Source organism: Plectropomus leopardus, chromosome 2, assembly GCF_026936395.1.
Source record: "Plectropomus leopardus strain MGB_pleo_1.0 chromosome 2, ASM2693639v1, whole genome shotgun sequence".
Taxonomy (NCBI): domain Eukaryota; kingdom Metazoa; phylum Chordata; class Actinopteri; order Perciformes; family Serranidae; genus Plectropomus; species Plectropomus leopardus.
In genome coordinates, this window is record NC_142177.1 from 18,443,705 (window position 1) to 18,561,229 (window position 117,525).

Consider the following 117,525-nt stretch of genomic DNA (forward strand, 5'->3'; position numbering starts at 1 on the left):
CATACACTCCTGCAAACAACTACAAATGTTTTTTTTTTTTTTTTTTACAGTTCTTAAAGGTAAACAAAAATCACGATAGTTAAGGCATTACTCATATGCAGTTGATCTTTTATTTTTACTCACTCTCCTTTTCATGTATCTAATCTGAAATTAAAAAATCTCCTGTACAACAATATCCTGGCTAAAACGGGCAGCAGCACATCTGAACACGACAAGCTATCGCTGCATATAAATGTAGAAATGTATGATTTCAGTGTGCCTCTCTGCCAGCAGATGCCGCTTAATTACCTCCAATAATTCATCAGCGCTTCCACTTCCTGCCCAACAGTTCAGTTCAGGAAGAAGAAATAATGGCGACGCTTCTGGGGTCCGAGTCCCCCTGTATTGGAGGAAAACGGAGACATTGCAGCAGCAATATCGTCACGAAGATCACAGCTAGTAAAATCACTGGTCAGAGTTTCAGCCGAGGGACGCAGGTAAGAGAAACAATGCATGTTTGGACAGTAAAGACACCCGAAAGTTGGTCGACTGAGACCAGGGACTTGCGCCTGGAATCCAGCCTGAAATGAAGACGTTGTCCTGGAGACTTGACTGGAGATGTGGTCGCCCTTGTGACAGCTTTGGCTTTACAGCTAGCTACACCATTACTGGGTGTTTTTTAAAAAGTAAACCTTAAACTTTGGTGGCATTAAGTTTAAGATGATAAAATCTGCCGACAAAGTAACATTAGCACTACAGCAAGTGTAAGAAGCAGCTCCGCTCCAAGTGGGTCTTTTGTTGTTAGCCTCACGTTAGCTTAGCATTGTATGTCAGACTAACTACTGTCTATAGATGCTTTAAATTGAAGCTTTGACTGGCTGTTGTTAATGTTATCGAGCATAAATGTGTCAGTGTTACTAAAAGCTCGTAGAACAACATCGGAAACGCTTAAATCACGTTATCAACGGCTGTAAGGTTTGCTAATGTTAGCAAACGGGGTAACGTCAGCTAGCTAGCTAAGCCAGCTGAACAGCTCAGGTGATTACGTAACGACACACAAACCACAATAACTATCGTTTCCATAAATGGCGAGGCCACAACAGCTGTTTGCACAAGTTAACGTTAGCGAGGTTTATTTTCATTCCCAAGCGAGCAAGCATTTATACGATATTTGTAACTTTGGAGCAGATACTGTTCGTTTAGTTTGACTAGTTTGACGGGTCTGTCTGCAGAGGAAAGTGTCTCCTGTTGTGACACTTTGTCGCATTCAGTCACTGTAACTTTATTTTCACTTTGTTCCTCACACATTCGTGACTTTAGCCATTTAAATTACATTGCTGATGAAACCATTGACCATTGTGCAGTCAGCGTCGTGCCTTTTACCTTGCTTGCTGACTTGCAGTTTTCAAGGTAGTGTGTCTCAGTGGTAAAGTGAAATGTTAGTATGATGCAGGGTCAGTATACTCTTTGGTATTTGAAGTTTACTTTCAGCAATAAAAAGAAATTTTAAAAAATAGTTATTTGAATTAATTTCAAATTTCAATACATAAAAACAACCAATTTTTAGTTTTTGGGTCAAAAATGGAATATAGATATATATATATATTATTCTCTAATCCATCTTTTGTGTACATACTATTCTATTACTTAATTATTATTATGTGTACATACCTTATTTCCTCTATGTACATACTTATTTTATTACTTATTTATTGTTATTTGTTATTGTTATTTTCTTTGTTACATTTCACTTTTCTTTTTTCATGCTGCTGTAACATTTGGAATTTCCCCCAATGGGGGATCAATAAAGGAATATTCTATTCTATTCTATTCTAGATGGAAATAGATTGCCACTTAATTTGGTTTTTCTCCCATAAAAAGGGTATGGTATGCACCTTTTTGGGAGGGCAATTTTTATTTTTCTCCTATCCAAAAAAATCAAATAAAAAGCGACTTTTGGTGCAGAATCCCCTGACACACTTTGCTGAGAAACCCCTGACTTCCCTATACTCCTGCAACATATGCACAGGTATTTCTGTAGATGATAGACTCTATTTTGATGAGTCTAAAATTAAGGTTTTTTTAATGTACAGTTATTTCATCAATCACTCTTTTATTTAACCTGTGATTATTGTATTGTTTGTAAAACCTGAAAAGTAAAAAAAAGAAAAGACAATGTTAAAAAAAGATTATGGTTCAGTCATTACAGTGGTAGTTAAGACAGTTAGTTAAGTCCTTACTCTTCATTTCTCTCGCTAACTATACAAATTTGATTTTGGCGCTCATGCATCGAAACCATGTTTTTTTTCCCAGAACAGCCTCTGGTTTCAGAGAACAAACATTGGATTTTGAAAGTCAAATAACTTATTAGTTTGATGTTTTTTCATTTCTGTTTCTGAAAGGAAAATTCAAACACCAAAAAGTACACTGGGCATGTAGACATACTAAATATCTGAAAAAAAACCCCCAAAAAACAAAACCCCAAATCAAATAAGTTAAGTCGGTGCTTTTTGTTGTATGATACAATTTTCCAGGGAGTTGGTCATCATTAGCATGACAGAAGCTGCTGTTAATAAGTCAAAAACATTCCCCAAGAAGGGAAATTATTTTGTCATTTTTGCAACACAGATTGTTGCATAAAAAGGGAACCATTTTTGACACAAAGTCTATCTGCATTATGCAATATGAATTACTTATGTGCGTAATGAAACTGATTAATGAACAGTTTAGCAGTTCATCAAGTGAAAGTTCTAAACCACTGATTCGCAAAATAGTGTGCACTGCGGTGCAGTGATTCACAGTATCCATTTTTCACTTTTAAAATGGACAGTTACTAGATCGATAATAAATTTTTGTTTGGTTTTGGGGCAGATCGCCTCTGATGCCTTAGCTTTATGGTGTCTGCATGTAATTAATAAATATCTTGAATGAGAACTTAAAAGATAGTTACATTGAGAAAGTTATTAGTTTCATGTTTTGGTCAAAATAATTTCCAGGGCTTTTAAAAGGCACTGAAGTTCCAGTTTGGTGGGAATGGCAAAATAATTATTCAGCTTGTTTGCTATTTTCACATGATGAGCTGCATAGAGAAACAGTCCCCATATTTCAGAAAGTAAGGAGTAAATGCACAGAGTCAACAGAACTCAGCTTTGTAATATTGTGTTTCTACGAAGAAGATGGGAATTATGTTTTTATGCATATCTCTACAGTCACACTGTTATCACAGCCTTTTGCTTTTAAAACTGTTTCAACAGAGAGGATTGCTGTCACAACCAGACAGAAAATGTGTGAATTCATTAAATACTTCAGAGTCAATAAGTCCACCAGGTAAAAATAGAAAATACCTGCTTCTGTGACCTTTTCAAAAACCGCAATTGAGAATTCCCCCACCAGTTCATTTTTGAATTAGAAAAACAAAACAAAAACTCAACACAGCACAGTAGGGGTGGGTGATATTTCACTAATATAATAATTAAATAAATATCTTCTGTGTATTTTTGCAGATATTGATATTATTGATGATATTACAAAATAATTTAAAACGCTTTTATTATTATTATTATTCTTATTCTTATTATTATTATTATTATTATTATTATTATTATTATTAATTTATCATTAATTTCAAGAACAAATAAATAAAAAAATCAACAGGCAATTTCTTTCTCTTTAAAAAAAAAATGATGAAATTGATGATGTGCTCTTATTTATTACTTATAAGTATGCTTTTATTTTGTTTTTTTCTGTTTTAATGCTAATCATTACATACATTGTAGCACTTTGAGATTTGTTTTGATTCTAAAGTGCTTTATAAATACAATCTTTTATTATTATGATTCAGTTGTTTTCATCCCGATGAGCCGATATCTGATTAACGAGCGATAAGTTGTCAAAATAGTGTTAGAAATCTGTAGGTGGTTATAAAAGATTCATGGCTGTAGTGGTGGACGCTAAAAATGCCACTGACTCCACACTACTGTCGTCGTTCCTGTTTTTGGAATAAATCCTCCACCGTGGAGAAATTTTACAAACAGCCATGCTTGCTGAGATGTGTAACTGTATGACGTCATTATGTCAACAAGTCAAAATTCTGCCATTATCACAATATAATTTTTTGTTATCATAATAAGTATGATACAGGTATTATTGTGAACTATATGATTTGGCACACCCCTGCAGCACACACATGCTCACTAGGCGTCGACAGATCATTCGCCTAGCCGATTGTTGGGGCCAATATTTGGCATTTTGCTGATTATCTGTGTCGGCATTTTATTTTAATGATCGCAGATTAAAATTAATTAAAAAGTGCAAACAAAGTGTCATCATGGGAGGAACTTTTACTTTGCTCTCTACCCACAGAGCTATTTTTATTTCTTTATTTTTTATTTAAATTTTCACTTGACTTTATTAAGAAAAGGTTGCTGGGAACTTGCTGTATATGATGTTGAATGTTTCAGTTTTGATTAAACATTTGCTAAATGCCATTTAAACAAAGTTTTGTGTCAGTATTTGTTATATTCCAAATTCTAAATATTTGAAAAATATCAAGATTTTCATTTTTATTCTAAATGCATATAATTTATCAGTCCCATCAACTACTAATAATCGGTATCGGTATTGGCCCTGAAAAAACAATATTGATTTACCCTTAATGCTTACGTCACTGTCCTGGCATTCAGTGTGCTGTAAAGTCAGCATTAAGATTCTGCTGCATTTTACAGCCTTTCTCCACAATACATTTGCATCCACTGACTGTGAGCCAGGACAGGGTTCTCTTGTCCTACAGTCTAAGTTATTACAGGAATAAAATCCAAATCTGCTGAAGTTGCTTTTAGTGTCTGCTTTGCTTGTTGCTGTAGTCTGCTATGTAAGATTTAGCTTAATCCTAATCTCATTTAAAAGAAGACTCACAACCTTCCTTTACTCTCGGACCTTTTGTTTGCGTTAAAAGTTTTACACTTGTTTTCCAGTAGGGACACTTACCTGAGACTGGTTTTACCACATATGCATACATTTTATTGACTGCATTACCTTTTAAGTCCCTCAATGCTTCCCTCCTCATGAAACATTTTATTAAGGCCAACATATTGTACATTTTTCTCAAGATTGCAGCTTAGCTTTCACTTGTACAAAAAAAAAAGACATCTTACAATCCCTCTGACCCCCAAGTAAGCATACTTTTTTCACTGTGTACTGTATATTACACCATTTAAGTTTACTTCTGTTCATGTGTCTTAGCTCCCAGGAGGCCTGCTCCAGGAGAGAGATAAACGGGCTAAGTGGCATGGCATCCCTACTCTGCTGCAGAGGCTCTATGAGAGCAGTCATCCCAACAGTGACCTCTCCCATGCCCACAGCTTTCTTAAGGTAGCCACACAGCACTAGTCCATCCAACAATGAGGCTGTGGTATTACTGGTTTCTGCTGCTTGTTGCTGAATGTTTTTAATTGAAGCCCGAGTGATGTTAATCACATGTGGACAATGGTTTTTGTCAGGTATTATCATCGCAGCTCTCCATGGAGGCCATGTCTTTTGTCACGGAGGACAGGAAGACCGCTCAGGAATCCACCTTCCCCAACACATACACCTTTGACCTCTTTGGTGGAGTCGATGTAAGTTTGACATTTCTGGTGCTTGATGCTATGTGATTATTAAACTCCGAGACACTGAAGCTTGTCACCTCTGGAGAATCAGTTGTCATGTGTAGCACAACTAATACGGAGATACAGAAGAAGTAAAAACTGAATTTTCTCACAGCACTGAATACTAGTTTTTCTTTTTCCATGAAGCTGCTTGTGGAGATCTTGATGAGACCCACATTAACTATGCAGAAGAAAAAACCCAATAGTAAGTAGTGACATTAGTTATGTGAATATGTCTGCTTTTATTGGGAAGTCAACACATTTTTACACAATAATTGATTTTAATTTCATGATTTTTTTCTGGTATTTAAACATCTGTGTTTCTGTTATGCAGTGAATGATGACCTGGTCAAGGACTGCCTTAGTGTTCTCTACAACTGTTGTATATGTGTAAGTATCATAATACATTTGGTACATCCCAGAGAAATGTCAGAGTTGCATCATACCATGCTCAAATTTAGCAAACGTGTATGACTTGAAGTGTTTTCCTTGAAGATGGTTTGTGCTATTATACTCTGTCAAAACAGGATCATTTTTACACAGACAGGAAGGGGCATGATTTAATTAAAGTGCAAATTTTCTTCTTCAATTTCTAGACGGAGGGCGTCACAAAAAGCCTGGCAGCAAGGGATGACTTTGTTCTGTTTCTCTTCACCCTGATGACAAACAAGAAGACCTTTCTACAGACTGCTACCCTAATTGAAGATATTCTTGGAGTGAAAAAGGTCAGAGTTTAACTCGTATTGACTCCACAGCATGTAGCCATTATTTATGGACACTCAGAGTAAATAAACAGACTTGTTCAGTCATTTTGTGATTTATGCAGTTACACATTTTTTCAAGCCAGCAAACTTCTCAAAAGTATAGTTTTATGCGTTCCTGTTTTTAAAACATGAGTCATATTTAATTAACGGTAATTTTTGGAGTGGGTGCCCTATGTGTGGAGGCTGCATCCTCACTTTAGTGGCTGTGGGTTCGATTCCAACCTCAGCCCTTTGCTGCATGTCCTTTCTCTGTCCCCCTTTCACAAATAAGCTGTCCTATCAAATAAAGGCAAAAAGCTGACAAAAGGTAATTTTTCTGTGAAAATAACATCCTAAGTAAGTCTTTTTGCTGTTAAAAAAAGTGTATTGTTATCTGCTGGCTCTGTTGTCCATGTACAGACACCTCTAAAGCCAGAACGATTGTGCCTGGCAGAGCTGCTAAAACCCAAATGTCGCAGCCATGCCTTTAGAGAAAATCAAGCAGAGCACAGCGTGATTCTAAAATTGATAGTCTTCAGTATTTCAAAACACATATCGTTATCTTGGCTGGACTCTGTATAGTGAATATTTTGTAATTTGGCAGATTAGAGTCAGAATTAGAAAGCCACAGTTTTCACCTGGGGATCAATGAAGTATTTCTGATTCGAATTCTGATTGTAGCCTGCGCATCTCCTCGGATATTACAATGACTCTATTATCTGTACATCAAAGCTTTGTGTAAACTGCATATATTGGGTTTCTGTTTTCTCCCTCATACTTCTGCTGAAAACAACGAGGAGCAGTTTTACAAAAGTGTATCCTCTTTTTTTCACTAAATATGACAGATGAATTAATATTTTTATTTGAGTGAAAGTATTTCTATTTCTAGTGCAAACAGCGCCCCAGCATTATATCAAAAGTAGGAGAATATCAGTAAAAATGTTTTGGGTGTGTAATGCACAACAAATCTGCATTGTTTGAGATGGATTTACAATTTTAAATATTTGAATTTATTTTAAATAGAGACGTGTGACATTGCTTCTGCATCATCACGGCAGAAGTCTTTATGGAATATGTTTTTTTGGTTATGGGTGGAACTAGCAAAGACATTTCTTTTTGTTGCAATGGAGAATTATGTGTATAAAAATGTGCAGGTCCTCCTCTGTTTTAAAGAACCCTGTTACAGCTTTGCAGTGTCTGTTCTGTCCCTGTGCGGACTACCAGTATGTGAAGGCATGAATTGTGTTACAGGCCAAAGGAAGACATGCTTTTTGCCTGTGGTAACCTGTATTGAGAATTTGTCATTATATTAGATCACATTTGGCCAAAACATCAAAAGGAATTTAGTCTGCCAAAGAATATTAACCACTACAATAAAGGACACAATTTCACCTTCATCTATTATGATGATTTTTGTTTGGTGCTAGTTTTTTTTAAATGAAAATTCAAAATTATATTACAGTATGTATTTTTTATGGTTATTTCTTTCTCAAATGAAATGTGGAATTACAGTTACAATTTTAGCAGGTCCTGTCTTGTCTGCTTTCAATTTTGGTAACAGTTCATATATTTCCTTTTTTCTAGGAGATGATCCAGTTAGAGGGCATCCCCAACCTATCGGGTCTGGTCCAAAGCTTTGACCAACAACAGCTAGCCAACTTCTGTCGCATCCTTTCCGTCACCATCTCAGAACCTGATGTAGGAAACGACGACAAGCACACCCTGCTGGCCAAAAACGCACAGCAGAAACGCAATGCTAGCCCCTCTCGTGCAGAGGTCAACCAGGGTAGGTTGTCTTCAGACTACAGAGTGCTGACACCACATTGTAATGTATTTTATGTCATTGCATAAGAATGCATCAGTAAATTGTGAACTATGAACTAATACTATTTCTCCAATAGTAACCCTGCTGAACATCCCTGGCTTCATTGAGCGACTGTGTAAGCTGGCCACCAGAAAGGTGTCAGAGGCCACAGGAGCTAACTTCCTGCAGGAGCTGGAGGACTGGTACACATGGCTGGACAATGCTCTGGTCCTGGACGCCCTCATGCAGATGGCTACTGAGGAGGCTGAACAAAGTACAGGTGAGACAACAGTCAGTTGAGCTGCTGATTCCTCACTCTGCTTAAACCCTATAAACGTTTATGTTGCTCAGTGCCTTTTTAATAACGCTTAGTCATACAAATACAGTTTATTACAAATATCATTGGAAAAGAAAATTACAATATGTGCCCCCCAACCACCCAATGTTCTGCTTCAAAAGAGCCCCATCCCCACTGTACCATAGAAAATTGCAAGTTCACATAAACAAATTCAATGTGACATGGAAAGAATAGCTAGATAGATGGATGTTTATTTAAAACAACAACAACAAAAACAAACAACAGGGATCAATATTACAAGGCTGCAGTGTCAGTATCAAGTCTGTTTTTCTCATGTCTGTTTCTCTCATTTTAAAAAAGATTGCCATACCGCATAAAATCTCTGGGCGCACCCTCTTGTAGAATAGCAAATTTTCTCCAAAGTCAGATGGTTTATAAGGTCTTTAATCCAAAGCTCAAAGGTAGGTGGAAATTCCTCCTTCCATCTAAGCAGTATAACTTTGATCAAGATATTTTTCACCCTTGTCTCCAGAGTCGTCGGATGAGAGTTCCCTCGCCACCAGTCCTCTGAGACATCGCCTGCCTCAGTCCATGAAGATTGTCCATGAGATCATGTATAAAGTGGAGGTGCTTTATGTGCTGTGTGTCCTTCTTATGGGCCGACAGAGGAACCAGGTACTTAACAGAAGCGATTGTTGGGGCTACACAGTTAAAGGAGCTGTTCACCCAAAGTAAAAAATACATATTTTTCCTCTCACCTGCAGTGCTATTCATCAGTCTTAGATTGTTTTGGTGTGAGTTGCCGAGTCTTGGGGGTAGCCTTCTCTCCACTATAATACAACTAGATGGCAGTTGGCTTGTTGTGCTTGAAGTGCCAAAAAAATAAATTTGAAAATGCAACAGCAATGTTTCTCTTCAGAAATCAAATCCAGTTATTTAAGATAATCCACATACCTTGCAGATAGCAGTTTTATGGAGGAACTTTTTTTCTTTTCTTTTTTACCAATCTACACCTGCAAATTGTATAACAGTACAGAAGGAAGTGAAGGAGTTTTTCTCTTGGTTGCTGCAAGTAGAAAAAACTCTCACCCTCCCAGGGTGAGTGCTATGTTCAGAATTCTTAAAAGCAACTCAATAAGCAGTAAATAACTGAATGTCCACACAAAATTTAGAATTTTGTATTCAAATCTTTTAGCGAATCTTTTCAAGCAAGCAATGAGCAGTTACAGAGCTCTGGATCAGAAATACCTTTCCCTAGCCGGTAACATCAGCGAGTCAGCCTGCATTCTGACAACCTGTCTTTCCCTGATCCAGTATTTTATACTATTTACAATGAGGAAATGTGAATGAAGGTAGAATCATCTTCTGGTTGGTTCCCCTCGTCATCTGGCTCCCCATTCAGCGTGGCATTTTCTCTGGATTGGTCAACTTCGAGGACAGTCCCTTTTTAGGAGTTGTTTTTTCCTTTTCTGCATGACCTGTTGAACTCAGTCACAGAGACCAGACACCCACACTCTTTTTTTTGTCTCATATACACATTAAATATTTCCTCATTTTTGTCTCTGTTTACAGGTGACCTTAACATGACCCTCCTAAATGACCTATACAGTAGCATTTCAATTCCTCTAACGGTAGTTTCAGCATTCTTACTTCAGCATTCTTGCAGTTGCATAACAATTTTAACCTTGCTTGGACAGAGCCTTAAGGGCTCATGTCACATGAAACTTGTTCCCTATCCTAGCATTATAATCACACTTTAGCTGGAATCATTGTTCAGTTACAGAGATTTAGGTTACATACTTACATACTCCAACAGAAGTGTGCATCTACTCATGGACGAGAGCTTTGTGACTGTGACAGTGTGAGATGTAAGCATCATTGGCGTTCTCCTCGATTGAGTTATAGTACTAGGTGAGGTAGCAGTAAATGCGGATCTCCTTCTGCACAACGATACGTAAAGCAGGTGTAGTTTAGTAGAAAGAAAATAGCTGCTGCATTAAGCATAAATGAAACTCAAATAAGGTCTGTGAATTATCTTGAGTAACTTGCTGTGACTTTTTCAAATGTATTTTTTTGGTGTTTGAGCAAAACAAGGGGTACCATCTAGTTCAATTATTTTAGAGAGAAGGCAGACGTCTCTACAGCCGTTATCTCCAAACCTCGGCAAATCGCACATAAACAATGTGAATTTGAAGATAGCGCTACAGGTGAGAGGAAGAGTATGTATTTTTATTTTCTGGGTACCTGTCCATTTAAACAGCACACATCTCTTCACTCCTTGAGATTGAGTTATTGTGTCTTTGTTCAGGTCCACAAGATGCTGGCTGAGTTCCGTCTCATCCCGGGGCTCAATAACCTGTTTGACAAGCTGATCTGGAGGAAATACACTGCCTCAAATCATGTGGTCCATGGACAGAATGAGAACTGCGACTGTAGTCCTGTATGAACGTTTAAAAGTCTCCTTGGGAAATGGCACTGGGTAAATAAAGGAAATGTTTCAAGTTTGCCTTTAACACTATTTATTCTCCTTGTGCAGGAAATATCCTTCAAAATCCAGTTTTTGCGGCTACTTCAGAGTTTCAGTGATCACCATGAGTAAGTGACCCTTAATTGAATTACCTCGGGGCTGAATTCTCCCTTTAAGGTATGTTTGTTGTTTTAAAATGTCTAACTTGTCTTTCAGGAACAAATACCTACTGCTGAACAGCCAGGAGCTGAATGAACTTAGTGCCATATCCATGAAGGCTAACATCCCTGAGGTAGAAGCACTGGTCAACACAGACAGAAGCTTAGTGTGCGATGGGAAGAAGGGCCTCCTCACACGCCTCCTCACGGTCATGAAGAGGGAACCTCCAGACTCGTCATTCAGGTCAGCATCACGTAGGCTAAAGATTAAGATGCAGGAGATAAAGATGATGATGGATTCGCAAGTGTCAGTCTTGTTGAGAGAGTCTCCACCAGGCAGCACCAGGCGCTCTGCTATTGATTAAAGGATTTTTCAAGATTTGTTCTGCTTTAGTTACTTTTGCTTTCTATAGCTTTGTTGAAGCTTTCTGTTGCGTTTGTAGATTCTGGCAAGCAAGAGCAGTGGAAAGTTTTCTCAGAGGAGCCACCTCTTATGCAGACCAAATGTTCCTCTTGAAGAGGGGACTACTAGAGGTAAAACTAAGACCACAGATGCTTTCATCATCCATTAAGGCGGTCAGTCAGCATTGCTCAGAGCTGTCACTGATGAATGGGTTCTCATTGTTGACGTATGTCCTCGACAGCACATCCTGTTTTGCATCATAGACAGTGGCTGCACATCTCGAGATGTCCTACAGAGCTACTTTGATCTGCTCGGAGAGCTCATGAAGTTCAACATTGATGCCTTCAAAAGATTCAACAAATATGTCAACACTCCAGAGAAGGTACAGTATATGCTGAGCTAACAAAATTTAAATTTGACATCCATTTCTTAGCTTGTGTGGTGGATTTAATTGTTTGAAATCTCTTGTAGTTTCAGACCTTCCTGACGCAGATCAACAGTTCCCTGGTGGACTCCAACATGCTGGTGCGCTGCATCGTCCTTTCATTGGACCGCTTTGAGAGCCAGACCGAAGATGTCAAAGGTAACATGGGATGGAAAGTTCTCACATGAAGATTAGTTTATCAGAGAACAGGTAAAAGAGAAGTTAAAGAAAGTATTTCTTTAATTTGGATTGATTGTTGGTTTTTGAAAAGTTAGATGTAGGCGTTGTGCATGCACTTGTTCCTGTTTTGAAAAATGTAAAATATGGGGAAGTAAAAATAAAAATCACGAAAAAAAGTCATCAAGGAGTGACAGGGTATATTATAAAACATTTCTCCATAAAAATCAGAAAACACTATTTAGATGTATAAAGACATGCAGTTTATAAAACGGACATACATCACACTACATACTTTTTTACTTTCTGCCAACTCTACAGGACATTACTTTCGCCTCTGACCTTAGTGATCACAGTGCTCTTTCTTCCTTAAAGATAGGATCAGGATTGTTTTTAAAACAATTCATAGACTCATTAAAGTTATCCATCTCAGTCATCACTTATGACTACTAGAAGTGTGTGTGGTGGTGTATTTTTCTACATTCTGCTGGTATTTTCCTATTTTCTGTGTTTTGGACATTTAGGGACAGGTGAGGTTTGGATTTTATATAAAGGTAACAAACGGTTGCCAGACTAAAAGCAGCTTGCATCAAAGATACACTGTACCGGGGCGCCCAGTAGCTCAGTTGGTAGAGCTGGCGTCACATGTACACAGGCTTAGTCCTCGCCACGGCCGTGGCTTTGATTCCGGCCTCGGCCCTTTGCTTCGTGTCATCCGCTCGCTCTTCCCCTTTTACACTTCTACTTTCCTGTCCATTAAAGGCTAAAAGTCCCAAAAAATAATCTTTGAAAAAGAAAAATATACACAATACCAAAACCTCCCACAAACATAGCGAGGCAAAATGCCAAACAAGATTGAATCTGGGGCTGGTTAATATTTTTACTTTTGCTGATGAACATCTTTAAAACTAGTAACAGACAATCCTGCATACTATACTGTTTAAAGGCACTGATGTGATCATCAGAATGTTTAAAACACAATATACAAAAAAGAACACTAAATACTATCAAAAACATGTACAAAACTAAAAGTGAAGTCACTGAAAAGTGAAGTAACAAACTTAGGATGAAAGAGCAGTGTGTCCACTGAGGTTGTTGACAGAAAGTAAACAGACGTTGAGCTCGTGAAACAGATTTATATGTCACTTCATTGTGTTTATAGAGAATAGTGTTTTCAGATCATTTTCTGTTCGATGGTCACGCTGAAAAACCAAAACAATAGAAAAATACTCACCTTTTTTGAAGATCACATATAGATGGAGGTGCTTTTGCTATAGTTTTTTTCTGTATTTCCCTCAGTGGTGGAGGTACTCTCTGAATGCTGTCTGCTGTCCTACATGGCCAGAGTTGAGAACAGGCTTTCCTTCCTCTTCAGACTGATCAACATCATCAACGTACAGACTCTCACACAGGTCTTGTTTCATTTTCACTTTCTTTTCAGATAAACTCTCTGTTCAAGAATAAGAAATTATTGGACAGATTTAACAAAATAAATTCCAGACTATGTTAGTGTAAACTTAAAGTAACGTCAACTATCTGCATCCATCCATCCTATTTCTCCTGCAGGAGAATGTGAGCTGTTTAAACACCAGTTTGGTGATCTTGATGCTGGCCAGAAGAAAGGCTAAACTGCCCTTCTACCTCAATGCCCTGCGAGAGAAGGAGTACGCTGAGAAGTACCCAGGCTGCCTGCTCAACAACTTCCACAACCTACTGCGCTTCTGGCAGCGCCACTACCTCAATAAGGACAAAGACAGCACCTGTCTGGAGAATGTGAGTAGCTCTCAGTATTTCCTCAACACAGCTGAAGCATCGCTAAATATCTTCATTTCAAGAAAGTCTACACAAGCAGCAAATCAGCAGCACGATGTGCGAGTCCTCTCAATGTCTACTGTTTGCAGTCAGTTACTTGTCTGTCAAACATACAAAACATTCTCACAGGGAAATCACATAAGCGAATGCTGGGAAAAACAATGGCCTTAAGTGTGCTGCGTCACAGTCATGTGCGTTATGGAAACACATCTGGTACTTCTTGCTTAGACCTTCAAGTTCATTTAAGTGAGGTGGAGAAATCCCAAGAAACAGGAGTTTTAAAAAGCAGCTGAGTTGTATTCTGTATAGACAAGACATGCATTTTAGGAAAGGTGTGGAGTGTTAGAAGTAGGACTACCTTCCCACAGCAGGAAATATTTCAAGAATCCAGGAAATGTCCTTATTTTCCATTATAGAAAAGTGGTTGATCCTTATGATTCCTGAAGACAAATTCAAATTCCCTTCTCACTATTAAACAGAAACTCACAAGTATCTTCGAAGAGGTCCATTCTTCAAAATGTAATGTGTGAAAGAGAGTAGAAATTTAAAAAAAACTCTCAATGACATTTTCCTTATCTACTGGGCATCCTCAGCTGAATACTCATGTGCATCTACAAAATGGCTGCACACAGAAAGCCTAAAAATAAGACATGAAAGACAAGAAGACTTATAAAATGTGATGAAAAAACATGTCATGTAAAGTCACTTGTTAGCTTTGCATTAAATCTGCATTAATCTGTTCATTTAGTGGGTCAACCAACTGTTTGTGATATGAAAGTGTTCGCTTATAGTCACATCACACCAAATCTGCTGTCCCCCTCAGCTGACTTTGTTCATTTTAACATTTTTCTCTTCATTTTTTTGGTTTTACTGCTCACAACTTTAGTTTTATTGCCCTCACTGCTCTCATCAGTTTTGTTTCCAGCTGCAGCAGCAGATGTTTTCAGTGTGAAAGCTCTGCTAGATCCCCTGTATGTTACTGGCCCTTCACCAAACCGCAGACACATCAAGTTAGTGAACATTGTGGAGCATTTAGCAGCTAAAGATCAAGATATTTTTCTCCAGAGCTGGGTAGGGCCAAAACATTCATTAGGGTGGACAGGAAACCAACTCCAAATTTATACTAATGTTGCTCTGCTGTCTGCTCTGGATGTGTAATAAGCCAACTGTTTGCAAATGAGTTAGCCATATCATCTTTGTAAGGTGATGTCATTTTTGTGTATTTGCTGGTTCTGCTGCCCCCAAGTGGATGAAAGATACAAGACAAGTCATGGCTGCTGCAACATGAACAATGTTTAATATTTTCACAATCCACAATCATGTGGGACATGTAAGCACAGTTTTTTTTAACACTTTATAGAGATTTCTCAAACGATTAGGTAGGACATCAACATAAGCTATAATTTGAAGGAGAGTTGGAGGGAAAAGAAAAAAAACAGGTCGCAAAACAAAATGGAGAACAAACAGACAGACAAACAAAAACACACATCTTTGTGTATTTAAGTACTCACAGGATAGACCATCTGTAGAGGTATGAGTTCATACTTTCAGGCAAGGCAGACTACTTGCACATAAGTATCACAAATCACAAATGGCCTCAAAGGGCTTTACGGCATTCACCATTTCTCTGTCCTTGGTCCCTCACAGCGCCTAAAGAAAAACTCCCAAACAAAACCATTAATAGTGAAAAAAACAGTAGAAACCTCAGGGAAATCTCATAGTAAAGCTAGAGACTGAGAAAGAGGAAGAGGGAGAGACTGTGAGAGAGGTACAGATGAAGAGCAACAATAAAAATAACAATAAAATAACATAATATATAACAATAGTAATAGATATGAATATTAATAAATGTAGTCTATGATAGTATGTATACAGCATGCATATATGATGTATATGGTAATAATATCCATATATGTGTCATACTAGTGGAGGTGTATGGAAAAAGTATACCGGTATATTTTTTAAACTCAGAGTATAGTATGTTGAAAAAATTAATAGTATGACATGGCAAAAAAAATAACAGCATAGTATGCTGGGAAAGCTGTTAAAGTCATAGTATGGCAAAAAAAAGTCAGTATAGTTTGCTGAAAAAATGGTTTAAAAAAAAGTCTTAGCATATTATGTCAGAACAAATGTAGTATGTAGTATGTCCAAAAAAAAAGTCTTAGCATAGAGTTTTGAAAATAAAGTCATATTATATTATATAAAAAAAAATCATACTGTAGTATGACCAAAAAAAATGCAAAAAAGTCAGTATAGAATGGTGAAAAATTGTAGTAAAGGTAACAGTATTGTATGATTAAAAAGTGGTAGTATAGTATGACGTAAAAAGTCACAGTATAATATGTCAAAAAACTGACCCTGATTAAAAAGTCAGAGTATAGAATGTCAAAAGAAATATAAACAAAGTAATAGTGTAGTCATAGTGTAGTATGTTAAAAAAATGCTAAAAAGTATGTTGAAAAAAAATGTTAAAAAAATTAACAGTGTAGTATATCGAAAAAACTGTCCAAAATGTCATATTATAGTCTGTTAAAAAAACTTCAAAAGTCATAGTATAATATATAGAAAAAAGCCAAAGTATAGTGCAACGAAACAAAAGTCATAGCATAGTGTGTCGGAAAACCTGTTTAAAAAGTCTCCGTATAGTATGTCCAAAAAATCTCATAGTATATTGAATAAACTGTTAAAGAAGTCATAGTATATGTCAAAAAAGTCATAGTATAGTATGTCGGAAAAACTGCTAAAAAGTAATGGTATAGTATGTCGAAACAAGTAATATCATAGTATGTAAAAAAAAAAAAAAAAAAAGTGCTAAAGAATTGACAGTGTAGTATATCAAAAAACTGTTGAAAGTCATTGTATAGTATGACAAAAACAGTCATAGTATGAGGTAGTATGACGAGTCATTGTATAGTGTGTTGAAAAAAAACTGTTAAAAATGTCATAGTGTAGTATGTTGAAGTACAGCATGAAGTAATAGTCACAATGTAAAATGTCAAAAAAACCCTTATAAGTCATAGTATGGTGTGTTGAAAACAGTTATACTATAGTATGTGGGAAAATGGTTTAAAAGTTATAGTATGTGATGTCAAAAAATACTGTGATGAAAAAAAGTCATAGTATAGAATGTCATCCAAAATAGCCCCAAAAAGTCATAGTACAGTGTGTCGTCGATTAATAGCCCAAAAAATGAATTTTATTTTTTGCTGAACAAAATGGCATAAAGTAGTCAGAATATAGTATGTTGTCCAAAATAGCGCAACAAATGTCATAGATTAGTGTCATCCAAACAAGGCCAAAGAAAGTCATAGTAAGGTATGGTGACCAAAACAGTATAAAAAAGTCATACTTTAGTATGTTGTCTGAAACAGCTTAAAAAAGTCATAGTTTATAATGTTTTCCAAAATGGCATAAAAGTCAAACTAAACTTTGTTGTCCAACACAGCATAGAAACATCATAGTATAGTGTGTCCATCAGAGTAGCACAAAAAATGTCATAGTATGGTATGTCTACCAAAATATTAAAAAAGTCATAGTAAACTTTATAATTGAAAATAGCCCAGAAAAGTCATAGATTAGCATGTTGTCCAAAATAGCCCAAAAAAGTCATTGTATGGTAAACTGACCAAAAAAACAGACATACGATTATATGTCATCCAAACTATCATAAAAAGTCATACTAGTATGTCATTCCAAAATATTATAAAAAAGTCATTCTTTGTCATCCACAAGAGCACAAAAAGTCATATTATTCTGTATAATCCAAAATAGCATAAAAAGGTCATAGTGTATCAAAATATCATAGTATAGTATGTTTGCAAAATTGCAGAAAAAAATCAAAATATAGTATTTCATCCTAGAATAGCATAAAATGTCATACTATAGTCTGTATGTATGTAGCCGATGTAGCATAAAAAAGTCATATTATAGCATGTCATTCAAAATAGCAACAGAAGTCATACTAAGTATGTCGTCCAAAATTGCATAAAAATGTCATGGTATAATGTGTTGTCCAAAAAAAGCCTTTCTTAGGTATGTTGTCCACAATAGTCAGAGACAAAGACAAAGACAGCCTCCTGTCAGTGAGCAGGGATATTAAAATGATCTGGAATTGAGTGTAAAAGCATTGGAAATTGTTTCCAACCAGAAAAGGGGAAACGCAAGGTTTTGATCACTTTGAGCCAATAAAAGCAGTAAAATTCACTTGACAGCTAAAAGCAGCTACTAACCATTACCTCATGCTGTTGTTAGCGAGGCTGCAAAACGATTGCTGCTGATCTAAGTTCTCTCTGGTTTGCGTCCTCTTAGAGCTCCTGTATCCCCTTCAGCTACTGGAAGGAGACGGTGTCGGTGCTGCTGGGCTCGGACAGGACTTCTCTGTGTGCCATAGCGAGCTACATTGACGAGCCCTTCATGGATCTGGACAGAGACCTGCTGGAAGATTGACCTCCAGTGTGTGCACTGGGTGTGCTGGGGGTGGGACAGGGCAAAGGATCACAGGGAGCATGGACACCTGAAGCTGGTGATGACTCTTTGGAGCTAAGCCGTCCAGGCGCTTTTGTGACTGCGTTCTGGATGTAAGACTCCTCCGTTTACTGTCTGTCACACTGAGGCCGTCGTCACAGATGTAATGGGATGTGAATTTGCCTGGCTGTCATCTTCTCTCTAAGTCCTCTTCTTCAAAGTAAGAGAGGGGCCGTGTTCGCCCACCCCGGTGCGCCCACATCGTTCAACAGACAATTTAAGGGACCTTGTGAAATGACACCTGCATTGGTTGTTTGCTTTAGGTGAAATTCAAATAGAGCCTTTTATATAACCTATACAAAATTCTATGAAAAAATATGTATGATTCAACAAAGTATATGTTAGAAAAAAAACGATTCTTTTCACGCGGACTTGGTTTGGGATATGGCCACATGGTAAATCATTGTGCAGGTCAGTGGTGCATCACAGGGCTGCCAGGAGTCAGCGGCCTCACTCTCCCACTACCTAAATACTCTCTGCTGACTCCGCTCCACTGCCTGACCTGTAGGGAATTTTTTGCAGGGGTCTTCTAAACGGACAGCATTTTGATTTAACCCGTCTGTGGGTCTACTTTATTAGGTGGCGATTGTTGATTGGTGCTTTCTGGCCCTACTCGACACATTTAGGTAGCTTGTGGGCTGGCTGTTTCAAAAATCACATGGGGCTCCTCTCACCGAAAACCATCTGCTCTCTTCGTGGCTTCAGAAGCTTCACCCAGGGACTTGTTTTCCTTATTTTTTTGTTGATTTACTTTTGACTTGTTGAAAAACAACAGCTTTTAGCTCTGGATAAGACTGTAGAATAAAACATTGCACAGATTAAATTGTTTTATTGTTTATTATATTTTAACACATTTGTTGATTAAAAGCATTTTTCATTTTGTAACAGAATTTGTATCCATGTCATGAGAGATGCTTTGGGAAGAGAAAATAAACTATGCAGGCGCTAGTGTTATTAAGATACCACTCTCATTGTTCCAGTAGAAGTTGAATTAGCCTTCTGCCAAACATCATCAGCATCAGATTGAAGGTTTTTGTCAAAATCCCAGACTCCATGCTGACACTGACAATCTCTCTGTGTGACAGCTCTTTTTGCAAGGCACCACTTGATCTTTACTCTGGAGAAAGATGATGCTGATGATGTGTCCACGGCCTGAGTGTGCAGCTGAAGGTGCGGAGCTAAACAGATATTCGTCTGATATTATTCAACCCCAAGATAAGTACAAAAAGATGAGCTACCTCATATTTTACCCTTACACAGATCAAACCACTCCCAATGACAAGTGTACAGTTTTACTCCCAGCATGTCATGGCTCATAATACATGTTCATGTGAATGTATAAGGGCATTTCTACAGTTGGCCCCTGATGCCATGAGTTATTAGTGCTATGCCGCCTTTTGGGATGCAAACACAGACGTCCTTTACACTTTAAAAGCCTTTTATTTGCTTTAAAGCTAATTAACCAGAAATGTGTTTTTGTTCTAGTTTTCATTCAGCATGTCTTAAATTTCTCAATGGGTGTTGCACATACTCTGAATTAGTTCATCTTGTGCTTTGCAGTGACGTTAACACACTTTACAAGTGCTTCTCGCTTAGAAATTCTCAGTTTCTTTGCCGGATGGATGCTCGAGATAATAGCTATGATAGTGTGATTTGACACAGGGTACTTCTGCAGTGGTGTCACATTCTTAGTACTAAGCGTGTGTTATCATTGACCCAAATCTCCTCTCATCACTCCAGTCATCCATCACGGAAGTCAATCAGGCTATCGGTTTAAAAACATGAATGTTGTGAGCGCTCTATACACAATCTGACTTCTGTAGCTTTGTGACTCTTTTTAGAGCGAGTGATCCCTCTGTATGATGCACAAGAGAACTGGTTCTCAACACTTAATGCTGTATGTGGTGTGATGCTCCTAGTAGGCCTTAGATTTCAGTCCTTAGTTTGTATAGAAAATGGTGAAATGTTATCCCATTGGCCAAGAACATGCTGCACAGTGTTAAACATAACACTATTTGGTTTTTATTTTAGATCCCTTTTGACTTTTATTAGCTGGAGATTTATGTGATGTTTGGCATGATGAGGATATTATTAGATATATTTTGCATCCACTCTTAAATTCACATTTAAGACTTAGACCATGTGGTGCTTTTTTTAATCAAATGATTGTCTCACTTCACCATGATAGACAGCAACTACACTTTGAACAGCCTTTAAGAGATGCTGACAGTGGATCATATTCATGGTGTAAAATTTAAATCCATTTAAGATAACAGCCCATGATTTTTTTCATTTGTTGGCATTAAATAATGCATACAATTTCACACGATTGTGTTTAAAAATTCACCTCGGCACACTTCAGTCTTAATATCTTTAACCTTCTTTGACCATCGAAAAGAAACTAAATTCATGTTTTAGTTTCACATTCTACTATAACGACTTGTGTAACTTTCAATCACATGTTCCTCCTCTAATGCTGGTATGAACTTAATTTTCCTTATATAACAGCTGTTTGTCAAATTAATAATATAATAAATCTTTCTTTAGACCTTCTTTGTGGGATTCCTATCTTTATCACACAAACAAACAAAAACAAAGCAGTCGTATTTAAAGTATGTATTTGAAGTCTTTATTTGGGTGGGTCCTCACAGTCAGGCCCAGCTGTTGCAGCTGGCTGGCTGTGATATGTTTGTCCGCAGCGTTCAGCCTCACGTTACTCAGCATGCTGAAATACACAGGACAGGGATGTTTATTAGCAACCATATACACAGTGTTATAGAGTTACTCATGACTGCACTACAGACCACATGAGTGGGCTGAGTGAGGTCATGTTCAACAGAGGATCACACCCAGTCTCCTCTAAGATTACTTCTTGTTGTAAAGCCCTCCTCCTAATTGAGATAAATACTTGAAACAGTCATAGGTCATAAAGGCATTTGGTTTACTGACCTTGCTACCCTGATCCCGGGTGCGGATGCGGAGCTTGTTGACTTGCGATTCAGCAGTATCTGCCCTCTCCTCAGCATCATCGAGCTCATGCTGGAGCTTCCTGTACTTGGACAGATTGGTGTTTGCCTGCTCCTCCTGCAGAGAAGAGGAAACCAGGAAAACCATATAGTCTAAATTGAACTGAGAAAGTGCTCAGGTGACACAGTACAATTACACTAAACTACTCACCGCTTCCTCAGCCTGTCTCTTGTAACTTTTCACCTTGACCTGCAGCTTGTCGATGAGGTCCTGGAGACGGACCAGGTTCTTCTTGTCTTCCTCAGCCTGCACAAATAGCACAGGAGATCTTCAAAACATGCATTCATATTTTACACTCCAGAATGTACAATGTGCAAACACATTAGTGTTTTACCTGGTAGGAGAGCTCTTTGATTCTCCTCTCATACTTGCGCACGCCCTTCTGATACTCTTGGCTCTTCTTTTGCTCAGCTTCCATTTCATTTTCCAGTTCTTTGACCTACAAGAAAGACAAGAAAGTCAAGGTCAAAAGTCCTCAACTATAATTTTTTGAGCGATTTTTTATCAGACTATACAAGAATTCATTTCATGCTTAACTGTACGCTATACTATACTATAACTTTTCTAATGCATTTTTAGACCACATACTAGACTTAGAGTTTTTTTTTTAATATCATTTTAGATGACATACTCCACTATGACTTTTTTGGGATATTTTGGACAACATGCTATATCATGTCAAAAAATGTCATAGAATGACATGTCCAAAAAACAGCTGAAAACCGCATAAAATAGCGTGCCGAGACACGCTATAGCATAGAATGTTGCAAAAACGGCCTGAAACTCCATAATAATGCATGTTGAAAAAATGACCAAGAAGGCAAGGCTATATAATGGACAAAAATGTCAAAATTTGACATCCCAAAAACAGCTGAAAACACTTCATAACAGCATGAAATAGCGTGCTGAGACACGCCATAGCATTAAAATGTGCAAAAAAAAGGCCAAAGACAGCATAAAACAGCATGTCGAAAAAATTAACAAAAATGGCAAGGGGTGGGGCTCGATGGCGAGCGCCTGGTGGCCAGGCTTTAATCCATGGGGCCTGGCCGGGCACAGCCCGAAGAAGCCACGTGGGACCTCCGTCCCGTGGGCTCACCACTCATAGGAGGGGCCAAAGGGGTTGTTTGGGATGTGAGTTGGGCTGCAGCTGAAGGCGGGGACTTTGGCAGTTCGATCGTTGGCTGAAGAAGCTAGCTCTAGGGACGTGGGATATCACCTCTCTGGTAGGGAAGGAGCCTGAGCTGGTGCGCGAGTTCGAGAAGTTCCGACTAGAATAGTCAGCCTCACCTCGACACATAGCATTTGCTCCGGAACCAGACTTCTTGAGAGGGGCTGGGCTCTCTTCCCGATCTGAACCCGAGTGGTGTTTTGTTATTGGACTTCTGTGCTCACCACAGATTGTCCATAACGAACACCATGTTCAAGCATGAGGGTGTCCATATGCGCACTTGGCATCAGGACACCCTAGGCCGCAGTTCGATGATTGACTTTGTAGTCGTGTTGTCGGACTTGTGGCCGCATGTCTTGGATACTCGGGTGAAGAGAGAGGCGGAGCTGTCAACCGATCACCACCTGGTGGTGAGTTGGTGGGGGAGTTGAAGCTCCCATGAAAAGGAGGAGCTCCAGGAGAGCTTAGACCATGTCCCAGGGGAGGCAGAGGACACTGAGTCTGAGTCCATGTTCCGTGCCTCTGTTGTTAAGGCGGCCGATCGATGCTGTGGCCGTAAAGTGGTTGGTGCCTGTCGTGGCAGCAATACCTGAACCTGTTGGTGGACACTGGCAGTGAGGGATGCTGTCAAGCTGAAGGATGGGTCCTATCGGGCCTTCTTGGCCTGTGGGACTCAGAGGGCAGCAGACAGATACCGGCAGGCCAAGTGGAGTGCAGCAATGGCGGTCGCTGAGGCAAAAATACAGGCGTGGGAGGAGTTCGTGAGGCCATGGAGAACGACTTCCAGATGGCTTTGAAGAGGCTCTGGACCACCATCCGGCATCTCAGGAGGGGAAAGCAGTGCTCTGTCAACACTGTGTATGGTGTGGACAGTGCACTGCTGACCTCAACTCAATGTGTTGTGGATCGGGGAAGGAATACTTCGACCTCCTCAATCCCACTGACATGCCTTCTGGTGCGAAGGTAGGGTCTGGGTACTTGGAAGTGGGCTCTCCCATCTCTGGGGCTGAGGTTGCTGAGGTGGTCAAAAAGCTCCTCAGTTCTAGGGCCCCAGGGATGGATGAGATCCGCCCCTGGTTCCTTAAGGCCCTGGATGTTGTTGGGCTGTCATGGTTGACACGACTCTGCAGCATTGGGTGGACATCAGGGGCTGTGCCTCTGGACTGGCAGACCAGGGTGGTGGTCCCTCTTTTTAAGAAGGAGGACCGGAGGGTTTGTTCCAACTATAGGGGGATCACACTCCTCAGCCTCCCTGGTAAGGTCTGTTCAGGGGTACTGGAGAGGAGGGTCCGCCACATAGTCGTACCTCGGGTCCAGAAGGAGCAATGCGGTTTTCGTCCTGTTCGTGGAACTGTGGACCAGCTCTGGACCATTGACAGGGTCCTTGAGGGTGCATGGGAGTTTGCCCAACCAGTCCACATGTGCTTTGTGGACTTGGAGAAGGCATTCGACCGTGTCCCTCGGGGAGTCCTGTGGGGGCTTCTACGGGAGTATGGGGTATCGGACCCCCAGATACGGGCCATCCGTTCCCTGTACGACTGGTGCCGGAGCACCAAGTCAGACTTGTTTCCAGTGAGGGTTGGACTCTGCCAGGGCTGCCCTTTGTCACCGATTCTGTTCATAATTTTTATGCACAGAATTTCTAGATGCAGCCAGGGCATTGAGGGGGTCCGGTTTGGTGACCTCAGGATTGGGTTGCAGCTTTTTGCAGATGATGTGATCCTGTTGGCTTCATCAGGCCATGACCTTCAGCTCTCACTGGATCGGTTCACAGCCGAGCGTGAAGCAGCCGGGATGAGAATCAGCACCTCCAAATCCGAGGCCATGGTTCTTTGCCGGGAAAGGGTGGATTGCCCTCTCCAGATCGGAGAAGAGATCCTGCCCCAAGTTTAAGTACCTCGGGGTCTTGTTCATGACTGAGGGAAGGATGGAGTGAGAGATTGACAGGCGGATCAGTGCAGTGTCTGCAGTAATGCAGACTTTGTCTCTGCAGACGCTGAAACACTCCATAGCATTAAAACATGCAAAAAAAGAGGCCAAAAACAGCATAAAAAAATGTCGAAAAAATGAACAAAAGAGCAAGGTTATGATATGGCAAAAATGGCAAAATTTGACATGTCCCAAAAACAGCTAAAAACACCTCAAAACAACATTAAATACCTTGCTGAGACACGCAATAGCATTAAAATGTGCAAAATACGCCAAAAAACACCATAATGTAGCATGTCGAAAAAATGACCAAACCAGCAAGGCTATAGTATGGCAAAAATGTCAAAAAATGACATGTCCCAAAAACAGCTAAAAACACCTCAAACAGCATAAAATAGCTTACTGAGACACGCCATAGCATTAAAATGTTAAAAGAATAGCCAAAAACAACTTAAAACAGCATGTCGAAAAAATGACCAAAAGAGCAAGGCTATAGTATGGCAAAAATGTCAAAATTTGATGTGTCCCAAAAACAGTTGAAAACACCTCAAAACAGCATAAAATAGCGTGATGACATATGCCATAGCATTAAAATGTGCAAAAAATGGCCAAAAACAACATAAAACAGCATGTCAAAAAAATGACCAAAAAAGCAAGGCTATAGTATAGCAAAATTTTTTAAAAATGACATGTCCCAAAAACAGCTGAAAACACCTCAAAACAGCATAAAATAGCGTGTTGTGACCCGCTATAGCATTAAAACGTTAAAAAAATAGCCAAAAACAACTAAAAACAGCATGTCGAGAAAATGACCCAAAAAGCAAGGCTATAGTATGGCAAAAATGTCAAAATTTGATGTGTCCCAAAAACAGTTGAAAACACCTCAAAACAGCATGAAATAGCGTGTTGAGACCCGCTATAGCATTAAAACGTTAAAAAAAATAGCCAGAAACAACATAAAACAGCATGTCGAAAAAATGACCAAAAAAGCAAGGCTATAGTATGGCAAAAATGTCAAAAAATGACATGTCCCAAAAACAGCTAAAAACACCTCAAAACAGCATAAAATAGCGTACTGAGAGACGTTATAGCATTAAAATGTGCAAAAAATGGCCAAAAACAACTTAAAACAGCATGTCGAAAAAATGGCCAAAACAGCAAGGCTATAGTATGGCAAAAAATGATATGTCCCAAAAAACAGCTAAAAACACCCCAAACAGCATGAAATAGCGTGTTGAAATACGCCATAGCATTAAAACATTAAAAAATGGCCAAAAACAACTTAAAACAGCATGTTGAAAAAATGACCAAAAAAGCAAGGCTATAGTATGGCAAAAATGTCAAAAAATGACATGTCCCAAAAACAGCTAAAAACACCTCAAAACAGCATGAAATAGTGTGCTGAAATACGCCATAGCATTAAAACGTGCAAAAAATGGTGAAAAACAACATAAAACAGCATGTTGAAAAAATGACCAAAAAAGCAAGGCTATAGTATGGCAAAAAATGTCAAAAAATGACATGTCCCAAAAACAGCTAAAAACACCCCAAACAGCATAAAATAGCGTGCTGAGAGACGTCATAGCATTAAAATGTGCAAAAAATAGCCAAAAACAACATAAAACAGCATGTTGAAAAAATGACCAAAAAAGCAAGGCTATAGTATGGCAAAATTTTTTAAAAATGACATGTCCCAAAAACAGCTGAAAACACCTCAAAACAGCATAAAATAGCGTGTTGGGACCCGCTATAGCATTAAAACATTAAAAAAATAGCCAAAAACAACTAAAAACAGCATGTCGAGAAAATGACCAAAAAGCAAGGCTATAGTATGGCAAAAATGTCAAAAAATGACATGTCCCAAAAACAGCTAAAAACACCTCAAAACAGCATAAAAAAGCGTGCTGAGAGACGCCATAGCATTAAAATGTGCAAAAAATGGCCAAAAACAACATAAAACAGCATGTTGAAAAAATGACCAAAAAAGCAAGGCTATAGTATGGCAAAAATGTCAAAAAATGACATGTCCCAAAAACAGCTAAAAACACCCCAAACAGCATGAAATAGCGTGCCGAGACACACCATAGCATTAAAACGTGTAAAAATGGCCAAAAACAACTTAAAACAGCATGTCGAAAAAATGACCCAAAAAGCAAGGCTATACTAAGGCAAAAATGTCAAAATTTGATGTGTCCCAAAAACAGTTGAAAACACCTCAAAACAGCATGAAATAGCGTGTTGAGACCCGCTATAGCATTAAAATGTGCAAAAATGGCCAAAAACAACTTAAAACAGCATGTTGAAAAAATGATCAAAAAAGCAAGGCTATAGTAAGGCAAAAATGTCAAAAAATGACATGTCCCAAAAACAGCTAAAAACACCTCAAAACAGCATGAAATAGCGTGCCGAGACACGCCATAGCATTAAAACCTGCATAAAATGGCCAAAAACAACTTAAAACAGCATGTCGAAAAAATGACCAAAAAAGCAAGGCTATAGTATGGCAAAAAATGTCAAAAAATGACATGTCCCAAAAACAGTTGAAAACACCTCAAAACAGAATGAAATAGCGTGCCGAGACACGCCATAGCATTAAAATGTGCAAAAAATGGCCAAAAACAACTTAAAACAGCATGTCGAAAAAATGACCAAAAAAGCAAGGCTATAGTATGGCAAAAAATGTCAAAAAATTATATGTCCCAAAAACAGCTAAAAACACCCCAAACAGCATAAAATAGCGTGCTGAGAGACGCCATAGCATTGAAACGTTAAAAAAATAGCCAAAAACAACATAAAACAGCATGTCGAAAAAATAACCCAAAAAGCAAGGCTATAGTATAGCAAAAATGTCAAAAAATGACATGTCCCAAAAACAGCTAAAAACACCCCAAACAGCATAAAATAGTGTGCTGAAATACGCCATAGCATTAAAACGTGCAAAAAATGGCGAAAAACAACATAAAACAGCATGTTGAAAAAATGACCAAAAAAGCAAGGCTATAGTATGGCAAAAAATGTCAAAAAATGATATGTCCCAAAAACAGCTAAAAACACCCCAAACAGCATAAAATAGCGTGCTGAGAGACGTCATAGCATTAAAATGTGCAAAAAATAGCCAAAAACAACTAAAAACAGCATGTCGAGAAAATGACCCAAAAAGCAAGGCTATAGTATGGCAAAATTTTTTAAAAATGACGTCCCAAAAACAGCTAAAAACACCTCAAAAAAGCATAAAATAGCGTGTTGGGAGCCGCTATAGCATTAAAACGTTAAAAAAAATAGCCAAAAACAACTAAAAACAGCATGTCGAAAAAATGACCCAAAAAGCAAGGCTATAGTATGGCAAAAATGTCAAAAAATGACATGTCCCAAAAACAGCTAAAAACACCTCAAAACAGCATAAAATAGCGTGCTGAGAGACGCCACAGCATTAAAATGTGCAAAAAATGGCCAAAAACAACTTAAAACAGCATGTTGAAAAAATGACCAAAAAAGCAAGGCTATAGTATGGCAAAAAATGTCAAAAAATCAAATGTCCAAAAAACAGCAAAAACACCCCAAACAGCATGAAATAGCGTGCCGAGACACACCATAGCATTAAAACGTGTAAAAATGGCCAAAACCAACTTAAAACAGCATGTTGAAAAAATGACCCAAAAAGCAAGGCTATAGTAAGGCAAAAATGTCAAAATTTGATGTGTCCCAAAAACAGTTGAAAACACCTCAAAACAGCATGAAATAGCGTGTTGAGACCCGCTATAGCAATAAAACATGCAAAAATGGCCAAAAACAACTTAAAACAGCATGTTGAAAAAATGATCAAAAAAGCAAGGCTATAGTATGGCAAAAATGTCAAAAAATGACATGTCCCAAAAACAGCTAAAAACACGTCGGAACAGCATAAAATAGCGTGCTGAGATACGCCATAGCATGAAAACGTGCAAAAAATGGCCAAAAACTACATAACACAGCATGTCGAAAAAATGGCCAAAGAAGCAAGGCTATAGTATGGCAAAAAATGGCAAAAAATTATATGTCCCAAAAACAGCTAAAAACACCTCAAAACAGAATGAAATCGCGTGCCGAGACACGCCATAGCATTAAAACGTGCAAAAAATGGACAAAAACAACTTAAAACAGCATGTCGAAAAAATGACCAAAAAAGCAAGGCTATAGTATGGCAAAAATGTCAAAAAATGACATGTCCCAAAAACAGCTAAAAACCCCTCAAACAGCATAAAATAGCGTGCTGAGAGACGCCATAGCATTAAAATGTGCAAAAAATAGCCAAAAACAACATAAAACAGCATGTCGAAAAAATGACCAAAAAAGCAAGGCTATAGTATGGCAAAAAATGTCAAAAAATGACATGTCCCAAAATCAGCTAAAAACACCCCAAACAGCATAAAATAGCGTGCTGAGAGACGCCATAGCATTAAAATGTGCAAAAAATAGCCAAAAACAACATAAAACAGCATGTCGAAAAAATGACCAAAAAAGCAAGGCTATAGTATGGCAAAAAATGTCAAAAAATGACATGTTCCAAAAACAGCTAAAAACACCCCAAACAGCATAAAATAGTGTGCTGAAATACGCCATAGCATTAAAACGTGCAAAAAATGGCGAAAAACAACATAAAACAGCATGTTGAAAAAATGACCAAAAAGCAAGGCTATAGTATGGCAAAAATGTCCAAAAATGATATGTCCCAAAAACAGCTAAAAACACCCCAAACAGCATAAAATAGCGTGCTGAGAGACGCCATAGCATTAAAATGTGCAAAAAATAGCCAAAAACAACATAAAACAGCATGTCGAAAAAATGACCAAAAAAGCAAGGCTATAGTATGGCAAAAATGTCAAAAAATGACATGTCCCAAAAACAGCTGAAAACACCTCAAAACAGCATGAAATAGCGTGCTGAGACACACTATAGCATTAAAACGTTAAAAAATAGCCACAAACAACTTAAAACAGCATGTCGCATAAATGACCAAAAAAGCAAGGCTATAGTATGGCAAAAATGTCAAAATTTGATGTGTCCCAAAAACAGTTGAAAACACCTCAAAACAGCTTAAAAAAACTTGAGACATGCCATAACAGTAAAACGTGCAAAAAATAGCCAAAGACAACATAAAACAGCATGTCGAAAAAATGACCAAAAAAGCAAGGCTATAGTATGGCAAAAATGTCAAAAAATGACATGTCCCAAAAACAGCTGAAAACACCTCAAAACAGCATGAAATAGCGTGCTGAGACACACTATAGCATTAAAACGTTAAAAAATAGCCACAAACAACTTAAAACAGCATGTCGCATAAATGACCAAAAAAGCAAGGCTATAGTATGGCAAAAATGTCAAAATTTGATGTGTCCCAAAAACAGTTGAAAACACCTCAAAACAGCTTAAAAAAACTTGAGACATGCCATAACAGTAAAACGTGCAAAAAATAGCCAAAGACAACATTAAACAGCATGTTGGAAAAATAAACAAAAAAGTGAGACTATAGCTGCTAAGCTTAGCGTTATATCTGTGACAGCCGTTTGCAAGCTTAGTTTAGCCTCACTAGTTCAGCTTAGCTTTGCATCCGTGATAGCCATGTGGTACTGTCACTACCTGGGGATCGCGATTACGGAGCCTGGGTCTGTTGAACTGGACAACACTAATCCTGTTGCCTCTCTGGAGCATTCCTACTCCCCTGTTTCCTAGTTTTCCTGGATCCTGGCTGTGACCTTGGCTGTGCCTGATCGTGGTGATAGCTGTGCGAATGCTGTGACCCTGCCTTTGGTTGTGCTCGTGCTGTGGCTGCACTAATACTGTACCCCCTGTTCACCCTGATCGTGGTCTGGTCCTGGTTGCGCCGATGCCGTGACCATGCACTTGGACACCTCCCTTTCATTATACACGAGACTCTTATCATCGCCCTCAACATCATCATATAGTGCATTTGATAATTTCACACCTGTCGTTATTGTAATATGACATGCATCTGTTTCCATTATTGCTGTGCTTCTCTCCCCCTCTCTCTCCCTCTCTTCCCCTCTCTCTTTCTCTTTCCTTGTTGCCATGATTGTATTTCATTTGTAATTTATGACATCTATTGCACGTCTGGAAGAGGGATCCCTGATCATCCTCTACCACTCTTCCTGAAGTCCCCCCCCCGTGACAGGGGTTCTTTTTTCTGTAGTTTTTCCTTGGGTAATGTGAAGGTCTAAGGGCAGAGCGATGTCATACACTGTAAAGACCTCTGAGGCAAACCATGTTTTGTAATGATGAGTTATATAAATAAAATTGACTTGACTTAACTTGACCATAGTATGGCAAAAATATCAAAACATTACATCTCCCAAAAAAAAGCCTAAAGCATCTCAAAACAGCAGAAAATACCATGCTGACACACGCCATAGCATTAAAACATGAAAAAAAGAACCAAAAACACCATAATATAGCATATCGAAAAACTGACCAAAAAGGACGTGCTATAGTATGGCAAAAATGTCAAAAAATGACATGTCACAAAAACAGCTAAAAACACCTCAAAACAGAATGAAAAAGCGTGTTGAGACACGCCACAGCATTAAAATGTGCAAAAAATGGCCAAAAACAAATTAAAACAACATGTCGAAAAAATGACCAAAAAAGCAAGGCTATAGTAAGGCAAAAATTTTTAAAAATGATATGTCCCAATAACAGTTGAAAACACCTCAAAACAGCATAAAATAGCGTGTTGGGACCCACTATGGCATTAAAATGTTAAAAAAATAGCCAAAAAAACAGTAAACAGCATGTCGAAAAAATGACCAAAAAAGCAAGGCTATAGTATGGCAAAAATGTCAAAATTTGATGTGTCCCAAAAACAGTTGAAAACACCTCAAACAGCATAAAATAGCGTGCTGAGACACACTATAGCATTAAAACGTGCAAAAATAGCCAAAAACAACATAAAACAGCATGTCGAAAAAATGACCAAAAAAGCAAGGCTATAGTATGGCAAAAATTTTTAAAAATGACATGTCCCAAAAACAGCTGAAAACATGTCAGAACACCATAAAATAGCGTGCTGAGACACGCCATAGCATTAAAACGTTAAAAAAATGGCCAAAAACAACTTAAAACAGCATGTCGAAAAAAATGAACAAAAAAGCAAGGCTATAGTATGGCAAAAATGTCAAAATTTGATGTGTCCAAAAAACAGTTGAAAACACCTCAAACAGCATAAAATAGCGTGCTGAGACACACTATAGCATTAAAACGTGCAAAAATAGCCAAAAACAACATAAAACAGCATGTCGAAAAAATGACCAAAAAAGCAAGGCTATAGTATGGCAAAAATGTCAAAAAATCACATGTCCCAAAAACAGCTAAAAACACCTCAAAACACCATAAAATAGCGTGCTGAGACACGCCATAGCATTAAAACGTGAAAAAATCGCCAAAAACAACATAAAACAGCATGTCGAATAAATGACCAAAAAAAGCAAGGCTATAGTATGGCAAAAATGTCAAAAAATGACATGTCACAAAAACAGCTAAAAACACCTCAAAACAGCATAAAATAGCGTGCTGAGACACGCCATAGCATTAAAATGTGCAAAAATGGCCAAAAACAAATTAAAACAGCATGTCGAAAAAATGACCCAAAAACCAAGGCTATAGTATGGCAAAAATGTCAAAATTTGATGTGTCCCAAAAACAGTTGAAAACACCTCAAACAGCATAAAATAGCGTGCTGAGACACACTATAGCATTAAAACCTGCAAAAAATGGCCAAAAACAACATAAAACAGCATGTCGAAAAAATGACCAAAAAAGCAAGGCTATAGTATGGCAAAAATGTCAAAAAATGACATGTCCCAAAAACAGCTAAAAACACCTCAAAACAGCATAAAACAGCGTGTTGGGACCCGCTATAGCATTAAAACGTTAAAAATATAGCCAAAAAAACAATAAACAGCATGTCGAATAAATGACCAAAAAAGCAAGGCTATAGTATGGCAAAAATGTCAAAAAATGACATGTCCCAAAAACAGCTAAAAACACCTCAAAACAGCATAAAATAGCGTGCTGAGACACGCCATAGCATTAAAATGTGCAAAAATGGCCAAAAACAACATAAAACAGCATGTCGAAAAAATGACCAAAAAAGCAAGGCTATAGTATGGCAAAAATATCAAAAAATGACATGTCACAAAAACAGCTAAAAACACATCAAAACAGCATAAAATAGCGTGTTGAGACACGCCATAGCATTAAAACGTGCAAAAATGGCCAAAAACAGCTTAAAACAACATGTTGAAAAAATGACCAAAAAAGCAAGGCTATAGTAAGGCAAAAATGTCCAAAAATGACATGTCCCAAAAACAGCTAAAAACACCTCAAAACACCATAAAATAGCATGCTGAGACACGCCATAGCATTAAAATGTGCAAAAAATGGCCAAAAACAACTTAAAACAGCATGTCGAATAAATGACCAAAAAAAGCAAGGCTATAGTATGGCAAAAATGTCAAAAAATGTCATGTCCAAAAAACAGCTAAAAACACCTCAAAACAGAATGAAATAGCGTGCTGAGACACGCCATAGCATTAAAACGTGAAAAAAATCGCCAAAAACAACATAAAACAGCATGTCGAATAAATGACCAAAAAAGCAAGGCTATAGTATGGCAAAAATGTCAAAAAATGACATGTCCCAAAAACAGCTAAAAACACCTCAAAACAGCATAAAATAGCATGCTGAGACACGCCATAGCATTAAAATGTGCAAAAATGGCCAAAAACAACATAAAACAGCATGTCGAATAAATGACCAAAAAAAGCAAGGCTATAGTGTGGCAAAAATGTCAAAATTTGATGTGTCCCAAAAACAGTTGAAAACACCTCAAAACAGAATGAAATAGCGTGCTGAGACACGCCATAGCATTAAAACGTGAAAAAAATGGCCAAAAACAACTTAAAACAGCATGTTGAAAAAATGACCCAAAAACCAAGGCTATAGTATGGCAAAAATGTCAAAATTTGATGTGTCCCAAAAACACTTGAAAACACCTCAAAACAGCATAAAATAGCGTGCTGAGACACGCCATAGCATTAAAACGTTAAAAAAATGGCCAAAAACAGCTTAAAACAACATGTTGAAAAAATGACCAAAAAAGCAAGGCTATAGTAAGGCAAAAATTTTTAAAAATGACATGTCCCAAAAGCAGCTAAAAACACCTCAAAACAGCATAAAATAGCGTGCTGAGACACGCCATAGCATTAAAACGTGCAAAAATGGCCAAAAACAAATTAAAACAGCATGTTGAAAAAATGACCAAAAAAGCAAGGCTATAGTATGGCAAAAATGTCAAAAAATGACATGTCACAAAAACAGCTAAAAACACCTCAAAACAGCATAAAATAGCGTGCTGAGACACGCCATAGCATTAAAAAGTGAAAAAAATGGCCAAAAACAACATAAAACAGCATGTCGAAAAAATGACCAAAAAAGCAAGGCTATAGTATGGCAAAAATGTCAAAAAATGACATGTCACAAAAACAGCTAAAAACACATCAAAACAGCATAAAATAGCGTGCTGAGACACGCCATAGCATTAAAACGTGCAAAAATGGCCAAAAACAGCTTAAAACAACATGTTGAAAAAATGACCAAAAAAGCAAGGCTATAGTAAGGCAAAAATGTCCAAAAATGACATGTCCCAAAAACAGCTAAAAACACCTCAAAACAGCATAAAATAGCATGCTGAGACACGCCATAGCATTAAAATGTGCAAAAAATGGCCAAAAACAACTTAAAACAGCATGTCAAATAAATGACCAAAAAAGCAAGGCTATAGTATGGCAAAAATGTCAAAAAATCACATGTCCAAAAAACAGCTAAAAACACCTCAAAACAGCATAAAATAGCGTGCTGACACACGCCATAGCATTAAAATGTGCAAAAATGGCCAAAAAACAACATAAAACAGCATGTCGAAAAAATGACCCAAAAAGCAAGGCTATAGTGTGGCAAAAATGTCAAAATTTGATGTGTCCCAAAAACAGTTGAAAACACCTCAAAACAGAATGAAATAGCGTGCTGAGACACGCCATAGCATTAAAACGTGAAAAAAATCGCCAAAAACAACATAAAACAGCATGTTGAAAAAATGACCCAAAAACCAAGGCTATAGTATGGCAAAAATGTCAAAATTTGATGTGTCCCAAAAACACTTGAAAACACCTCAAAACAGCATAAAATAGCGTGCTGAGACACGCCATAGCATTAAAATGTGCAAAAATGGCCAAAAACAGCTTAAAACAACATGTTGAAAAAATGACCAAAAAAGCAAGGCTATATTAAGGCAAAAATTTTTAAAAATGATATGTCCCAAAAACAGTTAAAAACACCTCAAAACAGCATAAAATAGCGTGCTGAGACACGCCATAGCATTAAAACATGAAAAAAATGGACAAAAACAACTTAAAACAGCATGTCGAATAAATGACCAAAAAAAGCAAGGCTGTAGTATGGCAAAAATGTCAAAAATGACATGTCACAAAAACAGCTAAAACACCTCAAAACAGCATAAAATAGCGTGCTGAGACACGCCATAGCATTAAAAAGTGAAAAAATGGCCAAAAACAACATAAAACAGCATGTCGAAAAAATGACCAAAAAGCAAGGCTATAGTATGGCAAAATGTCAAAAAATGACATGTCACAAAAACAGCTAAAAACACATCAAAACAGCATAAAATAGCGTGCTGAGACACGCCATAGCATTAAAACGTGCAAAAATGGCCAAAAACAGCTTAAAACAACATGTTGAAAAAATGACCAAAAAAGCAAAAATGGCAAAAGGCAAAAATGTCCAAAAATGACATGTCCCAAAAACAGCTAAAAACACCTCAAAACACCATAAAATAGCGTGCTGACACACGCCATAGCATTAAAATGTGCAAAAATGGCCAAAAACAGCTTAAAACAGCATGTCAAATAAATGACCAAAAAAGCAAGGCTATAGTATGGCAAAAATGTCAAAAAATCACATGTCCAAAAAACAGCTAAAAACACCTCAAAACAGAATGAAATAGCGTGCTGAGACACGCCATAGCATTAAAACGTGAAAAAAATCGCCAAAAACAACATAAAACAGCATGTCGAATAAATGACCAAAAAAAGCAAGGCTATAGTATGGCAAAAATGTCAAAAAATGACATGTCACAAAAACAGCTAAAAACACCTCAAAACAGCATAAAATAGCGTACTGAGACACGCCATAGCATTAAAATGTGCAAAAATGGCCAAAAACAACATAAAACAGCATGTTGAAAAAATGACCAAAGAAGCAAGGCTATAGTAAGGCAAAAATGTCAAAATTTGATGTGTCCCAAAAGCAGCTAAAAACACCTCAAAACAGCATAAAATAGCGTGCTGACACACGCCATAGCATTAAAATGTGCAAAAATGGCCAAAAACAACATAAAACAGCATGTCGAATAAATGACCAAAAAAAGCAAGGCTATAGTGTGGCAAAAATGTCAAAATTTGATGTGTCCCAAAAACAGTTGAAAACACCTCAAACAGCATAAAATAGCGTGCTGAGACACGCCATAGCATTAAAATGTGCAAAAATGGCCAAAAACAACTTAAAACAGCATGTCGAAAAAATGACCAAAAAAGCAAGGCTATAGTATGGCAAAAATGTCAAAATTTGATGTGTCCCAAAAACAGCTAAAAACACCTCAAAACAGAATGAAATAGCGTGCTGAGACACGCCATAGCATTAAAACGTGAAAAAAATCGCCAAAAACAACATAAAACAGCATGTTGAAAAAATGACCCAAAAACCAAGGCTATAGTATGGCAAAAATGTCAAAATTTGATGTGTCCCAAAAACACTTGAAAACACCTCAAAACAGCATAAAACAGCGTGCTGAGACACGCCATAGCATTAAAACGTGCAAAAATGGCCAAAAACAGCTTAAAACAACATGTTGAAAAAATGACCAAAAAAGCAAGGCTATAGTAAGGCAAAAATGTCCAAAAATGACATGTCACAAAAACAGCTAAAAACACCTCAAAACAGCATAAAATAGCGTGCTGAGACACGCCATAGCATTAAAACGTGCAAAAATGGCCAAAAACAAATTAAAACAGCATGTCAAATAAATGACCAAAAAAGCAAGGCTATAGTATGGCAAAAATGTCAAAAAATGACATGTGACAAAAACAGCTAAAAACACCTCAAAACAGCATAAAATAGCGTGCTGAGACACGCCATAGCATTAAAAAGTGAAAAAAATGGCCAAAAACAACATAAAACAGCATGTCGAAAAAATGACCAAAAAAGCAAGGCTATAGTATGGCAAAAATGTCAAAAAATGACATGTCACAAAAACAGCTAAAAACACATCAAAACAGCATAAAATAGCGTGCTGAGACACGCCATAGCATTAAAACGTGCAAAAATGGCCAAAAACAGCTTAAAACAACATGTTGAAAAAATGACCAAAAAAGCAAGGCTATAGTAAGGCAAAAATGTCCAAAAATGACATGTCCCAAAAACAGCTAAAAACACCTCAAAACAGAATGAAATAGCGTGCTGAGACACGCCATAGCATTAAAACGTGAAAAAAATCGCCAAAAACAACATAAAACAGCATGTCGAATAAATGACCAAAAAAAGCAAGGCTATAGTATGGCAAAAATGTCAAAAAATGACATGTCACAAAAACAGCTAAAAACACCTCAAAACAGCATAAAATAGCATGCTGAGACACGCCATAGCATTAAAATGTGCAAAAATGGCCAAAAACAACATAAAACAGCATGTTGAAAAAATGACCAAAAAAGCAAGGCTATAGTAAGGTAAAAATGTCAAAATTTGATGTGTCCCAAAAGCAGCTAAAAACACCTCAAAACAGCATAAAATAGCGTGCTGACACACGCCATAGCATTAAAATGTGCAAAAAATGGCAAAAAACAACATAAAACAGCATGTCGAAAAAATGACCAAAAAAGCAAGGCTATAGTATGGCAAAAATGTCAAAATTTGATGTGTCCCAAAAACAGTTGAAAACACCTCAAACAGCATAAAATAGCGTGCTGAGACACACTATAGCATTAAAACGTGCAAAAATGGCCAAAAACAACTTAAAACAGCATGTCGAAAAAATGACCAAAAAAGCAAGGCTATAGTATGGCAAAAATGTCAAAAAATGACATGTCCCAAAAACAGCTGAAAACATGTCAGAACACCATGAAATAGCGTGCTGAGACACGCCATAGCATTAAAACGTTAAAAATATAGCCAAAAAAACAATAAACAGCATGTCGAAAAAATGACCAAAAAAGCAAGGCTATAGTAAGGCAAAAATTTTTAAAAATGACATGTCCCAAAAACAGCTGAAAACATGTCAGAACACCATAAAATAGCGTGCTGAGACACGCCATAGCATTAAAATGTGCAAAAAATGGCCAAAAACAACTTAAAACAGCATGTCGAATAAATGACCAAAAAAAGCAAGGCTATAGTATGGCAAAAATGTCAAAAAATGACATGTCACAAAAACAGCTAAAAACACCTCAAAACAGCATAAAATAGCGTGCTGAGACACGCCATAGCATTAAAATGTGCAAAAATGGCCAAAAACAACATAAAACAGCATGTCGAATAAATGACCAAAAAAAGCAAGGCTATAGTGTGGCAAAAATGTCAAAATTTGATGTGTCCCAAAAACAGTTGAAAACACCTCAAACAGCATAAAATAGCGTGCTGAGACACGCCATAGCATTAAAATGTGCAAAAATGGCCAAAAACAACTTAAAACAGCATGTCGAAAAAATGACCAAAAAAGCAAGGCTATAGTATGGCAAAAATGTCAAAATTTGATGTGTCCCAAAAACAGCTAAAAACACCTCAAAACAGAATGAAATAGCGTGCTGAGACACGCCATAGCATTAAAACGTGAAAAAAATCGCCAAAAACAACATAAAACAGCATGTTGAAAAAATGACCCAAAAACCAAGGCTATAGTATGGCAAAAATGTCAAAAAATGACATGTCCCAAAAACAGCTAAAAACACCTCAAAACAGCATAAAATAGCGTGCTGAGACACGCCATAGCATTAAAACGTGCAAAAATGGCCAAAAACAACTTAAAACAGCATGTCAAATAAATGACCAAAAAAGCAAGGCTATAGTATGGCAAAAATGTCAAAAAATGACATGTCACAAAAACAGCTGAAAACACCTCAAAACAGCATAAAATAGCGTGCTGAGACACGCCATAGCATTAAAAAGTGAAAAAAATGGCCAAAAACAACATAAAACAGCATGTCGAAAAAATGACCAAAAAAGCAAGGCTATAGTATGGCAAAAATGTCAAAAAATGACATGTCACAAAAACAGCTAAAAACACATCAAAACAGCATAAAATAGCGTGCTGAGACACGCCATAGCATTAAAACGTGCAAAAATGGCCAAAAACAGCTTAAAACAACATGTTGAAAAATGACCAAAAAGCAAGGCTATAGTAAGGCAAAAATGTCCAAAAATGACATGTCCCAAAAACAGCTAAAAACACCTCAAAACACCATAAAATAGCATGCTGAGACACGCCATAGCATTAAAATGTGCAAAAAATGGCCAAAAACAACTTAAAACAGCATGTCAAATAAATGACCAAAAAAGCAAGGCTATAGTATGGCAAAAATGTCAAAAAATCACATGTCCAAAAAACAGCTAAAAACACCTCAAAACAGAATGAAATAGCGTGCTGAGACACGCCATAGCATTAAAACGTGAAAAAAATCGCCAAAAACAACATAAAACAGCATGTCGAATAAATGACCAAAGAAAGCAAGGCTATAGTATGGCAAAAATTTCAAAAAATGACATGTCACAAAAACAGCTAAAAACACCTAAAAACAGTATGAAATAGCATGCTGAGACACGCCATAGCATTAAAATGTGCAAAAATGGCCAAAAACAACATAAAACAGCATGTTGAAAAAATGACCAAAAAAGCAAGGCTATAGTAAGGCAAAAATGTCAAAATTTGATGTGTCCCAAAAGCAGCTAAAAACACCTCAAAACAGCATAAAATAGCGTGCTGACACACGCCATAGCATTAAAATGTGCAAAAATGGCCAAAAACAACATAAAACAGCATGTCGAATAAATGACCAAAAAAAGCAAGGCTATAGTGTGGTAAAAATGTCAAAATTTGATGTGTCCCAAAAACAGTTGAAAACACCTCAAAACAGCATAAAATAGCGTGCTGAGACACGCCATAGCATTAAAATGTGCAAAAATGGCCAAAAACAACTTAAAACAGCATGTCGAAAAAATGACCAAAAAAAGCAAGGCTATAGTATGGCAAAAATGTCAAAAAATGACATGTCACAAAAACAGCTAAAAACACCTCAAAACAGCATAAAATAGCGTGCTGAGACACGCCATAGCATTAAAATGTGCAAAATGGCCAAAAAACAACATAAAACAGCATGTTGAAAAATGACCAAAAAAGCAAGGCTATAGTATGGCAAAAATTTTAACAAATGACATGTCCCAAAAACAGCTGAAAACATGTCAGAACACCATAAAATAGCGTGCTGAGACACGCCATAGCATTAAAACGTTAAAAATATAGCCAAAAAAACAATAAACAGCATGTCGAAAAAATGACCAAAAAAGCAAGGCTATAGGATGGCAAAAATGTCAAAAAATGACATGTCCCAAAAACAGCTAAAAACACCTCAAAACAGCATAAAATAGCGTGCTGAGACACGCCTTAGCATTAAAACGTGAAAAAAACCGCCAAAAACAACATAAAACAGCATGTCGAATAAATGACCAAAAAAAGCAAGGCTATAGTATGGCAAAAATGTCAAAATTTGATGTGTCCCAAAAACAGCTAAAAACACCTCAAAACAGCATAAAATAGCGTGCTGAGACACGCCATAGCATTAAAACGTGCAAAAATGGCCAAAAACAGCTTAAAACAACATGTTGAAAAAATGACCAAAAAAGCAAGGCTATAGTAAGGCAAAAAGTTTTAAAAATGACATGTCCCAAAAACAGCTGAAAACATGTCAGAACACCATAAAATAGCGTGCTGAGACACGCCATAGCATTAAAATGTGCAAAAAATGGCCAAAAACAACTTAAAACAACATGTCGAATAAATGACCAAAAAAAGCAAGGCTATATTATGGCAAAAATGTCAAAAAATGACATGTCACAAAAACAGCTAAAAACACCTCAAAACAGCATAAAATAGCGTGCTGAGACACGCCATAGCATTAAAATGTGCAAAAATGGCCAAAAACAACATAAAACAGCATGTCGAATAAATGACCAAAAAAAGCAAGGCTATAGTGTGGCAAAAATGTCAAAATTTGATGTGTCCCAAAAACAGTTGAAAACACCTCAAAACAGCATAAAATAGCGTGCTGAGACACGCCATAGCATTAAAATGTGCAAAAATGGCCAAAAACAACTTAAAACAGCATGTCGAAAAAATGACCAAAAAAGCAAGGCTATAGTATGGCAAAAATGTCAAAATTTGATGTGTCCCAAAAACAGCTAAAAACACCTCAAAACAGAATGAAATAGCGTGCTGAGACACGCCATAGCATTAAAACGTGAAAAAAATCGCCAAAAACAACATAAAACAGCATGTTGAAAAAATGACCCAAAAACCAAGGCTATAGTATGGCAAAAATGTCAAAATTTGATGTGTCCCAAAAACACTTGAAAACACCTCAAAACAGCATAAAATAGCGTGCTGAGACACGCCATAGCATTAAAACGTGCAAAAATGGCCAAAAACAGCTTAAAACAACATGTTGAAAAAATGACCAAAAAAGCAAGGCTATAGTAAGGCAAAAATTTTTAAAAATGACATGTCCCAAAAGCAGCTAAAAACACCTCAAAACAGCATAAAATAGCGTGCTGAGACACGCCATAGCATTAAAACGTGCAAAAATGGCCAAAAACAAATTAAAACAGCATGTTGAAAAAATGACCAAAAAAGCAAGGCTATAGTATGGCAAAAATATCAAAAAATGACATGTCACAAAAACAGCTAAAAACACCTCAAAACAGCATAAAATAGCGTGCTGAGACACGCCATAGCATTAAAACGTGCAAAAATGGCCAAAAACAGCTTAAAACAACATGTCGAAAAAATGACCAAAAAAGCAAGGCTATAGTAAGGCAAAAATTTTTAAAAATGATATGTCCCAATAACAGTTGACAACACCTCAAAACAGCATAAAACAGCGTGTTGGGACCCGCTATAGCATTAAAACGTTAAAAATATAGCCAAAAAAACAATAAACAGCATGTCGAATAAATGACCAAAAAAAGCAAGGCTATACTGTGGCAAAAATGTCAAAATTTGATGTGTCCCAAAAACAGTTGAAAACACCTCAAACAGCATAAAATAGCGTGCTGAGACACGCCATAGCATTAAAACATGCAAAAATGGCCAAAAACAACTTAAAACAGCATGTTGAAAAAATGACCAAAAAAGCAAGGCTATAGTATGGCAAAAATTTTTAAAAATGACATGTCCCAAAAACAGCTGAAAACATGTCAGAACACCATAAAATAGCGTGCTGAGACACGCCATAGCATTAAAACGTGAAAAAAATGGCCAAAAACAACTTAAAACAGCATGTCGAAAAAATGAACAAAAAAAGCAAGGCTATAGTATGGCAAAAAATGTCCAAAAATGACATGTCCCAAAAACAGCTAAAAACACCTCAAAACACCATAAAATAGCATGCTGAGACACGCCATAGCATTAAAATGTGCAAAAAATGGCCAAAAACAACTTAAAACAGCATGTCAAATAAATGACCAAAAAAGCAAGGCTATAGTATGGCAAAAATGTCAAAAAATCACATGTCCAAAGAACAGCTAAAAACACCTCAAAACAGAATGAAATAGCGTGCTGAGACACGCCATAGCATTAAAACGTGAAAAAAATCGCCAAAAACAACATAAAACAGCATGTTGAAAAAATGACCCAAAAACCAAGGCTATAGTAAGGCAAAAATTTTTAAAAATGACATGTCCCAAAAGCAGCTAAAAACACCTCAAAACAGCATAAAATAGCGTGCTGAGACACGCCATAGCATTAAAACATTAAAAATGGCCAAAAACAACTTAAAACAGCATGTCGAAAAAATGACCAAAAAAGCAAGGCTATAGTATGGCAAAAATGTCAAAATTTGATGTGTCCCAAAAACAGTTGAAAACACCTCAAAACAGCATAAAATAGCGTGCTGAGACACGCCATAGCATTAAAATGTGCAAAAATGGCCAAAAACAACTTAAAACAGCATGTCGAAAAAATGAACCGAAAGGCAAGGCTATAGTATGGCAAAAATGTCAAAATTTGATGTGTCCCAAAAACAGCTAAAAACACCTCAAAACAGCATAAAATAGCGTGCTGAGACACGCCATAGCATTAAAACGTGCAAAACACGGCCAAAAACAACATAAAACAGCATGTCGAAAAAATGACCAAAAAAGCAAGGCTATAGTATGGCAAAACATGTCAAAAAATGACATGTCCCAAAAACAGCTGAAAACATGTCAGAACAGCATAAAATAGCGTGCTGAGACACGCCATAGCATTAAAATGTGCAAAAATGGCCAAAAACAACATAAAACAGCATGTTGTAAAAATGACCAAAAAAAGCAAGGCTATAGTATGGCAAAAATGTCAAAAAATGACATGTCCCAAAAACAGCTAAAAACACCTCAAAACAGCATAAAATAGCGTGCTGAGACACGCCATAGCATTAAAACATTAAAAAATGGCCAAAAACAACTTAAGACAGCATGTCAAAAAAATGAACAAAAAAGCAAGGCTATAGTATGGCAAAAATGTCAAAATTTGATGTGTCCCAAAAACAATTGAAAACACCTCAAAACAGCATAAAATAGCGTGTTGGGACCCGCTATAGCATTAAAACGTTAAAAAAGTAGCCAAAAAAACATTAAACAGCATGTTGAAAAAATGACCAAAAAAGCAAGGCTATAGTATGGCAAAAATGTCAAAATTTGATGTGTCCCAAAAACAGCTGGAAACACCTCAAAACAGCATAAAATAGCGTGCTGAGACACGCCATAGCATTAAAACATTAAAAGATGGCCAAAAACAGCTTAAAACAGCATGTTGAAAAAATGACCAAAAAAGCAAGGCTATAGTATGGCAAAAATGTCAAAAAATGACATGTCCCAAAAACAGCTAAAAACACCTCAAAACAGCATAAAATAGCGTGCTGAGACACGCCATAGCATTAAAACGTGCAAAACACGTCCAAAAACAACGTAAAACAGCATGTGGAAAAAATGACCAAAAAAGCAAGGCTATAGTATGGCAAAAATGTCAAAAAATGTCATGTCCAAAGAACAGCTAAAAACACCTCATAACAGCATGAAATAGCGTGCTGAGAGATGCTATAGCATTAAAACGTGCAAAACACGGCCAAAAACAACATAAAACAGCATGTCGAAAAAATGACCAAAAAAGCAAGGCTATAGTATGGCAAAACATGTCAAAAAATGACATGTCCCAAAAACAGCTGAAAACATGTCAGAACAGCATAAAATAGTGTGCTGAGACACGCCATAGCATTAAAATGTGCAAAAATGGCCAAAAACAACATAAAACAGCATGTTGTAAAAATGACCAAAAAAAGCAAGGCTATAGTATGGCAAAAATGTCAAAAAATGACATGTCCCAAAAACAGCTAAAAACACCTCAAAACAGCATAAAATAGCGTGCTGAGACACGCCATAGCATTAAAACATTAAAAAATGGCCAAAAACAACTTAAGACAGCATGTCAAAAAAATGAACAAAAAAGCAAGGCTATAGTATGGCAAAAATGTCAAAATTTGATGTGTCCCAAAAACAATTGAAAACACCTCAAAACAGTATAAAATAGCGTGTTGGGACCCGCTATAGCATTAAAACGTTAAAAAAGTAGCCAAAAAAACATTAAACAGCATGTTGAAAAAATGACCAAAAAAGCAAGGCTATAGTATGGCAAAAATGTCAAAATTTGATGTGTCCCAAAAACAGCTGGAAACACCTCAAAACAGCATAAAATAGCGTGCTGAGACACGCCATAGCATTAAAACATTAAAAAATGGCCAAAAACAACATCAAACAGCATGTCGAAAAAATGACCAAAAAAGCAAGGCTATAGTATGGCAAAAATGTCAAAAAATGACATGTCCCAAAAACAGCTAAAAACACCTCAAAACAGCATAAATAGCGTGCTGAGACACGCCATAGCATTAAAACATTAAAAGATGGCCAAAAACAGCTTAAAACAGCATGTTGAAAAAATGACCAAAAAAGCAAGGCTATAGTATGGCAAAAATGTCAAAAAATGTCATGTCCAAAGAACAGCTAAAAACACCTCATAACAGCATGAAATAGCGTGCTGAGAGATGCTATAGCATTAAAACGTGCAAAAATGGCCAAAAACAACTTAAAACAGCATGTCGAAAAAATGACCCAAAAAGCAAGGCTATAGTAAGGCAAAAAATTTTAAAAATGACATGTCCCAAAAACAGCTGAAAACATGTCAGAACACCATAAAATAGCTTGCTGAGACACGCCATAGCATTAAAACGTGCAAAACACGGCCAAAAACAACATAAAACAGCATGTTGAATGAATGACCAAAAAAGCAAGGCTATAGTATGGCAAAAATGTCAAAAAATGACATGTCCCAAAAACAGCTAAAAACACCTCAAAACAGCATGAAATAGCGTGTTGGGACCCGCTATAGCATTAAAACGTGAAAAAATGGCCAAAAAAACATTAAACAGCATGTCAAAAAAATGACCCAAAAAATAAGGCTATAGTATGGCAAAAATGTCAAAAAATTTGATGTGTCCCAAAAACAGTTGGAAACACCTCAAAACAGCATAAAATAGTGTGTTGGGACCCGCTATAGCATTAAAACGTCCAAAACATAGCCAAAAACAACTTAAAACAGCATGTTGAAAAAATGACCAAAAAAGCAAGGCTATAGTATGGCAAAAATGTCAAAAAATGACATGTCCCAAAAACAGCTAAAAACACCTCAAAACAGCATAAAATAGCGTGCTGAGACACGCCATAGCATTAAAACGTGCAAAAATAGCCAAAAACAACATAAAACAGTATGTTGAATAAATGACCAAAAAAGCAAGGCTATAGTATGGCAAAAAATGACATGTCCCAAAAACAGCCGAAAACATGTCAGAACACCATAAAGTAGCGTGCTGAGACACGCCATAGCATTAAAACGTGCAAAAATGGCCAAAAACAACTTAAAACAGCATGTCGAAAAAATTACCGAAAAAAGCAAAAATGGCAAAAATTTCAAAAAATGACATGTCCCAAAAACAGCTAAAAACACCTCAAAACAGCATTAAATAGCGTTTTGGGACCCGCTATAGCATTAAAACGTTAAAAAAATAGCAAAAACATATTAAAACAGCATGTCGAATAAATGACCAAAAAAGCAAGGCTATAGTATGGCAAAAATGTCAAAATTTGATGTGTCCCAAAAACAGTTGAAAACACCTCAAAACAGCATAAAATAGCGTGTTGGGACCCGCTATAGCATTAAAACGTTAAAAAAAATAGCCAAAAACAACGTAAAACAGCATGTCGAAAAAATGACCAAAAAAGCAAGGCTATAGTATGGCAAAAATGTCAAAAAATGACATGTTCCAAAAACAGCTAAAAACACCTCAAAACAGCATAAAATAGCGTGCTGAGACACGCCATAGCATTAAAACGTGCAAAAATAGCCAAAAACAACATAAAACAGTATGTTGAATAAATGACCAAAAAAGCAAGGCTATAGTATGGCAAAAAATGACATGTCCCAAAAACAGCCGAAAACATGTCAGAACACCATAAAGTAGCGTGCTGAGACACGCCATAGCATTAAAACGTGCAAAAATGGCCAAAAACAACTTAAAACAGCATGTCGAAAAAATTACCGAAAAAAGCAAAAATGGCAAAAATTTCAAAAAATGACATGTCCCAAAAACAGCTAAAAACGCCTCAAAACAGCATGAAATAGCGTGTTGGGACCCGCTATAGCATTAAAACGTGAAAAAAATTGCCAAAAACAACTTAAAACAGCATGTTGAAAAAATGACCAAAATAGCAAGGCTATAGTATGGCAAAAATGTCAAAAAATGACATGTCCCAAAAACAGCTGAAAACACCTCAAAACAGCATAAAATAGCGTGTTGGGACCCGCTATAGCATTAAAACGTTAAAAAAATAGCAAAAAACAAATTCAAACAGCATGTTGAAAAAATGACCAAAAAATAAGGCTATAGTATGGCAAAAATGTCAAAAAATGACATGTCCCAAAAACAGCTGAAAACACCTCAAAACAGCATGAAATAGCGTGCTGAAAGATGCTATAGCATTAAAACTTTCAAAACACGGCCAAACACAACTTAAAACAGCATGTCGAAAAAATGACCAAAAAAGCAAGGCTATAGTATGGCAAAAATGTCAAAAAATGACATGTCCCAAAAACAGCTGAAAACATCTCAAAACCGCAAGAAATAGCGTGCTGAGAGATGCTATAGCATTAAAACTTGCAAAACACGGCCAAAAACAACTTAAAACAGCATGTCGAAAAAATGACCAAAAAAGCAAGGCTATAGTATGGCAAAAATGTCAAAAATGACATGTCCCAAAAACAGCTGAAAACACGTCAGAACAGCACAAAATAGCGTGGTGACACACGCCATAGCATTAAAACTTTCAAAACACGGCCAAAAACAACTTAAAACAGCATGTCGAAAAAATGACCAAAAAAGCAAGGCTATAGTATGGCAAAAATGTCAAAAAATGACATGTCCCAAAAACAGCTGAAAACACCTCAAAACAGCATGAAATAGCGTGCTGAAAGATGCTATAGCATTAAAATTTGCAAAACACAGCCAAAAACAACGTAAAACAGCATGTTGAAAAAATGACCAAAAAAGCAAGGCAAAAAGTATGGCAAAAATGTCAAAAAATGACATGTCCCAAAAACAGCTGAAAACACCTCAAAACAGCATGAAATAGCATGCTGAGAGATGCTATAGCATTAAAAAGTGCAAAAATGGCCAAAAACAACATAAAACAGTATGTTGAAAAAATGACCCGAAAGGCAAGGCTATGGCAAGGCAAAAATTTTAAAAAATGACATGTCCCAAAAACATCTGAAAAGATGTCAGAACACCATAAAGTAGCTCGCTGAGACACGCCATAGCATTAAAACGTGAAAAATATTGCCAAAAACAACTTAAAACAGCATGTCGAATAAATGACCAAAAAAGCAAGGCTATAGTATGGCAAAAATGTCAAAAAATGACATGTCCCAAAAACAGCCAAAAACACCTAAAAACAGCATAAAATAGCGTGCTGAGACACGCCATAGCATTAAAACATTAAAAAATGGCCAAAAAGTACTTAAAACAGCATGTCGAAAAAATGACCAAAAAAAGCAAGGCTATAGTATGGCAAAAATGTCCAAAAATGATATGTACCAAAAACAGCTAAAAACACCCCAAACAGCATAAAATAGCGTGCAAAAAATGGCGAAACCACTTAAAACAGCATGTTGAAAAAATGACCAAAAAAGCAAGGCTATAGTAAGGTAAAAATGTCAAAAAATGACATGTCCCAAAAACAGCTAAAAACACCTCAAAACAGCATAAAATAGCATGCTGAGACACGGCATAGCATTAAAACGTGCAAAAAATCGCCAAAATCAACTTAAATCAGCATATCTAAAAAAATGACCAAAAAAGCAAGGCTATAGTATGGCAAAACACTTTGAATTTTTTATGTCATTTTGGATGGCTTATGGCCTTTTTTGGTTGACATATACTCTGTTCATACTATATTTTATGCTTATTTTATGCTTTGAACATACTAATCTCCTAGTTTTTTAATGTTTTTTGGACAACAAATTATACTCTTATTTCTTTAATGCTTTTTTAACATATTGTCATACTGTACTATGACTTCTTATGCTATTTTGGATGACATTTTACAGCATGACTTTTTTATGCTTTTTTTGGATGACAGTATGCTATGACTTTTTTTACATAGTTTTGATCAACATAGTATACTGTAACTTTTTAATGCTATTTTCGTCAACATACTATGACTTTAGAAAGTGTTTTGGACAACATACAATACTATAACTTTTTTATGCTACTTTGGTCGCTATACTATGTTATGAATTTTTCTGGACATATTATACTATGACTTTTCTATGCTTTTTTAGATGACAGGCTATAGCATGACTTTTATGGTATTTTGGTTGATGTACTACACTGTGATTTTGATTGATTTTGCTTTTTTGGGTGACATGTCATCAAAAAACATAAACACAAAACCAGTCATAGTGTAGCATGTTAAAAAACCTGTCATAGTACAGTATAAAAAAAACCTTAAAAAGTGTCGTATGATAAAAATAAAAAGTCATAGTATATTACATTGAAAAACTATAAAAAGTGATAGTGACACTATGGTATGTTGTAAAAACTGCTCGAAGTCATTGTTTACTATGACAAAAAAGACATGGTATAGTATGTATGTAGTACATAGTATGTAAAAAAGAGTAGAGTCGTAGTATGACAAACAAAACTTATGATAGTACGATGATCTAAAATCATGGAAAACTGTGTCGAAAATAAGGCATAGTATTTCATAGATTTATGCCCCATAGGGGATGAAACGGAGTAAATACAGCATAGTATAGTATGACAAAAAAAGTCACAGTAAAGTATGTCAAATAAGTCATGGTATAGCATGGCCAAAAAAACCATTAAAAAAGTCAAAGCATAACATGACAAAAAAATCATAGTATTGAATGACCAAAAAACTCCTCAAGACATCATAGCACAGGATGCCAAAAAAGTCAAAGTACAATTTGTCGAAAATAAGTCACAGTACAGCATTAAAAGAAAAAAACTACAAAAGTCATAGGACAGTCTGAGGAAAAAAGTCATAGGCTGAGATGTCGAAAATAAGTATTACTGTAGCACGTCGAAAAAAAACAGTTGATAAAGTCACAGTATGATGCGAGGAGAGTAAAACATGTAAAAAATGTTTAAAATGGTTTAGTATAGTATGTAAGATAACGTAATCATACATGCGGTTTACAAAGCTGTGGTATAGTATTTATTTTTCAATATATGCTTTTTTTGATAGCCTTGGACCGTCGTGGTGTGCATTTAATTATTCTCTCTCAATGGTGATGACAAACATTTTATTTGTCTGATCTCTCACCCTGGCCTCCAGCTTCTGGACCTGCTTCTTGCCACCCTTGAGGGCGATCTGCTCAGCTTCATCCAAACGCATCTGCAGATCCTTTATGGTCTGCTCCATGTTCTTCTTCATCCTCTCCAGATGGGCGCTTGTGTCCTGCTCCTTCTTCAGCTCCTCTGCCATCATGGCTGCCTACAAGAATTAAGGATAAGTGGTAAATGAACATGAAGTCATGTTACAGTAGAAAAGAAATTACGGAGTATTACAAACACAGTGAAGGTTGGGTAGAAAACCAGATCAATATCAAACTATCTGCAAATTTGTTTTTTCCAGTTATGCAATAGTGTAACTATCTTACAGATCTTACATCAGTGATGGCCTTTTTGGCCTTCTCCTCTGCATTGCGGCACTCCTGCACGGCATCATCCACCTCATTTGACAGTGTGGACAGATCGTTCTCCAGCTTCTTCTTGTGGTTGATGAGCCCAGTGTTCTGCAGCAAAAAAGAGTCTTGTTTTCAGTTTGCTTTCTCAATTTCTGAAACTGGGATTCAAAGGACTAACATACCATCAATAATCCGCCCAGGTGAATCAGAGCATAACAAACAGGCAAGAATTGCTTGTTTTTGCAGAACATTTTCAGCTAACAACCATTAACATAAGTTATCTTGAAAAAAAGTGACCATCATTTTATTTAATTTAAGTGATTTAATTGTCATGCACTGCAGGGCAGTTTTAAATGCTTCTTCCTACTTGGGAGTGCAACAGGTTGACTCTCTCAGTGGCCTCCAGCAGCTCATGTTCAGCTAACTTGCGTGAACGGTCGTTCTGCTCCAGCAGAGCCCTTAGCTCCTCCACCTCAGCAGTCAGTAGGTTGTTGCGGCGCTCCGTCACTGCCACCTGCTCCTTCAGCTCCTCGTTCTTGTGAAGAGTGTCATCCAGCTCCAACTGGATGTCCTGGGTGCACAGATTATGTACAAGTTTAGATTTAGATGGATGAAATTTATTCTGTGTACTAATGTATCTAAGGAATCAGGTAAGTTCACCGACCGGCTGCTGGATGGACTCACCTTGATCTGCACCTGCAGGTTTCTCAGGAGTTTCTGGGACTCTGCAGCCTGCCTGTTGGCATGATTCAGCTGCACCTCCATCTCATTCAGGTCGCCTTCCATCTTCTTCCTCAGGCGCACTGCCTCGTTGCGAGACTTGGCCTCGGCATCCAGGGTGGCCTGCATAGACTCCAGGGTTCTCTGGTGGTTACGGCTACAGACAACACGGAGGGACCATTGTTTGTACGAAGTGCTGTTGGAGTCACAGACCTGCTATATAGGACAAGAAAAGCAATCATTGAATCTCACCGAAGGTTGTCAATTTCCTCATCCTTTTCCGCCAGTTTTCTGTCAACGTCAGTCTTGATTTGGTTGAGCTCCAGCTGGATGCGGAGAGTTTTGCTTTCTTCGTGCTCCAGAGTGCCCTGAGAAAGACAGACATTTAATGCTGGAGGATATCCTGCAGGTCCAAAAAATATCCCCTGACCACAAGAAGGAGGAAGAGCGAGAACTCAGCAAACTGCTTACTTCAGCTTCCTCCAGGGCAGCTTGAATCTCGCTTTTCTCCATGTCCAGACCCTTCTTAATTTTCTCCAGCTCGTTGATGGTCTTCGCTCCCTGACTGATTTGATCTGTCAGATCAGCGATCTCCTCTGGGGGAGTAGAGATAGATTTTTTGTTTTTACATTTTGCATTAGGTCGAGGTAAATCTAATGATATGGTTTTAAAGGTCTATCATATATGATTTAGGGGGAAACATTGGCAGAAAGTAAATACAGTGTGTTTTCATTAGTGTATTATCGCTTCTTAAAAATTGTTGTGTTCTTGTTACTTTACAATGAGCATTTCATATCTACATACAGGAGCGGGTCCTTGTCTATGCAAAAATTGCAATGTTGCACAGCCACGTTTCTACAGAAGCCCAGAACGGAGATGACAAACACTTGATCTAGAGAGAGTCATACACGCTTTGGTGGTTAGAAACCCCTCCTTTTTTATGTTAAACTGCTTTATGAAGTGTTTTTCCCGGTTTCAATCACCCGGGCTGTTTGTTTTGGAGAGGAAGAGACCTCTATGGATAATTTGGCTCCCTGTAAAAAAACTCATGAACACCAAGAATTCTCACCAGGAGAAGTTTCAGCTGGTTGCAATCTGCAACCCTCACCACTCGTTTCCACTAAATCCTCCTAAATTTTAAACACTGTTCCTTTAATGAAGCCTTTTTAACTGGGTATTCATGATGTGAGCTACAACGTTAGGTACCTTGGAGGTTCTTGTTCTCCCTCTTCATGGTCTCAAGATGATCGAGAGTCTCCTCGTAGCAGTTCTTCAGCTTGAAGAGCTCTGTGCTCAGGCCACGAGACTCTTTTTGAGAGGCCTCCAGCTCTGACTGACACTCTTCATACTTCTGTTTCCACTCAGCCAACACCTGGAGGGAACAAGACAGAGGAGCCAAGATCATGAGTTGGTGTCAAAACCCAATCCTACTAAGGCACCAAGTAATAAAATGAATGTACAAACTAACAATTGGTAATCTAACTAACTAGGGTGATTTCTTTTAAGGGCAGCAAAAGCAATCTTCTAATAGTCGGCATCTGCTAATACCTTGTCAAAGTTGCGTTGCTTCTTGTCCAGGGCAGCAGCTGCAGCATTGGCGCGCTCCAGATCAATGACCAGATCCTCGATCTCTGTCTGAAGCCGATGTTTAGTCTTCTCCAGAGAGGAGCACTTGGCATTGGAAGCCTCCACTGTCTCTTCAGCGTCCTGCAGACGTGTCACCAGCTTCTTCCTAATGAGAGGCAAACACATTTGGTGCTCATGCGTTCAAACGACCATTGGTTACCATCAGATTCTGCAAGTCAAAAATATATCTCACTCACTTGGCCTCCTCCAGCTCCTCAGTCCTCTGGATGGCGTCAGTTTCATACTTAGTTCTCCACTGAGCCACCTCAGCATTGGCCTTCGACAGACCTCTCTGCAGCTCAGCCTTGGCCTCCTGCTCCTCATCGTACTGTTCTCTCAGAAGATCACAGTCGTGTCGAGATGACTGCAGCGCATGGGCCAGGGCGTTCTTAGCCTTACGAGACAAATAATGATGGTAGAGAGCAGTTAGTCAGAGTGGAGTAACTCTAGAGTTTCTGCAAAGGTATCTGCCAGTTTTGTGAATAACCACCACTGATTGATGCTGTGATCAGGAGCTCACCTTGTTCTCCTCTTCAAGCTGTTTCTTGAGCTCCTCGATATTCTGGCTGAAGGAGTTTTTGGCACGCTGGAGCTGGGAGACCATCGATTCCCGCTCTTCAAGCTTCCTGCTCAATTCGGCTATGCGGGGAGAGGAGGAGAAGAGGTGTCTGTGTTATTCACCGACCTGTGAAATCCATTTGTGAGATTTTTGATGAAATGAAAAATGCTCTTTACCACTCTCAGACTGAGCACGGGCCCTTTGGGTGCTGGTGTCGTTGAGCTGCCTCTGGAGCTCCTCGACCTTAGCTTTAGCCTCATTCATTTGATCTTCATACAGGCGACACATCTTCTCTGAAGTGGCCTGGAGCAAAAAGTGGGACATTTTTTATGCTTCATCTAGTCTAGTCCCATACTACCTTATATCTTTTAGTGATTTTATCCTAATTTTTCTACCTTTCCCTTGGAGAGCTGCTCCACAGTGGAGGCCAGATCATCCACCTCCATCTTGGCCTCACTCCTCTCCTTCTCCAGCTTCTGCTTGACACGTTGCAGGCTATCGATCTGTTCGCTCAGCTCTGCGACACTGTCAGCGTGCTTCTTCCGCAAGGCTGCCGTTGTGGCCTCATGGTGCAGCATGGCTTCCTCCAGGTCACGACGCAGCTTCAGAAAGTCCGTCTCTCTCTTCTTGTTGATCTCGATTTGGGCCGAGGTGGCCCCGCCAGCCTCCTCCAGGCGCTCGCTCAGCTCTTCGAGTTCTCGAGCAACATCGCCACGCTGCTTCTCCACTTTAGCCCTGCAGGCCCGGTCGGCCTCCAGCTCCTCCTCCAGCTCCTCTGTGCGGGCCTGAAGAAAAGCAATGGTCAATTATTTTGTCAAAATTATGTCATAAATCTGTTCTAGTAGAGATTAAGAGACTAATTTCACCTGCAGCTCTTTTATCTTCTTCTGGAGCTGATTGACCAAAGCTTGCTCATCTTCAATCCTTGCGCCAATCCCATTAATTTCAAAGTCTTTCCTGGTAAAAAAAGAAGTATTTGTCAATCATTGTTCATCTCTACTTAATAGCAAGATCATGTTTTATATGGATATATGAAAACTTACTTTTTTAGGAGCTCTTCAAGTTGCTGCTTGTCATTCTCCAAGTCCATAACCGACTCCAAGGACATTTTCAGGTCTCCCTCCAGTTTACGTTTGACGCGTTCCAGGTCCATACGAAGTTTCTTCTCCTGTTCCAGTGATCCCTCCAGCTGATGCACAGAGGAAAGGTTGAAAATTTGACATATGATGCATATGATATTTCAACACTTGTGCATTTATAGGCTATAAATAAACTCACATCATCTACTTGTTGCTCCAGCTTTGCCTTGGCTTTGGTCAGAGCATTGACTTTGTCTTCCTCTGCCTGCAAGTCATCCAGAGTCTGCTGGTGAGCCTCCTGAAGAGCTTTCTTCTCTTTGGTCAACTTCAGGATGGTTTCATCCAGAACTGCCATTTCCTCTATCAGGTTCTTCACCTGTAAGCCAGAGGAAGAAAATACATTAGACACTCATAAAATCAGAAATATAAAAAAGACATTTATTTTTGTGGCCTCTTGGCACACGTTTCACTCCTTTACAAGTTTCCTTACCTTGTTTTCAGTGGCATGTTTCTCCTTTTCCACTTTGGCTAGAGTGATCTCAAGATCATCAATGTCTTTCTTCAGCTCAGCGCACTCGTCCTCTAGCTTGCGCTTCTTGGCGAGCACATTAGCGCTCATCTCCTCCTCGTCCTCCAGCCTCTCCATGATTTCTTTCACTTTGGCCTCCAGCTGGATCTTTGTTTTGATGAGCAGATCACAGCGGTCCTCTGCATCTGCAAGATTGTCTTGCTCCTACACGGGAGAAAGAATATGCATCCAATGCACTCCCACACCACTATCTGTTTTTCCAAAAGCTGAATGTGTGAATATGTGACGAGTGCCACTTACTGCCTGCAGCTGGAGAGAGAGATCATTCTTCTCTTGGACCAGGCTGACCTGCCTCTCCTCCAGCTCTTTGCGCTTGGCCTCAGATTTCTCCAGAGCCTCCTTCAGCTTGGCCATCTCATCCTTCAGAGCGGCCAGCTCTTTCTCGGTAGCAGCACTTTTTAGTAGAGGCTTGATCTTGAAGAAGAGCTTCATCCAGGGCCAGTGCTTGACGGTGTTGAAGGCCCTGATGTTCCACTGGATGATCATCAGAGCCTCCCTGGAAAAAAAGAAAGGGATTGGAAGAGTGAGGATTTTTCTTATAAACACGGACAGTGATTCCCCATCAGGTATAATTCTACTTCAGGGGATACGTTTGTAATTGACAGAAGGTGCGTAATTTGAAAAAAAGGGTGGAAAAGAAGAATTATGTGGTGATTAAAGTATATATCCACATATTAAGTCAGCTGAAACACTGGAACACAGCAATTTGGGATTGACAGTCCATGAAACTAATTAACAAGTGAGTAGAAAGGTCTAAACCAGGGACACTCAACTTGCTTTGACACTTAAGTTCATAAGTTATAAGTTCATAAACAAGCATTAATATTAATATATAAATAACTAGCCCCTATCTCTGTTGGATGATTCACAGGATCCTCCCCTGGCACACTTTGTTTATTGAACACAATATATTTTCATGCTTTTAATGCACTCTGACACCTTATTAAGCAAAAAAATAAAATAAAATTACCAGTGTGAATCAATTTATTTTCATTGTGAATTAGGAAAGGGTTGTCAGGCGAGCGCTGTGTGGCCCCGGGGACCCTTTTCTAATAAATGACGACTGCACAATGCATTTGCCCACCGACCGTATGTTGAGTATCGCTGGTCTTAACAGTTCACTAAAAGTGTTGGATAAATGGTTAGAAATAGTTAAACATCATGAACTATCTCCCTGTAGAGACTGTCAATCTATTAACAAAAGGATTCTCTTTCTCATCCTGGAAATCCTCATTATGAAATAATGATATTAGAAACTCCTTCTTGGACTGAGGCACACTAAAAGTGACATTGCCAGCTGCAGAGGGACCTGAGTATTGTGTCGTTTGCTCAAATGAAATGGGGTGCTTTATTTTTTCTGTTACTGTCTGGACAGATAGTCTATGGCTGTTTTTGTGTATGTTGTATGATGTAAAACCTGATTTTTTTAGTATGTGAAAAATGAATAAAACTAATATAATAAGGCTAAAAGTAATAACTGAACAGTTGCAATAGTAAGCTAAAAGTGTCGTATGAAACAACACTAATAAACAGTTGAAAAAGTTAGAAGTCTGGGTTTCCCTGCTTAGGCTGCTGCCCCCGCGACCTGACCCCGGATGGATGGAAAAGTTAGCTAAAAGTATTGCATAAAACAATAAAGTAGTGATCTAAAAATAATAAACAGTTGAAATAGCTAAATGTCCTGTATGAAATAATAGTTGAAGTAGTTATACAACTATTTCAACCATTTATTAATGGCTTTAGCTAAGAGATAAAACAGTCTGACTAGTTGGACAAAAGTTTGGATAAATGGTTGTAACACGTTGCTTCTGCCATTAATAGAACAAATGCAAACTAGATTTAACCAAAAACTGACAGTTCAATTGTATGAAAAAAATATTGTTAAAATCTTAAGTTTTACATGGGAAGTAATACCAAAATAATTACACTTAAATGCACACATTTGCAAAAAGTCTAGTGGTGGTATTGTTGAAGTAGTACTTGAGTTCATCTGGCAGCACTGTGAAGGGGGACCACAGTTAAAACCAGCAGAAGTAAAGTTCAGATCAAGTTAGGAGACGAAGGTCAAAAAGATTTATCGTGGAGTTCCCCGTTTATTTATTTAGTTACTTATTTTGGCACTCATCCTGCTGCTATCCTCTCTTGTATCTAATCATACACAGGGGGAAGTGTAATGAAATCATACACCTAATGCTGCTTTTGATGTTTCATGACTGTGACCAAACAGGGATAGCAAATTGATTCGGTCTCAGTAGAATGGCGTCTCGCAGCCCTAAATATGGACCCCGAGCCGTCTAGTCAAGGACTCCCTGTCAGTGTTTAGAGGGTGAGTTTGAGTGAGCGTGAACACGTCGGGGTGGGAGGTGAGGGTGGGGGAGCTGATTGCATTTTTGACATGACTCCATGCCGGGTGCCTCTCAAAGGTGAGCGTCTGTGTTTATTTAGAAACTAAAGCCCTCTGTCCGACGGCTGACTTTAATCCTCTGTCACCCGCCACATATCCCATCAATGCACTCACTTAGAAGTACAGGCGCCGCGGACAAAAGGGGCCAGGGGCCATCGGGCATCCAGGGAGGGGGCCGGGGGACTGTATTTTTAGGGCGGGCCCGAGCAGCTGCCACTTGACACATGTCACCACCTGGCTCTGAGGACACCGTCAGCATTGTTTAATTTAGAGAGTGGATGGAGAGAATGGACCGGGACCTGCGAGGGGGGGGGGCGGGCCCGTGTGTGTGTGTGTGGGTGTGTTTGTGTGTGTGTGTGTGTGTGTGTGTGTGTGTGTGCATGAGTGTGTGTGAGAAAGAGAAGGATGGGGTCCTTATTAACAGAAGGGCCACACACATGCCTGGTAACCATACATGGGCAAGCACACGCCTCACACACGCCGTTAACACTACCCTTGCATGCCGCACATACTGGAGCGAGGGAGTGAACACTAAGGTATAGAGTGTCACAAGCTGACGGGCTCGCAGCTGAGTGTGTTGCGATTGAACCTGTTCAGAAAAACAGCTGTTGAGGGGGTGCTTTTTTTTTCTTTTGCACTCATGTCTTCACCTTCCTGTGAAGTATTAAGCTTCAAGACTTCTTAGATCTCATGTTCTTTTAAGTTAATAAAAAAGTAATCTTGTCAACAAAAGTCTTCTTACTTCATTTCCATGATCTTATTCAGCTCCTGTCTCATGATTCTGCCACGAGCGGCGGCCTGCAGCAGCGTCAAGACTTTGGCCAGACGCTCATCCCTCAGCTCTTCCAGGTGACCCAGAAGGCCAGCTTTGAAGAACACCTACATGAAGCCAAGGCACCGGGGGTGGGGGGTTGGGTGGAGGGTGAAACAATGATTAAGTGTTCGATATCACTATATAAATATATATAGTTTTAAAATTATTTTTCTTTAAACAGCAGTTTATATTACAAAACATAAATCGAAACGGACAGAGTTTCATTTCCCCCGCTGTTTCGATTGTCTCTAAATTTAAGAACATGGTACAATTTGGGAGCGATAAAGTGTAACCTAAAAAATATGTTAGAGGGAGACTTAAGAAATAACAGAATAGCAGTCAGTGCAATGTGCTTGAATAAAACAACATAATTGGGTCATTTATCTGATACTTCCATGAAATCTTATAGGGTCTTATTTATTTCACCCACTTGGTCCAAAACTTAATGAACACATTAGGAGTCAACAGATAATATGTCTGGACAATTATTGGGGCCAATATTTGGCATTTTGATGATTATCTGTATCTGCAGTTTATTTTAATGATCGATGAAAAATTTAATCAATTAAAAGGTGCAAAGAAAGTGTCAACATAGAAAGAACTTTTACTTTGTAGTTATTTTTATTAATTTTCATTTACATTTTCACTTGACTTTATATTGTATATGATGTTGAAAGTTTCAACATCATATTGATGTTTGACATTTGCTAAAGGCATTTAATCAAAGTTTTGTGTTGGAGTTTGTTATATTCCAAATTCTAAATATTAACAGAAAGATTTTCAGTTTTATTGTAAATGGATATCTGTTCCAAATAATGGTTATCTGTCTCATTAACTACAAATAAATGGTATCAGCCCTGAAAAACCAATATCGGTTAACCTCACTAGAACACATTTTTTTCAAGATGAAGCTACAAAGTAACCTTTTTCATAACATAAGTATAATTTACTATATCTATCCACTCCTGTAATGTGAGGGATTCAGAGAATAACAACCTTTTGAGGGCTTTTTTGCTAACAGATATCAAAATACCAAACATATATTATCTGTACACTTTGCCTAAAAAAATCAGTCAGAAAAAAAACAATGTGGAATATACATCACTATATTTTTAAAATGAAAAGCCTAACTAAAAAATAATGTATGATAAGACTTAATGAATTCCACACCGTGTAAATTTACACATTACTGCAGCATGCAAATTAGATTAAATATTAAAAAAAATGTTGTACACTATATACACACGTTCACTTATACAGATACTGTACATCCATGACTAATAGTTGCATAGTTGGAACTGTGAAAACTAACAATCAATCACTTACACTAAGAGAAGATATTTTTATTAAGATTTATTACTTGTTAGCATTAATGAGCGTTCCACTACTTTTGGCAGAGACTAGAAATTACACTACACTTTTTTTTTAATTAAATAATTCAATTACAATTACTGAAATTTACATGAGCTCATTGCTTTTGTCTTAATATCAGCAGAAAAACACAGCATGTTCCCCAGATTTTTTCTCATGTTCTCATCTAAAGTCATCTAACCTTCAGCAGTGCAACAAATGAGATCGATCAATTAATAATCACCATGAGACTGTCACAGAACACCATAGCGGACAGTTCAGGTATTTTGAGGCTTGCTCTCATGAAAATATAAATGTAATTTTTCTTCAGGAACAAATAATATAGTCGTGAGTTGTAGTCTGTACACAGGTAGAAGAACTTAATCCGCATCAAAACATATCTATTGTGTTGAATTGTTCCACTACTTACTTTTCATCACAGTGATAATGAGTCCAATCAAAGGTAAAATTTGACATCTTGTCCCACACTGTGCCAAAGCTACACTAAAATAATAAAGCTTAATGTGTCCATTAATAAGTGACCAGAAGCAGATATTTACAAGAAACACAAAAGTTACTTAAATTCAGTAATTTGACAATTCAATTGTTCAACAATTCAACTAGTTTTGAGAAAAGTAAATATGACTAATTACTGATTTCGAATAACTTGCACAACACTGATTATCACATGCACATTTAAAAAAATACCATCACACCATCCAATTTTTAAATAATTTTTAATTTAGTTTTTTGCCCCAAGATATTATTTGCCATTCACAGCTCTGTTTTACACAATCTGCTACTTCCTACCTTTGTGTGTCCAAATCTATACTGGTTGTGGTCGATATCCAGGGAGGCCAGCAGCTTCTCTGCAGCTTTCCTGCTGTCCATAAATTTATCATCTGGGATGGCATGGGGGTGCAGGATGCGGTAGCTGAATGGATGGATAAAAGGAGTGTTTTAGGACAGATTATCACTGTGGGCCCATGCCATGTAACAAAGTGATCTGACGAGATCTGTACCGCTGTTTGAATTCAGCGTAGAGGATGCGGTTGGGGAAGCCTTTCCTGCAGATCCTGATGCCTTCCAGCACACCATTACAGCGCAGCTGGTGCAGCACCATGAATGCATCCATGATCCCTGCACAGAACAAGTTTCAAAGATGAGCCATATTTTGTTTAGCTCCTGATGATGTGCATGAGTGTGCTGTGCATTACCTGGAGTCTTGGTCTCATTAGGGATGATGCAGCGGACAAAGTGAGGCTGGGTGCTGCGGAGGTTGGTCATCAGCTTATTCAGGTTTTCCTGTAGGGAAGGAGAAACATAAATCAAGTTAAATGATAAAAGCTTGACTACGATTAAAACACTGCAAACAAACTCATTGCAAAAAATTAAATCTTGATGTGAAATGTTTTATTCTGCAGGACTTTTTGCTCCTCACACGTGAAAATCCTTGATGTAAAGGCGAGAGGAGCCAGCACAGACTTAAAGTGATGTTCATGTGATCATTGCCCTAAACATCACTGCAAGTCTTAACTGCCTCCGTCCCAGCTGTCCAATGATGCCCACAATTTCTTGCACTACACAAAGATCTGAAAGATATTTGGAAAAACCTCTGTCTGCATTCACCTGCATCAGTAACAGACCATTTCACCCTCTGATGTCAGTCTCACCTTGTGAAGCTGAGACACGGTCTGGAAAGAGGCTGCCTTCTTCCTCTTTTCTTTGCCACCAGCCTTGTGTTCGGGCACTGCGAGGCAATTAGCAGAGTGATTAATTTAAACTCCTATATGCTACCATCTTATGTCAGAATCCTGGTAACTGTACCTGAGTCTGAGGCGATATAATTCTCATACAGAGAAGCTAGCAGCTTGTTGGAAGACTTCCGGAAACACGCCACCACCGTCTCGTTCAGCGGGTCTTTATTTTTGTCCAGCCAGCCAATAATGTTGTACGGTACCTAGAAAGAAACAGCAGGGGTACCCCTGTTATAACTGAATTCTGTTTGTCAGAATTAATTTTTTAAGACTATCTCAGAGCACACTTACCACTCCGGCATAGTGCACCAGCTCAAAATGCGCCTCGTACTTGCGCTTCTTGTCTGGCCGTGGTTTTTGGAAATTAGGTGACTTGCCAATGTGATTATCATACATCTTGGCTTTAAAGCTGCTGTCTGTAGCCTTTGGGAACATGCACTCCTCTTCAAGGATGGACATGATGCCCAGAGGCTGGAGAAAGAGCAGAGTGTTAAATAAGTCTCCATGAAACGAATGTATGATTCAACTTTATCCATTGTAGATAAAAAAAAATTCTTTACCTTTTCAATGAGATCAATGCAAGCTTGGAGGTCCAGCCCGAAATCAATAAAGGTCCATTCGATGCCCTCCCTCCTGTACTCCTCCTGCTCCAGGATGAACATGTGGTGGTTGAAAAACTGTTGCAGTTTCTCATTTGTGAAGTTGATGCACAGCTGCTCAAAGCTGTTGTACTGCAATGAGAGAGTAACAGGTGTTCATGGAAAGCATTAGAAGTGAACAGCATGAAAAACATGTCACGGACATTCGTCTTGCCGTAGAGCAAATTCATCAAAACAAGAAAGACTGAGGCACAAATAAAATACCATGGCCATGGAAACAGAAAATGACTGATGGTAATTTGTTCTGAAAAATAACTGCAGTATGGATCAACTTACTTCAAAGATTTCAAACCCAGCGATGTCCAGGACTCCTATGAAGTACTGGCGAGGCAGGGAGGTGTACAGGGTGCGGTTAATTCGTCCCACAAGCCATTTGAACATGCGGTCATATGTGGCTTTAGCCAGAGCACCAACGGCGTAGTTAACCTACAACACCCACGCACACACACAGGAGGAATACAGCTGTCATTCACATGAATAGCTTCTGTTGCTTAGATACCAGATTCTACTGTGTGAAGTGGTGAGCGTATTGATCGACGGGAAGAAGCCGTCCCTCATCAGCATACTAGTAATCCAGCAGAATGAAGTGAAGCTGAACACGCTGAATTTTTTTCTGCATTTCAAACTACAGTTCTGCTTTCATGTGTTTGATTTGTTGCACCTCATTTTTCAACTTTAAATCACAGAAAAATGACCTCACTCCTTTTTATTCAGATTATTAAATCAAACAAAACAGACAAATCTCCTCACCTGTTCGACATTCTGTCCCTTCACAACATATTCATTTCCCACCTTCACCCGTGGGTGCAGGAGGCCCTTGATGAGGTCAGCTGAACTGACGCCCATCAGGTATGAGGCCTTGTCCGCACCTGGTGACCAAACAGGACAAAAAAAAAATCTGAAATTTTCTTTTAGGGAACAGTGTGCAGGATTTACTGGCATCTAGCAGTGAGGCTGCTAAATTAAAACTTCTCCCGTGTGCCAGGCATGTAGAAGAATTACAGTGGCCAACGTAAGAACGTGAATGACCTTCAATAGAGCCAGTGATCAATTTGCACAGTCTGGGCTACTGTAGAACAACAAGTCGAGCGCTGTGGGAGAGGACTCACTCCATAAGCAGATATAAATATTCGAAGGTAATGAAAACAAAATTATTTTTATTTTTAGGTGATAAAAAAGTAATAAAAACAGGAATATTAAGTATAATTTTTAACAATATAGCCCCTAAATCCTTCACACTGGACCTTTAAATCAAATGGTTGTTTGTGCGAGAAGTCTTTATTACTGGTTCTTACTTTCAGTGCCATCAGTCTCCGCCTGCTCCTCACGCTGCTTTTGCTTGAACTTCATGTTGCCGAAGTGCATGATGGCTCCAACTATTTTATAGCAGCCATACTTCTCGTCGGCCAGGAAGCCGAGGATGTCCATAGCGTGCTGTAAAAAAGCCGGGATAAATCATCTCACTACTTCACAAACCTATGTCTAATCTAAATCAATGCGCTCTATTAAAAAACAGCTGGATTTCTCCCCATCTGGACAAAGTAAAAGCTCTCACGTCAGTGGCCATCAGCTCCTGTCCATCATCCATGTTCTCCACGGTGGTCACACCCTGGGAGCAGAAGTGGTAGTCGTACGGGTTGGAGGACACCAGCAGCATGTCTGGAACAAAGAGTGCACAGGATCATCCCGCAGTCCTGCAGTACTTTGTAAATAAATATCAAAACCAGCCAGAACGACTCACCTAACAGTTCGGGTTTCTTCTGCGACATGATCTGGTAGTAGATGTGGTAGCTCCTCTCACCGGGCTGCTGAAATATGACTCTGGATTTTTCCAGAAGATCTGACGGGCAGAAATGAGAGTAGCATGTTAGACATGGGAACAAGAAGAAGAAAACTGATGATGATGGATACAATAATTGACGATATACTCACATATATCGATATCAGCCGAGGCTAGTTTGCCTGTAGGTCCAAAGTGGATCCTGATGAACTTGCCCTGTGGGGAAAATATCTTTCAAATGCTCCAGAAATCCAATCCAGTTCAATTTAAATACACAATTTTCTAATGGATCCTTAAAAAGTCTTAAAAGGCATTGACAAATTTATGCTAAAAACAAGGTCTTAACGTGTATTAAAATGTCTTAAATCATTTTTTCAAAGTCTTAAAAATGCTAAGACATGGAAAGTAAGATTTTATGAATCATTTTTATCTAGCCTTGTATTGTAAAATCTCAACAAAAAAAATCTCATCTATTTTTTGATTTATTTTTTTCCTCCTTAATTAATTAATTAATTAATTAATTTGCAAAATTGGTCTTAAATGTATTCCTAAAGGCATTTACAAGGTTTTAAATCTAACTTGATTTAAGCTTTAGAAACCCTGATACAGTATTCTACATAAGGGCGATTTACGGGTACTCACAAAACGGGATGAGTTGTCATTTCTTAGCGTTTTGGCGTTACCAAACGCCTCCATGGCAGGGTTTGCCTCAATGATCTGATCCTCCAGAGTCCCCTGGGAGAGAAAATGAAAGTTAAGCTGTAAAGATGCCCAGAGACAATGTTTTTTAAATCACTGTTAAACATAATGTAGCTGCATTGTGTTTTTCTGCAGCTTAAACTCACCCCTGTTTTGGTGGCAGGACCTTGCTGTAAAAAAATAAAACGAGAAACCTGTGAGTGTCCCATCATATAAAGCATGATTGAATAAAGCTCTCACAAGCAAAGGGAAACATCATAACCAACTGGAAAATTAGATAGTGGTTGTTAAAGCTGTGATAAAAAAAAAATAAAAACCCAACAACAATGGCCACCTTGTTTTATATGATGAAGTGTGGTGCACGCAGGGGAGAAAAAGGAAAAACAAAACACAGAAAATTCAAAAGCAAAACTCAAAGCAAGGGGAAAGATAATGGAAAAATTGGAGCCAAAAAAAAGAAATGAGATGGAAAGGGAAAAATAAAAATAGTTAAAAACCAGTAAGAAAGAGTAAAGTGGCTGGAAAGGGCTACACAACACATGAGGGTAAAGACTCAGACATGAATGTAATCACATTCACCATTTTTACAGTGAGAAAAATGTATGGACATGGTTTAAAGGGGATACACTGAAGGAATCCTGGGACCAAAAAAAATAAAAATAAAAAAATATGAAGAAAATAAAAATAAAATACAGGAAAAAAAGCTGGGAAACCAAAATGTTGCCACATCAGCCTTACTCCTTTTTTGGCAGTTGTTTCCCCAAGAGCTGCCACAATGGCAAAATACTGAATGACACGTTTCGTGTTGACAGTTTTGCCAGCACCGGATTCTCCGCTATAGGAGTGTGAAAAAATAACAAAGTGTACAAACAACAAGTAAAAACTGGTGGTCACAAAACTGGTAAAGGCGGTGTAAATTACAATAATTACACATCTTGTTACAAAAAGAAAAAAGTGAAGAACAGATTTATGCAAAGCCAAAAACTTTGAAGGAAAAAATATAAAATCTTTCAAGTGGCTGTTTGTGAATGGCCTATGTGTTATGTGGTTGTTTATACAGTTAAAAGTCTGTTTCTTCTCTAATTTGTGAAAAGACAAAAAAAAAAAAAAACCCAAAACAAAACATTAATTTGAATTTACAACTTACGTGATGAGCATGGACTGGTTCTCCCGATCTGAGGAAGAGAACATACATATGACAGATGAGTATGCACAAAAGAAACTCCTTGTTTTAACTTTAAAAAGTTAGTGTACGGGTTGCCTTAAAAATTTAAGCTGACTGCACTTGAGTAGTCATTTTGAAACTAAATAATTTAGGTACACCTGAATTAAGATAAAGTTTATATCACCAGAAAAGTTTATTTGCTTTGAATCATGACAAAACTCATCTCTTAAATCTAGTTTCTGGGCTGCTTTAAAATTTTAAGTTGACAGAACTTAAATCATAATTTTGTAATGATTCAAAACAAATAAACTTTTCCAGCTAAATAAATTTGATCTTAATTCAGTTGTACTTAAAACCTTTAGTTTACATACACTAAAGTATTTAAGTACAGCTGAATTATGATCAGGTTTATTTGACTAGAAAGGGGTTTTTTTCTGTTTTGAATCATGAAAGAAAACTACCTCTATTTATTTTCACTTTAAATAGTAAGTGTCCGGGCTGCACTTAAATTTTAAAGTTGACTGAACTTAAAAGAAAACTTTTCTTTTTACACTTTGCACACTTAAATTCAGAGCATTTATATTTAGTATTTGTATGAATGTCCTGATGTGTATGCATGTTGTTATAATATTTTAGGGTACACTCACTGCGCAGCATGTCATTATATGCACTGTCTGCGATTGAGTAGATGTGTGGCGGTGCCTCAGAGCGGCGTTTGCCTTTGTAGGCAGCAACCACTGGGGCTGTGTAGACGGGCAGCCATTTGTATGGATTCACCGTCACACAGAAGAGCCCGGAGTAGGTCTGAGGAGACAAGACATAACCCACTGTGATGCATCACCTAAAGGCAAAGTGACCCGTTGTGCTACTGACAGGTTGACATTGCTCTGTAACTCTGTAATTTAATCTGGGTAATGATGCCTCTTAAGGGAACATGGAAACATGTGAGAGGGCAAGTACCGTCGGTCCATAAAGGGAGACTCACATAGATCATCCAGGCAGAGTAGCGTTTGCGCAGGTTGAACAGCACAGACGCCTCATTGAGGTGTGTCAGCATGGCCATGTCTTCGATCATGTCATACTTTGGAGGGTTCATCTGCTGGAGGTCAGAGTCCTTCACTGTCAGGGTCTACAGGGGATGGACGCAGGCAGACATGAGGTCGAGAACATGGGCTTATACTAAAGTGCTGAACAAGAGCTATAATAGTCTAGGTTTTCATTCATTACTGCGTGTAGAGGAATGATCACTTACTCTCCCATCTTTGGTTTCAACAGTAACTTTGTCACCATTGCGCTCCTTGATCTCAATCTCAATGTATGCCTCTTTTTCATCAGGGATCCAGGCTCGCTTCTTACCTGACAGCACAGCAGAGGGTGTGCAGTGAGTGGAAGGATGACATGAAGCAGCAAAACTCTCGTAGTACAAACGTTTGTGGACAATTTAAAATATACTACATATATGTTTGTACAGAAATGCACCAAATCATCACCAAATAAAAGAAAGTACTACACAAAACAGTTTATGTGGCAAGAATACTCATATCAGCAAGTGTGTCATTGTGGAAATTGGTCCAAAGCTTTACTTACATAGACTTTTCAAAAAACAAGTTCACAATTAAATAGTGTTAAATTGTGACATTTTACTCTCATAAAAGACTAAATATTATCATATATATTTATGCATCTTTCCAGACTTTTAATTGTCTCCTTAAAAACTCTGCAACAAATGCAGCTGCAATAACAAGCAGCAATTTCACACAATCGGCAGAATTTTCCCTTATTTAAAAACAGATACGAATGATTGAATCAAAAACTGAATTAATTTCTTAAATATGAATTGCCCTATAAAGTTCCAAACTCTCCTTATTAGGCCTACCGTCAAAAGGGACGGTGTGCGCCGCCATCAGCTCCAGGTCCGTTTTGCGTAAAAACGGTGCAGCCTCCCCGAAGTCCTTCATGTCATAGCGCGACATGTTGGCAGCTCCTCGCCGGCCCCAAAAACCGGGCACACCAGTGAGACAGAGGAGATGAGGAATTCCTTTGGTGAGAAAGCAAAGCTGTGCGTTAGGGTCAGTGGTTCTTTACATGTTACAGCTGTTGTTTTTCATACTTCAGCCTTCCATGAAATCACTGCTTGTGCGTAAAAGGCGCAAATCCACTATCGCCAAGTGAGAACAAAAATAAAGAAACCTACAGCGCGTTAACTGACACGTGCCAGCAAAAGTAAACAGCATTAATACACTGCTGTGACTGAAATGAATACTCTACAAGTCCCTTTAAAAGGCAGCCGACGCGCCTAAAATGTGATCAACCTACCAAACAAAGGCAAAAAGTTGTCCACTGACCTTAGGACCACCACAACGAAATAACAGCCTGTGGAGATGTGCCCCCCTTTATACTGTGTTTCTCAAGGTCACGGTCAGTGGACATTTGTCCCTCATTAGCATATGCCACCTCCTCCGGCGCCTATTGGTGCTGAGCGCCTGTCTCAATTGACACAAAAGGAAAGCTACGTTTTTGTCATTGCGCTAAACCCAAGCCGGCTATTTTTGTATCCCAGTTATTTCATGCACTGTACACACTGCAAGGGAGTGGGACAGAGTTGCATTTAGAGCATCCCTGTGGGGGGGAATTTTTTCACTCTGTAGATTTTGAAGGGCATCATTGCCTAAACCAGGACACTGATTTGTGTCCACACCTAAAAACAAAAACTGAAAATTTAACTAAAATATTCTCAGAAATCCACTTAACTATATGCAGCAAATTTCAAAAGAAAATGAAAGTTACAGTCAGTAGAACATATCCAGAATTTGGTTGTTGTTTTTATCCACCTTCCATCTCCTAATCAACAGAAATGAACCCTTCCCACTTTGTGTGACTGCATGCTTTTGAACTCACGTTGGCCTCTAAGTAATAGCCCAAAGTGCCAACAGGGATGTTTGCTATTGTGTGTGGCCACAGAGGATGCAACCTTAGAAGAGATTATTTCAGGAGCTGTGTGGCATTAAACATGCTACTATAAATACACAATATTATATTAATAGAGAGAAACATGGCGAGTGGCCCCTACCACACAATGAAGAGCCTCCAGTGAATTTATAAAAGCAATAAACATGAGTGACAGTTCATGCAAGATGTGCAATGAAAAATTTTTAAATATGATTTTAGTTTTTCAGATTTTTTCTGGGAAGCTGCAGCCAGAAATTTGTAGAGCTTCAGCACCCTGGGCCTCAGATGAAAATAAGCAGTATATTGCTAACCATCCGCTGGTAGCACTTTGTGTTCTGTTGTCATACGTAGCTGCTGTAATTTTGCGTGCCCAGTAAATCTGGCTTGAGCAGTACGCCTCTTACACTCTGGTTCCACCAGATCTGACCTTCAGAGCAAGGGGAGAGGTTGGTGCCTGGTATGAGAGCAGGGTGACAGTGCAGCACGGGGGGAGGGAAAGGGGACCACAGTTTCTCAGAATAGACAAAGCCAGAGTCCAGCATTCCTGATAGGGAGATTGACTGTTAACTGTTGGCTGAGTCGAATTCTGAAAAAGCCACATTGATAAGCCGAAAATGGTTGTTTGCTGCCAACGGAGGCACTGTAACTTTTACAAACCCTTAGAGCCAATAGGCCGAATTTTAATCCAAAAGACAGCTCTATTTTGTCTCAACACACAAAAACACACAGAGATAAACAAGAAAACAAACTCCTAAATGTCTTGACTTGAGGGGCGGCCATCTTTGTTGACGCTGTTATCTGTTGCCGTGGCAGACGGAGAGGTGTTTCCGTGATGGCTCAAACTTTCTTGGGCATCAGTTAGATAGAGCGGGCCTGAGCTATTCTGGGACAAGGGGCTCTTCAGTGAGCCAGAGGCTGGTTTATGTACTATGTCACTTGCTGCACCATTTCAAAAGCTGGCATGCTGATAACACATGAGGAGGAGATGAATCCCAAAGTCCCCAGAGCTGACGGCTTTAAATAAGTCCACATTCTCCGGCACGTAAACACACACACACACATTCGTAGTGAAGTGCATGCAGCAGCGTTAGCGTAGTCCCCCAGCACATCTCTCTGCACCGCTATACTGCAGCCCACTGCAACAGCTGACTTCTCGGAGCCACAGCTCTTCTTACATCCCCAGTGTTCCTCAAAATCATTTAGACCCTAATGTGGCCAGGCCCATCAATGCCCATGTTTTCATTATTGGACATTTGTGCAGCTTTGAATTACCTCCCAGTATAAAATGACCAAACCAGTGAAGTCCAGCTGTAGGCCTCAGCCCCAAAATGCCGGGACCGGGTCTTCAGGTCATTCTGGTGCATTGGCCAGCCGACAGTTTGGTGATGCGCAAGCGAGGAGCCGACATTTTGGGCATCAAGACTTGATCTGGGGGTCTGTCACAGTTGTTTTAGATCATCATGCACCGAATGCCAGCAGGCTTAAGCAGCAGGATGGAGAGAGATTGGGAATTATGACTGCAGTCATTCTCAGCAGTGTTTAATCGCACACCACACAGTCACCTCTCTACATGTTCGGCTCCAGCACAGGTGGGACTGTTCATCAGAGGCGATACTAGATGTTACTTCACTAAAATGAAAATACAGCTTTTAAAATTAAAATCCTATTTTCTATATTGAAAAAAATGAAGTAAAAAAGACAATGTAATTGTTAACATGTATTGTGATTTCTTTTGACTTGTCTGTTGTTACCTCTAAATTTAAAGCAGTTTGGGATGCATGTCTTATTTTTCAAAACCAAAAATGAATTGCAAATATATATATATATATACACATATATATACATACACATATATATACAGCAGTACATAGTTTCCATATCATTTTAAATAATTCAAAACTATGAGTTTCCTAAAAATCTGGGTCCTTTCAGCTTAAGGCAAGTTAGATTTCCAACTTTAAGACTTTTTAAATGCCATTCAAAATTAAATTCAATATTACAATGACCTTTTTTTAAAAAAAAAAAAAAAAAAACACCCCAAAATGATAGATAGACAGACAGACAGACAGATAGACATTACAATGCATTTTCAGAAAAAAATCCTTTTCTAATTGATTAAAGACTTTTAAATAGTATTTAAGGTCTTATTTTTAGATTAATAAATGTAATGCCTTTTACAACTAAGAGTTTGCAGGAACCTTGAAAAATGCATTTATTGTAAGAAAGGAGAGGAATAAAGTTTATAATTTATTATTAGGCTCTTATATTTAAAAAATAATGATTGAAAAGGTCCACTTGCATTTCTCTATGTATTAGGGTTGCAACTAAGGATTATTTTTATTGTTGATTAATCTGTCAATTATTTTATCAATTAATTGACTATTTGTTGGTCTATAATGTTAGAAAGTTGTGAAAAATGTCAATCACTGATCACAATGGCAAAGATGACATCCTCTAATGTCTTGTTTTGTTCACAACCCAAATGTATTCAGTTTACTGTCATAGAAGAGTAAAGAAACCGGAGAATATATTTACATTTAAGAAGCTGGAATCTGGGAATTTTGACTGTTGTCACCCCAAAAAAACCCAAATGCAAACTGATTAATCGATTATGAAATTAGTTGGGAATCAATTTAATAGTTGATAACCAACTGATTATAATTGTTGCATCTCTAGCATTTGTCTGTCCGATCTTTATTGTTGAACAACACACAAACTCTGAGAGACACCAAAGTCATGCAATTTTTTGTGTGTGAAAATATTACGAAATGTTACTATATTTGTATAAAACAGTGTGTACTGTATTGTGCTTTGTGCACATTTTGTCCTTGTTTTTTATATATATATTTTCTTGTTCATCTTTTCCGAACTTGTTTCCTTTTTTTAAATTTACTGTGAAAAGTTCTCTATAAGTCAGATTGCTTGTCGGCTCAAGAGCACACATATTAAGATCCTATCTTGCTCTATGGCAGTAACCTAAAAATGGGCAGTGGAGCAGTGTTTCATTTTGGATCAAAGCATTCATCGAGGGTGGATATTTCTGTAATCGCCTCGTGCCTGCCCACAATACCTTGCAGCAACTGTGTAGGCTCAGGTCTTAGCCGTCGGTTCATCAGAGTGGAGACGGGCTGACGCGTGGCACAAACACACTCTAAAGCCCCAATTAGTCTTCCACACCCACTCCACCCCCTGACATGCACCCATACACACGCAGCAATAACACACGGCAGAGTTAATCAGTCTTTTAGCAGGCTGTTTGGGGGTTTGATACCTCAGCTATTAGCCTCTGGCTCCAGACAATACCCCCTCTCTCATTGTACTAAGTTGTGGTCTGGGTCAGTGGGCCCGGCCTGCCCGGCCAGCCCTGCCCTCAGTATGCATGTCAGCCCTCAGCTGTCTTTCTATTTCAGGAGCATGGAGGCATACCTCGGCCCAGCTGGGGCATCAGAAACAATGGGCATGCTGCCTTATCCAAACACAGGCCCGCAGACAATCTGACGCACTCCAGGATCCCAGTAAGAGCCCCGCTGCAGCCCCTCCTGCCCAATAACGCACAAGTAAAGGGTTAACAAGGCTGCACAGACACTTAGACACATCACTCCGAGGCTTCCTTTACACACTACGATGATGAGCAATCCATCGCAAGGAGAGATACATTTGTTGTGTGCTGTGTGATAACAGATAGGAATGTAGTGAAGATTAAACACAGCTTCTCTCCGTTTATTATGCGACTTATTGTAGAAGCTGGTCAGTTTTTTAGGATGAGGGGTTGAAACTTGAGCAACACTTGTAGTATTTAATTCAACTTTATTGCAAGACAAAGGCGTTTCGGCTTGTGGACTTCATGAGGGTGAAGCCAAAATGTGTTTGTCTTGCAATTCAGTTGTTCTAAATACCACAAGTGTAGCAGCCTGGCCGATTATCGGGGCCAATATTTGGCATTTTGCCGATTATCTGTATCAGCATTTTATTTTAATGATCACTGATAAAATTCATTAATCAAATAGTACAAAGAAATTGTCAGCATGGGAGGAAATTTTACTTTGTAAAACCTCAGGAAGCTTTTTTATTTATTTATTTTTTATTTAAATTTTTATTTGACTCCATAAAACAAGTTGCTGGGAACTTGCTGTATTTGATGTTGAAAGTCTCAGTTTTGAGTAAACATTTGCCAAAAGCATTTAAACACAGTTTTGTGTTGGCGTTTGTTATATTCCAAATTCTAAATATTGACAGAAAGTTTTTTTATTTTATTATAAATGCATATCTGTTCCAAATATCAGTTATCTGTCTTACCTCCTAATAATTGGTATTGGCCCTGAAATTTTTTTTTTGGTGTGACCCATACTTGAAAGTAGGCAAAGTTGTGCCACAAATCCTTACCCTGCTTATACAGCTTTCAGGCTGACACAGGTATTTCTGATGTAGAAGCACATTTCCAAAAGTGTGATTAAAAAAAGATCTTGTCAGTCATTATGCACATTTTTTTATTAAAGAGTCAGTATCTCAAAATAATTAGTAGGCCTATCTTCTTTTTCCATGAAAATTTAGAGTTTATTAAATGAGGGAAAACCTGTTAAAATAGCTGACAGACTTTTTTTTTTTTTTGCCAGCTGTAGATGAGTATGCTTTTCTTTTTTATTCTTTTATTTATTTTTTATTCTGTTGTTTCACATTCAACATCACAGCCAGGCTAGACAACAGGGTAGGAAACAGTAGAATGCATAATGGAGGTAAAATAAAAAGAAATGGTAGTTACTTCTTATTTGTATGATACTTATTCAGGCTCTCTCTCAAACTATGTACCAACAAAATTTTGAACAATGTTCAAGCGCTTCTTGGACAGAGATCAACTGTATTTTGTGGCGGCCGGTTGTTGCATCTCACCAGCAAAGGGGCTAAAATAAGCACGTCTACCTGGGAGTCTTATTTCCATCACTGCAGATTTGAGCTGGAGCTGATAAATAACTGTGACTACTGCATTATTATTTGTCCCCAGAGAGAATGCCAGTTTTAACCTTTCCAATCAAATACAAAAGCCAAATGTTAGTGGCACAGGGACTTCACTATCTTTTTTTTTATTATTATTTTGAGTTTTTTAAGTCAATATTTCAAGGTTTCTCATAATTTGAGATACTATATCATTATTTTGAGATACTAACTCATAATATTGATAAAGTTACTTATTATAATGACATGCAAGATCTTTTTTTCCTCACAATGGCAAAAATTGACTTCCACAGCTTCTTTGCAGTAGATCTTTATAGAGTCATTTGAATCTCTCAAAATTAGTCTCTTAATGCCATTATTAAAATTAAACGATTTCTATTTATATTTCTGAATGTTGTCTGCATGATGATTTGAAAAAAAAAAATAAAAAAGATGTCTATAGTGGGTTTACCCATTTACAGTAACATCACTGACACTTTAATGCCAGTGTGTTTCATACTGTCACGTCTCTACAGAACAGTTCACACAAAGATATATTTTTAATCTCTAGTATTTTGGTTCCAATGAAATCACTGTTTCTAAACAGCAGCCCATGACTTCAGTTGCTCTGCTTGACTTTAAATAGACTTGGACGGGAAACCTGTCTAGCTGCTTGGAAAGACCTTCAGTTAGTGACCTACAGCATCTCACTGTCAGGGGTGGACATAGTTCCACCTAATTTACTGTCAGTCCTGTTGGGGGTCTGTTAAAGACGACCACGGATGCAGGTGGCAGTGCTCGCCCTCTGACCATAATTACTGTTTAGACAGAGCTGCTGTCACAATGAGAAGCATTTCAGTGAGCTGCGTGGTGACTCTTTCACAGTTTACACAAGCTCCAAGCCATCCTGTATTTCTTTTATACACACATTCACCAAAGTGCATGCATACACGCAATCACTATAACCACCTCTCAACACAGGGGACGTCACCTGTTGCCTGTGGCAACTGCTCATACACACAGAGGAGAAGTGGCCGACTGGCAGCTCTTGTGTCACACCATCAGATTGTGAGTTCAATTGATTTACTTGGTTGCCAGGCAAGAAAACTGACACAGGTCAGTCAGGGGAAATATCAGCTGAGGCAGAGAGACGCTCTGTGAGCAAACACACTGACGTGAGAAGAACTGCTGGCCTGCTGGTCGTCCCAAGGATCTGAGGGATATAAATAAGACAAACAAAAAACAAACAAAAAAAACTCAAGACATATCTTTTTAGCCTGACTTATGCTTCATGTTGCTTCATCATTTGTTGCCTCTGTTTTTAAGGCTTAACTTTGGTCCTTTGTAGCCTACTATTTTTTTATCTCAAGTTTCTTGTTCTTTAGAATTTTATGTTAACCCCTCTTTTCTCTATTGTAATAATTTTTAGGGTTTTTTTTTTAATCTAGTTTTTTGTACCCGTTTTTTTTTTTTTTTTTTGTGCTGCAATGGCCTAACAAATTGTATAATGTCTACTGTATCGCCGAAAATGTCCCCAGAAGTCCCCTGAGTAAAAGCAAATGTCACAGTCCTTTTCCTGTTTTCTATGGACATGTCGCACTAATTTATAAGCGTTTGTGTATTTCTCCTGCATCGACAGCCCAGTTGAAAAACTGAAAAGACCAGCTTTCCAGCAGTGAAAAATTTATTTTAGTAGAGGCAATAGAGGTAGGAAAACAGTTTTCCATCCACTGGTTTGTTGTTTGAGATTTTGGGTTATTTTGCCACCAAAATATGTTTCTTTAAGACAAGTGGAATAGAAAATGTTTAGCAGACACATTAAGATGCTTATTTCAGTTACTTCAGTTCTGTTCTAAAAATGTATATTTAGCCTAATTAGGCCTAGATAATGCCTGATTTAAAAATTTGAATGTAACATTAAAAAGATGATTACAAAAAATAACAATATTAATGTAAGAAATTAAATGGGAAAGTTTTATAGTTTTATATATGTATTAGTAGTTTTTTGTTTTGTTTTTTACTTTACTTGGCTTTATCAGCTGTTTGAAAAGTCTGTAATCAGAGCATATTTGCTTAGACCTCGCCTGATTTGCATATTATTCCAATTTGAATTTTGGATCTGAATTGAAACAGCCTGAATCTTCTTTTTTTTAAATTATTATTATAAAACTTGATTTTTTTTTATCTCAGTTTGTAAACACTGAAAAGGTATATTCAAATTCAGCTTTTAAAAGTGCAAATCAAGAGATTTAAATTTCAACCACGTAAATTCAGAACAAATAAAGTAAGATATTTGGTTTTCATCGTAAAATATTTCAAATGGTGTTTAAATTTCAATATCAAGTATTCAGCAGCTGTTAAAATTCAAATACTCATGTCTCTTTTTTTCTCCATAATTCTGGTGTACATGTGAATGTGGGGGGTCTTAAAAAATAAAAATGTTTGGAAATCCTGGTTTAAGGCGCCAACAGCTGACAGATATCAAGGCATTCTGGGTTTAAACTGAGCCATGAGCGGCTGCCATGTGTCGTCCCTTTCTCTTTGTCTATTTTTTCATGGATTTCTGCTTATTACCTCCAACAACTGAGAGGGAAATTTAATCTAAATGTAGTCGTTCTTTCATCTGAGCGAGAGCTCAGATTCACGCATGACAACTGTCAACGCAGTTATGTCTTGCTTGGCTCCAGGGTTTTTTTTACCAGCAGAGGGCATCATCCTAAAGCCTCCACCGCAGGCCTCTGTGAGAGCCTGCCAACATTTAACAGCTAGTTGGAGCTATGTGGGGCCCCAGGATGTTGAGCAGTAAGAAGCTGGAGCAGAAGCAGGTGAAGAGAGTCCTGAGGGAGAGCCCTGTGCTCCTGCTTCACTCTCCGAGACGTAACAGAAGGATCAGTTTGGCATTCAGAGAAGTGCTACTTCCCGGCAGCAGGCCAGACACTTGGACAGCTGGCACAGTGTGTGTCTCAATTCTCCTCTTCTCTCACACTGCATTTAGCGCACAATACAACAGTGTGTTAGCAGTCTGTTGTCATCTCCTAATTGGCAGTGCAAGAATAGTGTGAACATCAGAGGTTGGGGTCTCAGGGGGAGTCAGTTTACCTGTGGCTGATGGCAAAACGTAGGTGAGGGAAAATTTAAATGTGCAAAAGCAAATTATAGAATTTTGTGTCGAGAGGCAAATATTTCCTTCTGAGTGACTGTTTCAGGTCCTTATGGCAACTGTATATCAGTCAAAGGTGGAGCAAGTTCACCCTTTTGGTGAAACTACTGACCAATGCTACCCTCTACTGCCACAGAGTGTCAATCACATGTCCGCACTGTCACTGTTACCTCTATGATGACATTTAGTTTTTGCATGTCTCACACTAAATGTATTTTGTTTATTTATGTATTCATACTTTGGCAGACACTATGGGTTCTTGAGGTAGGAGATATCTACATGAATTTTGAGATTAAAAAGCTCAAAGGAACAGTGAGTAGGATTTAGTGGCATAGAGGATCGCAGATTGCAACCAGCTAAAACTTCTACCAGTTAGAATTACTTCAGTGTTCATTATTTAGGATTTTTTTTTTTTTACAGGGAACCAAATTATATACAGGTTTCTTCTTCTCCAAAACAGACAGACATGGTGATAAAAACTGATTAAAAAAAACTGAATAAAGCATTTTTACATTACAAATCAGTCTTTCTCCAGATAGGCCACTAGCCCAGCACCTGCCAATGTGAGCTCACCTATTTTTTTGATCCAGACATTCAGGGAGCTGAACCAGGGGCTGAATCATCTGCAGAGGTCTCCTCCTCTCCACAACAAATGGACCACGTGATTTAAGCTGGCAAAAACACAGAATAAAGCAGTTTCACATTAAAAATCATTGCTTTTCCAATGCTGTTTGGCTCCTCGACGAAGGGCAGCTAACTACAATAGCTTGTTGGAAAACGAAAATGGCAAAAATATTGAGCCAGTGTTTGGTTTGTCTTTTCTTGGCTACTGTAGAATTATGGCGGTGCAAAGTGCCGATCTCCATAAACGTGGACACGTGGATATAAACGACTCTTTTGTTACTCTAAGGTGACAAAAACATGATTCTCATTTTCAGGTGACTATACACATTTCTTATATTATATATTGTATCACATTCCATTTTACATCAATATAGTATCTTCCTAAATCCCTCTAAAGAGAGAAAGAAAAGGAGACGTGTGCTTTATTGTGAATAAGGACTGGTGTGTTGGTGGACATGCGAGGTGCTTCTGGTGCAGCTGTTTATAACTGCCATAACATTTCACCAAGCAGAGGCGACTGCAGTGCAGCGCAGCAGGACTAGCGACCATACGGATTATCTTATTGGGAACAGGATGTGTGAACAGCTAAATCATCCCACAACCAGAAACCATGCATTACCAGAATCATCCAGTATCACGGACAATTATAAAGTAGCAGCCAACAATGTAAGAAGATGCAAAAAGGACTAAATCACAATGCACAAGTTAAAGAAACTGATGGGATCCCATTTCACTGGATTGTATGATGTTGTATTTTCACGTGACACATATGTGATGACAGATAGATGAATTGATTGATAAGTCCTACATACTGGACCTTTGTAATTTATGCTGTTGTGTTTATCTTGTATATTTATGTTGTCTTATTTATTGTGGTTGCTTTTGTGTTGTGATGACCTGAACCAAATGAGTTGACATCTAATCTAATCTATATGCAGAGAGGGAGAAAAGTATACATCAATGACTCGCACTTGCTTTGGAGGAAGACTAGCTGCCGTTAAAACTGTCATTATATTAGAATAAAAGAAAACACTAAAATAGTGTCTCACAAGCTCGATCCACAGTTCCATAGCAGAGGTCACCACATGATACCAGGAGCAGATGTGACCATTTCATGTTTTAAGAAAAGGTTAATTAATATTTATTGGATCACTCCAAATAAAGTGGATGTCCATCATCATGTACACACCTCTCCTGTGATTATTTTAAAGATGCAAAGTCAAACAAGTGAAGGTTTTGGAGTTTGTGCTTTTCTGAATACATCAAAACATGTCTTAGCGATAACATGATGACGAATGCTCAAAGAAAGTTTCGCCCTAATTGGTCTTGTAGCATTTTCCTCAAATGCCTGATAAGTCTTGTAAGATTGTTTAGAAAGTTATGACTAACTTTCTTATGTTCAGTATAAAGAGTTCATCTTAGGATCGACGACATCCTTCAAGATAGCACAGGAAGCAGGCAATAGGAAAATGGAAAGGGCCAGACACACACCTCCATGATGACAGTTTTTATCATCACAGTGAACTACTGGTGCAGTGCTGCACCTTTGCCAGCAGAGGAAGCCCTGCTGCTGCACATGACCATCAACATCATAGTTGTGAATGTGCTCACATGTGGTGAGCTCAGTCTGGGAGGAAGCACAAAAGGAACCTTGTGAGTGAACTGCACCTTGCAAGCAGCTGGTTTCATGGCTAACAGAGACAGAAGAAAGCTCTTCTACAAAAATTAAACTCATGGTTTATCATATGCCAGTACTGGGCACAAACCCTGATACACTTGCTTGGCTGTAGTCGCACACAGAGTAAAGGCAATTCCACCTAAAAGTCATTAATATGGTGTTTCTCTATGTTTCTCAATGACAGGAAGGGGCTATCTCATAGGAAGTGGAAGTAGGAGCGTCCCTCTCTCTCTCTCTCTCTCTCACACACACACACACCCCCCCCCCCCACGGTTGTCCACTTGCCTGCCCATCCTGTAGCAGTAAGCGATGTGAGCCAGGAACACCCCCTCTCTGCAGGGCCATGGCTGCCTGCTAGTATTTTGGTAATCGTCATCCTCCCTGACCTGCTGGCCCGATCCTGGCGCCAGGAGTCTCCACGCCTCCCCTCCACCTCCCAGAGCCAACTACCCCCGACCCCACGGATAATTCAGACCAGCTGTTGCAAGGTGCCTTGCCTGCTCCCACCCACTATACTCACACTTGCCTCTTCCACAGTTTTGAATTTGTCTCAGGGAGAAAAAAAACTGCCTGGCTGTGGGCTTTTTTGGAGGCCTCTCAGTCTTTGCATGGGGTCTCACTGGTGCATAAAATAAATCCAAGTCAATCACAGGCCTGGTTCCTGCTCTGCAACGAATCAGCACTGTGTCTGGATTTGATGTTGCAATATGGAAACACACATTCAGTGAGTATTGTGCTGTGGCAGGGAGTCAAACTCTGATATTTGCTGCTTCTCCACAAGTGTCACTGACCTGAATTTCTCTCATTCTGAACTGCTCAGTCTTAATGGAGAGGAATGTGTGTCACTGTGAAATGAGCGTCCCGGACAGAATTGAGTTTTGTTGCTATATGCCTCAGCAGAGGCATCTCTTCATTGGAGTCACATGAAGAGCATGTGCGTCCTCCATGATCAAGTGATAGTGTGGAGGGGATTGAGAGTTATTGCCAAGGAATGTTTGACGAGAAGAAAGAAAAAGGCCTTGATTTGCCACAGATCGTTTTCCTCCTGCGCTGAATTTATGTAGCAGGAAAGGAAACAGTGTGTGTGCTTCTTCTTTTGTGTTCTTGAGTGTTTTTGGCATTTGGGGGCTCTGTGTAAAATAAGGTGCCTCTCTGTCTATGGCCTAACCACAGTGGGACTTTGGACTAAGATGGAGGGGAACCCCAAGCTTTGATCCCCACTCCACAACCTCAGCACTGCTGAGTAACGGCCCTCGAGTGAACTGCGTACATGTGTGTGTGTGTGTGTGTGTGTGTGTGTGTGTGTGTGTGTGACAGAGGTTTAGATTGTTTTTTTCATGGTGGTAGTGGCGGTGGTGGTGCGGTTGCTCTGTTGAACAGCAGTGGATGGCTGTCAGAGGCCCGATAGAGGGGGGTGGGGAGTGGTACAAAGAGCTGTTCTGGTGGAACTATGGAGGAAAATAGTTCATGCTGCACTGGGATTTCCTGCCTTTGCCCTGGCTAGCCCCCCTCCCTCTTCTGTCTACGCGCTCTGTTCTCGACGCCCTTCAGTCTTATGGAAACTGCTAGGACAATATTTCAGCTGGAGATGGGTGAAGCAATTGATTCAATGAAAAAGGCTGCAGAGATCATGGGGCGACAGATTCAGTGTTGATCCAGACTTTTGCAATTGGGTTTCCATAATTCCACCCCCTCCCCTTAATCTGGATGAATAGTTTTGACTGTGCACAATGTCTCATTCACATCTCTCACACTGACAACATATCTGATCTCTTATCATACACAGCTGGAATACACATTACTTCACCCTGACTTTGGTCCTGTGATTCTAAGCACAAGACCGCCATTGCTGCTTGTGTTAAATGTAGAAATGACAGGTGCGTCACCATTTGGCTGCCCTCAGACATATCGCATGGGTGTCAAAGAGGAGGTGGACGGGGATGAGGGGACCGGGTTTAATGTCTAAACCAGGCTCCGTCTCTTCCAGGGCTTTGATCTTAGGTGTCAGTGGCGGAGCTAGGGGGCATGTGTCACTCATTAGCAGTGTGGTGAGAGTGTGCTGGCTGAGAGTGGAGAGGATGCTGTGAAAAATGGCTGCTCATGGGATGTTCCTGCTAATAAACCCTGAGGGTGGCGTCAGGGCCTGGGGGTGGGGAGCTGAATGAAAAAAAACTCGGAGGAAGGCAGTTTAATAACTGTATGTGTTGAGCATCGCTTTCATTACCCGGCACACACTTATGCTAAACTGATAGCACAGGAAGTCGAATAGACGATTTCATTGAAAAGCCCCGCTGCCAGCACTCACTGTCTTGGGAGAGGAGGGAAATGGAAACCAGATGTCTGAGATCCACCATGAATATGTCAAAGCTCTCAGACTATGTCAGTTCCTCCATGTCCCATTGGTGGACTGAAACGTTTCTGCACTGTCATCAGTAATGTCTATAATACTCCCTCCCTGTGGACATCTCATACAGTCTTGGCTGCAGCTACGACCTGGAGACTCCGGGAAAGAAGCTTCACTGTTCCAGAAGATGATTTTTTTCCTCTGTTCCTTAGGTTTCAGACCTCACCACATTCCTCAAATTTCAGGGTAACTTCCCATATCCCAAGGCTCAGTCGGGTGGCAAATCTCTCAGCACTCCTTTGTGGATAGATTGCTTTCTCTTGCTTGAGAAAATAACAAGCTATAGAGTAATGACTTAACAAGCAACAGGATAATGGCTTCAACATGTGCAGGGCTGTGTGTGTGCGTGCATAGATTTGGGATTGCGCGAGTGCTTCCTTGCTCGCTAGTGTGTCTATTGTTTGGGAACCAACTGTGCAGAATAAACTGGGTCTCTGTTTGGTTGGAGTTGTTTGAAAGCTGGGTCGCTGATGAATGGACCGCTCTCCCCCCCAAGATCTGGAGCCTTGAAGGCTATGGGGAATCAGCAGCCCCGGGTGCGTCACAATGACAGGGACGGCCTGTGGGGTGTTGGTGGGAGTACCGGGTGTTTTCCATCATAACCAGCTGCTGTGTAGGCCTCCCACACAGAAGAGCGCTCCTCTGTGTGTTCACCTACGTCTGTATGTTTGTATCTAGGGATGTTGGAGACAGTGTGACAGCATGTGTGGTGATCTATGACAACATGACAGCTGTCGTTTGTACTCTTTGTGTGTGTGTGTGTGTGTGTGTGTGTGTGTGTGTGTGTGTGCGTATGTGTGTGTTTGTACATGAAGCAGACTGTTGGTGTTTTGGAGTGTTTTGAGGCCATGCATCTGTTTCTGGTGAGCTTCTTTGATCTCCAGTGGAACAAATGGAGAGGACTCGACACCTCGATCTCTCCTGCTGGTGTGTCTTTAAGATGCTGTGAATCTGTTATTCCTGGGAAATGACATGCAACAGACACAATCATGACTCAATAAGCAATCCTCTTCCTGTCGGCAGTGTTCACCATGCATGCGACGGATTTATCCACGGCGTGATCCAGCTTGCCCGAGTAGGTGCTTCTCCTTTTCACACACAGCTTTTTAAGTTTCAGCAAATCAGAATCTTGAATCATAAGGATCAAGTGGAGAGACAATGTGTTTCCCAGCACACCACCTGATGCTGTTTACACACTGTTACACCATGACATGTCCCGACAGGTGGGCGCAAATCTACATTACTTCTTTCATAATACTCTTTCAGGCCCTCAGGCAACAGCTCAACGTCCTTTTGCACCTTGTCTGGGAAAATATGCTCAGGTGCATTCCAGTGTGGCAAACAGGTGATATTTCCTCCACAGTCAGGTGTTGAGGAGTCTTTAGTAAGGGTTCGACAGGTGGGGATGGCTATCTCTGATCTCTGACAACATGGCTCTCTGTTTTGGCAATGTTGGTAAGTTGTTTGGTTGGTCCATCAGTTTGAAATCCAGCAACAGCTATTGGATGGATTGCCATTAGACTTTGTAGACTGTCATTGTGCCCAGGGGATGAATCCTTGTTCTGTAGTGCCTCTGTGAGGTTTACATTTGTGTGTTGTTGTGTGTATTTGTGAATGTCTCCACAATGGATTGCCATGAAATCCCCCCCCCCGGGATGAATTGTATTCACTTTGATGATCCCTAAACTTTTCATCTTTGAGTCAAAAAAATGTATATGCACAATACTTGTTTCAAGACCAAAAGCTTTAAAAACTAACTCTAGCATCAGCCTCAGCTGTACTTTGTGTTTCGGATATATAGCCTACAGTGGTGAAGGGATGATGTATATTTGGAAGGCCAACCCGGAAGTTAGCGTCACTCTGGTTCCCTCTTTAAAAAGCTTATGGGTTTTGTGCATTGGATTTTGGATTATTGCAGAAAATAAGCTCTGTGGCAAACAAATGTTTATGATAATTACATGTTTTATTTGGCAAGATAATCTACACAAATGAACACCACTTTCAGGATTTTTGAAGCATAAATGCAATTGCCAGAAGTTAAAAGCTAATATCGGCTATGAACCAACCTTGGTTGCATGAATTCAATCGGCTATTGCCACCACAACGAGGCTGTATGCGAGTATGGAGTGATGACGTTCTGTCTGTCATTTAGCCACTTGTTAGCAACCGTCTTATTTTAGACAATAAAAGCTTCAAAATTCACAAGTGTCATCTAACATCTACCAAAAACCCACTGACACAGGAGATGGGAGTGCTAAAATACTAACTCATTTCTAGGTTTTAGGACTCTTTCCTGCAGCACGCTATCAGCAAATGTTAGCATGCTAACACCCTAAACTAAGATGGTGAACTTGGTAAACATTAAACCTGCATGCAAGCTTTGTCTGTGTGAGCACTTTAGCATGCTGAAATTTTGGCCATTAAGCTCAAAGCACCACTGTACCTAAATACAGCTTAACAGAACCGGCAGAATGGTTTTAAACTCTGAGGTTTACGCAACCATATGGATCATGTTAATTTCTCCTGCTTTACTCAACTTTTCCTCCATATTTGATGCAAACATGCCACAAGTTTTTAGGCTAAAGCTGAAGAGCTGAGCTATTCTTCATTAAACCGTCTAACGCTGTGCTAGAAAGTGCAGGAAGGTGAGATGGTGAACATGGTAAACAATATACACGCTAAACATCAGCATGTTGACTTTGTCAATGTAAGCATGTTAGCATGCTGTCATTTGTTTAGCATTTAGCTCAAGCACCACTGTACCTAAACGCAGCCTCACAGAGGTGCTCGCACGGCAGTGTAAGAGTCACATTAAATTTATGATCCCCTGTATTTTTCATTCTGTTAAGGTCAGACAAAAATGTGTTTTGGCTGATTTGTGTTCAGCAGTCATGCTGCTCCTCAGCTCACTGAGATGCCACACAAGAATTTGGGAGTAGTGATAGTTGAGAAAGCTGGGTCACGACACTCTCTGAGAATCTCTTGTTTCCTGTCCCAGGGAAGAAGTTGGGTTTATTTTGTCCCTCCTTCTCCTCTCCATTCGCACCAGCGCCAATGTGAGGCAATGCCCAGAAGGACACACAGAGGAAAAGCAGAGCACTCCGGCGCCATCCATCCTTCTACCCCCTCCCCTCCTCTCTCTTGCTATGCTTCTCACTGGCATCGAGTCCGCAGCAACACATGTCTCTGATCAAGTCCAGCCTGCGTCATCAGTTAGTAAACTCCAGGCTCCAGGAAAACCAACAGAGAGCACATTCATAGCCGGCGACCCTGTGACTGAGTGTGTGATTCATTACTCTTTAATATGCACCCCCTACCCCCATCCCCTAACCCACCCAACTTCTTCTCCAATCCAGCCTTGGGGCAACTCCACAGCCTGATCAAATCCTTCATTAAGCATACTTGTGGTGTTACTGCTGTTGGCCTTCTTATTTACCAGATGCAGCGATTGTGTCCCGGCCCTGTTTGCAGCTCAGCAGAGAGGAATTAGCTCTGCATTCTGACATTTGCACCAGTGCTCTGAACTTTACTGTGTTCACAGTGAGAAGACACTGCGGAAGATCGTCCAGGGACAAGAGCTCCCACCCAGCTTTAGACAGGGAAAGTTCTTAACACCAAAACACTAGAGAGTAATGAAGTGCTCTGGAGCAAGGTGACAGACACTGAGAGGTGCTAATCTTGGTGGAGGAGGCCAAGGAAGTAATACATGAGGTGAGAGGTGCCTAGGGAGTACAGCTGAGGATAGGATGATAGCTTCAATGCTATCAAAACTGCACAGTCTTTCTATTCTTAAGCATAAAGCGTGACACTGATCCCACTGTTGAGATTATATTTTACGCATTGCAACTCCCAAGTAACATGGTGATGTGGTCACACTTAATTTAGACTGTCCGCTGATCATAATCAGCTAATTATCAAGTGACTGTAACGTGTCAGGAAAATGACTACTGACTCTCAGGTGATAGTCACAAGTGTGAAAAGTGGTCTCCGCATTCACAGTGGCAATGTTGTGGCTCTTCTTTAGCTGGTCAATGACGAGCACCAGACTGAACCACAGTCTGGAGTTTAAGTGTCTGCAGGCTTTTCCTGGGAGAAATCTCTCCAGGTTTTGTGTGTCATGAGTGCAGGATGAGTCCTGTTTATGAAATGCTGACAGCTCCTTCCTGTCTCCCAGGCCATGAGCCCTAACTGCTGCTGCACCGAAGGCCACTCTACAGTTCCTGGCCACCCAACTCCACCCCAAAAAACTTGGCGAAACGAGCAGGCCTGGGTGGGACAGCTGATGGGGGGATGGGACATGGCACTGGTTGTGGCAAAGTGCAGCAGCGGCGGCAGCAGCAGCAGAAACAGCACTTGAGCTCTGCAGCTTCTCCACCCAGGCTGCTTTTTTGGGTAAAGTAGGCCAAAGTAAACTCCCACTTCCTGTCGGCCTTGTCTCAGAGGGGGAGAGATGATCCTTCTGTGAAGAGGGAAAGGGCTGCTACTCTGTAGGGACCGTTTCTACTCAATACACACACACACACACACACACACACACAAATAGAAACACGGCTGTAGAGGCAGTCAAGAGAGTGAGTGGGAGAGAGCAAGCAAGCGAGTGAGAGAGCGAGGAATACACAAACACAGTGGGGTTCAGGAATGTTAAACACATGCTTTATGGCATAAATAGCAGCCACTTTTGGTAAATTACAGTGAGTGCTCTGGCACTGTAAAGCACACAGCAGGAAAACGCTCTCAGATTTCAGATCTAGGCCCTCCACTCTCCCCGAGGAACAAGAAGGGGAGCGTGTTGTGTTTTCATTTCTCTATAAAAAGGCAGAAATAAGTACAGTAACTTGTGATGCAGCAAAGATTTCAATGTAGGTTTTTTTTATGAGGCTATGCAGTTCCTGTGACAGTGGTGGCGCAGTGAGCCCAGAAAGATAGAAGACAAGATATGCTGAAATGTTGGTTAAAAAGTCACTCACTGATTAGTTGCCTAAGAAGTTAGGTGATGAGAAAAACTGCACAGCTGCTTATCAGAAAAAGTCAAACAACAAGCAAACATGAGAATAAAGTAAAGTCTAAATGGGGGACTTGTTTCAATTGTCTCTGCTAGCAGAACTAACACCCTCACCTCAGGACATAGCAGCTGAAATCATCAAAATAGTCCTGAGCTAACCTCCAACAGCTGAGATTTTAATGGCGCCTTTTAACCAAGAGCATCCTGGGTAAAAACATGAGAGCATAATGGCCAAAGGAACCGCAATCAAGGACTCTCACATTAGTTCCATATTGGAGCTTGTTGGCATCCGTGCACAGATGTTTGGGGAATCTGCATAAGCAGTTTGAAGTACTGAGTGTGCGAGGTGAGTCACTGCTACATGCTGCAGTGGTCGTCCTGGCTGGTAGCTGTGAGCAAATTTCCCTGACTCAGTAGGAAATAAGGAACTGTGCCGTGGAACAGCTTACCTCACTCTGTGCTGGCCCGGCTGGGCCTCAGCCCACGCACACCAACTAACTCACTGACTGACTAGTGGCCTGACTTGCTGACTGAGAGCAGGAGAGCCATGGGAACCTACAGCTCCAGTGTGTGCAGACTCTGACTCACCGTCTAGGCAGAGGAAGAGGAGAATGTTATACTCTCCCTGAGGAGGAAAAAAATATACACACACTGCAGTCAAGGCTTACTAGAAGTCCACCTTAAGGTCATTTTAAGAGCTGCAGTGAGCGCGTATGAATCCATGTTGAATCTTGGGGATGTCTGAAAACAGAAGTTGACTTTCACTCTCTTTTAACGGCACTCACTTGCACATCCAGCAGTGTTTGCACAGCGACAGTGAGAAGTAGATGGCAGGTGGAAACTGGAAGCAGGTGCAATCAGTTGCTCCCGTCCATCACACAGTGTGTTCACCTGCACATCTGCGCAATTCAGCCTCACCACAATGGTCAGCTAACTCACCACACCTAATATCAAGATGCTGAACAGAAATCTCCCAGTTAATGATCAAACAGACCTTTTATAGGTACCAACGTATCAACTGCGCCCAGAGATAAAACTGTACAAGCGTGGGGTTTTTTTATGCTAATGCAAAGGACAGACTAAGTTTTAATAAACATAAATTACTTTATTGAATGAAAATGCATCAGTTACAACAAACAAGAAATAGAAGTGAACACACAAGCACGGTACAAAATTGAAATAACACATCGTCTGCACATTGCACTGTAAAACACTGCCATAAAATGTTTAGGAAAGTTTAAAAATTCATCTCTGTACTGTCCATTTACAGGGTTCAGATCACATATTAGTCAACCATGTCTCCATGGTGTAAACCTTAAAAATCTTTGGTCCCAGCCTTCTTGCATTTTGGCGCTAATGTCTACTAATACTGCAATCAATTTTAAATCCACAAATACTAACTGAGGTAAAAAAAGGCACATTTTTTGGTTTCAAAAGTAATACAACTTAAAGGAACAAATTAATTTAAGTTACAAAATATGGCTTTGGCTGGTATTATTAACACTGTGGTAACCTTGAGTGCAACGCTTGCATTGCCATCCACATTACAACGGCGCTGCAGAGTGAAGCTTCTTTGGAAAATAACAGACAGCATGGCTTTTCCTATCTCTGAAAATCATCAGATTAAAGAGAAGGTTTGGATGTAGACAAAATAGAGGCTTAAACTGATCCTCACGGGTGAAAAAAGACTAACTGATGCCATTCTTTTGTAATGACATGCTTCCTCTTTTTTCTTAAGCAAACCAAGGGCAGTGGAAGTCACCTGCTATCAGCCAGCGAAGGTCATGGCTGTAGCACCTGTTAGCACCTCGTCTATCTACACCACAGTACCAGGGACAGCTGTGTGTGCATTGGCTTTTATGTGTGTGTGTGACTTTGTGTGTGTGTGTGTGTGTATGTGTGTGCGCGCGTTGTGAGGCACGCTGAGAGATTTATTCCACCCACGCACCCCTACCTCTCAGCAGCTGTGTGTAGGCTATGATCCTGAGCTGGCCGGCACCAGGACAGAGACAGGAAAGAACACCTCTTACCCCGATGAGTTCACTACATATTTGGTCTTTGGAATGGGCACAATGGCAACAAAGGGGCTGATATTAAGTTGAGTGTCGGCATTGCTCAGTTCAGATTTGGTCCAGCCTCAATCTAGATTGTAAAGAGAACAAATCTGCTGCTCAGATGTTTTTGGGTTTTTTTTTTTTGCAGAGACGCTAAATGGCTTGTGAAGTCAGATCCGTAATGAGGCTTGATTCCCTCCAGGTCTCTTTAAAGTAGGCCATTTCATGCTCTTTGTGGCCTTACAGGTCGTCAACAGACCAGCTGGGCTTGTGTGGACCCCTCTCTCTGTGGCCACTAGCCCCTCCACTGCCCTGAGCTCTGACTGGATACCCTCTGTCTCTCTCTGTGGCGTCTCACACCGTGGAGGAGCAGCACCCGGAGGAGCTGTGTTTCTGCAGCAGCGACATGCGGCTGAAGGTGCGAGAGCAGACGCCACACTGGTACTTCTTCACCTCAGCATGGGTCTGCAGATGAGCCCGCAAGTTGGAGCGGTCGGCGAAGGCTCGGTTGCAGTGGGGGCAGGAGAATGGGCGCTCACCTGGGTAGAAAGAGGGAGGAAACACACGTCATATGACTTCACTGGAACTCATCAACAGCTGTCCTCATACATTTCTGAGTTTACAAGAGCCTTCATTAACACCTAACAAACACAAACAGTCTGGATATAATGAAGAAGCACACGGCAGGCTGGTGGGGTCAGAGCCTGACTGAATTAGCGTGATTCAATCAGAAGCAAATTAGATTAGCAAGCTAACAAGTTGATGCAGGTACAAAGTGCTCAGTGATAGCACAGAGCCTCCAGGCATTCTTTAAACCCTTTGTCCCCGTGTCCCCAATCTGCCGTCTTCCCCAGCAGCCGTGATAAGATAATTAGCCGACGAGTCATTGTTGCTGGGACATTAAACACAATGAGTGATCAATGAGCGCAGAGTCTACGGTGGGCTTCCCCATGTGATAATGTCTGCTGATCAAATGTTGAGCTCATCAAAGTGATTGTCATGGATATCCTGCTCTAAAATGACGTGGTGACTCACAATGAGAGCAACTCAAATGTAGATTTCACAGCAACACCTAGGTTGATTTCTTCACTCATTAATCAACAATAAAGTGGAAATTCAGCAGGTAAGAAAGGATGTGTGATGAGTCTCACCTGTGTGTGTGCGGATGTGGCCGCGCAGCAGCCACGGCCTGGAGAAAGCCTTTCCACAGGTGGTGCACACACAGGGCAGGGTGTGTGAGCGGATGTGCATCTTCAGAGCCCCCAGGCTGGTGTACTCTTTGGGGCAGTGTTTGCAGAGGAAGGCCGGCCTGGCTGCTGTGACGGGGGCCTCCCTCTCCTCCTCCTCCTCAGGGGGACTAATATGAGGCATAACGCCGGTGCATTTCATCCGCTGGCGAGGGGCATATGTGTGTACAGGTTCAGGGCTGGGGGGGTCTGAGGTGCGGCCTTCATCCTCCTCTCCACAACTGCTGGCGCTGCTGCTGAGGCTGGATGGGGAGCTGAGGTCCAAGGGGCCTGGGGCGGCAGAGGGCTCTGTTTGGGAGGTGGGCAGGTAGAGGGCAGGTAGGACGCTCAGGTCCCACACTAGGCCTGTTGTGAAGCAGGTGGATGTGTTATCCCCTGATGGCAGCTCAGCAAGAGGAAAGCGCTCCAGTGAAGTGTCTGACACAAAAGAAAAAGGATGGTTCACACATACAGCCAGTAACAGACAGTACAGAAACAGTTTTTAATTGAATTAAAGAACAGACAACAAATTCACCATTTCAAATGTATCATTAACTTTACAACTACATCCAAACTGTCTATATTAATTTAAGTGATAGTCATCTACATCTAAACTGTCTGTATTAATTTAAGTGATAGTCATCTACATCTAAACTGTCTATTAATTTAAGTGATAGACATCTACATCTAAACTGTCTATTAATTTAAGTGATAGACATCTACATCTAAACTGTCTATTAATTTAAGTGATAGTCATGTTTTTCTCAACATTTCTGAGCATAAAGCTGGAGCCATGGGAAGATTTCATGGGCCGTTTCCTCCCACGTATTCACAAGGGCTTGTAACATGAATGGAGCTCTGTCTGGTTGCAGAAAGGGGGGAAAGTGCATCTAACGGGCCCCGACTTGAACAGGGAGTAGCTGGGTTTGTAGTTAAACCAGACACAAAAAGCATAACACAGTGTGTTGTTTTGTTTTTTCTAAAAAAAATTACATTCTACTTTTTTTTAGCTGAATGTACCACTACACTTGAGAAAACGGGTACTTTGGTAACTTTGTGCACTTGTGTAATCACTTACATAATTCATACAAAAAGTATTTTCAACTCACCATTTTGACATTCCAGTTCACTGTAGTTTGGCTTTTGTTTCGCGAAGTACTTTTTGACCAAGAAGGATCGAGGCATTGTCCTTGTGAGCGTTGAAGAACTGTGCGTAAAAGTATCCTGTGGTCACGACGCACAGTTTCTACAAGAGTGAAAAATAATCGAATCGTGGTCCTCGGATCCGCACGACACAAGAGAAATGTCTTCCTATGTAGTCCACAAGTTAGAGGAGTGGACTTGGGCAGAGACGTGCGTGTGTGCAGTTTTCATGCAGAGTGACTAAATACTGGTCTCTGTTCTGAAATACTCTGACACAGGCGGTAGGGGTGTGCTCGCCCCGAGGGCCCTCCCCACCTCCCCTATCACTGCTCGAGTGCGCAGGATGAAGCCTTCACACTCTTTACAACAACAAAAACACGAGCCTCGCAGCGTTTACACACGGGGACCCATTGGTGTTTGACCTGCAGACGAGAGAAGGTGAAGAAACAGTAGCCAACTATGGTAATTACTGTATGTAAATGACGCGAGTGTCACAACTTTTAATCACACACCGTGACACCATGCAGGTGTGCAGAAACATAAGAATATTATTAGCAATTTGCTTGTTTAATTCCGTTTTAAAATCCAACAGCACCTTGTATAAATACTGATGTCAGGACTTCCTGCTGTTACTAACGTCTGCTGGGAAACATTATCAAAAACACAGCCACGTTCAAACATATGATTCATTTAAAGTCTCCAGCTCACCGCATAAACGTGTCCGTGGATAACAATTGGCTGTGGTTAGAGTTATTCCCCTACACTTAGTCATCACAACTGTTTTGTTTTTCTGAATTTGGGATTATGTTAAAGTGAATGGGATCTAGACATTGAAAACACCAAAAATATTTCGACTAAATTGTACATTTCATCACAATTAAAATAACAGAAAGAAACAACTTTTAAGTACTGCTCTCGGGCTGGCTCGTGTTGTAAGATGCTTCTTGTGTTGATTTGGTGGCGTCACAGTCATTTATAATTGATGATTCTAAATAATTATTCATCTACCTAAAGTTTCACCTTGACACACAGGCTGCAGCAGCCTTGCAACAACTCAGTAGATTAACAGCGACATCTTGTGGAGAAAAGGTAGTGCTCACATGTGCTCTCGTTATGCTAATGAACACAAAGTATCAGAAGAATCAAAATCAGAAATACTTCATTGATCCCGGGGGAAAATTTTGGTTCCTTCCAGTCGCCCTGATACCAGCACAGAAAATTATAGCAAGTATAAATAAGTACCATCACAAGTATATAGCGTATAAAAGAGAATTTACTTATTTTTTGTCATTTAAATACGTCTCATATTTTGCATTTATTGTAATTACACTACTCCATTTTGTATAGACTACCATTTTTAATATATGAGGAGCACTTCTGTTTTCATTTTATGTATTTTTTTTCCTTTCTATTTTTTTTCCTTTCACTATATGTGTTACATGATTGCAAAAAGATGTATTTTAAAACATGCAAAATCTAAATATAAATACTGTGGAAAAAAATCGAATAACACAGAAATATAAATACAGTGAGAGTACACAATTAGCACAGTATGTAAATATTTAAAATAAAGTATGTAAATATGCTGAGTATGTAAGTGTGTAAAATGTAAAAAAAAAAATAGAGTAATAGACAATTAACACTCATCAGTGAATATTTAAATTATAATATAGATGTGAGGAGTGTAAAATGTGTAAAATATAAAACTACCTTATGCAGTGTTACAGTTGTTTACAATCCATCAGAGCGCTGATACAGTTAATCTTAAGTGATGAGAATCCACAGTTGTCACATATGAAATGACAAACTGTCCTGTTGGACTTGTTCTCCTCTAATTCTTCAAACAATGATTAAAATCACTTATCACTGATAATGAAGCTAGGAGATTTGCCAAGGGTTTTAAAAAACCAAAAATGAAAATAGCAGCTGTGAAAGTTGTGACAGGATGTCCAGGACACATGGCAAAAAGTTTGATGTAAATATATTCATGAAATCAAAACTGGGTCATTGACATAGATACTAAGGGATTTTATGAGGGTTCGTTTCCCACAAAATAATTGCTGTGAAAGTTGTGACAGGATGCCACAGATAGGACTGCCCTGTGGACAGAGGCTGTGTCCTCGCTGCAGAGGTCGCAGTTTCGGGTCTGTCCCCGGCCCTTTGCTGCATGTCAGCGCCTTTCTCTCTCTCCACCTTTAACACTACATCTCTCCTATCTAACGGAGGCAAGAAAACCCCCCAATGTATATATATATATTTAAAAAGAGAAAAGAAGATGGTTTCCATCACTGAGTGGGATTAAACCGCTAGTGGGTAAAACAAAGAGACATTAATTTTGAGTTTTTGTGCTGGTGATGCAGCACAACTAATAAAAGTAGCTGGACTGAGACACATGCTCCGTGCATCATATTCACATGTATCAAAACTGTCACATGAATGAAGAAGCTACTGAAATCACAGCTTGATCTGTATTTGAAATTCAGAACAAAAACCCTTTTTGGTTGTAATGCCACAGCCTCATATAGATCTATCAAAACATCAAAGGTGCCTACAAAAATGATCAGATTGACACTCAGCAATGGTGAAACTGCGACACACTAACTGCAGGTAAGGACACCGCAGAGCTACTTTCATTCAAGGGAAAAATTAGTGCATTTGTCAGACAATAATATAACCATAGTTACTTATATTAGAGACACATTTTCTGTGATTTTTATCCTCAAATTGCATTTGACGTTTACTGCTTGGTTGTCTCATTAGGAGACTATTTTCGCACAAAGCCATTTATGTTAACTTTAGTAAATCTAGATATCCCATAGGTGTATTAAGAGACCCATCCATAGGCTGAAGTCAGGTAATGTGGGACACTTTTTGGTAGATTACCAGGAAAACCATCTAAAAGTCTGCAGACTACCTTAAGTGTTACTTTTAGAACTTGTTATTGCTCTCTGCTGTATTTCTATGAAAAAAAATATGTTGTTAAGTAAAATAATTTAGAAACTGTGGACCTTCAAACATGACATATTTTGGTGATGACAATATGGTGACATTCAGATAAAATGACACAGCTGGAAAGGCAAAATGGGACAATCATGTTTGTTTTTTAAAACGTTAAATCCATTTATCAGTTCAGTCATTAATTCAGTAAATAATTTATAAAATATGTGGCTATTCATTAAAAAAGATTGCCAACTTTTCTGATATGCTCTCCCGTTCTTTTGTTGCCTGTTTCCTTGGTACTAAATTGTCTACAATGGGCATGTGTGTGTTATGTTTATGGCTAATTCTGAAGTATTGTTGCTGACATGGACGCACAGAATCATTTTAAAAATTGTTTTAAGTGACAAAATCTTAAAAATGTCTGAGATTTCACAGGATGGCACACAATAGCATAAGTCATAATTTTATGGCAAATAAAGGCATAAAAACATGCTGCTTTCACTGTATAAAAATGTCGTATTTCAGCTGAATCTTTTACCCGATTTTACCTGAATGCATTAAGTACTAACTCAAAACCCTTTAACCCAAAAAAGTCAACCCTGCTGAGAAAAACACAATGACCAAATTAAGATGGTTAAGTTGGTCGACCAGCTTATGACGTGTTTTTGCATAGTTTTTGATGATTTAACTGGTCATACTATTCTGTGATGGTCACTCTAGCTGCTCAAGTTTCTGTAAATAAAATCAATGCCCTTGAATATGGAGAAATAACAGTGTCATAAGGGGGGAGTTTTAAAAACAAAGGCCATCAATTATTTACCTCCCCTGTCATGTGGTATGAGTAAAAATAAATGTGCACAGCTTGACAGCCTGGTCACACCAACATGTCCAACCATCCAAGACCAGCAAGAATTGGGTCAGGACCATCTACGACCATCTTTGACCAGCAAAAGACTTTTTTCAATTTAAGTCAAACATTTAATATAAAGCAACACCCTACAAACGTTTTTGTTGTTATACCGTTGGTGTTTCAGCTGCAGAAGTCCTACTACCAAACAGAGATGATCAACGTGCCACATTTCCTTACAAGTTCTGGGACCAGTCATTTATTATCCTCTTTGCCCTGGCTACAAGCATCTCAAATCAATAAAAACGATTGTTTCATGTGAAGCACATTTGTGGCAACAACTCAAGAACATGTCTGGCTGCTAATATTTAAAGAGGCCAGGATGTTTAGACTTATTTGTTCCATTTAACCTGATGTCACAAACTTCACCAAACATTTTGACATAGTAAGCATCTCACAGGCTACATCCGACTTTGTCACGAGCGTTTCATGTGGTCAAACAGCAAAATACTGACGAATAAATTGGTGTAGGTGCTGTCAGTGCTTTGGATATTCACCAGTGTTGCAGTTTGGACAGCTGGGTAGACATGCGAGGAGCCGGCAGACAGTACAAGTGAACGCTTCATAAACTTTGACAGGCATGAATCACCATGTGAATCACCGGCCCAGGATAAGCGGAAGACGGTGGGTGGATGGATGGGCATTAGGGCGCAAGCGCATTCCGCGGCCTGTGATTGGTTGTTTGCTCCTGGTGGGCGGGGACAGAGGCGGGTCTTGTGTTGTTCTTGATCGGTTGAAGATTTGAAATACAGAACAACAACCCTGTTTGGCTGTAATGCCACAGCCTTATATAGACCTATCAAAACATTAAAGGTACCTGCGAAAATTATCAAACTGACACTCAGCAATGGTGAAACTGCGACACACTAACCGCAGGTAAGAACACCTCAGAGCTACTTTCATTCAAAGGAAAAATGAGTGCATTTGTCAGACAATAATATAACCTTAGTTAATTACATCTGAGAAACATTTTCTGCGATTATGTCCTAAAATTGCATGTGACGTTTACTGTTTGGTTGTTTCAGTTTATTTCGATAGCAGCCATTGAAGGTCATATAAATTGCAAACATCTGAGGACACTGCATGACCCAAAAGACCTGAAACAAAATCAAAAAATACATTTAAACTGACTTCAGAGAGTAAGGCTTATTTGATCTTTGCGGCTGCAAGTGTTGTTTTTTCCTCCAATTTTGTTTGTGATGTATCCCGTATTGCATGGCAGTGAGTAAAACGCAACACAATAGCAAGAAAACAACATTACATTAATGTGCATTGCAGGAAATAATAGTGTTCATTTTTGATTCAGTGCATTGGCTTAACATGGTGCCATCTCAGTCTATCTAAAGGAGCAGACGAGTTTTTGCACTAACAAGATGTTTGATAAAAGGAGCCCCTCCCCCATGTATCTGGAGACAGATGGACCCCAACAATGAAATTCTGGGGAGTGGACATAATCATTCAGACCTCTGTATTAAAGGAAATTTCATTGGACACCCCAGTCAGCTGACCCAGATTGCTTTAAATTTGAAAAATAATAATGAAGGAGGGGTCTCTTGGGATGGCATCACACCCAAACAGTCAAAGAGGGATTAGCATTTCTAGCAGTGATGCTGTGTGAATATGTAGCCCACGTTTCTTGTCTTTAGCAGTTAAACACCGTCCCAACACCCGAGCCTCCTGCTGAACAAAGAGGGAAAGGAAGACGGAAAAAACAGCAAACACAAACACCTCAACAGAAGACAAAGAGAAAATGTTCAAAACAATCACCCGTCTGTTTTTTGGGGGAGAGGAGGAGATCCCAGAAGACGTGAAGTCTGGAGAAGCAGTGGAAGAAGGGTGGTTGGTTGTGAGTCATCAAGGTCAGTCATGGAGCTTCTTATTCTTACACTGAGGATATCTGTGATATGACAATAGGAATATGCATTGTTACAATTTTGAACAGGCACATTTTGTGGCTTATTTTGGTGTTTTCATCATTGCAACTTAAATCTGACACCAATGACCATGTTGATAAGTGGAAAAGTAGGACAGTGCAGTTGAAATTAATATCACATTAATAATAATCATATTGTTGTGCATGGTGTGTAATTATATTGTTGTGCATGGTGATGTCATTTTAGACTCATGAAGGAGGACCTGCTTTCAAATGAATATTGTACCCACAAAAAGACAATTTTTTGAACCAATTAGTCATGCAATGTTACTTCAAAATGGTGAAGAAAACTACATTTTTTTAAGGGGGGGGGCTAAGTATTGGACTTAAGCATTGAAGAAAATGTAGATAAGTTTCACTGTCACGCATGTGTTTGTTAAGCTCTGGGAATAGGACTGGATAAATAAGACTTGGATTAAACTGCACATACTGTGTAAGCAGTTTTGCTGTTGTTAAATGTGTTGCCCAATCAATAAGTCAATATGTTTTCTGTTTATTGTGGAGACATGCGAGAAAAACGTTTTCTCCATGAATTTAAGGAAGCATAGAATGACTACCTGATATACAAATGGTCATTGTTTGGCTGAAGTGTCTCTCCATAATAAATTATTGCCTAATTATATGACTTTATCCTGTCATCACAGAGGCAGGATCAGCAGAGAACCAGAGTACAGAGCTAACTGACACCCAGCCACTAGACTCTGCTCCTCTTGGAGACACAGCTGCAGTCATGCAAGCTGACATCAGGTGAGCAAGCAGGAGGAATCCTTTCAAGAAATCAATACCATGGGGCACCCTGGTAGCACACAGAAGTGGGAGAGGCGGGTTTAAGTCTGACCCAGGGCCCTCTGCTGCAGGTCCTCTCATCTCTCTGCTTTCATATCTCTCTCTCACTATCATGAACAAATGCTACATACCAGCTATCAACGTAGTCCATTTCTTTGCAAATGCCACACAACTTTTTTTCCAAAATCTCCAAAAATTTCACATTGACTCATATTGATGAACACTGACTCAGGCTGTTAGATTTACACGGTTGCTTATGTTTCTCTCCAGTGTGTTGTCTCCAAAGCCTGCAGTCCAAACCAACAACAGCAGCAGCAGTCGAGCTATCGCAGACTCTTTTCCTCAGCCTAAAGCTCTGCTGGAAGTGACACAGCTAACCTGCGTCCAGAAGGCGAAGGCCTGGGCAGACCCACATCACATGTCCCGTAACGCCATTCAACGCCAGAACCGTGTTCGCCAAGGAGTCCAACATCATTCCTTCCACCTCCAACAGCCAGGACATCGCAACCTCAGCCACTGAGGCTCTGGTTGTGCTAGGAAATATTCCTTGTACATCTACGCATCATACTTATTAAAAACATACTCCAATACACACATAATATCACATTTCAGTCGTGTGCAGATTTAAGCTCTATATCTGATCTTGATGTAACTCATCACAATAACTCTATAACAGGCAGCTACAATATAACTCGTACTGTACATGAATTTGGAATGAAGATGTTCACCTCATGAAATGAGATGTTTTCTTGTTTGTATGCATGTGGATTTACATGTGGATGAGTGCAGCCTATGCAAAATGTATTCTCTCACATTTAAGACAAGGTGCTGTGATCTGTGTATGGACGTGCATTTATTTACCTGTATGTAACTGATGTAAAACATTTTTTTTGTACCACAATAAAAAATTATGACTTTGCAACTTGTGCTTTATTTATGAGTAAAATGATAATCTCCAATGACATTGAACTAGTCACAGTTTGACAAGTGGAAATGTTGAGATCTCATTGGTTGGGAGGCGATTGCACCTTCTGTGTTTGATTACTAAGGAGGGATGCAGTTCATGGAGTTTTACAAAAAGGAGACCTGTGAAGAACTGTTTTCTTAGCCTGCGAGTGAGTACAGTGAGGATGGATGTTTCTCCTGAAACCAAACTCAACAAGCAGTTACCATCCAGTTATAATAGTTTTGCTGGTTCATCACAGTTGGCTGATAGCTCATCTCCGAACTTCACCTGTGACCTGAATGAAAACCATGGTGAGAGGAAATATAACATAAGCAGATTACAATGGTAGCTCTCACTACACAAGATGCTGTTGTATTACTTTTCAATTGATTTACACCTGCTATGATGGTAATTTGTGTATGTAAATCACCTGAATATAAATCAGGCAAGAAAACAGACAGGGTCTTTGGGTCTTCAAGACCTGGGTCCAGTTGCTCAAAAAAAGAATCTGGGTCAGACTGATCTGGATTTGGAAATCTAATGTTTTGCTGTCTATGATCAGCTAATCCATTTTACTTTTGCACTTTTTTTTCAAAGCAGAATAGGACTGGATCACACTGATCAAGATACAAACTTTTCAAGATAACTAAAACTGGATAACCAGTGCTCTCAATGGGACAGCACATCACAGCGTAGGTTGCTAGCTATGTAAAGCTTAATGTCTATTTTATCTACTCTATTGATGTAATGTTTAAACAAATCAAGCGCAAAACTTAAATAAAAACATATATATTTGACCAGTTAGAAAATAAACATTTTGTTCCTGATTCCACTCTTGTGCTGGGATCAGAGTAATCCCAATGATACACATACTGAAGGTGTCTCATTCAGACAAAAAATCAAAACTGAATTATGTGAACTAATTTGATGTCAGAATCTTTTTTTTTTTTTTTTTTTTTTTATTTGAACAACCCATTTTCAAGATTCAAATTTATGGCCAAAATCTGATCAGATTATTTCTGAACAACTGGGCCCCAAAAAACAGTTCCATTTTTAAAAGATTTAATAAAGATTTAAATTTTGTTTCCTTGCTGCTGCCACAGACCTCAGCCATCTCCCAAAGGACATCCCTCTGAAACAGCTGGCCTCTGGTAGCCCACATTTATTAGACGGCAGCGTGTCACAGCTCAAAGAGACGGACGAGGACTCCTCCACTGAGGACACACCCATGCGTGTCTACGCTGCATCTATCACCTTTGTTATTGCAGTGACCGTTGCTCTGATCTTACGTATATATCTCGGGGAGTGTCTGGTATGTCATGCTCTATAACATACACAAGAATTACCACAAGTACATCATGTATCCTCATTACAGTTACTTCCCAGGTGTTTGTAAAAGGTGTGGTGGTGTCAGATCATGAGCGCTGCACTGCACTCGGACAGATAGTCCTTCGTGATGGTGGATCCAGCGTGGATGCAGCCATCACTGCCGCTCTGTGTTTGGGTGTTGTGCATCCACATGTGTCAGGTGTTGGTGGGTATGTGACTGACCTATATGTTGAATGTAAAAAATATGTGCATGTGTCTCACACACATCACACATTCATCCTTTCCTAATTCTCTTTGTGCAGCGGCGGGGTAATGCTAGTTCATGACAGCCATAAGAACAACACCAGTGTGATTAACTTTCAGGGGACTGCACCCAAAACACTCAAAGTGGAGATGCTGCAAAATGCTTCAGAGTTAAAGGTAATGAAATAGGGGGAAGGGGCTCGATTAATCATTTTATCAGCCCATTTAACATGCATCGTTTCACACATGCATATTCAGGCAGGTCTGCAAGTGGGAGTACCAGGTATGCTTAGAGGGTTACACCGTGCTCACAGCCAGTATGGAAGGTAAATTACGTTTAGATAAAGTGTTTCTGTTTTTCTGTGGTCAGTCTTTTTCTACCATTAAATCAATATGACATACCACAAAATCTCTGCAGTCTATCATGGGAAGATGTGGTCTCAAGAGCTGCTGCTGTTGCCAAGGAAGGTTTCAATGTGTCTTTCAGTCTTGGTAGGTCAAAACATTGGTCTTTACATTTTCTCGCGTAAAGGAATGCCTCATCTCCCCAATGATCACTTGTATGTCAGTTAGTCACTCTTTGTTACTTTGCATGCCTCTACTGTGAGCGCCGAATCAAAAAGAAAAAGAACAAACAGTGACATTTTTGATGAATTTAAGTAAAAGGGGGCACTTAAGAACAATAAAACCACATCAAAGCATCTGTTCACACTGTCTCCCACAACTTGTGAAGTATAATCCAAGTCTCATTTATACAGTCATAAAGCATTTCTGCATCAATGATCTTATGCAGGGATTAGTAGTGCACCTGTGTTGAATATGCAAAAGTGTCTTAAGTGGTTTTAGTGAAAATACATGCATTTGACAAGTACTAAGCAAATGACTGGATAAATAAGACTTGGATTGTACTGTAAGAGTTGTGTAAAAGTTTGATATAGTTTTGCTGTTGTTCAACATCCTCTTTACTTCATTTCATTAAGAATGTTTGCCTTTTTTGGATTTTCCACACACTGTGGAGGAATGTGAGAAAAACAAAGTAGTCTTCCTAAATTCCCTGTAACAACATGACATACAAATGATCATTTGGGTGGTGACATGTACTTAAGCACTTAATCACAATCTAACTTTACAATATTACCTTAGAAGATATACCAGAGTTTGACACTCTTTTGTGTAATTCTACAGCTGAGGCTATGTCAAAGGTAAAGGGTGAGCAGCGGTCACAACGATTTAGGGACATGTTCCTTCCAGATGGCAAAGCTCTGCTTCCTGGTTCATTTCTGAGGATGTCCGGTCTGGCTGGAGTCCTCGAGGCGGGTCTGTTGAACTTCTATGATGGGAATTTCTCACAAGAAATAGAGGAGGAGGTGAATGACATCCACACATTAAATGGGTCTGGTTTTGTAGCAAAATATATAGTAAAATTTACTTCAAATTTCAATTATGTTTACATTTTATGCTTGGTTTTCATTAAAAGGTGCGAGCTAATGGAGGGGTCCTGAGCAGAAATGACATCAGTAACTACAGTGTACAAGTGGAGCAGCCAGTGGAAGGCTTTTACAATGGTAAAGACTGAACTTTCTTCAAAAATAGACTGCATAAATGTGTATGTGTGATACTTTTATCTATATTGTGTTACTCTTAGACTCAGTTATTCAGGTTCCTCCTCCACCATCTGTTGGTGCAGCACTGATATCAGTGCTCAACCTTTTGAAAAGCCTCCATCTCAACGAGAGCAATAACACTGAAAATCAAATACACCACTGGATCGCTGAGGTACTGGATTCCAAAGCTTAAATATCATACTTGATATATATATATATATATATATATATATTCCTACATAAGAATGATTCATTTCTACCTATTAAGGCTTCAAAAGGAGCTTTGGCTGTGGCTCGTGGTTTGGGTGACCCTAAATACGACTCTTCTGTGACTGAGCTGCTCGCTGACTTGCTGAGGTAAACCACATTCAGGAACCATGAGTATAATTAGGGCTGCAACTAAAGACTATTTTCATGATTGATTAATCAGACTTTTTTCTTTAAATAAGTGATGTTTTTTTATTCTAAGAAATGCCAGAAAGAAGGACTCAAATGTCTTTTTTTATCCAACCAAGAGTCTAAAAACTGGCAACATTCACTTTACTAAAGCATCACATCCTCATATTGGAAGCAGAAAATAGCTGGCATTTTTCCTTGAAAAATGACTGAAATGATTAATTGACTCTCAGAATTAATTTTCTTTTGATTGATTGCTTGAGGCATTCTGCTCTAGTTCAGCTTGAGGTCATAAATCATGACAGATCAGTTTTGGGTGTTACCTCTTTTGTGTCATAATTGACTGCAATCTCTAATCAGTACATCAGGCATTTCAGTCAACTTCCTGTACATTTCTTTTTCTCTGCTCTTGCTGAAGTAAGAGTCAGGCTGAAATCCTTCAACAGAGGTTTAACTCCTCCCATACACCTCCACCTGAGAACTACTCCAGTGTCCACTCCCCACACACAGAGCTGAGGGCTGGACAGGTAGCAGTCATGGGACCAGATGGCCTCGTGGTGTCAGTTGTAAGGTACCTACAGTCGGAGATGAGTAATCACAGCAGGAGGATACTATGTGTGGTATGTGCAGCTGGTCACACTGACATTCTTACCTCTTATCTCTTGTCTTTATTATCTTGCAGTTCCTTGAACGCACCATTCGGAAGCAGAATCATAACACGGTCAGGAGTTATTCTCAACAGCCTCATCCTTGACTTCGCCTGGCCAAACAAAACACAAGGGCAAATCTTTACCAACCAGGTGCATTATCATTAGAAATCTCACCCAATACAATCAGTCAAAGTGTGTTTTTTTTTGTTTTTTTAAATATCACTCACTGTTCAGCCCAGTCATCAGAAGAAAATGTTGGTATTGTACATTTTTGCAAATCACAAAAATGTAACATTTGCATGTTTGATCCTTATCATGTCAGTATTTCTAAAGTGATTTTGTATACAGCAGATCATTGTTTAGGACCAAAAAAACAACAAAACAAGTTGTCTTTTAACAAGTCATTTTGTGTTTCCAGCAGACTTTTTATGCACCAAACATGTTTGGTTGTTTTTTTTTTCCGGGGGACCTATTGCTGTAATTATTCAGTGGCTATTTAGGCCCCAAACTTGAGTGTTTGGTTAGAGTTATGGCTCAAAAAGCAGTTTGTTTTTACAAAGAAATTGCTGCATTTCCTGCAGGGAAAGTGCCATGAAAAAAGATTGTTTTACCAAGGCATCGCTGCATTTCCAGCAGGTATTAGGCACCCTAAGCCAAGCATTTTAAGCCAAAACATGAGTTTTTTTGTACCTAAACCTAACCCCATGCTAACCACAGCATTGTTAAAGTGTAAAGTTTTTAGTATCCGCTACAAAAAAAATTGCAAATGTAACCTATCTGTGGCTTGAAGTAACATACAATGTAAACATTTTTTTCTGGGAATTGGATTCACTGTTTGCTATTTGTGATATAGAAAAACAGAGTCCAACCAGGAAAGAGGCCCCTATCATCTCTAATGCCCACAATAGTGGTGCCAGCATGGAATAAATGTGGGATCTACATGGCACTGAGCAGCTCAGGTGGACAACAGAGTTTAAACGTGATCACCCAGGTTTGATCCATAACATTTTAATGGTTTTGACTCTGATTCAGTGGGAGATGTAAGAATTTTTAATGCAAAAACATTTTTTGTGCATTAGGTGCTGATCAGTGCACTGTCCTCCCATAAAGAGAAAAATGACAGCCTCTCACAGAGACTTCTTGTTGACAGTAAGTATGACAAATTATTCAATAGTTTGCCTTTGTTGCTAATACTATTAGTCATTTTTCCCATATTATTTCAATAATGGCCCACTTTCCAAACCCCTTCATTAGTTGAGTTCCCAGAAGAGAAAGTGCATGAAAAGGACCATGTAGTTCAGAGAAAGAAGATAAACTCTGCTGTCCAGGGGGTCCTGAGGAACAGAGACACCATTACGCCTATAACAGTACCTCAGTTATCTGATAGTTTATTCTAGTTTTATTGTTTTCATTAACTTTGTTTTTTCATAAATATCCTCAAAGAGCATATTATGAAATGGTAGCATCTGAATTGAATTCTGAAGATACTGTTGTATTGTATGACGAAAGTTTATTGTTCTCCAGTGTTTGATATGTTATGTTGTTTTGATCATCAGCCAGCAGAGGGCAGTCTTTCAACAGGTACTTTCTATTAAGAAAGCAAAATGTCTATTCACAAGAAATGTCTTCAACTGATTAAAGGAATAACATCATACTTGAGCTCCAACCTGATACTTTGTTATTTATTTCTAAACAAAGGACAATAGACAAAGGTTTTATGCCGACTGAGGACACATGGCTGCTATGTACGCTGAAGAAGCTATGTTATGTAAAGCTGACGTGAAGGCAACATACTGTCACACATGCATACCAACTGTGTCTCAGGGTAGGACATGTCACATGTGTTATACGTGTACTAGCAGACAAACATGTCACTCAAGGCAATGGTTACTCAACAGCAACAGTTTGCTGTTGACACTGTTTCTCCTGAGCTGCTGGTGAGTAATATTTCAGTGTAAACGGAGACTTGCTGTCTTCGTGTAACTTTATTCTGAGAAATTAAGCTGCACTGGAGTTTTTTAGGCTAATCCATATGTCAGTCCTAATGTCACAATGCAGATTATGACAGAAAAGCCAAGAAGACAAGAGTCAAAGGTCATGAACTGGATCTTAAAAAATGTGTCAATACATATATGCAGCTAAACAAGGGCCTAGGTTTTCTTGAACTGAGGGTTTAGTTGTCCTCCATCAGTGACTACTGAATGTCAAGCTCTTAATTTACTGTGATTTTTCCTGCATCAGTTTATAGTGTCAGTGTTTGCAATTTTGTCAAAACAAAAGTTGGTACTGAGGAGTCAGTACATCAATAATTCAGTCAAACTTAAACGGATTCCTAACTGATAGCTATGGGTTAAAGCTATATGCATTTCACTTATACAGAGAATGATCTTAGACCAGATTTTTCTGAACTCTTATAACCTGTGATTTCTCTGCACCAAAGACTGTTTCCTGTAACTTCCTACATGTTTTGTTTGTTTCTGTTAGTAGTGTTTATGTTTGTCTTATATTGTTCTTGTGGAAAATACAAGTAAAAGTCCTTCTTTCAACACTTGATAAAAGTACAAAAGTACAAAAAGTACAAAAGTACTAAAATAAAAAAATAGTTTGGGTACCAAAAGTAAAGGTACTCATAATGTAAAACTGCCTATTTCAGAATTTTACTGAATAATAATTGATGCATTGTGTTCATCGCTTTGATATTGCAGCTGCTAATGGTGGGACTAGTATCTGCTTTATATACTACTAAGACGATTGACCTATGGTAATACGTCCTATATTCTTCAGCTGATTTAATGTTAATATATTTCAAATGACTGATCCAAATTTGCAATGTAACAAATAACATTTATCCCAAATGTGGTGAAGTAAAAGTACAATATTTGCTAATGAAACCTAGAGGAGAATAAGTTCTATCACTGTTTAATATATTCATTAAGACAACAGTGGTAATAAAACTACATCTGTGTATACATTGTTTAGCCATAACAATCAGGCAACACATTTTTCCCTTATGTTATCCTCTTTGCACAGCCGTTCCCAGTTTGACTGAGTTTACTGGTATCTGTGCATCACCCTCCTCATAATAATGGGTTTTTGTTGCATGTAAAATTAGCAGCTTCATTTAGTTTAAAGAAATAGGCAACATTATAATCCCTTCTCTTATCAGACCCACAGTCACGCATTGTTGCTTTTAGGGCGGAGATTTTTGGGAGTTGCCAAGTGGGCGTTGTCGGTCACATCCAGGTCAGTATTTAAACTCCTGCAGGTTAACTCACCTACTCAGATACATTCAGGAGGAAGAGGCTTTCTCAGCGCTGGAGTCATCCGCTGCTTTTGTGGGCAAATTCATTCATGTTGCAGCAGTGGTGTAACCGGTCGCGTAGTAATTGTCCTTGACAAATAAAAAGTGTAAGTACAATATTTTCTAATAAGTATTTGTGATTTGGAGTACTGTTACAGAGCAGGGTTGCTTTATTAAAGAGGTGAATGAGTTTGTTCCAAGGCTAGCTCTTGTATGGACGTGTGGGCATTGTGATAACTATTTTATTCAATATTCTCATACATTCTTGAAATACCAGTTAATTCTAGCTATATAACCTCTCTGTATTGTCGATGGCAAAGTGAGTACTGTTTAAAAGGAAATTAAGGTGAGTGCTGGTAAAAGGGAAAATATGTTTTTATTCGAAATGAGTGCGTAATTAAATGCTCGTAACTTTTGTAGTTAAGAAGCTTTAACTCGTAGCTGTTGCTGCTTTGTTTCCAGGTTATCTGCTTCTAAAAGCAAAATCCCTGCCTTGAAACTGTCAGTCAGTACTGATGGAAATATGGATCCAAAAACAGTAGTGAAGGATAAGTTTTTCATCGTGATCCGCGGAAAGTCGAGGAAAGGCTTCTGCAGAGGATGTATCGGCCGCGTGGAGGCGGAGGTGCAGCGCGGGGAGCTGATGGGGCTGCTGTACTGCGGCGGCAGCAGCGCGGGGAGCCCGAAGAGCGGAGGCATCGTGCGGAGGGAGGACACCTACCCTCTGACCCGCCACCAGGCCCAGCTCCTGCTCTTCATCTCTCTTGCGAGCAAGCGCCTGGAGCTGCTTTGTAACCCGCAGCTGTTCTCTGCTATCTGCGAGCTGTCTCAGGGGGACCTGGTGGTGGTGAAGCACAAGAAGGGACACTTGCCAGCGCTGGTCAAGAACCTGATGCAGATTGGGAGGAAGGAGAGCAAAGACGACCTGCACATGCTCGGCTTTGAGTTGGAATATGTGGTGGGTGGCTCTGTTTGTCTGGTTCAGTAGTTGCAGCATCAAAAATTGGGGGTCAAGTATAAAGAACAAAGCAGCAGAGATGTTGGTTCCTTAGTGGTTCTTTGAGGTGCTGTTTAGCACCACTACCACACAAACACTTTCCCAGTAAACTAAGCCGAGGAGCCAGTGGAGAGCCTCTAAAAGACCATCCAGGGACTTTAAAGGTTCCTAATGGTTCTTCAGCTTTGTTCACTGGTGAAAACAATAAAAACTCTATATGTAATGCCATGATACTGGAATTTCTAACTTCAGTAGCTTAAAGAATATTCAGTGGCATTTTCGAGACCACTGTGAAGTTAAAATGTTTGCTAAAAGATAAATATAACAAGGCTCTAACATTACAAAGGTGAATTGACCTTTCTTCTTTCGTAGCACAGAACAGCAGAACGACTGATGTAAACTAACAATAAGCGAGAGTGAGAAAACAGCTGGTACTGTTGTACTGATACTCCGTATAATGGGTAGGCCTACTGATACAAATATTCCGAACCGATACGTATCGATAAATTGATATTTTTGATAACATTACAACATTAAAACAGTTTATCTCCAGAAGATAATGCATCAAGGCTGAGGCTCTCAACTTTTTTGCATTCTAAATGTTTAAAGTAAACATTTGTAAGACATGATCAATAAGCATTTATAATTTAATTAAAAGTGTAATTTAGAAGCACACTGACTTATCTGTGGTATTATTTGGCCTCATTCAAGGGGCCCCAGGCTCCAAAATTTAAAAACTATATGGTGTTACATGGCATCTCTGTGTATGTGCTATTAGGGGTGTGAATCACCAAAAGGCCCCACGTTACAATGTTATTGCAGCATTATTGCTATTTAAATGGTTTTCAATATGAACATTGTAATAACATACATGGCTTTTTTTTTTACCTTTTCTCAACTACAAATTATGCCCCTGAACAAAACATTAATATCTAAGTTAACATCTAACGAGATAAAGTGTAGTTGTAGGCTGAGTCCCTATCAGTGGCCTGGGTTCGAGTCCAACCCGTGGTCCTTTGCTGCATGATGTTCCCTCTCTCCCCCATACCTTGTTTATCTATCTGTCTATCTGTCCTATTTAATAAAGCAAAAAAGCCACAAAAAAACTAAAAGATAAACGTTTTAGTCAGTTTATAGCACTTAAATAATTATTTTTGCAGCAAAATTATCTCACAGACTGATAATGAGATTTATATTAATACTATGGTAGGCTGCCAAAGGTTTAATTTGTATTTGCAATACTAAACAATTTATATTAGAAAAAATCTATACTTGGCCTCCATGTTTTGATACAATATTGACATGCAAAATATTGCAATACTGTACTGTCTCTATTTTTTTCTCCTATCCTTACTGCATAGCATTACGATAGTGACTGAATACAAAACAATTCGAATTCTTTTACACTTTTTGCTGAATAAATGCAATTTGAGGCAGCATTGCAACCTCTTTTGCAATTTTCACTTGCCCCCAAAATTCCATTTAAAGAAATGCCCGTAAAAATTGCAACACGCTTAGAAAAGCTGTCGTGAAATCAGGCATTTCAGGCTGGAACATTCCCAAAACAGCCCACAAATTCCTGGTGGGACTGACTATTTGTCAAAGGTGCTGTCTAGTACCTTTTAAAAGATGGGTGCCGTATAGCCCCAAAAAAAGTTCCCTGATGATTATGAGCTCAAGAACCACTTTTGTCTACTGTTCAGCACGGTTTTTGCTCAGAGTGATAAATATCTGGTTTCCCTGAAGCTAATAATTTCATACTTCATAACTTCACATGTATTATGACCAGGTTGACCAAACAATTTGCATAACTTGTTTGTCTTTGGGGGAAAAGTGATATGTCAAAACTGCCAGAGAGATATGCCACTTTCATTGTTATTAGTGCAAAATGTACACATGTCTGAGAACATATATCTGTACATCTGAGCATGCAGGTATGCTGTTTTTTTTCTCTTCCCTGTAGGACAGTGATCACAATTTGTCATCCAAGAAACCTGCTCCTCTGCCCCTGTTCAGTGCTGCAGACATCGTCCAGGTGGTCCCATCCTACTCCGTTCCCCTCGGACTCCACTGGAAAGATGGCCAGTGTGGCAGTAAGTAAAGTGGCCATAAGTCACAACCTTCCATGGGATATTTCTTAAAAATAAAATACGATGCAATCCATTAAAAAAAAAAGAATAAAAGAAACGGAATCCCAACGTTCATCCCCCTCATTTAAATCAGTCAATGAAACCCTGCCATTAAAAATCTTTAGAAAACCCTGGTGATCCCAGATGGGGAGCAGAGACAGCGGTCCCAGTACACAACCAGAAAAACCAGTCCTGTTGCTCTGGAATGCAAAACAGCCGATTCATCACATGGTCTTGCGTTTTGGCACATTGTGAACTCTGAGCTGTCTACATACCTCATATCTAAACCTGTGCTGTGTTAGCCGGAGGTCAATCTGATGAGGCAGCATGTGACAAGCTTGAAAAAATTGTCTTATGACTTTCTAACCATCTGCCGCCACACCTCCACACACCCTCCATCTGTCTCCGCAGGTCTGCACAGAAAGGCAGTGACGCGCATCAACTCCATGCCAAATATAGGATCTCATGCACGACCAGTGAGGGAGAGCCTTACAGAACAGAGTGTCATTCAGAGCCAAAGTTCAAACACATCTCATGTGCCTTTGGAGGTGGGGTCCATGGTGGAGGTGGTGTCCAACTCGGGGATCACAGTGTACGGAGTCATCCAGTGGTTGGGGTTCCTCGAAGGCAAGACTGAGGAGTGGGCTGGCATTGAACTGGTGAGTGAGGAGGATTTTGTGCAGTTGCATCTTCTGTAAGCTTCAGGTACAGTATCTCCCTCATGCCTGATTTGGTTGTCATTGTTTCAGGACTATGAGGTGAACGGCTGTTCTGATGGAAAGTACGGAGGCCAGAGGTATTTCACCTGCAAAGGAAACAGGGCTTTGTTTGTTCCCATCACAAAGTGCAGCCCTGACAGCAGGTTTGTCTGCTCCTCTACAGGAAGGGAGACCCACAAACCCACCGACACACCTCCAGGTCAGACATTTCACAAGCAACTCAAACTTGCACACAGTTGATATTATTGGTATAAGTGTTGTTCAAAGTAAAAAAATTAACTCACATTTTTAGTAAATGTGAAATGTTATGTGCACAAAATAGAATTAGGTTTTCGCTTAATATTATTCATTATTGTCCACTCTAAACTGTGATGGATATAGTGGCACTCGACATAAACTTTAAGTGCTATAGAGGATGTTTTACAAGCTGACCTTTTGATCAGGATGCCAGTACTATATGAAGTTTAGGGATTTACCTAAAGTTGCATTCATTACATTGACATTTGAATTTTAAATCATGATTTCGATTAAATGTCTATTTTTTACACGTTTAAAGTTTGGTGTTATACTGAATTCGATTCCAGGGTCGGCAGTGTAGGACTGTTTCCGACTCATGTGATACAAACTTTGACATCTAACCAATAACTCTGGAGTGTTGTAAAGCCCAAAAGTCAAAACTTATTGAAAAAACATTTATAGATTGATTGTAGATATATATGTAGATAGATATGGATAATGGGGACATGGAAAACAATTATAACAGTAGGATTGTACACAAGTGAAAAATCTGTTACAAAAATAGCTTGACTTCATTTTCACACCGTTCTGCCTCGGGCGGCATTAGTGAAACCATGCACGGTTTGTGACAGTGTTACTATCAGTGCAACATGTTTGATAGTCTTGTGAACTTCCTGCTTTGTTAAAGCAGATTAATCATTATTCTTAAAAGCCTGTGTGATTGTCCAGCTGGACCAAGTTTTAACCAGTAAGAAGCTGCTGCAGAAAATCATGTTTCTCATATCTAAAGAGTAATGAGGTCACTGTTGAAATGCCATTTAATAGGAACATCTGTTTCTGTATATTTGCTTACTGTTTTCAGTTCCTCTATTTGAGGACCCAGACGAGGATGCACCACCTATTCCTGAATCAGAGGTCCTGTCTTTATTAGTGGGCAAAATGAAGGGGATTCAGGGTCATTTTAACTCCTGTTACCTTGATGCCACTCTCTTCAGGTAAAACCAGTTCACCACCCCTCAGGACATTTGATACTCAAGCAGCACAGTGTTAAAAACACAGCTGAGATTTACTTTAATCTCCCAACGTTAGTTTGTTTAGAGGGGATCATGTGCAACTAAATGAGAATGATGAACTGTAGTCAGATAAGTGCTGAGTTGATAAAATGATGTTTTTCTCTCTTCAGTTTGTTCAGCTCATCTATGACCCTGGATAATATCTGCCAGAAGCCTGCTGACTCAGAGCAACCCATAGCCTGCACTCTCAGAAAAATAGTCAACCGTTTACGCAGGTATAAACAGTCTTCAAGGCTTTTTTATATGACGCCTTGCATTATCTTTTAGCTTGAAAAACAAGAACATTATGATATTTCAGTGGTCTAGAATGGTAAACAAGGACTCTCTGTCCTGAGGATGCAGATATTGTTTCTTTACTACCTAGCTAACTAGCTAAAAAGTGCAAATGCTTCAAACTTTCTTACATAACAAGGAGTGTCTTTGTGTTTGCTCTTTGTTGTTTTACAGCTATTTCCAGTATGTGCGTTCTTGTGTTTGCTTACTGATAAGTAATGTATTTGTTGCAGACAAGGATTTGTGCCTGCTGAGAGTGTGATGAATTTCCGTAAACATCTTGGCTGCGACACTTTCCGAACAGAGGAAAAAGGTACACACCCATATATTGCAATGCATTTTCTTGATAGATTTTAAGTCATTGCATCATGACATACCACAGCCTTATGGTACAGTCCCATATGTTTTTAATTTCTTTGCATCACTGCAGACCCGGAGGAGTTCATTACTGTCCTCTTTCAGAAAGTGCTCTGCATGGAGCCACTGCTTAAACTCAGGTAAGATCTTAGCCACCCAGTATTAAACATCCCATGCTATTCATTGCACTGCATGTTACCTTGAACTTGTAAAGAAAACTTTGTTTTTCTGACATGCCTCCATGGTGAACAGACAATCCAAAAACGCAAACATTCTTCATGAACTGAAGCAAATGGGAAACATGTTTACCAACAGCAAAACTATATCAAAACATCTCTTCAAAAACTCTCACACAACTTGTGCAGTATAATCAGAGTCTTGTTTATCCAGTCGCTCAGTACTTCCTCACACATGCATTTTCACTAAACTGTCACAATATAAAACACATGAGCTTATGAATAATGCTCCCTGTGCAGAGTTTAAACACACATGTGAGCCCAGGTTCGCTACTCGGCCCGTATGAGTTGGTTTGTAGTCACGTTTTTTAAACTGTAATGTTTCAGCTAAAATGCACGTGTTAGGGAAGTACTGAGCAAACAAGGTGGCTGTGGCTCAGAGGTAGAGTGGGTTGTCTTTTAATTGGAAGGTTGGCAGATCGATCCCCATCTCCTCCAGTCAACATGTCAAAGTGTCCTTGGGCAAAATACTGAACTCCAAATAGCAAATTATGGCTGTTCACTGGTGTTTGAGTGTGTGTGAATTAAAAAAAACTGAGTAGCAGTTGGCACCCTGTATGGTAGCCTTGGACATCAGTGCATGAATGTGTGTGTGTGAATGGATCAATGTGACTCATAGTGTGAAAGCACTCTGAGTGGACAAAAATTACTAGAAAAGTGCTATACAAGTGCAGGTCAGTTCAGTCATTTTTTGGATTCTTCATTCACAGTGGAGGCATGTGAGAAAAAGTGTTCTTCAAAAAATTCAATGTAACACTCACTGAGTAACTGAAACACAAATGGTCATTTACGAGTGAAGCATTCCTTTAAGTTAGTGTTATTCTGTTTCTTTTTAGATCGAGAGAAGAAACATGTCAGGGTGCCTACACCTTTCAGATTTTTCTAGAAAAAGAACAGATGGGAAAGATGCCCACCGTCCAACAGCTACTGGACACATCCTGCCTGTCAGGTGACCTCAAGTTTGAAGAGGTGAGCATGTGCTCCTCTTAAAAGCAAAAGGTCATCAAGTCTTCTTGAGTACGTGTAACCTTAATGTCGACTTTCCTATTTGTCTCTCAGATGCCATCCTGTCTAATAGTTCAGATGCCAAGGTTTGGAAACAAGTATAAGATGTTTTCTCACATCATTCCCTCCACTGAACTGGATGTCACAGATCTCCTATACAACTGTGAGGAACAGACATAATCTGCACTAAATAAAATCAGAATATAAAGAATTTAGAGATGCTTATGGGTCACTTGATTTTCCTAACAGCTCCAAGGGAATGCTTCATCTGTGGGCACTTGGCAGAGTATGAGTGTCTTCAGTGTCTACCAGATCGCAAACTGCAGCCAGGGAGAATAAAACAGTACTGCACTATATGCAAAACACAGGTAAGCCAGAAGGTCATTTTAGAGCCCTGACACACCAAGCTGAGGGTTGGTCCTCGTTCAACGTCCAACCAAAATTATAACTAATAACTGAAATTTGATGATTGCACTTTTTGCATTTTAACTGGAGATTGTGCTCGCTGTTTGTATTGTGTGATAGTTGTATTTGTCTGTCTATATTTATTGTTGTCGCCTTGTTTTTAGCTGCCCTTTTGGTCAGGTCACTTTTGGAAAAGAGATTTTAAATCTCAATGACTCTTTTACCTGGTTAAATAAAGGATATATAACCATTTGTAAATATCTGTCACCCTAGTTTTGCAGTGTTTTCAAAGACACGTGATGTGAGGCAATGCAACAGTTGGGCTTTGTTGCTGCTTGGTCTTTGATATCTGTTTGGTGTGTCTTGGCCTTTAGATGTCATGTATCCCAATGACCAAACTTATACACGTATGTAACTTAATATTTTCTGTTCTTAAGGTACACACTCACCCTTCACGGCAGGGTCACTCCCCCAAAGCTCTAGCAGTACCAGCAGGTGTAGCCTCTGATAGTCCTGCACCCAGGCACATGATGCAGCTGTTTGCTGTGCTCTGCATTCACACCAGCCACTATGTGTCCTTTGTCAAATACGGCCCTGATCCCCACTCCTGGCTCTTCTTCGACAGCATGGCAGACAGATGCGGTAAGAAAATTTAGCTTGTTTAATCTGCTTGAATTAAGTTGATTTGTGGCATTATATAATCACCAAATAAGGAATTTTATTCTGATGTTCGTGCAAACTTTGGCTTGTTTTTGTTTTTCTATCGAGCTGTTACCCATGACTGCCTTATTTCTGATAAGGCAGCCTTGACAGTATTGGATAGCACCACACTCTGACGTCTGTGACTGGTCTTTATCTCTTCTCAAGCTGATGTCTTATCTTAAGGCTATTCTTTTGGGTTTTTGTATGACAGGTGACGATCAACATGGCTACAACATTCCAGAGATCCGGGCTTGTCCGGAGCTGGGTGACTTCCTGTCGCAGCCAGAGGAGGAGCTGGCCTGCTTGAACTCCTCCCAGGCTCCTGAACTACTGCGTAGGTTGCTGTGTGACTCCTACATGTTTTTCTACCAAAAGCCAGCCACGCCACTTTCATAGCCAAACCATGAGGACTTGTGAACGCATGCGATGACGAGGACGCAACGTTCCCACAACAGTGCCTTAATAACCTTGCATCTTTGCTTAATCAGCAAGATTTTGTGTTGGTTATTACAGTCATACAGCAGGAACTGAAACGGATGTTTTAACATCACAGGGAAAAAAATGTATTGTTCACAAAAAAAAACAAATGTATTTTTCTAACATTTAACTATGAATGATGGAAGTCAGAGTTAATGTAGATATGTGAGGAGAGATACAGCGAGCAAACCTATTACACTCTGAACTCCTCACCATTGCTTTCTTTATCTCCTGAACATCTTGCTGTTGTCCCAGTCATTATTTATACTATGATTTTTAAATGACTTTATTCTAGATGTTTTTTTATACCTGTTATTTGAGAAGTTAAAGTCTGCAAGCACTTGATACCATGTTTGTGTGGTGTTGCATAATTGTAACTCTAGATTGTGAAATGAAACCTAGGAAACAGTTACTGAAGCCTCCCAGGTCATTTAAACTACATGCTTTTCTTTTTGATGAGCTTTCCCTTGAAAAAACTGAATGTTGGAAAGTACATGTATGGTTGTATTGCATTTACTATAAACAGTTGCACAGTGTTCAGTATTCACTAGGACATATTGCTGGATCTGTAATATATTTTAATTTATCAATAAAAAACGTAAAAATTGTGGTTGGATATCAGTCAACTAACCCTAACAAAGATTGTTATTCTACTAAAACTCTGGCAAACACACAGAAACTCTTAAATAAGATAAACTACTGCAAATTATCATGTTCTTTATAATAAAAATAATAATAATAATAATGATGTTTCAAAAACAGAGTTATAAATTGCTTTACAAGACAGCAAAATCAAACCCAAGCCATAAAACAAGCAGGTTTTTAAAGAAAACGGATTAAGAAAAAAACAATTATGCTTGAAATTGAGGAAATAGGCAGTTTAAAGGAAAGAAGAACTTGAGAAAAAATTAGAAAAGGCTCTCTACAGGACTTAAAAGAGATCACTGTCCCAGCCGGCCTGATTTCGTATGGCAGATTGTTCCAAAGCCTCGGGGCCCTGAATGTGAGCGCTCTGTCCCCTTAAGTTTTAAGCTGACACTCTTGAACAGACAATAGACCTATTTTGTGTTACAATAAGATCTACTTAATTGTCCCTGTATGGAAATTTGTCTTGGACTCGGATGCCGTGCCCATAAGTGCCTTCACAGTCACAATAATACAAACCACATATGAACGTAATGGCACTAGCTTTACCAAATCACACCAATAAATTGCACAAAGTACAAATTCCACATTCAAAATACTGCACATCAATTGCATGTAACATGTTGGCAGAGTGAAATAATGCATTTCTGTTTGATCAACTATATCTAAAACCTCTTTTATGCTAAATCTTGAAAAACACTCAGGACAGAGTACAGTAGTGCAGGTAAGGACTGCTAGGTAATAGAATGGACTGAAACGCCCTCTTGTGGATAAAAATGACTTTATCATAAACATCATTCACTCTAACTGAGAAATACTTTTTTCTTAATGTATGCAGGCCCATACACCAGCATGTGCATTATTTTCATAACCTCTGAGGGAAATACATTTATCCAACAAATTTTTTTTCTTTTTTGTACGATATTTTGTCCCAGAAACTATTGTGACACAAAATTATTTTCATTTCAAGGCAATTTTATGACACTGATTATGATGATAATAATGAAATTATATTATAGCACAACAATGGAAGCACAACCTTTAAAAGAACAACTACCTTTTTATTATGGTGGAAGTGACAGCATAATGTGTCTCATAACCCTATATTTTTTTCAATTAATTTGGCTTGGATGCTGTAAAAGAAATGCTTAGATGCTGCATCAAAGTCTGATAATTATGAGCAGATAATGAGTTAATGGGCCCCAGGGCACTGATTTGAAGGGGAGCAAGACAAAGACTTTGTGATGGTGTTGCCTCTTTTTAAATGCATCTTGAGCAATCTTAGTTTTAGTCTTAGTCCGGTAGTCTAAGTCTTCTTTTTTTTTTTTTTTTGGTGGTTCTGTGTGTCTTTGTGGTTATTTTGTGTCTCTTTAAATTCATGTTGTGTCCTTTTTGATAATTTTGTTTGTCTTTGGTGTTGTTTCTGTATCTCTGTGGTCATTTTATGTCTTTTTTAAGGCAGTTTTGTGGCTCTTTGTGTTTGTGTAGTCTGTTTTATAGTTATTTTGTTTCTCTTTGCACCTCTTTATGGTCATTTTGATACACATCCTGGTCACTAGGTGTTAATTTGAGTGACATTTTGCAGGTGAGGGCCTGAGGTGCCCTGAGGTGCCCCTGAAAACTTACATGGTAATAAATCTGATTCTGGTTCTGATAAACTCAATTGAGTGGCATTTTTGCTGAAGTGATTGTTTTTGCATTATATTTAGTAAATGTACATTTTCAATTTAATCATTTTTACAAAGTAGTTTGACCTACTTTTCCTAGGTAGCCTTAGTTAACTTAGATTTCACCATAGGGCGGCTAAGCTGTGGGTAACTTCGTCCAGTCTGAAGTAATTGGTAGGTTGCACAACTATGATTTCAAAGTAGCCTCCTAAACACCCAACATTTCAATTCACTCATCAACTGCAGTCTGAGTCTCTTTGGCTTTGAGCTGTTATGTGCTAGGCCTGTTGACTGTCAAGGTTGTGGAGGGCAGGACAAGCTCCTGTGTGTTATGTGCCCCCTACTCTGACCAACCGCATGCTTGAAATCATTAAATGACGTAAAACTCGATAAGCATATTTACTAAATGACATGAGTATGAGCATATATGTGGAAGAACAGACCTCTTATTTGACTGTTTAAACTATTAATTTATTTCATTTCATTTCTTTTATTGGTTTTCACTCCGGTGTGCTTTTACTTTAACTGGTGTATCTATTATTTTATCTAATTTTGTTGGTTTTACTGGTGTGTTATCATCTTTTATTGGCCTATTTATCTTATTCGGTTTGAGTTCTTTTATTTATCTTAATTCATATGTATTATTGTATTTTTATGGTCTACTTTTAGCCTTATTACTTTTCAAAGTTTTACGCATCAGTTCTGACTTAGATGTCTTTGTATGTTTTATTGGTTTATTCTTGATCTTAACTACTATTTTACGAGGTTATGTTCTTAGTTTTAATGCATTTGATTCACTTTTATGATCGGTTGCTGGCATTGTTTGGTGCCTGCAGCTTCTTTGTTCAGCACAATGTGCTTCCGCCTAGAATAAAATGCGCTATATGAATAAAGTTTTGCTTGCTTGCTTGCTCCTATGACACGGCGATAAGGATGACTGTTATTAT

The 117,525-nt window shown here is 39.1% G+C and overlaps 6 protein-coding genes and 1 long non-coding RNA gene across 10 annotated transcripts; 4 read left to right on the forward strand and 3 right to left on the reverse strand.

Annotated features, from left to right (window-relative positions):
- The first annotated feature begins 294 nt into the window (after positions 1–294).
- Positions 295–20,990, forward strand: trpc4apa (transient receptor potential cation channel, subfamily C, member 4 associated protein a). The gene is made up of 18 exons (XM_042503330.2): positions 295–476; positions 5,221–5,349; positions 5,478–5,594; positions 5,772–5,829; positions 5,959–6,014; positions 6,221–6,349; positions 7,952–8,153; positions 8,269–8,451; positions 9,002–9,144; positions 10,778–10,909; positions 11,006–11,064; positions 11,153–11,338; positions 11,538–11,628; positions 11,739–11,879; positions 11,969–12,080; positions 13,398–13,510; positions 13,665–13,871; positions 18,222–20,990. The coding sequence occupies exons 1-18, from the start codon at positions 351–353 to the stop codon at positions 18,357–18,359; spliced, it is 2,322 nt and encodes a 773-aa protein (XP_042359264.1). The 5' UTR covers positions 295–350; the 3' UTR covers positions 18,360–20,990.
- LOC148190190 (uncharacterized) lies at positions 9,626–13,456 on the reverse strand. 2 transcript variants are annotated; one of them, XR_015778577.1, is made up of 2 exons: positions 13,333–13,456; positions 9,626–10,409 (listed from the first exon to the last, which is right to left on the reverse strand). It is a non-coding gene; the product is annotated as an uncharacterized LOC148190190 (long non-coding RNA). The 2 variants fall into 2 exon arrangements; XR_015778579.1 differs by lacking the exon at positions 13,333–13,456 and adding an exon at positions 10,714–11,001.
- A 53-nt stretch (positions 20,991–21,043) lies between the features above and the next one.
- On the reverse strand, positions 21,044–67,829 carry myh7ba (myosin, heavy chain 7B, cardiac muscle, beta a). 2 transcript variants are annotated; one of them, XM_088087026.1, is made up of 43 exons: positions 67,769–67,829; positions 67,329–67,490; positions 66,705–66,808; positions 66,438–66,581; positions 66,100–66,256; positions 65,435–65,462; positions 65,026–65,122; positions 64,231–64,323; positions 63,741–63,804; positions 63,550–63,648; positions 63,364–63,467; positions 63,104–63,242; positions 62,559–62,677; positions 62,085–62,234; positions 61,710–61,880; positions 61,441–61,620; positions 61,220–61,352; positions 61,066–61,142; positions 60,610–60,697; positions 60,415–60,532; positions 60,203–60,326; positions 57,971–58,107; positions 55,065–55,320; positions 54,726–54,968; positions 54,435–54,611; positions 54,200–54,345; positions 54,023–54,113; positions 53,552–53,941; positions 53,333–53,459; positions 53,118–53,236; positions 52,795–52,991; positions 52,520–52,703; positions 52,178–52,343; positions 51,443–51,567; positions 51,224–51,339; positions 50,936–51,128; positions 50,619–50,822; positions 50,234–50,359; positions 49,888–50,058; positions 21,799–21,903; positions 21,615–21,710; positions 21,387–21,521; positions 21,044–21,162 (listed from the first exon to the last, which is right to left on the reverse strand). In XM_088087026.1, the coding sequence occupies exons 2-43, from the start codon at positions 67,423–67,425 to the stop codon at positions 21,151–21,153; spliced, it is 5,802 nt and encodes a 1,933-aa protein (XP_087943152.1). In that variant the 5' UTR covers positions 67,426–67,490; positions 67,769–67,829; the 3' UTR covers positions 21,044–21,150. The 2 variants fall into 2 exon arrangements, with proteins under 2 accessions (XP_087943152.1, XP_087943149.1); XM_088087023.1 differs by lacking the exons at positions 65,026–65,122; positions 66,438–66,581; positions 66,705–66,808; positions 67,329–67,490; positions 67,769–67,829 and adding an exon at positions 64,434–64,457 and having other exon boundaries at positions 66,100–66,187.
- A 19,453-nt stretch (positions 67,830–87,282) lies between these two features.
- On the reverse strand, positions 87,283–91,034 carry snai1a (snail family zinc finger 1a). The gene is made up of 3 exons (XM_042511147.2): positions 90,588–91,034; positions 89,404–89,916; positions 87,283–88,791 (listed from the first exon to the last, which is right to left on the reverse strand). The coding sequence occupies exons 1-3, from the start codon at positions 90,661–90,663 to the stop codon at positions 88,607–88,609; spliced, it is 774 nt and encodes a 257-aa protein (XP_042367081.1). The 5' UTR covers positions 90,664–91,034; the 3' UTR covers positions 87,283–88,606.
- A 4,151-nt stretch (positions 91,035–95,185) lies between these two features.
- tp53inp2a (tumor protein p53 inducible nuclear protein 2a) lies at positions 95,186–98,103 on the forward strand. 2 transcript variants are annotated; one of them, XM_042509225.2, is made up of 4 exons: positions 95,186–95,344; positions 96,115–96,327; positions 97,046–97,148; positions 97,458–98,103. In XM_042509225.2, the coding sequence occupies exons 2-4, from the start codon at positions 96,219–96,221 to the stop codon at positions 97,705–97,707; spliced, it is 462 nt and encodes a 153-aa protein (XP_042365159.1). In that variant the 5' UTR covers positions 95,186–95,344; positions 96,115–96,218; the 3' UTR covers positions 97,708–98,103. The 2 variants fall into 2 exon arrangements, with proteins under 2 accessions (XP_042365159.1, XP_042365166.1); XM_042509232.2 differs by having other exon boundaries at positions 95,188–95,344; positions 96,118–96,327.
- Positions 98,104–98,221: 118 nt separating this feature from the next.
- LOC121953615 (glutathione hydrolase 7-like) lies at positions 98,222–104,014 on the forward strand. The gene is made up of 15 exons (XM_042500803.2): positions 98,222–98,444; positions 99,237–99,445; positions 99,520–99,671; positions 99,765–99,882; positions 99,964–100,031; positions 100,124–100,197; positions 100,891–101,072; positions 101,183–101,270; positions 101,351–101,481; positions 101,578–101,666; positions 102,124–102,276; positions 102,388–102,505; positions 103,209–103,346; positions 103,435–103,504; positions 103,610–104,014. The coding sequence occupies exons 1-15, from the start codon at positions 98,318–98,320 to the stop codon at positions 103,750–103,752; spliced, it is 1,860 nt and encodes a 619-aa protein (XP_042356737.2). The 5' UTR covers positions 98,222–98,317; the 3' UTR covers positions 103,753–104,014.
- A 1,629-nt stretch (positions 104,015–105,643) lies between these two features.
- Positions 105,644–114,874, forward strand: cyld2 (cylindromatosis (turban tumor syndrome) 2). The gene is made up of 14 exons (XM_042496703.2): positions 105,644–105,763; positions 106,119–106,614; positions 108,617–108,746; positions 109,194–109,441; positions 109,532–109,700; positions 110,601–110,733; positions 110,922–111,026; positions 111,318–111,397; positions 111,515–111,581; positions 112,514–112,646; positions 112,737–112,845; positions 112,932–113,050; positions 113,525–113,729; positions 114,001–114,874. The coding sequence occupies exons 2-14, from the start codon at positions 106,180–106,182 to the stop codon at positions 114,183–114,185; spliced, it is 2,118 nt and encodes a 705-aa protein (XP_042352637.2). The 5' UTR covers positions 105,644–105,763; positions 106,119–106,179; the 3' UTR covers positions 114,186–114,874.
- The last annotated feature ends 2,651 nt before the right edge of the window (positions 114,875–117,525 follow it).

Excerpts from the sequence above, each read along its gene's own strand:
- myh7ba (XM_088087026.1), bottom strand. The coding sequence starts at position 67,425 with ATGTCGCGCTATGACATGAAGGACTTCGGGGAGGCTGCACCGTTTTTA. Across the intron at positions 66,257-66,437 it reads ACTCTGCCTGGATGATCTAT|ACCTACTCCGGGCTCTTCTG; the intron begins GTGAGTCTCCCT and ends TTGTCTCCTCAG. Across the intron at positions 63,805-64,230 it reads ATGACAACTCATCCCGTTTT|GGCAAGTTCATCAGGATCCA; the intron begins GTGAGTACCCGT and ends TTTTCCCCACAG.
- tp53inp2a (XM_042509225.2), top strand. The coding sequence starts at position 96,219 with ATGTTCAAAACAATCACCCGTCTGTTTTTTGGGGGAGAGGAGGAGATC. Across the intron at positions 96,328-97,045 it reads GTTGGTTGTGAGTCATCAAG|AGGCAGGATCAGCAGAGAAC; the intron begins GTCAGTCATGGA and ends CTGTCATCACAG. Across the intron at positions 97,149-97,457 it reads GTCATGCAAGCTGACATCAG|TGTGTTGTCTCCAAAGCCTG; the intron begins GTGAGCAAGCAG and ends GTTTCTCTCCAG.
- snai1a (XM_042511147.2), bottom strand. The coding sequence starts at position 90,663 with ATGCCTCGATCCTTCTTGGTCAAAAAGTACTTCGCGAAACAAAAGCCA. Across the intron at positions 89,917-90,587 it reads TGAACTGGAATGTCAAAATG|ACACTTCACTGGAGCGCTTT; the intron begins GTGAGTTGAAAA and ends CTTTTGTGTCAG. Across the intron at positions 88,792-89,403 it reads CCACATCCGCACACACACAG|GTGAGCGCCCATTCTCCTGC; the intron begins GTGAGACTCATC and ends CTTTCTACCCAG.
- LOC121953615 (XM_042500803.2), top strand. The coding sequence starts at position 98,318 with ATGGATGTTTCTCCTGAAACCAAACTCAACAAGCAGTTACCATCCAGT. Across the intron at positions 98,445-99,236 it reads TGACCTGAATGAAAACCATG|ACCTCAGCCATCTCCCAAAG; the intron begins GTGAGAGGAAAT and ends CTGCTGCCACAG. Across the intron at positions 103,347-103,434 it reads GTTTAAACGTGATCACCCAG|GTGCTGATCAGTGCACTGTC; the intron begins GTTTGATCCATA and ends TTTGTGCATTAG.
- cyld2 (XM_042496703.2), top strand. The coding sequence starts at position 106,180 with ATGGATCCAAAAACAGTAGTGAAGGATAAGTTTTTCATCGTGATCCGC. Across the intron at positions 109,442-109,531 it reads AGTGGGCTGGCATTGAACTG|GACTATGAGGTGAACGGCTG; the intron begins GTGAGTGAGGAG and ends TCATTGTTTCAG. Across the intron at positions 109,701-110,600 it reads ACCCACCGACACACCTCCAG|TTCCTCTATTTGAGGACCCA; the intron begins GTCAGACATTTC and ends TACTGTTTTCAG.
- trpc4apa (XM_042503330.2), top strand. The coding sequence starts at position 351 with ATGGCGACGCTTCTGGGGTCCGAGTCCCCCTGTATTGGAGGAAAACGG. Across the intron at positions 11,065-11,152 it reads AGTTTCAGTGATCACCATGA|GAACAAATACCTACTGCTGA; the intron begins GTAAGTGACCCT and ends CTTGTCTTTCAG. Across the intron at positions 11,629-11,738 it reads TGAAGAGGGGACTACTAGAG|CACATCCTGTTTTGCATCAT; the intron begins GTAAAACTAAGA and ends TGTCCTCGACAG.